At 36.6% G+C, this 130,554-nt stretch overlaps 2 protein-coding genes across 3 annotated transcripts; one reads left to right on the forward strand and one right to left on the reverse strand.

Moving 5' to 3' along the window:
• Window positions 1-10,267: 10,267 nt before the first annotated feature.
• On the reverse strand, window positions 10,268-75,205 carry CD99 (CD99 molecule (Xg blood group)). 2 transcript variants are annotated; one of them, XM_043995033.1, is made up of 9 exons: window positions 74,911-75,205; window positions 48,295-48,327; window positions 45,321-45,365; window positions 41,550-41,606; window positions 35,103-35,141; window positions 27,653-27,688; window positions 25,806-25,919; window positions 13,495-13,551; window positions 10,268-10,352 (listed from the first exon to the last, which is right to left on the reverse strand). In XM_043995033.1, exons 1-9 carry the CDS (start codon window positions 74,975-74,977, stop codon window positions 10,327-10,329), a joined length of 474 nt encoding a protein of 157 aa, XP_043850968.1. In that variant the 5' UTR covers window positions 74,978-75,205; the 3' UTR covers window positions 10,268-10,326. The 2 variants fall into 2 exon arrangements, with proteins under 2 accessions (XP_043850968.1, XP_043850969.1); XM_043995034.1 differs by lacking the exons at window positions 10,268-10,352; window positions 13,495-13,551 and adding an exon at window positions 18,476-21,406.
• Window positions 75,206-114,446: 39,241 nt separating this feature from the next.
• LOC122750460 (ferritin light chain-like) lies at window positions 114,447-114,983 on the forward strand. The gene has a single exon (XM_043997193.1). The coding sequence runs from the start codon at window positions 114,447-114,449 to the stop codon at window positions 114,981-114,983; it is 537 nt and encodes a 178-aa protein (XP_043853128.1).
• Window positions 114,984-130,554: the final 15,571 nt, after the last annotated feature.

A 130,554-nucleotide genomic window follows, 5' to 3' on the forward strand; every position in this document is an offset into this window, starting at 1 on the left:
GACTATTATAAATACCTAAATTAACTACAAAGGAGATATGAAGAATGATGCTATCTGCATGCAGAGAAAGAACTGATTAATCAAAGTATGTATAGAATTTTTTTACATATATATGTAAAATTATATATATATATATAAATATGTATGTGTGTACAAGTATATATGTGTGTATGTATGTGTATGTATGTGTTTGTGTGTGTGTATATCCCGGAGGAAGAAAAGAGAAAAATATATATATATATATATATAATTGCATTATATATTTAAAAGGAATAGTAAATTGTACATAATAGATTTGCAATTTCAGTGCAAAAAATGGTAATGAGAAAATGTTAATAATGTAGATTAAACTTAAAAGTGTAGCATGTACACTTTTTTCCCCTGGAAAATAGATTATTAAACATTTACCAACACACCATGGCAGTCCTTTAATATTTGTTATGTGCTTGACATATATTTTCTTATTTGATCCTTGCAACAATAAGTGAGGTAGGTGCTATGATTTCCCCCATTTTACACATGAGAAAATGGAACCTGACCGAATTTAAGAGATTTGCCCACAGTCAAACCCCTTAGTAAGAGTTTGAGCTCAAGTCTTCCCAACTCTAAAATCACTATTTTACACACTGTTAATTCCAGATTAAGGACTTTGAATAGGTCAGTGGTTTCCAAAGTAGGGGCTGACTCCAGAGGGTCCCCAGTGGAATTTGTGCTATGATTTTAAGGAATATGATCCACCAATAAGAGGATGGAGAGATGGGTTGAATCCTACACCCTCCTTACAATACTAACGAGGCTTGTCTCCATCACAATCACACCTAGTCTTCATTCTCTAATGCACCATCACTCCACCATTTCGACATGGTTTTTTTTTTAATTTATAGAACAAAACAAGCATTTTCATAACATGGTATAATTTTTCAAATGATTGCACATCAAACTGAAAAATCTATTATGTACAATTTGTTATTCCTTTTAAATACAGAATGAAGTTATGGGAATTTTTTTCTTCCCTCCCCCAACCCTAGAGATGACTATCATTAGACACAAATATGTATGTATATGTGTGTGTGTGTATACACACATATACATATAGATACACATAGTTGGACATCTGAAGGAAGATGCTACATGCATCCAGAGAAATAACTGATAAAGAAGTACATATAAAATTATTTTGCATATATATATATACACATATATACATATACCTACATACCTACACACACATACATACCTACACATCTTCCTTCATATGTCCAACTGCTTTGTAAGTTCCTATCTTCTCCACTTCAGACCTGGTTTTTGACTTTTAAGGACAGTTATAATCTAATTGCTACCTGGGCACCCACAAAAACAACTATGTAGGTAGATGCCATTGGAAAAATTTCTTCACATACAGCATAGATCCCCTGCCCCATCCTCAGAGTACATAGTAACAGTACATAGTACTGTCTTGGAGGATAGGCTCTTTGTTCCAAGCAAATTAGAGCTTTATCCTACCTTCCATTTTTATCTTGCACATTTCTGTGTCTATGTCTGTGTATGTGTCTGTGTATGTTTCTGTGCATGTATGTATCTGTCTATGTGTCTGTGGGTATGTGTATATCTATACATATAAATATGGATTTATCTATCTGTATATATACAGAGAAACATATGTTTATATGGATGTTCAAAATTATTTTACTGATGACGCACAGTGAAGTGGAGAAATTCCTGGACCACCAAGGTTGATATACTACGCACTGCAACAACAAAGCCAAAGACTTAATGGATGCCAGGAGTAAGGATTAGCAGATGAAGAGGCAGCTAGAGTTCTGTGTGACCAAATGTGTGGATGACTGCATATACCTCATCCCCACCATGACCAAGAAAATAAAGGATTTCTTGGCAACTATTGTAAAATAAAGTTATTTTCAGTAGTCATACAGAGTGGGAGAATGGGTTGTAAAAATGTATGGAAATTTTTACCTTTCAGTAAAAACTTAAGAATGAAGAAATAGAGTCTGGTAGCATGGTGGCCTAATAGTACCCAGACCTATCCCATCAATAAAGTTGAGCCCTATTCTACCTGTTGAAGTCCTTAATGGCTTTCATCTGGTTGAGAAGGATTCCATTCCTGGAAGCTGGAATGGTCATGCAGGTTTATGGGCATTAGTAGTTCTTAGCCCCAACCTGCCTCCTTCCTGGTATGAGTCCCTAGGGTAGCTATCCATTTTTGTCTGGTGCCAACTTCATGTCCACCATTTCTCCTAGACCATAAAGTAGCATCTATGAGTTCACTACTGATTGGAAAAGAGAAGCAGAGTTCTGCTTTTCTACCCAGTACGAGAACCTGGCATTCAGAGGGGAAACTGGGGAAGGAGGTTTATTTGGTTTAGAGCACTGAGCATCTCCGTGGTGATATTTCCTTTGAGAAGGAGCATGCTCCCACCAGCTTTCAGTTGGCTCACCAAGCAAGAACATAGGAGGGAAATCTCCCACCAGAAGTTCTGATGCCTTTAGATTGGATTCTCTGGGCCTGATGTTCAACTTACCTTTTCTTGTCCTTATGAAAGATACTGCAAGGGCAACACTTCAGCTAAAATGTTTTGTTTTTGTTTTTGAGACTAGCATAAAATAGTTTTGAGTTAAGGACAAAGAAAATCTCTTTTTGCTTGCAGAGCAACCTTAAGCCTCTTATTTAAGAGAATGGTAGATAGCTGATGTAGGAGGAAGTTAGTTTTCCCCTAAGCATAAAAAAAGATGTGATGTCTGACTCTGGCCCTTCTGATTTGCCCTCTTCAAGATAAACAACTTGTTGAGAGAACCTTCTGAGAACAGGAAGGGGTAGGAAAAGAACTTAAACTTTGTGGGGTGGTGGTGGGGGGAGGCAGATTGTCTGAGAGAACTTTTGCTTCCCCAGAATATGGGAGGCAGCTGGCACCAATGACCAGTTATCAGTGTTGGTTAAAACTTTGAGCAACATGTTAATACCAGGCATTGTTTTTTAAAAAAAAGATCTTGTTTTCTTTGTAATAACTTCCTACTGAATGTAATTAACAGCCTTCCTGTTTAGTGTTTCAAGGCCAAGGATTACACAAGGTTATGTTCCTACTCTTCTATTCTACCAGAATGTGGTTCATATCTTCTGTATTGTTAAACAAAGATGGAGTCAAATAGCATTCACCTCAAAAGTTAAGACCTTTTCTTCTTGACATGCTATTCCCTGTAAAGAATTAAAGAAATGTTATTAAGTGCAGTTTCATTCAATGCAATCTGCAGTGTTTGAAAAAATTGACAAGAATGAGGAACTGAAGAAAAATGGTAGGGTATCCTAAGAGATGAATCTTGTCATTATGGTGCTTCATTACCGAGAGTAAATCACTAAATTCTCTATAAAAAGTGTCTGATATGTAATTTAAAATAATTAACTACCTTGCCACCCTGATGGCCTCATTTTGAAAAAGAAAGATGCAAATTGGAAGAAATTAGTTTCAAACTTGACATCTATAAAAACCTCTGTCTTTTGTTTCATACTGGCATCTCCAGACAAGAAATTTTCTAAGAGAATCCATCATGAAAAGAAAGTGGATCCCTTGAGGAGAAATGTTTTGGGTTTTTTCCCCCCAAACTGTGAAGAACTTCAGTCCTCCACAAATTTCCCATGTCTTTCTCTGGAGAGCAATCATGGTCTAAATGGGAGGCCAGCCTTTATAGGTTCCATTACTATTTCCATTAGGCACATTGCTTTGTGTTTTGTTTTGGTTTTTAACTACAACTCTTGATTTTTCCATTTAATGGCCACAGTAACATATAAAGCTACTAACTTCAAAGGCATAGGGAAGCAAAAGTTACTATCTGCAAAAGACTTTGAACTCCTCAGATTATAGGGTTAATGAATATATGAAAAGAAAATAAATCCAGGTAATGACAGTAGTTCATTAAAGACTCAGCATAGGTGGCTTTGTGCCAAATAAGCTTATTAGGAAAAAATGGTTCTTTGCCAGCATCTTGGCACTTCATTGCCGGACGGTTGGCCAGATTTTGTAAACTGCTCTTTGCCAATAGGTTTATTGTTTAAAAATCTTCCCTGATATCTATTCCATTTTTCTTCCTTGAAATCTTTAAAAAAAATACTTATGGGGCAGCTAGGCACAGTAGATAGAACACCGGCCCTGGATTCAGGAGGACCTGAGTTCAAATCCAGCCTCAGACACTTAACACTTACTAGCTGTGTGACCCTGGGCAAGTCACTTAACCCCAATTGCCTGACCAAAAAAAAAAGAAAAAGAAAAAAAATACTTATAAGTGTTTCCCTTTCACCCCCAAATTTTCTGGACCCATCTATAACTTGCTTTAAGAAAATCAAAGATATGACTAAGCTAACTTTGAAAAGTGTTCAAACCAGATGTGATTGTTTGCATTACTAAAAAGGGGGATCCTTTGCTTTTCAAAAGATTCACAACAGGACCTCTAATTATATTAACTTTTATATTGTGCTTTGAGATTTGCAAAGTGCTTTATATATTATCTCATTTTATTCTCATAACAACACTGGAAGGTAGGGAAGATTATTATTCTCATTTTATAGATAAGGAAATTGAAGCAGAGAGAGGTTAAGTGATTTGCCCACAATCACCCAGCTAGTAAATAGAGGACACAAGATTTGAACTCGGGTCTCCTTTACTCAAAATCCCACATTCCTTCTATTATACCACCCGGCCTGAGATTGATCCCCATAGTAGAGCTTGCAAACTTTTTGAATTTGCAAAACTTTGATTCACACACTTAATTTCCAGGCACACATCAGTTGTGCCCCTTATACCAATAGATGTAACACCCAAATTATATAGATTATTTTGGTAGATAAGCATTTAGTTAGAATCGCTGAACCATTTCAACCATAACAAGAAAAGCCCCTGTGGTGAGTTAAGATGTTTTAACTTAAAGGATATGAATCAAGAATTTTTAAACTTTCTTTTTTTATTATCAACCAACATGACAATTTCAGTCTATAACTAACGAAAAGACATTATAAAACCTCGAACTTCTATTGTGGTTTTTTTTTTGGTAAATATATATTAAATTTAATAGAGTTGTTGTGACAAATTACCCTGTTTGTATGCTTTTCTAAATATTTCTTTTCTTATGTATATCTTTACATGTTCCACGTGAGAATTGGAATGACACCCCCTGCTGGGAAAGATATTGCAGGGAAGCTCTGCCATGAGGAGAAACCATGTGACTTTAACATATGGAAGTTACCGCATGTTAGTTGTGTCTGCCGTCTGTGGGTAGATGTCAATCAGTGCTACCAGGCAATTAACTTGGAGCTTTGTGTGTGGACGGCCCTGTTTCTGATTTCTCAGGAGGCTTTGGGGTAAGCTGCTGAAGTGTTGGTCCTTTGGGTTCCTGACCTCAGCTTGGGGGGGGTCAGATGCTGGGATCTATTACATACTTAAGAGATAGTTAGATTTTTACCTCTCTCTCCTCACCAACTTCTGATGCACTTTTAAACTCTTGCTAAAGCTTCTAATTTAAGGCAACCTTCATTAGATTTTAGACATCATAGCTAGAATTTTATCCCCTTACATCTATTAACACTTTCCAGGGTATCTCTATCACTATCCATTACCGCTACCACCACTACCTTCTCCCAGTTGAAACCCTACCTTGAAACAAACAAGAATAATCAAGCAAAACTTCAACACCTTGATCATATCTGAAAATGGAAGCCTCCTGCATCTCACTCCCTCACTGAGAGCTCATCCATTCAATGTGTATCATTTACTATTTGCATATAAATGACTCATTTCTATATTTGCTGCTCTCAGCTGTAATATTTTTTCCAATCCTGTTTTTCTAGGTTTCTTTAGAACACTACTGTTGGCACCTTAGAGCTTAATATGCTCTGAGGCTCAAAATATCATCTCCACTTTTTTTTCCATGACTGTCAATGGCCATAGATAATAGTATATTTTTTTGTGGCCTATTAGACTCCATGAGGTCAGAAGAGGTTTTATCTCCCTGACTAGCAGAATGTTCTGCACACAGTAGTTAATTTACATTTGTGTTAAATTATTTTAGCATTCTTCCATTGCTAGTTTTCAGCCTTGAAATATTTCATTTACATAATTTCTTCTCAATCCATATGTGTCTTTTCAATACTTTCTTCGCAATTAAAAAAAAATTACCCTTTTTTATTCCCTATCCTTATTACTATCCCATATTAGGTCTTCATCTCTGCCTTCAAGTATTCTCCATTGTCTTTCCATAAACAAAATGTGTAAAAATTCATTATAGTGTTGTGCAAATTACATGGGACAAGCAGTGATTTTGATAATGATTTATTTTGTGGTAGCTTTGGTTGTGTATGTGCTGCTACTGACACTAGGCTGACTCAGAAGCTTTTTACCATCTGAAACCCAATGGAATTCGGTTTCCTCACCTTGTTATTTTTTTCATTTGGGTCTTGGATTTGGGGCCATATGCTCACTTAGTTGCTCTCATATTGCATTAAGAATGGGTATTATTGGGGGGCAGCTAGGTGGCACAGTGGATAAAGCACTGGCCCTGGATTCAGGAAGACCTGAGTTCAAATCCGGCCTCAGACACTTGACACTTACTAGCTGTGTGACCCTGGGCAAGTCATTTAACCCTCATCGCCCTGCAAAAAAAAAAAAAAAAGAATTGGTATTATTCTAAGGAAACATACCAAAGTTAAGTGTTATTGAAGCAGTTGCTGGCATGAATAAGTTAAGGGATCAGACACACTGAAATGCTAAGGAAAGTACAGTCAAAAATGAACAAGACCAAGCACTGAAATTATTGTAGCAAAATAGACTAGTTAATCCTCAGAAAATAAGCAGAGACCTTGAGAGATATGACAGCTGGAGAGGGTATTACTAATACTTCAGCAATGAAGTTTATGCTTCTTGAAGTTGTTGCAAGAAGACCAGTTTAAAAAAGAAAGAAACAAGTAAAATGGATGCTTATTTCAGATCCAAGGCTATTCCACAAACACTCGTAGAAGAAAGTCAGGCAAGAGTGAAAGATTTGGATACCTTCATCAGAATGTAACATATCTAACCCTGCCTCCCCTCATATTTATAGATTAGTTCTTTCCAGTGAGGCAAGAAAACTTATCCCCACTAAGGGAACATTAAATTCCCTTATTAATATTAATTATTAATATTAAAATATTATTGTTTAATATTATTATTAATATTAAAATATTATATACTTAGAGGAAAAAATGATCCAGAATTATAGAAATCATCAAATGGAGGTGGCACTTCAAAAACTTAATTCTGAAGAAGACTCCTCCTGATGAAATGAACTTATGTGGCTTTCTGCAGGGGTTTCTGTCAAAAGAACAATTTAATGTGAAATCTTTTCCAAAGTTAAGTATAAACTATCAATGTATAAGTTCCATAAATTGAGACATTTACTCCTTCCCAAAGTTCTAATTTGTTAGCAGTGATTCTATAGTTCAGTTCTCTCTACTTTTGTTAAAATGAAAAGGGTATATCTAAGTATTGTACAAATGCTGTATAATTATTATGAAACAAGTCAATGATACCCACAAGTTTACCAAATATGATTTTATGAATATTTTTATTAAAAAACAAGACAATGCATATGGTCTAGTCAGAGATATTACAGATTCACAACTGGGAAAAGATACAATTTAAGTCAAAGCCTTGTAGAAATTTGGTTTGTTTGGTATCACTCATCCATAGATAAGTAACATTTTTGTTAGCTAAGTGCTGAGGCAAGCTGATTCATAAGATGCTACTTAATATTAGGACACTGAATTTCAATGAGGTTGATGGCGACAAGTAAAACTAAATAATAAATGGTCTCCTTTATTTTCCCTATTCCCTACATTAAAAAATTATGAAGTTGTATAGAATGTGGAAGGAATAATTCACATGAAAAAAACACATACAAGAATAATTCTCATCATATGTCTTGAAAATGAACTTCCTAGTGGAAGTGTGTAGATGATACCACCATGATCATGGTCAGATCCTTCCAAAAAAGCCAAATATAGCAATTGACATAGTACCAGCAAACACTTATAAATTTAGTTGGAATTAGGAATAAGAAGGCTCCAAAATCAAGATCAACATATGCACTTATCCACTGACCTCATTCTAACAAGAGATGATTTTAAATGAAAATAATCCCAAAGATTTAAAACCAAAAGGAAATTCATCCATCATTAGCTCAACATCCTCTCATAATAGGTTAAGTGATTTATCTGACATTATATAACTAGTAAGTAGCAAAGCAAAGAAACATGCTAAATTAAGCCTTCTGATTCTACATCCAATGCTCTTTCTAATAAACTATATCACTAGCAGCAGCTAGGTGGTACAGTAGATAGAGCACTGGGCTTGGAATCAGAGAGACTCATTCTCCCGACTTCAAATCCTGCCTCAGACACTGACTAGCTTTGTGACCCTGGGCAAGTCACTGAACCTGGTTTGCCTTAGTTTCCTCATCTGTAAGATGAACTGGAGAAGGAAATGTCAAACGACTCCAGTCTCTTTGTCAAGAAAACTCTTAAAAGTTGAAGATGACTGAAAAGATCGAACGACAGACAATATTACTACCTATAGGTCTGATTGTAATACATTTATATTCACATGAGGAAAATACATGTGAATTTTATTGGTGATAGCTGACATGAGATAGCATAAATAACATTAACCACCAGCGGTTAAGTGTAAGTGTAGCATACCCTTGAATAATACTTCATCTGGATGGCACTGTAAGAACTTTCCATCATGTTGACACTACCAGGAATATAGTGAAAATAGCAATAAAACACTGAAAAGGGTCAGCTAGGTGGCACAGTGGATAAAGCACCAGCCCTAGCTTCAGGAGGACCTGAGTTCAAATCTGGCCTCAGACACTTGACACTTACTAGCTTTGTGACCCTTGGAAAGTCACTTAACCCTCATTATCCTGAAAAAAAAATTAATACACGGAAAAATCCTAATTTTTTTCCAAATGTAGAAAAGTTTATTGACCTTGGCAATTAAAAAAATAGACCATTAGAATCATTTGAAACTTTTCATCAATCTGTCTATAAAAAACATTTAAGGCTTTTCTCTATATGAATAACCATAGACTATTGCATTTTAATGTTCACAGGTTTGTTTATCAAAGGGGTAAAAACTGGAAAGTTCAATTTATCCCATACTGTTAAAAGCTTTGAAGGGGGGGAATACTGTATGCCGTAAATCATATCTATAAAAAACTTCATCCAATGCCCAACCATTCACACTGAATGATAAACTCATTTTGTAAAACTGCATGAATTCATCAAATTTTTAACAATTGTATTTAGGACACACCTTAAGAGAATTATAAACTTAGGCAGGATTGTACTTTTATGATCTGGCCCAATTACACTTAAGAGAATAAAGGGGGGCAGCTAGGTGGCACAGTACATAGAGTACTGGCCCTGGATTCAGGAGGACCTGAGTTCAAATCCAGCCTCAGACCCTTGACACTTACTAGCTGTGTGACCCTGGGCAAGTCACTTAACCCCAATTGCCTCAGCAAAAAACAAAAACAAAACAAAAAAAGAGAGAATAAAGGAAAAGAAAGATGAAGATGAAAGGAAAAGAGAGGAGAAAAATAATCTTAATTGTAAATGCCTGGAACTCTGCTATATAATAAGGATACAAAAAAGGTAAAAATAGTCACTGCACTCAAGGAGGTATTTTAACAGGGGAGAAAAGACACAAATAACTCAGATCCAGGCTCAGACACTTAACACTTACTAGCTTTGTGACCTTGGGCAAGTCACTTAACCCCAATTGCCTCACCAAAAAAAAAAAAAAAAAGATTTAATTAATTCTGAAGGAATGTCTTAGAGATGTATCTCACAAATTTACCACTGAGTCCCTTATTTACTGATACCTTTAGTTGCTATCTAATTTTAAAACAATCATGAACATATGGTATGGATAAAAGGAACCATTTTCTGCTTTCCTTATTTCTATATGGGGGATAGGAACCATTAAAAACCAAATATATTCACATAAAATAAAGGCCACCATATTGGATAAAAGGTTCAATTTCACTTTGAAGAAATTTTCCTTATTCTTAAAATGGAGAAGTTTTAAATGATAGCTAATTAATAGCATGTTGTATAAGACAAACCAATTTCCAAGATGTTTTTAAATGCCATATTCAGTAACAACCCAGTGGAATTAATTTTCATGCAATTTTGCAACTCCTGTCTTGTAAGGTGTGTTTTTTCAGGCAGGCAAGCAGTCTAATCCAGTTGTGTTCATCTTTGTTTTCTCACTCAGAATAAGATTAATTCTGTAGAAGTGTTCGTTGCACTAGAAAAAGAAAAGACAAAGATTTTATTGCCATCTCCCAAGATACACAATACCCACAACATCTTCACTATATTAATTTTAAAATCTTTTCTTTAAAAAATGAAAGGTCTTTATAGATTAGCTAAATAAGCAAAAATAGAAAGTAAAAACCAAAAGGTCAAAAAGACAGTTCTGTTAATGTCAGTACAGGATGAGGTCACAAATCTAGTATGGAATGGAATGGAGGGGTGGCGAACCAGTAAAAAAGACAGATCTTAGGTACTGGAGATTAAAGTAAAAAAACTAAAGTCTCTATTTTTGTGTGCATTTATTGAATAAATAACTGAAAATAAGGATTTGCTTAGTTATATTTTTTCGGTTCTTAAAAACTTGCAATTTCAGGAGTAATTGAATTGCATTTCAATGCTTGAGCTATTGCTATTACACTATATTCAATTTCTTTTTTTTTTCTTTTTGCAGGGCAATGAGGGTTAAGAGACTTGCCCAGGGTCACACAGCTAGTGTCAAGTGTCTGAGGCTGGATTTTAACTCAGATCCTCCTGAATCCAAGGCCAGTGCTTTATCCACTGCATCACCTAGCTGCCCCCACACTATATTTAATTTCAATCAAGATTGAAAATAAAAATTAAAATGCTGCAGTGAAATGTTATTACAATAGAATAGAATATTAGAGCTGGTCAATACCCTGGATATCCAGACTGGTCTCTACACGCCACTATTTTAAAAATATGTAAATGGAAACTTGGAGAGTCTAAGTAACTTTTCCAAGGCTAAAGAGTTAGGATTTGAAACTAGGTATTTTCACCCCTAGTCCAGTCCTGAATCCATTCTTTTATACCATGTAGCCACCAATGTGAATCTGACAAAGGAGCTAAGGTATATTTTTATTTTCCTGTAGCTTAAAGTCAAAATGAAACATGGAGCCAAGAAAACTCTCTGTGTGCTGAAAACCACACATAGAAACTATTTTGTTGTTCAGTCATTTTTCAGTCAGGTTTTACTCTTCATGACCTCATTTGGGGTTTTCTTGGCAAAGATACTGGAGTGGATTGCCATTTCCTTCTCCAGTTCATTTTACAGATGAGGAAACTTAGGTAAACGGAGTTCAGTGACATGTCCAGGATCACAAAGCTGGTCAGTATCTGAAGACATATATGAACTTAGGAAGATGAGTCTTCCTGATTTCAGGCCTGGTACTCTGTCTATTGCAGATCACCAACAAAGAAGATAATTGGACCTACTTGAGTAAAAAAATCCAGGACTTTAAAAAATTATAAAACATTGTTGTATAAGGTAGTGTAAGTAAAATTTTAAATTATTCATAAAGCAGATACATATAAGGTAAATTAGAGGTAATCTCAAGGGAAATGCCCTAATATTGGGGGAGTCCAGGAAAGACACCTTTTTAAATTTGAGATGAGTCTTGAGGGAAGAACACATCCTGATTCCTAGATTCAATAAAGGTGATTGTAAATGAATATTTAACTTGAAATTTTTTGTATTAAGCCCTCTTTTTGGAAAATAGGTCAATTTCCATGTATGAGCTTGACAATATATATGCCAAGGACATGATCATCAATTAAAAAAAAAAATTAAATACCTTTGGCAGAAGAAAGTGGCAGTGAATGTTTGTGGTCTCTCCTTAATCACATTTTTGATGAAATGGAATTTTTAAGCACGTAAAGAAATCTTCTTGCACAATTATACTAAGAAGTGACAGTTTAGTGTTTCATTTTGTTAAAACTGGAACCACATCATTCTTCTAAAATAATCTATTTTTATCTCTTATTTAAACATGCAATCAAATGGTAGCTGGGGGCAGCTAAGTAGAGCAGTAAATAGAGCCCTGAGCCTGGAGTCAGGAAGATCTATGGTCAAGTCCTGCCTCAGACACATACTAGCTGTGTGACCTTGAACAAGTCACTTAACCTTTTTTTCCCCCAGTCTCAACTGTAAAATGTGGATAATAATAGTACCTACCTTTCAGGGCTATGGTGAGAATCAAATGAATTAAGATTTGTAAGGCACTGAGCATAACATCTGGTTTGTAGTAGGAGCTATATAAATGCTAGCTATCATTATCATTATTACTATTACAACTACTTTCTTCTTCTTCTTCTTCTTCTTCTTCTTCTTCTTCTTCTTCTTCTTCTTCTTCTTCTTTCTCCTCCTCCTCCTCCTCCTTCACCACCACCACTACCACTACCACTGCTACCACCATGACTGCTACCATCCATGACTACCTGTCATCAGCATATTTGGAACTCTGTTCTATATGTTACAAAAAAATCTGTCACCCAATGCCCCAGGGATCAGTCCTCCTATCTGAATCAATTTATGTCTCAGAGGCTTCTGCACTTCACTCAACCCAGAACCATAACTAGATGCTAAGTCTCTTTTAACGACTTGAGAATATCAGCTCCTTGCAATTAGATTGTTTCGTTCTTTGTACTTTTATCCCCCAACACCTAGCCCAGTGCCTCTCACACAGTAGGCTCTTAATAAATGTTTACTGATTGCTTGATTAATAGATGATCTTCATAAGAAAATGGCAAATCGAATTCATTTTAGAGGAGCAGCTCATGTGGTAATTGATCTTTTCCAGGATTATTTTTTTAATTAAATTGCATATAGGACCTGAATTCAATGTTCGTTGATGTAGATTACATTTCATGAGCTGGCAGTCTAAAGTAAAAGAAAAAGTAATCACTCAGGCATCAAAGGAGTTGCTTTCAATCTCAGCTCTGTTACCACTTGTTGGACCTTGAGCAAGTTACTTTACTCAGCCTTACTCTTCTTGAATCTGTAAAAAAGAGAGGATGCCACTATATGGCCTCTAAGATCCCTTTACTTCTCCAAAATTCCATGACTCCTACCTGCAAAGTAATGTGCTAGTTTCAAGGACTACAAAGATGATAAATAAGAAGTTCCACCTTAAAGGAATTTATAGTCTAGCAATGGCATGAGATGTATTAGAATTACCTTTAACACAAAAGCATAGGAATGGTCAAAAAGAGAGTAGAAAGATATACAACGAAACTGTTTTCATGTCAGGAGACTCAAGATAAAGAGAATTTTCCATATCTTTAAAAAAGGATATAGAACACCCAATAAATTCTCCAAATTTGTCATTTTCTCTTACCAGGTGGTTCTGTTTTGGCTCCCTGATGACTTTCCATATTAACATTCTCTGGATCTTCTGAAAGAATGAACACATAGGGCAACCAATTAAAACCAGTTAAAACTCTGTCTCGGGGCAGCTAGATTGCACAGAGGATAGAGCACCGGCCTTGGAGTCAGGAGGTCCTGAGTTCAAATTCGGCCTCAGACACTTAACACTTACTAGCTGTGTGACCCTAGGCAAGTCACTTAACCCCAATTGCCTCACCAACCCCCCCCCAAAAAAAAACCCCCAAAGAACTCTGTCTTTCTCAATCTGAATAATCTGTTTGGTTTAGGGTTAATAGGAAAGGTTTGTTTTTGTTATTTGTGAATTTATTTTATAAGTCATTTTGTATTAAATGAAGCTTAATTTTCCTTTCCCACAGATAAAACTGCTCTGAATGAATTTCAACAATTTGGTAGGGAGGACAGATTGGATTAATAAGGAGTTGAAATTATATATACATATATGTATATATATGTGTATGTATACACACACACAGACACACACATATATATATATATATATATATATATATTTGCAGGACAATGAGGGTTAAGTGATTTGCCCAGGGTCACATGGCTAGTAAGTGTCAAGTGTCATGGTTGGATTTGAACTCAGGTCCTCCTGAATCCAAGGTCAGTACTTTATCCACTGTACCACCTAGTTGCCCCCATATATATATATATATATATATATATATATATATATATATATATATATATATGTGCACACACACATATGTATATACACATATATATGTATATGTGTACACATATATACACACACATATATATCTTTTTTTTTTTTTTTGGTGAGGCAATTGGGGTTAAGTGACTTGCCTAGGGTCACACAGCTAGTAAGTATTAAGTGTCTGAGGGCGGATTTGAACTCAGGTCCTCCTGACTCCTGGGCTGGTGCTTTATCCACTGTGCCACCTAGCTGCCCCTACACATATATATCTTAAAGAAATTCAGTCATTGTTTTCAAGTGTACATAAGGGAGGCTAATAAAAGAGGCAAGACTATTGCCATTTGAAGGTCTCTGGACACATAATTTTAGATAGGAAAATGTGAAATACACAAAAAGCAAGCATCTACTATGCACAAAAGATAATGTTCTCTGTAGGTTAAACCAGTTATAAACCTGGAATTTGATCCACATGTTGTTTGGTTTTTTTTCATGGTTCAAACAGAAACTTCAGTTTAGTTCCTAACTGAATTACAGCAAATTCTTAAGTAGTATCATCTGAATTAAAGTTATATTGTCAGGGCAGCATGCCATGGTGGATAGAGCTGGACTTTGGAGCTAATGTCAAACTGGAAAAACTCAGACCAACTAGGTAAATAAAGTTTAGCATCTAATCAGGGTCAAGGAATTGCTCTTTGAGACAAAACAATGCCTTATTCAGACAGGGATGCCCTGGGAGGAAGGGAAGAAATCTGGAGTTGGGTGTATAGTCTGGATACACAGAACAGTCAAGCTGTAGGAGGGGAATGTTAAGGAGACACAAACAAGGTTGCAGAAATGTCCTTGGGTTAGCTTTGCCAGGTTTTCTGGGAACAGGGGTGGTCGGAAACTGTTGGAGGATATGTAGGCTCTCTAGGGGGAAGATAGAAATTGCTGGTCAGACCAGAGTTTGACACTAGGAAGAAGATATTTTCTGGTTGTGTGACCCTGGACAGGTCACTTAACCTCTCAAAATCCCCAGGCAACTCTCTAAGAGAATAAGTTTAAGAGAAAGTACCAACCTGCATTTGTGGAGAGAGTGTTCTCACTTGGGAGTTCCTTATATCAATGAAATTACAGGATCAATCCAGTGCCCTGTCCTTATTGTACTTAACATGTATAGAACTCCTTTTCCCAAAAAGCTTATATTACTTATATAAACGAACTGGTTTTGATGTATTTTCATTCATAAATGCACCTAAAATAGCTACCTAATCACGCATTCAGGTTGTGTTCCCCACCTATGTTCTAGAGGCTTTACCGGATGACAACTGGGAGAAAATTCAGGAAGGGAACATTCCTGCTATCCATGGGTATAGGACCTGGGAAATTAGTTCTGGCCTTCCTTTATACCTGCTTTATGCCTATTCCTGCCTTCAAACAGAGCTGTTATAGTGAGAAAACATAGGGATATATACATTCTCCCAAGGAGTTTTGTTAAACCAAAATCAGAAGGTGGTTAAGATGCATAGAGAAAGGGTCCACAAATCTACTTGTTTACAATTAAATGTATACTTTTCAAAAACTTTGAAGCCATAGGGAAACACACACGCACAGATACGTATATTGACATTCTTTCAGAGAAAACTTTCATTGATTAAAAACCACCAGAAGTAAACATTTAATGGTTAAAATCCTTTAGTGGTACCTCTGTCACAAGAGTAAACATTTGCAGTGCATTAATTCAACTCAACCAAAATACAGAGATAATTTATGTAAGGATCATAGACTTAGAGCTGGAAGACAGACTTTATGAGTCACATAATCCAACCCCTTCATTTCAAAGAGGGCTAAACCAAGGTCCAAAATCCTACAAATTATATGTGTATATGTGTACACACACACACACACACACACACACACACACACACACACACTTAGAAATTCCTAGAGAAATTCCATGGGATTATATATATATATCAGCCTTTACAGAGCCAGACTCCTAAACACTAAAAATAATAATATAACAATGGTTCCTTATGTAGTGCTTTAATGTTTACCATGTACTTTTCTTCTAACAACTTCATGATGTTCATTGTATTAAGTATTATCCCCCATTTTACAGATGAAGAAAGGGATTGAGAGGAGTTAAATGATTTGTCTTTGATTACTAACCTAGTAATCCTTGGAGCTGGGATTACTAACCTAGTAATCATTGGACCTGAATTTAGGTCTTCTGACTCTAAATCTGGTGCATTCTACATTACCTGTCATAAATATGTACTATGTATCACTAAAATGGGTTTTTTAAAAAATCTGTAGTACTCAATACATATAAATGTGTGAAAGTCTGCAAAAGAAGTGGAAAATGTGAAGGTGAAAGAAGAGAAAAACAGAAATTTTACTTCTGATATGATATGTCTGAAGATACAAAGTCCTACAAATTAAATGGAAAATTTGGAGAGAGTGGGCAAGGAAGTAAAATTAAAAGGAAAAAAAACTTTCAGAAAAACCGTTGAAGTTTTTCCATTCTGTCAACATTGATAGCCCCAAAATTCAGTAAAATGGTATTTTCAATAAACTGTTAATCCTTATCCCTCCCTTTAAGCCTTAAAGTTTAAGGGAAATACAGAGGATCTATCTATCTATCTATCTATCTATCTATCTATCTATCTATCTATCTATCTATCTATCTATCTATCTATCTAACTATCTATCTATCTATCTATCTATTATCTATCCATATATATATACATGCATATATATATATGTGTGTGTATACATATAAATATATATCTCACAGCCAAAGAATAGATCATAAAGGTTTAAATATCAGAGGAAGAGAACAGACTGAGCTACATCTGATAAATGGAAAAGGGCTTTTAATTATCTTAAGTTCCTCCCTGACATAAAAAATTAAATATCCTTAATGCTATAATTCTCCCAGTTGCTGAAAACCATGGAACCCCACAGTGATGATGATGCTCATGATAGCTAATTTAATATAGTACTTTAAGGTTTGTGGAGTACTTTACAAATATTTTCTCATTTAATCCTTAGGACAATCCTAGGAGGTAGGAACTAGTATTATCTCCATTTTACAAATGAGTAAACTGAGACTAAATGACTACCCCAGAGTGACACTGCTAGTAAGTATCTGAGGCTATATTTGACTCAGTTGTTCTTAATTCTAGGTCTAGCATTCTATCCACTGTGCCACCTACCTAATCTCAGAAGAATCAAAATTGAAGATGATTCAAATGGCAAAGGAGAAATGAATGCATATTATCCATAATGAATTCTATTCACAAGTTGGTAAAAAATAATATAATAAATATTATCAAACAAGGGGGGGGCGGACCTATACAGTAAACAAGAGATTTAAAAAAGCCCATTTTGAAGGTTTCAGTGATACCCAAAAACCTAAAGAGAGGTCTCCAGACTCATGGGCATATCTTTTAGAGAGGATTTATGGAAAGAAATGTGCAAACATGACACAAGATGAAACAGTGTGGAAAAAATGTATAAATAAACACACATATAATATATATTACATATAAACTATGTAATACAGCATAAGAAAACAATGTATAATATGATAAATAATATATGTGTATATAAACATGTATATATTTATATAATATATAGTGTATGTATATATAACATAGTATATATATATATACACACACAGGATATCCACTGCATAATACTATATATACACACACTATCTCTCTCTCTCTCTCTCTCTCTCTCTCTATATATATATATATATATATATATATATAAATACTATACAAATCTATGTATATATATTCACATATAAATAAAATCTGAAGGAAGTGTTCATATCAATAATATAAAATATCCACTGAAGTTTAGAAGCAAGTAATGATAAAAAATTAGAGTGATGGTATCAAAAGGTATCTACTACATTGTTGATTCCACTTAGCAGTTGGCAAACTACTTGGGAGTTTGTCAGTAGTCTAAGGGGTTCATGTTAAAGATTCTTTAGAGGTGCCTTAGGTAGTACATTGTAAAAGAATGAGTAGTAATTTTAAGTTACCCTGGGGTTTCATAACACATTTTTTGTAGGGGAGGGGAGGGATGAAAGGGATTTGTGGAAAAATACACATTGGGAACCACTATACTATATGTATACAGAATAACCTAATCTTCAACTTATAGTTGTCAATTCTATGAATCTAGTGTTTCTGGGAAATATGGCAACTCAAAAAGACAAGTTCGGGGGACCATTAACATTGCATAGTCCAATAGTACTCAAAATATGGAAGACGATGTAAAATCTTTATTTCACTACTAATTTGTTAAATGAAAATACAAGTCAAACTTAAAATTAGCTATAAGATATAAAAGAAAACTTAACAAATTCACCATCAGTAACAACATTATTTCAAAGAAAATTTCACTTGATTATAAGCTAGCAGAATTAAACATTTAGTGGTTAAAATATTTTAGTAATCCCTCTTTCACAAGATTAAGCATTCATGGAGCATCAATATGCATCTAAACTAAAATACAAAGATTATAGATCATAGGGATCATGTGATCATGGGATCATAGATTTAGAGCTGGAAGACAGATTTTAGGGGTCATCTAATTCAACCCCTTCATTTTAAAGAAGGTCAAACTAAGGACCTAAGGGTTGAACCATAAAGTGCAATTCTGTGTACTCACAGACATTAAATAACTTCAATGCTAACTGTAACAAATTTCCAATAGAAAAATTACAGAGCTCAAACAGGTTTGTAAAAAACTTGCAGGAAGTCATTTCTTTTGTTGGCCATGGTGGTGAGCAGTTTTTTTTTTTTTAAAGGCATAAAACTACAAGGCATATAAACAGGAAATTGGTTTCTAATCCTGTGCAAATGTTGGCAACATAGCTCATATCTGAAAGAATTAACCCTTATTCAAACACAAGCATGTGGCTTGCACCCAAGACTAGATTAACTGGCCTATCACAAAGCTATATCAAAGAGAATTCATCTACTTTTTTTTTTGGTGGGGCAATGTGACTTGCCCAGGGTCACACAGCTAGTGTCAAGTGTCTGAGGCCAGATTTGAACTCAGGTCCTCCTAATCCAGGGCCAGTGCTTTAGCCACTGTGCCACCTAGCTGCCCCCATAACTTTTTTTTTTTTGGTGAAATTAATCTACATTTAAGGGGAAGTTATTAACCTCAGTTTTCACCTACAAATCATCAGGTGAACAGAAACTGTATGCTTGTAATTTCTGCTATCCATCCTTACAAAAAATACCTACGGTATATAGAACTTAGTTAAAAACATTAAGATTCATGAATAACAACTTTAAGGACAAAATGTGCATATAGTATTTTAATACTGCTAATTTTGAAGTGACCAGGGCACAGAGAGAATAATGTTACTAAAAGAAATTTGAAATTAGAGATATGTTAGAAATGAATGAGAACTAATTCTGGAGCTATAGGAGGATTTTAAAAAATAGCACCTGGCATTTACATAGTGCCTTAAAGTTCACAAAACACTTTACAAAACCATTCCTTTTGACCTATTTCAGACATGACTCTAAGTTGCTAAGAACTGTGTAAAGCTCAGAAATGGCCAACAAAACTATGTGAAATCATCATACTATATCATCTGATTCCTGAACTGTACTGGCAGAACAAACAACACAAGGCACCATTTAGCCCTACCTTTTCCAGCTTTCCACTGCAATAAGCAAAAAAGTAAGAAAGACAGGAAGTCACAATCTTTTTAGGTGCTGATTTTTTTTGAGGTTTTTAAAATATAGGTTTGAATATAAAGTATAATAATCGGTTGAAAATTTTTTTTGCATAACTTGAATTTTGCACTTGCCTTTGATCTATATAGTAAGGACAAATGTTGACCAGCACATCACATTTTGAGAATCACTAACTTAGGATATTAAGAAAGAAAATCATATTCCTGCTAATGATTTGGTTTTTATCAGAAATGAGAAATCTACCAGGCATATCACTAAAATATTCCTGTAGTGCAAAGATGAAAAGGGATATAGACAGAAGTCTACTCAAGTAACTGTTTATCACAAACTAATACTGCAAAAGGGTGAAAAATCTGCATTAAAAGAACATCCTCCATGTTCTTCCTCGGCCTTCATCATCTACCAAATAACATTCACCTTCAAGGACACCTTCATCTCGCCAGGAAAGAAAATTACACTTGACTCTGAAGAGTATAAAAATGAGACAGATGACCTTCATGATCCGTCGCAAAGTCATTTTGAAAAGTAATTAATTTTACTGCATCATTTTGCTTGCTAATTTAGAAGAATTTAAGGAGTGGAAGAAAAACCAAGAACAATGGTTGTTTAAGAAAGCTGCTAAGAGAAATGTACTCAGTTGTCCCTAAAGAAAGACATCAATTAAATATCTGGAAAGAAAGGTCAAAGATATCAAGTATAATCTGACTTAAATCCTTTGTAAAACTTCGTCATTATGGTCATGAAATTTGTTACTAAACAAATTAAACTTTCTTCAGAGAACTGGTGAGTTCACAGACTCACAAAATTCACTTCAAAAACAAGAAGTCATTTTCAAGAAAACATTTTAAAAAATCACAGTGATAACAACTGAAGAAAACTGAAAAGAAAATCCTTCACCATTGGATGAAAGGCTTAGACCTTTTGATCTATATTTTTAACATCTAAGACACTAGAAGGAGAGGATAGTTCAGTCTCCTGGTGCTGTTGCCAAATCTATTGGCAGAAAAGTGTCTGTGGAGGAGAACAGCACCTCACCATGTTTTCTAGGAGCCAGGTTCTTGGCTATAAAGAGAGGACAGAGTATACTGAATTAAAAAATAATAATAATAATCAGGATAATTTATAAACTAAAAGATAATGGAAAGTAAACTTCTATCCTCATTTCACAAAAGTCAGAGGTAAGACAAAACTTAGGGTCTTCTTGATCTTTAGGATTTGCCATAACCTATCAGTTAGAAAGAAGAAAAAATATATAGATTTCTTTGGAGGATTCTGACTTTCTTCAGCATTATTTAAGTAATCTACTAGGGCATGAAGGCAATGTCCTTTCAATGCTTATTCTGCTTTTGTGGGATGAGAGGCTTTATTTTTGTGGCTAAATAGGGAAGAGGGAATCTTATTGGGAAAATAGTTATATCTAGTTGATCTTGTAGTCATCACTTGACAGATGTTCTTTCCTCATTCCTAGATCCTCGGCTCATCTGAAATGGAAGGTTAAAGAAAGAAAAAAAAATTCAAAACTTCTGATATGGTTGCCTAAGATTTTCACTCTTTCACAATTCAGCAGAAATAGAGCCCATAGCTTTAAAAGTTATAATTTGGGGCTTTAAAAAGAAGAAAAACATGTATATATACAGATTATAGCCTAGCTGGCATAAAGATAGGTAGAAAATGTGTAGCAAGAAGCTTTTTAGCAAAAACGAATACAAACATGCACCCCCTCCAAAAAAATAGGTAGTAGCTTTATAGCTAGCACTATACCTCTGAAATTAGAGTGAGGAACCTTCCATGGAAATCAAATGGACGACAATAAGGTCACCAGTGAATTGCAAAAATCATTCCAGTCAGTGGGAAAGCAACACAAATGCCAAGTGATGATAACTTGAACACTTTGCAACAGTCAAGACTTGTCAGTATAGAATCAGCCACAAAGTAGGGAAAAACTCATTCAGTCACTAAAAGCAAACATTGCTGATTTCAGCTACAAAGACATCATTACAGAGACAGCAAATAAAGACCAAATGTGCATATGGAAAAGATATTAATAGCTAAAACATTCAAAACATATATTCTCTAACCCTATTAAAATGTACAAGGCACTGGCTGATGTCCCACATTCATTTTAAAACATTAGCACAAAGTAGTAATATTTAAAAGAAACCAGAGGAACATTTTACTCATTTCTATGTGCAAACTTTCATCTTGTGTTAGAAATTACACCACCTCCCATTTGGGCTTTTTCTGAGTTATGCTTCTTTATTATAAATTGAATAAATAAATACAAAGTTTCATATTCTGTGAATTGTCTTGATGTAATCCATAACAAGTCACCTCCCTAGATTTAGGTGGCCATATTCATACAGAGATTAAGGCAGGCTATGTTCATCTGAAAACATAGGCCCATAAATCTAAAGCTGGAAGGCACCACAGAGACAATCTAATTCAAATGCCTTTATTTTTCAGAGGAAGGTACTGAGGCTCAAAGAAGTTGAGAGATTTGCCAAAGGCCACATAGATAGATAGTTCTATCTCCAAGAACTGGAACATAAACCCCTCTCCCCCACTGTAAAACAAAAACCCGAATGCTCAATTAGGTTTTAGGCATCTTAAAATTAATATCTCACAGTAACAGAGACATTGAAAAGACCAATACTAATTCATTCTAATTTAAATGAGACATCCTGTATATGCAAAGTGAATCTTAGCTATCATTGTTATTATAGTTACCAGTTATTTTTGCTTTGATGTTTAAGATATAATTAGGTTCTTAAGGAAAGATGAATAATAAATATATTTTGTACTACAGGTATTAAAACTGAACTAGATTTCACGAGGAAAGGAATCCAAACACTATTTTCAAGTAAATTATTTTCAATTTTCATCTAAAAGGGTAATTTTAAACTTTATATTATAATAGCTAGCATTTATAAAGCACTTTAAAGTTTGTAAAATACTATATATGTATGTGCATATATGTACATATATGTTACTTTATTTGATCTTCACAAGAATCCTGTAAGTCTGGTGATATTATCATCTTGATTATGCTTACGAGGAAATTGAGGTTGATAGCTTGACTTGCCCATGGCCACACAGTTGGTTAAGGATCTTAGACAGAATTTGAATTTAAGCCTCCCTGACTATGTGTCCTTGTATTATATCCACTACACTACCTAGCTGGCCCATCCTTCTTTATAGATAAATTTCTGGTAGTTTCTTTTTAAAGCTTTAGCTAATACAGCTAAAAAGTATCTCATTTTTCTATTTCTAGTCAAGTAAGTGGCTTTCCACCAGAATTTCCCCTTTATTCACATTTTCCCTGCCCCAGTACAGATGCTTGCATGAGTAATAGCTTTATTCCTTTCAATCTATCCCCCTAAGAAACTTTTTTTTCCCTAAAAGCTAGGGAAAAGATCAAAATGTTACTTCAATTCCAAACAATCATGTTTCTAATTAAGCAAAACCCACTTAGAATCTTAGACACTTTCACAAATTTCTTCGTCTTAAAGAATTTAATGAAATGCCCCAACATCCTTTCAAAAGTTAATTTACTACATATGATTTTTTTTTCCTTTTTCAGAAACAAGTTTTAGCTTCTCTACAAATTTTGCTTTTCCAAACTAAAGGTAGAAAGACTTTTATATGTAGCACTATACATCCTTTAGTATTGTCTTGAAGTCTTATAAGAAATAGGGATATGTGCATCTGTGTGTGTGTGTGTGTGTGTGTGTGTGTGTGTGTGTTTTGTATGCAGCAGGGAGAACTACTTTAAGAGTTTCTGAGTTGCCAATAAAACTTCATGCTTTTTCTATAATGAGCCACCAAATTATATTAACAGAGTCATCACTCTCTGCTCAGTAACACAATTCACCAAAAGGGGGGAAATGATTTCTAGAAAGTAGAAATATTTACTTCAAATGATTTCCTAATGAATCCAAGACATCAGATTTAATAAAGACAAGAAGCTTTGTAATTCTGTATTGATTTTCCTGACCCATTCCTATCATCTCCCCTCAGGCCTGTGACACTTCCTATGATACTTATCAGCCTTCCAAATAAGGAGAAAAAGGGGAAAATGTTCTTTCAGGGGTTATACTCAAAGAGTTCAGCAATCTGGACTGGTGAGATTTTGATGTTTAAGGGAGCATAACAGAAGAAATCTTTATCTATCAGATCAGGGAGACCAATTCATCTTAAAGTATGATCTACATGTTATATTTGTAACTGATTAATAATAACAATACAATTTGCCTATTTATTTTCATAACTCTGTATTTCTAGTCTTTCACCATCTGGGACCTCAATTACAACTATTCTAGGAAGCCCAGGTTGTAAAATCTTTCAGCTGATCAGTAAGCATATCTATCAACAATGCCTCAAGGTTATCTCACCTGGGGATAATAGGTTAGACAGGAAGAGAAGGGCAAGAGGGAAAGCAAGAAAAGGGATATTCAATTATTTTTATTGAATTACAAGATTAAGCCTATTTATGATTATGCTAGGTGGTACAGTGAATAGAGTGCCAAGCCTGGAGTTAGGAGGACTCATCTCCCTGAATTCAAATCCCACCTCAGACACATATGAGTTGTGTGACCCTAGACAAATCATTTTACCTTGTTTGTCTCAGTTTCCTCATCTGTAAAATGCACTGGAGAAAGCCATTCTAGTATCTTTACCAAGAAAACCTCGAATGGGGTCATAAAAAGTCAGACACAATTGAGCAACCACAAAAATGATTATGTTTACAAACTGAGTAGTAACAGACTAACAGTCATCATATTGGACATCTTGGTTCTTTTCATTCTGTCTCAGCTTGTTTGCAGTGGAAAACTCGCAAGACTAGTTTCAGTCTTAACTCAGCCATTAATAAATGGCAAGTCACTTGACCTCTGAGGTTTGATTTGTTCATCTGCAAATCATAGGGGCTGAGATGATCTCCCAAACTCAAACATGATGCTATGTCCACTGTTAGACAAAGTGGTTGGTACTTGTCCAAAGGAAGATTAAGTTTGTCACCTGAAGGACACTTGGTTTCTGAGCTAAAGAAAAAAAATTCTGGTCATATTGACTGACCTTGAAAAACACTTTAGATGAGTCATACATTAATTGGCTTTATAGGAAATAAAAAAAGATACTTTGATCCAAAAAAATGTAAAAAAAAAAAAAAGAGTCTGCTGAAGGACAGAAACTAATTGAATCTCTTTTCTGAAAGAAGGAAGAACACATGACCACAGAATATGTCAAGGGAAACAGCCCCCAGTACTGAAGCAATAGTCATTTGCTGGATTGGTCAGTCAGTATCTTCATTTGAACACCAATACTTTGAATGATTGGTAGGTAATGGTAGTGAACAAAAATGATCACTCCAGTAGACACTTCCTGAAATAAAGGTTCTTTCATTGCCTTTGGGAAAACAACACAGAAATTCTAGAAAAGATTTAGAGGAGCACAGCAAGCTGTGGTTTCATCTGTACTGCTTTCCCTTTGCAGTTTCTCCATAGTGCCAAGCATACAGTAGGTGCTTAATAAATGCTGGTTGTTATTAATAATAGCTGACATTTATATAGCACTTTAAGGTTTCCAGAGCATTTTTACATGTTATTTTATTCAGTCCCCACAGCAATCCTGTGAGGTGGGTAATAGTATTATCCCCGTTTTATGGGGATGAAGATGAAGAAACTGAGGCTGAAAGAGGCTAAGTGGGTTAAGTCACTTGTCCACAGGTCACAAATCTATGGGGAACTGAGGTAGGATTAAAGCTCTGGACTCCTGACTCCAAGTCCAATACTCTATATACTATTGCCACGTAGCCAAGGAAAACAGCCAAGGACAAGTTTCTTACTTGCAATCAAAACAGGAATATCTAATGGTAAACCTTACCATTTCCTTTAAAGCAGAGCTTCTTTTTCTGGTAAGCAATAAAACTGGATACGGCTCCTGCCAGTGCTACAACCACAGCACTTACAATTCCAGGTATTACTCCAGGGGAATCAGCTACAAAAAGAAAGGGAAAAAACATCAATTTAGGGAATTCTGAGTTCAAGGTTGACCAAAGAGGCAATTGGAGAAAAGCATGATGGATCCAAATAGGCTGTTATGTATTTCCAATGATGGCTTGTGCACAAGAAATGCCAAAAAGAGTATCATCAAGGAAATATATGATGAGAAAAGGTCAGCCATGTTATAACAAACCGCTCAAGTGCAGTCCTGGTACCCAGGAAATATAAAGAGACCTAGAGGAAGTCCTTCAGCATGTTAGACAGATTCACTGTGAAGTATCTATGGAAAAAATACTAATAAGAAATATTTATGATGAAGAGCTATAGATGGATTATGATCTGTACCAATAATGGGAAGACCTATATTGCCTAGATTCATTTAAGTCCTAGAACTCAGTTTGCATTGAGGTTCACTGACTCAATAGGAGAAAATTTGTCAAGAGACACTTACAAAGAAAAAGCCATAGTTTTAGAGCCAAAAAAGAAAAACCCTTTCCTTTTTTGTTTTAATTTAAAACATTAAAGTTTATATAATGTTGTTTCTGCTTCATTCTCAAAGAGGACCCTGGCATTGGGAGGTGATGTCATTACTTGCAATGTATTGGATTTAAGTGAGGCAGGGCTATCCAAAGTCACCAGCCTCAGTCTCTCCTCCAGAGCCATCTGGGTCCAGTGAAATGATACATATCAGGATGACTGGAGATGGTCCCAGATGCAGTGGGAGACATTGACCTTTTGAAGCTAAGGTCTGTCCCAGGGCTTGGTCTGCCTGAGGCAAAACCCATTCAGTGACTAAAGCTAGGTAAGAAATGAAGAAAAGAATGGCCTCCTTTACCTAGTCAAAAAAAAAAATGAATGAATGAATGAAATAATTAATCAATAAACAAACAAACAAACAAATAAATAAATAAGCAAGCCTAGAAGGGGAAGGCCTCATAAATTATAACTTTAAAAACATTCCATTGCAAATTCTGGATAGTTAAGGAGGGAGAAAAAACAGAAGAGAGGTCAAAGAAGGAAATTTATAACCAACAGAAAGGTCAGGAAAAGAAAAGAGAAAAACACAATAAATGTAGAGAAAAATAGAAAGACAAGAGACAGAAGGAGGCAGACAGGAGAAACGTCAGAAAGAGACGAAGGAAAACAGTGGGAAAAAAAAAATAAACAGCAGGCACAAAGGTGATGGGAGGCATTAGTACAAATGATACTACTTTTGTCATGGCATTCTATTCACCAAAGCTGCAAACATAACAAGGTTTTATTTCTTTTGACATCTTAATTAGTTTTTCAGACACTTCAAATTATTTTTTCTCCATTAAAAGCTTGTTCATTTTTATTTTATGATTTCAAAATTTTAAATAAAGCTTCACTTTTACACAGAATTCTTAAGATTCTACAATTGTCTAAATAAGTTATGTAAATTTTTAAAATTTAATTTAGAACCCAAAGAGGCAAATTTGGACTTTATTTCAGTATAAACTGATTAACAATTGGAGCTATCTAAATGTGCAGTGGGATGCCATGAAAGATGTGGGCCTCCCCTACTTGGAGATCTTAAGTTAAAGGCTGGTTGAATGCTTCAAGACACATCACGATGGAATGAATTGTTTTATAGAATTGAGAAAGTAACAAATACATTCAGTGATCCCATGAAGTTTATATCATTTTGTCTTCTTTGTCATAACTTATGATAAGAACCCAAAGATACTTGAAATTATGCATACATACCAGGCGCAGTCTCATCATTACTTCTATCATCAGAATCTGTAAAACATTAAAATCTACATTAAAATGCATATTATATATATATATATTTCTAGAAAAAAAGAGATAAGAAAAACCTTGTGCAAGATGACAATCACCTACTAGAAAGTTAAAAATTAGCATATACTTATGGCATACTATCTCCTCAAGATGAATGAGTAAATAGAACTATATAGCCAAAAGATGAAAAGAATAATAACTTACATTATACATTGCTTTACAAAGCACTTTCCTTAAAATAGCCCTGGGAATTAGGTGGTACAAATATTATACCAATTAAAAAATTTTACCAGTTAAAAAATAGGCTGAGTTTAAGTGACTTAAGCATAATCACACAGCTAGGTATCTCTAATAAAACTTTTTTAAAATTACCCATACAAAATATTAGAGCTAATAAAATCTTTAAAATATTTAATCACCATAATTTATGAATTTCCATTTTTTATCTTTTGGGTATTAATAAAGCAACTTACCTAAAAAATTTACACTATTATGTATTTTATACTATTTTCCTCTAAGAAAAAACTAATATGAAGTCATTTTTCACCTCCTTTTCTGCTGTTCAACAGTTTTCAAAAAGCTATGCCAGGGGGGCAGCTATGTGGTGCAGTGGATAAAGCACCGGCCCTAAATTCAGGAGTAACTGAGTTCAAATCCAGCCTCGGACACTTGACACTTACTAGCTGTGTGACCCTGGGCAAGTCACTTAACCCTCATTGCCCCGCAAAAAAAAAAAAAAGAAAGAAAGAAAAAAAAAAGCTATGCCATAACTAGATTGGAATAAAGATGCTGTACTGGGTAAACTGAGTTACTACTAACATAGAGGCAAGCTTCTTCTTTAAGTCACAGTTAAACCTTCTCTATCCCAACAACTCTATCAATGTGCTTGACTTCCCAATTCTGTTCTCCACCCATACTTAGGCCCTGCAAACATGGCAAAGAAAGTAGTGCCTATTAGTAATAAGTTGATAAATCAGAAGTAGTATGTTAAAGTGGAAAGAATACTTGGTAGAATCCAAGAGATAGCTTCTGATCTATGATCTCTCAATAACTAGCTATGTAACCTCAAGCAAGTCACAGCCTCTTTGGGCTTGTTTCCTCTTCAGTAAATGAAGGAACTAAATTATATAAATTCAACGGTCCCTTCCATTTCCAAAACATGGTTGAAGAAGTTAAAATAAGAGAAAGACTTTTATAAAATTCAAAATGTTTAGCCTGCTCCATGAGCATAATTTATCTGAAGAACTTTTTTGATTAACATCAAAACCCTGATTTTAGTGCTATTCCAAAAATTTCTTTAAAACTAATTATTAGGGGCAGCTAGGTGGCACAGTGGATAAGGCACCACCCTTGGATTCAGGAAGACCTGAGTTCAAACCCAGCCTCAGACACTTACTAGCTATGTGACCCTGGGCAAGTCACTTAACCCCCATTGTCCTGAAAAAAAAAAGGAAAAATAAAAATCTAATTACTAAAGGGGCAGCTAGGTGGTGCGGTGGATAGAGCACTGGCCCTGGAGTCCGGAGGACCTGAGTTCAAATTCAGCCTCAGACACTTAACACTTACTAGCTGTGTGATCCTGGGCAAGTCACAACCCCAATTGCCTCACACACACACAAAAAAATACTCATTGAAAATCTATATCAACTGTCATAGGAAGTTAAAATGAAAAATCCAACACAGGAGAGATTTGGAATGGCTGTATCTCCTTCAGGTCACATAGGACTAATAGTGGAACAGAACAAGAATTAAGATGTCTCATAACCATCATTAAATAAGTCAACATTAAATAAACTTAATAACCTATCTTAGTCTATTGCTAAAAGGTTAGTTTCCCTTTAACTATGTACTTCATCATCAAGTCCAACTCAGTTTTCTCATTTGTAAAATGAACTCAAGAAGAAAATGGCAAACCACTACTATATCTTTGCCAAGAGAACCCCCAGAAAGGTCACAAAGAGTCAGACATGACTGCAATGATTGAACAGCCACCATCATCAAAGAGAATATAAGAAGGTAAAAAACTAAATGTCAACCCAATGCAACTTTTAGATTATAGTCAAAGACTATTCCTGTTCTAAAGGACACTAGAGAAAAAGAATCAGTTTTAGGACCAACCTAAGGCAGGCTCAGGCTTGTCCCCAGCCTATCGTTTCTCGATGAGTTCTATAACTCAGCAACAGCCTAAGAACTCTCCCAGTTTCCATTCTGAAAACTGGCACTGTCTCACCTCAGGGTCTGGAGCTTTGAAAATCAAGGTTAGACTTTGTGTTCCCTGAGACTGAGTGATAACAAATACATGAAGTAGTGAAACAGAGCTAGTATAAATGGCCTTTTACCTTGATGTTGCTTCTTACTACATGCTTTTCCCAAGGTTAAAAGGTTGTTCAATTCATCTTTTTTTTTTTTTGTTTTTGTTTTTGTTTTTTTTTTGCAGGGCAATGAGGGTTAAGTGACTTGCCCAGGATCACACAGCTAGTTAAGTGTCAAGTGTCTGAGGCTGGATTTGAACTCAGGTCCTCCTGAATCCAAGGCCAGTGCTTTATCCACTGCGCCACCTAGCTGCCCCCAATTCATCTTTTTTAAAAATTTTTATTTTTTTATGGGGCAATGAGGGTTAAGTGACTTGCCCAGGGTCACGCAGCTAGGAAGTGTCAAGTGTCTGAGTTCGGATTTCAACTCAGGTCCTCCTGAATCTAGGGCTAGTGTTTTATCCACTGCACCACCTAGCTGCCCCCTTGTTCAATTCATCTTAATATTTTAGGGTAAGGTACTAATCTGTATATAATTACACAGTTCTAAAAAAAACCAATGTCATATAATCAACTATTTCAATAAGCCAGCTATAAGAGCTTTTTAAAAAATGTACTCAGTAAGCAAATCGACTGACCAAGAAACATTTATTAATTGTCTCCTATGGGAAAAACACTATATAAGCTTCAGGAAGTTAAGAAGTAAAGTCCTACCAAAGGGATTATAGTAAGATAGTAAAACTATAACAAGTGACAGAAACACAGACTCATACATATCAAGCTACAGAATGTAATCACATATAAATAAGAAAGTTAAGAAAAATCATGGAATCTGTGTGCCAAAAGGGACCTCAAAGCCATCTAGTACAACTACACCCTCACTATAACAGACATCACAAATGGTCATCCAGAGTTTTGCTTGAAGACCCCCAAAGAGGAAAAACCCACTACCTCCCAAGGCTCTAATTGTTAGGAAATTTTTCCATACATCTTTGTGACTTCTACCTATTGTCCCAAGTTTTGCCTTCTGATCGTAAACATAACATGTCCAATTCCTGTTTTACAATGATAGTTGTTCAGGCAACTTTCAAGGTACTTACTAGAATGACAGAAATGTGGCACTGTCTTCTACCTTATACTATAATCTCCTTAAGCACAGAAATTATCTGTGTTTTGGCCAGTGCTATGAAAGATGACATAGTTGACTGGAAGGAAGGCATTGCAAGCAGATGAAATGATGGATTTGAAATGGATTTGATGCAGAACAGAATGAAGGTTTAACCCAAACTAAAGAGATCTAAAATGTAATGACATTGACTCATTAGGTGATCACTTATGTAGACACACACTATATTTTGGAATTAAATTGCCTTAATACTCCATCTCTACCCCCAACAGTTACAACAAATTTAAAATGCTAAGAATTATTTTTAAATCTGAATTTTAAATAATGTGTCCATATCTGTCTAGGAAACCACTGTATAATGTGTCTCAGAGCTATTTGTTATATTCAAATATATTGTGATTTTTAGAGGAAATACAAAGATTTGAACCATTAAGAAATAAGCTGGCCTAAAAGAATCGTAAATTTTAGGGCTTAGCAAAAAACTGATTTGTTTTGTTAAGCACAGTATCTGGCACATAGCAAGTGTACAACAAAGATTTGTTAAATAAATAGAGTGTTAGTGGGCGACAGCTTTAAATGAGTACCTTGGTAGCCTAATTGCTAATGCAATGTTTTCTTAATTGGAAAGGAATTATGGATTTAGACACTGGTTTTAGAAAGACAACAAATGATACACAACATGATCTTTTCTACATCTTTACTGTTTCCAACTTGGAAAATGAAAGAATGCAAAAACAGAGCTATAATATAGAAGTATTTTAAAGCTTTCCTTGAGTTTATTTCCGACAGCCTTGTGATATATTGGATAAAGTGCTAGAATTAGAGTCAGTCCAGTACTTAATAGCTGTGTGACCACCAACAAATTGCTCAATCTCTAGTTTTTAGTTTCCTCAGTTGTAACAATGAGATGATTTCCATATATCTCCCTCACAGGATTGTTGTGGGACTCAAATTAAATCCTGTATGGGTAATGTTTGCAAACCTTAAAGCACTATATCAAAGTCTGCTATACATGTTATGATTTCATGAAAAGAAAAAGCTTTTTAGTAAGAAGTGATTAGGTTGAGAAGAGCTGATCACCAATCAGGAATAATGACAATTTCCAATGTCAACATCAAGGGATAGTATTGCATGAATTAACATTAAAGTTACTGATAGTTTGCTTGATGGCCATGGATAATAGGCCTCAATGTTTTCAAATGTCAGAAGTACCTCTGGGGACAGAAAATGGAAGATTTTTCTAAAAGTATAAGGAAAATACTAAAAGAGTGACTAAAAAAAAATAAGTGTTTAGTGGGGACATGATACTTAACGTGCCCTTCATTACATTTCTTGAAATCTAGTGCCTAATTGCATTTCTTCCAATCTCACCCTTTTTTTTTTTTATGCTTATAACATACAAGTTGCTATTATAAGTTTTTTTGGGTGGGGCAATGAGGGTTAAGTGACTTGCCCAGGGTCACACAGCTAGTAAGTGTCAAGTGTCTGAGGCTGGATTTGAACTTAGGTCCTCCTGAATCCAGGGCCAGTGTTTCATCTGCTGTGTCACCTAGCCGCCCCCGTAATTATAAATTTAAAAAGAATTACACTGGTTCTTTTTTTTAAAAACAGGTTATATTTGTGTAGGAAGAAATAACATTTAGCCATAGCATGTCCTATTCTTCCAATTATTTAAAAAATATTTTTATCAGTTCCAAATTTTCTCCCTTCCTCCAGCCTCTCCTCCACCCACTGAGAAAGCAAAGTATGTGTGTATATATGAATGAAGTCATGAAAACACTTCCACATTAGCCATGTTGTTGGGGGTTGGGGGGGAAGGGGAAGGGGCTAAGAAAAAGGAAGTGGGAAAAATGTATTTCAATCTGCCCTCAGAGATCATCAGTTCTCTCTCTAGATGTGGATAGCATTTTTCATCATGAGTCCTTGAGAATTGTCATGAATTAATTAATTGTCATTGTATTAATCAGAATAGCTAAGCCTTTCACAGTTGATTATCATTACAATATGTTTCTATGTACGATATTTTCCTAGTTCTGTTCACTTAATTTTGCATTAGTTTATAAATCATCTCAGTTTTTTTCTAAAACCATTCCTTTCACTTTATCTTACAGCAAAATAGTATTCCATCACAATCATACACTGAAATTTGTTCAGTCATTCCTCAATTGATGGTTATCTCCTCCAATCTCATGGATATGAGGTGGTACCTCAGAGTTGTTTTGATTTTCATATCTAATTATTTGTGACTTATAGCATGACTATTGATAGCTTTGATTTTCCCCTGAAAATTGATCAAATCCATTTATCAATGATTATTTTTATAAATTTTACTCAGTTTGCTATATATTTGAGAAATGAGACCATTATCAAAGAAAATTGCTATAAGATGTTTTCCTAGTTTCCTTTTTATCTTGTAATTTTGGCTGAACTGATTTTGTTTGTGCAAAAACTTTTAAATTTAAGGTAATCAAAATTATCCATTTTACCTCTCATGATTCCTCCCCCCCCCCCCCATCTCTTGTTTGGTCATAAATTCTTCCCTTTTTCAGAGGTCTGACAGGTAATTTTTTTCTACACTCCCCTAATTTGCTTAAAATATCACCCTTTATGTCTAAGTTCTATATACATTTTGAGTTTATCTTAGTATGTGGCATGAGATGTTAGCTTATGCCTAGTTTCTTCCAGACTGTTTTCTACTTTTCCCAACAGTTTTTGTTGAATAGTGAGTTCCTACACCAATAGCTGTGATCTTTGAGTTTATCAAACATAAGGTTACTATGGTCATTTCTTTTTGTACATTGTAAATCTAAACTATTCTACTGATCTAATCTAATCTATTGATCAACCACTCTATTTCTTATCCAATGCCAGATTGTTTTGATTATTATTGCTTTGCAGTATACTCTGAAATCTCTTACTGCAAGGCTACCTTCCTTCACCTATTTTTTCCTTGACCTTTAGTTATTTCAAATGAATTTTATTATTTTTTATTATTTTTTTCTAGTTCTAAAAGACATTCTTTGTAGTTTGATTAGTATGTCACTAAATAAATCAATTTAGGCAGTATTATTTTTATTATAATGACTCAACCTATTCATGAATAATTAGTATCTCTCCATTTGTTTTAGATCTGACTTTGTGTAAAAAAGTATTTTGTAATTGTGTTAATATATTTGCTCTGTGTGTCTTCGTAGATCTTAATAATTTTATACTGTTTGCAGTTATTTTAAATGGAATTTCTCTATCTCTTCCTGTTGGGTTTTCTTCATAATATATAGAGATATTGACAATTTATGTGGGTTTATTTTATATCTTGCTACTTTGCTAAATTTGTCAATTGTTTTGACTAATTTCTTAATTGATTCTCAAGTGTTCTCTTTATATGCCATAATATCATCTGCAAAAAGATATAATTTTGATGCCTATTTTTATTCCTTTTATTTCTTTTTCTTTCTTCCTATTATTTGAGCCTTAGAAGAACCTATCCATGTCTTTTGTTTGTTTGTTTATAAGTTTTTTTTGGGGGGTGGGGTAATGAGGGTTAAGTGACTCGCCCAGGATCACACAGCTAGTAAGTGTCAAGCGTCTGAGGTCGGATTTGAACTCAGGTCCTCCTGAATCCAGGGCTGGTGCCTTATCCACTGTACCACCTAGCTGCCCTAAAGAACCTATCCAGTTTAAATGTACAATCTTATTCATGGGGCTTACATCCTGTTAATAATCACTGACCAGTGATAGGTACAGGTATGAATGGTAAAGAAGGATGATAACAGAAAGCATCTATAGGATTAGGCTTTCATTCTCAAATCTATTTGCTAGCAAATGTCTGAGCTTCAGATGAGACCACATTATGAATTAGCATGATACTTTCCAAACATTAGACTATATAACCCTGCTGAAGGACAAGAACTATTTTCTCCTTTATTTGTAATGTCCCACAAAGCTTTTCCCAAAAAATAAGTGCTCAATAAATGCTGACTGACAAAAAAATTTTAAAGTAGCAAGGAAACACTGGAATAAATAATATTCATGATACCTTTTGAGGGACCTCCAAGATCATCATCTGAAATGTAGCCTATAAAGGGGAAAAATTAAAATTGCAAAATTAGATATTTTGTGCATCTGTGCATCATTCTATGTTCTGTAATTCCTATAGCCATAAAAGAAAAGTAAGTCTGCAGTTACCCACATTTTAATTTTTCATCACCCTCTGAGAAATATATCAGTAAAAAAGTCAAGATCAGCTTAAAAGCAACTCACCTAATAAATGCTAAGCCACATTAGCAGAGTGTCATGCCAAAGGATATACTAGTAGTTCACTGTGAGTGATAGACAAGTAGTTAGGCCCAAGCTAGCTGTAGTTAGGTCTGGAGGGAAGTCAGATCAAAGTTAGAACTAGGGCAATCAGTCTCAAAATGGTGACATTTTAGTTGCAAAGTCAGAATAAGCCATGAGTTAGAGCCAGATGAATAAATGAAGGGTTAACAAAATAGAGTATGGGGGGCAGCTAGATGGCGCAGTGGATAAAGCACCAGCCCTGGATTCAGGAGTACCTGAGTTCAAATCCGGCCTCAGACACTTGACACTTACTAGCTGTGTGACCCTGGGAAAGTCACTTTACCCCCATTACCCCACCAAAAAAAAAATTTACTTATATAAAAAAAAAAGAAAATAGAGTATGAAGGAATTAAGCATTAAAAAAAGAACTTAGAAAACAGAAGATTAAGAATAAAAAAGGCAGTAAGCATAGAGGTCTAGGGTGAGATTGTGCACCACCATTGCATTTGCGTACCTGCCCACCCTCCTAAAATAGGAAACAGAAGCCATAGGGAAGGTTGATTGGCATAACGTAATCCTTTTTGACCTCATTTCCCACGTATGTAATAATGAGGTTTAGCCTAGGAGATTTCCAGTTCTAAATCATAGGTTGCTATCATCTTGACACTAACTGCTATGAGTTTGGTAACCTAGATATGCCAGTGTTAGGGTAGATTGGAGTAAGTAAGCCAGTTCAGATTGTAGAGAAACCTTCACTTACCTTGTATGAGGGGTGATACTGAGATATATTGTTGGGGTCCATGTTAAGAGACACTCCAGCCACCCCCTGAACCTGAGCTAGAGGGGTAAAGACAGTCACACCACACCAGAGTTACAGTACTATATAGATAACCAAAGAGTTTTCCATACTTTCTTCTGGAGTTCTTGCTCTTGACTTCTCTTCAAAAGACCTTTCAAGTAAAGGTTTTGATTGATGTTGATTTGTTTATTTTGTTCTTTGAATTGCTTTGACTCCTTGTGTCATAGTAACCTTTGGACTTTTTACTTTGATTCATAATTAAAGGAATTTAGAATTTGTTTATATTTTCTGCTCTCCTTTCCTCATGTTTATTTTTATTTCCTTTAATTGGGCAATATGATGTCAAAGTTTTCTATTTCCAGTGCCTTTCTTCAGATATCTGACAGCTCTTACAATTATCTTCTGTCATGATGGTGTTTAATGCTTCCATTGGGGTATTCCCTGCTCTCACCAACTTTCCTTCAATGGGTCTCACCACACTAGCTGCTGTATATTCTCTTTCAGTTACTAAGGTTTTGATTCTTTTTTTTGCCACCTCTTTGCCATTCTCTTAAAACTCCTCTTCTTCCTGAGAGACCATAAGAAGTATTTTCTTTTCATTATATATCGTTAACTTGATTAGAGGATGCACATTTTCTTTATCTTCTTCCTCCCCTCTTGTCTTTTACTTGCCCCCACATTCTGCTGTATAGTTCCACAAAACCAAAACAAAACAAATAAATAACCCCCACTAACACTAATTCATCTGTAAGTGTGGTGTTCTGAGGTTTAGTTCATGGTTTTTTGGCAATTGTGCCTCCACCATCACATCTATTTACATTTTACTTTCTACCCTTGTTTCCTTCTGTTCTTTTAGAGAGAAATCTCTTAATTATCTCTTTAATATTATTTGCGTCCCATAGAAGTCATTCTCTTTCTAGTTTATCTTTTTTTTCTGGGGTGATTTTTTTAATGCATACCTTCCTTTGTTTTTGTGTTTATCTTTGCTGTATTTCTATTGTTTGGGGTATTTGCAAAGAAAATAATCTGCTCCTGTGTGTTTGGTAGGAATGCTACAGATGCCTTTTTCATTTTTCATTGACAACTAGACTCAGAATTGAATCCTTGGTGCACTTGTTCTTTGGAAAATATTTCATTCTCTTCTATGGTTGAGTGGGTTTAAGAATAATCCTGATTTATTCAAATTTCCTTTTCTTTATATTAATTCCTCCTTTTTGCTCACATAATTTTTGTTTGACATTGAAAATGTTAAATTTAGCCACTGTGTGTCTTGAAGTTATCAGCATAGTAGTGTCTTATTTTTTTTCCTTCCTTCCCTTCCTGCTCTTCCCACCCCCCCACCTCCTAAGCTGATCTGTGGATTCACTTGACTGGTACTTTGTTTTCTGTGTTCTGTTTTCCATGTTCAGAAGTTCTAAGCAGTTTTCTTGCATTATGATATTTAGGCTTCTTGACTTGTTATGTCTTTATGAGCCTTAAGTTGTTTCTATACATCCTGTCTTCAAGATTAGTATGTTTCACTTATATAGAGATTGGGTTTTTGGGGGGGCGCAGGGCAATGAGGGCTAAGTGACTTGTCCAGGGTCACACAGCTAGTAAGTGTCAAGTATCTGAGGTCAGATTTGAACTCAGATCCTCCTGAATCCAGGACCAGTGCTTTATCCACTGCACCACCTAGCTAACCCCTTAAAATTCCTTTTTTTTTTTTAGAGATTGTGTTTTGCGTGTGCGTGTGTGTGTGTGTGTGTTAATGTTATTGTTCTTTGTTTTTCTTCTTCCAGATTGTCCTTGTCTTCTGTGCATTGGCATTCCTGATTAGTTTTTCTGTCTTGTTTCTTTGAAGATTTGCCACCATGGATTGAAGTTTTTCTGTTCTACCAATTATTTCTGTGGTTTAGGATCATACATTCTCCTTTCAGAATTCTAAGTCTCCCTTAAACCATTGCTGTCTTGAGAATCAACTTTTTCTTGCAATATTTATTCAAATGTCTGGACTAATTTAGATGTGTTGGAGGACACCCTCCCTTCTGTCATTAACATCTACCCTGTTGATTTATCTGTTTATGCTCCAAGTTTTCAACTGTTTTCTTCCTCCTGAGACCTTTGGTCATTTCAATATTTTCCCCCTTTGTCTTTTATGGAAGATACCTGAAGGTTGGACTCACTTTACATCAGCTTCAGGCCTTGTCCTGAGAAACCTTTGGAAGGATAGAACTAGACTCCTTTGGACAATAGTCTTCTTTCATTCAAGCTTAATGGGGTCCCTAATAGATGCTGCTGTCCTAACCCAGTTGTTTTTGCCCTTTAGTTCTCTGGCTAAGCATTGCTGCAGCATAGAGCAAAATTCTTTTCCATATGACCACCTCCTTTGTGGGGGGAGAAACAGGGCTGTAGTGAAGGTTGGCAGAGTTGAACTCTGTTGCCCATTACCACAGAATCCTGGAATGAGGGCAGAGGCATTGGCGGTATGTTGACACTATATAGAAGCCCCAGGGGAATTGTTAGGTGGATCCCAGAGCATAAGCCCATTAGTTTCATTATGCAGCCAAGCCAGAGTTTAAGAAGTGCTGAGTGACCATTTTAGGTGAAAGCATTTCACTTTCTCTGCTGTTAATTCACCAGGATATTGACCATTTAGAGGCTTGGTATTTTAGCCTATGGAGACAGCTACAATAACTTGTCCTCTTGAAAATAATTCCTAGGGGGCAGCTAGGGGGCGCAGTGGATAAAGCTCCGACCCTGGATTCAGGATGGACCTGAGTTCAAATCTGGCCTCAGACACTTAACACTTACTAGCTGTGTGACCCTGGGCAAGTCACTTAACCCCTATTGCCTCACTAAAAAACAAACAACAAAAAAAAAAACCCCCCCAAAAAAAAAAGAAAAGAATTCCTATTTTGTAGAGTTCTCAGATGTTGTAAAGATCAGAGAAAATAAAACATCTACTTACATTTACCCCACTTTTCCCTTTGACCCTTAAACACTTCCATCACAATGACCAGGTTGCTAACAGTAAATGGTATCACAATAACTTAATTTGCTAATATTTCGGGGTTTCTGAAAGTCTTTCATAGCTACTGTGATAGAACCAGGACCCACAAAGTTCCTGCTTTATATCTTCATCGCTGACATACCCCTAGTTTGTCTTTGTTGTCCCCTCTCCTCTCCATGTCTTACTCTGAGAATTGTAATCAAATCAATACTACAGTTGCCCCTGGAAAGGCCAAATCAATCAATCATCTTTTTTGTCCTACTGATCATCTTTGTAACTTTCTAGACCATAAATCCCTTGACTGGCCATGATTCTCCTATATTTTTTCTTTTTTCAAGGGCACAGACTGTCTCATTCTTGTATTTTTCCCCAGCACTTAACACAGTGCTCTTAATTATTACTAATCTCTTAATTTATTTTCATTCATATCACCTTAATAAAATCTGGGTAGCTGCTATCTATAGAATCCTCCATCTACCAGTTTAATAACAATCAAAAAATAAAATAAAGTCAACCTGGTATGACCTGGCTTTTTCTTATTGTCTTTAAAAAAACAACAACCCTTTTTCTTAAATTTTATTGATGTCTTTTGTTTTTATATCTCTGGCTATAATTCTTCCCCTTTTCACCTGCAGTAATGCAACAGGACAGTTCCTGTCACAAAGAAAAAGCAGTTAAGTGGGGCCGCTAGGTGGCGCAGTGGATAGAGCACCAGCCCTGGATTCAGGAAGACCTGAGTTCAAATCCAGCCTCAGACACGTGACACTTACTAGCTGTGTGACCCTGGGCAAGTCACTTAATCCCAATTGCCTCACTAAAAAGAAAGAAAGAAAGAAAGAAAGAAAGAAAGAAAGAAAGAAAGAAAGAAAGAAAGAAAAAGCAGTTAAGAAAAAACAGCCAACCTCTTCATCTTCAACAGAAATAATTTCAACATATTTACACATCAGTTATAAAGACTTCTAAAAGGCAATAAAAGAGATATATAGGTTGGTAGTTCCTAATGTTCTTTTGTTCCTAATGTTGTTACTGTCTCAGTAATACATTCATGTATAATTTTTTTAACCATTTTATTTAACATTTCCACCTCCTTATGATATTCTGAAATTGAATGTCTCAGTGCCTTCAAAACAGTTTTGTCTCATCTCTTTTGTGTATACCTGGTTCAAATTTCCTGGCTTTTTCCTCTTAAATTTAATTTCTATTTCTCCACATATAATGCTTGTTCACTGAAGTAGTAAGAGTCCATATTTGGCTCTACCATAACTAATCATGAGATTTCTTTGTAATGAATTTGCCAATATTACTATTTTCTTTTCATTTCTCTTTGTTGTCTTTCTTTCCGTTTCCTATATCATTGGCAACAAATATTGGAATTTAGGTAGAAGTATCATAATGGTGACTTTTTTTTGTTCCTTATGAGCATACAGGGTAAAATGATCAAATGTCCTCCAAAATGTTGTTTGTTTTCCTTTGGTGGCATAATGAAACCAACTTTGCCAATATTTTTACTTGGATCTCAAAGGACAGCCTATCAGTCATTCTTCTATCTAGCTGACACTTCTTCACCTCTGCCAGTCTGGCTGAAGGTAAGAAAGTCAAAACTGATGTGGTCCAGTTCTTGCAGGAAACAAATCAATTTGGTGTTCATTGGACCAAGATTTAGACTATCAACAGTTATCATTACAAACTATGTCAAAACTCTGATTCTCACATACTCTGAGAGCTCCTGTGATTACATCATTGCAGTAGCAGTAGGTCACATAATCCTAAAGGGCATTTATTATACCTTGTTTTGTAGATTTTATGGTCAAGGAATTTTACCTAATTGCCAATCCATGGGCAATGAGCCTCTCAATACTTAACCAAACTGGTCCCCATATAGCAAATGGTCTGTTATGGGAACTGTACTCAAAATTTATCTTAGAAAAACCTGTGAGAGCTTTTGGGAATTCAGGGACACTTGTATTCTTTTTTTTTTTTTTTTTTTTTTGCAGGCAATGGGGGTTAAGTGACTTGCCCAGGGTCACATAGTAAGTGTCAAGTGTCTGAGGCCAGATTTGAACTCAGGTACTCCTGAATTCAGGGCCAGTGCTTTAACCACTGCGCTATCTAGCTGCCCCCCGACACTTGTATTCTTGTCACGGTATTAGAATGGAGTATTTCCAATATGAATGAGGAGTTAATAATTTTTTTTTTTTAGTGAAACAATGGGGGTTAAGTGACTTGCCCAGGGTCACACAGCTAGTAAGTGTTAAGTTTCTGAGGCTGGATTTGAACTCAGGTACTCCTGACTCCAGGGCCGGTGCTCTATCTACTGTGCCACCTAGCTGCTCCAATAATTTTTAACTTCAAATATAAAGACCAGACATTGAAAAAAAGTACTTTGGATATAAAAAGGGAATGAATTGTCTTACCTGAGTCACTATGATGGTCTGGTTTGGGTTTTGGTGGATTAGGCTTCACAGGTTCATCTGCAGGAAAAAAACCAAATGAGAGATCTAACTTTTCAAACTGTAGTGGAAGGGAGGGAGTAGTTAATGCTAATAAACTGTTTCTTCTTTAATCGACATAAATGCTAAACAGATTGTTTAAATCAATACAAGGGTATAACTTCATTCACTTACTAAATAAATACCAAGTACCTCTCTTTACCTACACCCCATGCCATTTCACTCAAAACCAGCTATATCACTTCAAAATATTCTCCACAACTGACCCTACCTCAACTTACCCAGGAACTTATTAAGTTAGCTATTTTAAATGCCTATAGGCTACCTATTTACCAGGCTTTAGGGTAATAAAATGTTCATGGAAATGAACTGATTATAATTACAGTCTAAAAGAATCCTCTTTCTCACTCCAATATGAAAAAAATCTATAATTAACAAAAGTAACAGTGAGGAGGAATACTGGACTTTTTTTCCTCATTGATAAAGTCTGAGTGTTGAATTAGATGACCTCTGAGACCCCTTCTACTGTTAGAAATATAATTCTATAATCTTTTGCAAAATTATGTAAAACCCTTACTTATATGTCATGAATTTTAATTCTTTTTAAAATTTTCTCTTAAAGAGAAAAAACATGTTTCAACTCTAAATTGGACATGCATTATAACAATGCTTAGAAGGATCAGTGACATAGAAAAATATTAATGCAGTAACACAACATATTTAAACTTGATAAAAGACCTAAAATGACTAAAGTAGTTGTTCTGTATAGTTTTTTAAAGAATATTTGAAAACCATCTTATAGCCAAAGACCAAATTCAAGCTAATGACCCTAACAATTAATAATTAACAAGTTCTCTTGACCTTTTCTTTTCTTTTCTTATGTTTTAAAAAATGCTTTTGTTTTTTTGTTTTTTGGGTTTGTTTTTTTTTTACAGGGCAATGGGGGTTAAGTGACTTGTCCAGGGTCACACAGCTAGTAAGTGTCAAGTGTCTGAGGCCGGATTTGAACTCAGGTACTCCTGAATCCAGGGCTGGTGCTTTATCCAATGCGCCACTTAGCTGCCCCCTTGACCTTTGCTTTAATTGTTGAAAGGTTCTATTGTTATGATAGGTGTCTATTAAATGTATGTATTTTCCCAACCATGTTTGAATTTCAAAAATTCTGTATTTTTTAGCAGGAGTCATGTTCAGCAAGCATGTTTTCATGTTTTTACCTCTTTAGTTAAAGTACAAGGTTGTTTAAAAACAACCAAACCAAAAAAAAACAAAAACAAAAACCCAACCTGCAAATGAGAAAAGGCAGGTAGGTGGCACAGTGGATAAATGTGTGCCTGGAGCCAAGAAGACTCATCTTCCTGAGTTAAAATCTGGGCTCAGAAACTTTCTAAGCTGTGTGACCCTTAGTAAGTCACTTAACCCTATTTGCCTGTTTTCTCATGTGTAAAGTAAGCTGGAGAAGGAAATAGCAAACCCACTCCATTATCTTTGCCAAGAAAACCCCAGATGGGGTGACAAAGAGTAAGACATGTCCATAAAATGACTGAACCACAACAACTAACATATATTTAGATACACACACACATATATACTATGTGTATTATGCGTGTACACATGTATATATACATGCATGTGTATGTATATGTATGTATACACACATCAACTTCTGTTAGGTACAGTGTTATATATACACACATACATGTATATGCACATATACATATATACATGTATATATACATGTGTGTACACATAACAACTTCTGTTAGGTACAATTTTATACATACAGATATATGTGCATATGTATGTATGTATATATACATATATATACACACAGTATACATACACACACATATATATTTTTAAACTGTACCTAACAGAAGTCTCATATTCTTTGTTTAATATGTCAATAGACATATTGAAAGGTCTGCTGATTGTTAAGTTCAAAATATAAATAAGGCATTTTTTAAAAAATCAATGTTAAAAAGAAGTATGTATAGACTAAGTATACACACACACATCTATTGGCATCTAATGGTAGCCATCCCTAGGGTAGGTGGGGGAGGGTAGAAAAAAAGGAGAAATTAAAAGAAATTCACATAAAAAATTTGTATATTTTAAAGGAATAGCAAGTGGTGCATAGTAGATTTGTGGTTTCATATACAGTCATCTTTTTATTGTGCTATATTATGGAAATGCTTGTTTTATTCTATAAATATGGATAAATATAATTTTTAAAAGGGTAAAAAAAACACGCAATGTTTTTGTCAACTGTTGCCACCTGGTGGAAATGAGATAGTGTTTTATCCCAAACCACATACTGGAATCAGAAACAATGGGTAATTATACTAGTATCCATCTATCAATAGCAAGAACAATTACTACAAATTTACTGGCTCAAACTTGCTAAAAAAAAATTAACAATCAATGATATATCACTAACTATGAGAACTTTATCCCAGGAATATAAATTCTGCTGTGATCTTATATTATGGAATGTGAAGTTTGCAAAAGCCATTTCAAAAAGGCTGAGAAAAACCATAGTTTATCATACAAAACAATAATGCTCTAAATCATCTTCTTGAATTAAAATCATATTAACATTCCTTTTAGGGGCAGCTAGGTGGTGCAGTGGATAAAGCACCTGCCCTGGATTCAGAAGGACCTGAATTCAAATACAGCCTCAAACACTTGACACTAGTTGTGTGACTCTGGACAAGTCACTTAAGCCTCATTGCCCCACAAAACAAACAAATAACCAAATGAATGAATGAATGGTTGAATGAATGAATGAATAAATAAATAGATTACTCTCTCTCTCTCTCTCTCTCTCTCTCTCTCTCTCTCTCTCTCTCTCTCTCTCTCTCTTTCTCTCTCTCTCTCCCCTCTCCTCCCCACTCCCCACCTCCCAGTAGGAACAGTAAGGAGTTTAGTGGACTCTCATTTGTTTTTTGGATGCAGAGTTCGGTAGAAAGCTACTATTGTGGTGGGCAGGAATGATCAGAGGTCTTTTTAAAAATCCCTTTTCTTCTCTCTTTTCATCCTTCTCTGCTAGGAATTAGAAAGCCCACTTGGGGGTCCATGAAAGGAAAACCAGTCATGCTCCTTTCAGAAATGATTGTGTCTCTTATATTTTAAGAATTGTTGTTAATTATTCTACTTTAATTAGCTAGTAGTAATGTTTTTATAGACATGTGTTTGTAGTGAATGAGGAATTTCCCCTTACAGTCATTGTCATTGATAGGTCTCCATTTATACTGGGTTTATAAACTCATTATTGAGGTAAGCACTTCCCCTAAAGTCCATGTTCCTTATCATTCTTATTAAATACATCTGTCTACCTCAAAATTATGACTTTATTTTCTGTGGTTCACCTTTTAGGTTCTCTGGTGACAAGCTCCTAAAAGATCCCCAGAAGCCTGTTTCCCAACAGATTAGGCATAGAGCACCCTTAATAACAGTTGGAAATGGCATTGCAAAAGTATTCTTCTAGCGGGCTCAATAAATGCCAAATAATACCTAATTCAACAATTCTGTGCAATTCTCCTAAACTTCATTAACTAAGAATATCAATTTCCTATGGCATATGAATCACTAAAGTCACAGAAAAAGTTGTCTATTGTTGACAAATTTTAACCCCAACTTTCTCAATTCACTTGATCTCAAGAAAATAGGTACAATCACCTATCTGCTTTAATGATACTCTGCTGCATGATTATTAAAGTTAACACTATTACTCACCAGGTTGTGGCTTTTTGTTAGGTGGAGGTTTCGTTGTAGTTTCATCTACAGGACACATAAATGCAAATCAATACAAATATTGCAAAAATAAATGGACATAAATCAAAAGTCAGATGTGAAACACTATTATGAGGAAACATTAATTTTGGCAAAATATATTGTTGAGGCCAGTCTGTTCAGTTGCTTCTGAATAAACTGTTAAATCTGTGGCTTGTGTATTGAAATTTTAATATAATCAAAATTTGACTGGGTTCTAAACATGTCCTACTAATTTCAATGATCCATAGGAGTTTAAGACAAAAAAAATGAGACTGAGCGGGGAGTCAGAAAGTTATACATTAAGGGTGAACTTGAAGAAAAGAAGAACAAAGTAGGCAAAGAAAATGGGCCAAGAGTGAGGGTTTTCTGAGAAAATATTACCAACATGACCAGATTCCCCCCCCCCTCCCGCTTTTCTTTTATGGAAGGTTTTTGCTTTTTTCATGATTCTAAAGGAAATTTTTCTTTTAATTGAGCCTAAATTTGCTTCTTTGCAGTTTCTACCCACTGACCCTGGAAAATATGTCCCTAAAGCTCTAAAATTACTCCTACAGACTCAAGTTACTGAATCACTATACAATCCCTGCCAATCCTCAAGGGAAAGGTCAGGGAAAGAAAGTATATACATGGTGAGCAGTATGTGGGTTTAAACCAACTCCCAGCTTCCCATTACTCTTTTTTTTTTTTTTTAGTGAGGCAATTGGGGTTAAGTGACTTGCCCAGGGTCACACAGCTAGTAAGTGTTAAGTGTCTGAGGCTGGATTTGAACTCAGGCACTCCTGATTCCAGGGCCAGTGCTCTATCTACTGCTCCATCTAGCAGTACCCCCTCTTTATTTTTAATAAACATTTTTATTTAAAGTTTTGAGTTCCAAATCCTATCCCTCCTCCCCTTCCTGAGGCAACAAGCAATCAGATAAAAATTATACAAGTGCAATTATGTAAAACATTTTCACATTAGTCATTTCGTATAAGAAAACTTGAATAAAAGAAAAAAATGAAAGAAAAGTGAAAAATAGCATACTTCAGTCTGTGTTCAATCAATATCAGTTTTTTCTTTGGAAGGGGATAATATGCATCATTAGTCTTTGAGATTGTCTCGGATCATTGTATTGCTGAGAATAGCTAAGTAATTTACAATTCTTCATCAAGTAATATTGCCATCACTGTGCACAAAATTCACCTGGTTCTGCTCAATTCACTATATATCAGTTCATATAAGTCTTTTCAGGCCTTTCCCCATTACTCTTTTTTTTTTGTTGTTGTTAATCCAAGAATCTTTTATTATGTACTTTAGTCATTTTATTTATTTATTTATTTATTTATTTAGGTGAAGCAATTAGGGTTAAGTGACTTGCCCAGGGTCACACAGCCAGTAAGTGTCAAGTGTCTGAGGCCAGATTTGAACTCAGATCCTCCTGACTCCAGGGCCAGTGCTCTATCCACTATACCAATTAGCTGTCCCTTTTTAGTCATTTATTCCATGAATTCATAGGGGATTGGTTCCAACAGCTCGGGTTCCTTGTCATTGGTTCTGACAAAGTGTGCTTTTCTGGGTAGAACAGGCTGACATTTCATTTGAACCCAGATGTCTTTTTCTTTGGCTTCCTTCTTCTTCTGGTCATTTTCTTTTACCCTCTTCAGGAAGCTATCTCTGCTCTTAAAATGCTCAATATGCACATTAATTCTCTTGGCTAGAATCTTGCCCTTAACCTGTTAGTTTACAACAATGCCTACAGCATACTGAGTAACATTATTGACCTGTCCAGTCTTGCCATGGTAACATTTGTGGGGCATTCCTTGCTGAACTGTGCCCATACCCTTGATATCAATATCATCTTTCTTGTATATTTACATATATGTAGCCAAAGGGACAACACCATGTTTTCTAAAGGGCCTAGAAAACATGTATTGTGTCCCTCTCCTTTTTCCTTTTGTGTTCATCATTTTGGCAACTCACTCAACTGCTCTTCCCCGAGCTTCCCTGGGAAAGAAATAATATGCCATGAAGCTAGGGAGGAGAAAAGCACAGAGCCGTGGGAGCCTTGTGCACCTGGCCCCCATTACTCTTTAAAGAGCTTTCTCATAGGACAATAAAATCAAGACAGGGTTTGGTAACAAAATAGCGGAGATTGTGCATTGGTCTATATGCTCTTTTAGAATGGAAAATAAGAATAGGCTTAGCTTCCCTGGGCATTTGGAAACACTTACTTCCTACAAGATGTAATACCTACTAAGCCCAAGTGGACAGGTCTTTTGCTTAAGCCCATTTTTTCTAAGTAACATAGACAAAGAAATAAGACTTTCTTATTTTCTTCCTCCAATCCTAACCCTCCATCATCACCACATAGATAAGACATATCACAGACATTTCAGACTTTGGGTGAAAGAGAAAAGGGATAGGGGCAGCTAGGTGGCATAGTGGATAGAGCACCGGCCCTGGATTCAGGAGGACCTGAGTTCAAATCCGACCTCAGACACTTAACACTTACTAGCTGTGTGACCCTGGGCAAGTCACTTAACCCCTATTGCCTCACGAAAAAGGAGAGAGAGAGAGAGAGAGAGAGAGAGAGAGAGAGAGAGAGAGAGAGAGAAGGGATAAAGGAAAGGTTGAGAGATATAGATAAGAAGAAAAAGTCAAATAGTTTTTTATGAATATAAGTACAGTAAAGAAATAAGAGTTATCATTGAATCATTGTTCTCTATTACTTCCCTGTACCTTAAATAGTACTTAAGACAAATAACTCCACGTGGATCCTGTGCATTATACACTGGTGAAGTATCAGTATGGCAGATTAGTAAGTGTGTAGCAATTTACTTTAATGCCATTAATAACTAAAAAGGAACATGACATATTTCATGAGTTTTTTTTCTATAAAGAAGAAACTTGGCTGATATTAAACAGGCTAAAAATGCTGAGGATATCTGTTACTCACCATCAAGGGCTTCAGACAAATCAAAATCTTGTCCTGGGGAGGAAAAAAACCCACACACATGTTAGACATATGAATTAAGATGAGAATTATAAACCAGTTAAGCCTTCACTAAGCATGTACTGTGTGCCAGGCACTGTGCTAGGTGCTGATGAAATAAATACAATGAATGAAAATACTGCCTTTCCTTGAGTAGATTATATGACCTGTAAATATACAGATATATGCAAACTATATACAAAGAAGCTGCAAGATGATGAGATGGGGCAGAGGAAGGGGAAGATGACAGGGTAAAGGTAAATCTCTAGGTGGTACTAGAAAAATGGTTTAGAGGAAACTAAAGATTCTAAGGGGGCAGCTAGGTGGCACAGTGGAGAGAGCTTTGGGCCTGGAGTCAGTAATACCCAAGTTTAAATCCAGCTTCAGACACTTACTAGTTGTGTGCCCCTGAGCAAGTCAATTAACCCTATTTGCCTCCTGTTTCCTCATCTCTAAAATGAGCCGGAGAAGGAAATGGCAAATCACTCCAGTATCTTTGCCAAAAAAACCTCCCAAATGGGGTCACAAAGAGTCAGACAGAACTGAAATGACTGAACAACAACAAGAAGAAGGGCTCAAGAACAAAAGAGAAGAGTACATTCTAAGCAAGGCAGTCATTTAGCAATTAAGAATGGATTTTAAACAAATTTTAAAGTAATTTAAAATTGCTTAATAAGACCAGGCATGATAAAGCTTAAAATATGGTTTAACATTTACAACAATACCCTTAGTGTATTTGCATTATAAATTCCCCAAAAACAAATCACAAAAATTTAATTTGTCTAAACCATTACTCAAGCCACTTTCTGGCCCTCAACAAAGAACAACAAAAAAGCATACTACGGTTATCCCTTCCATATCACAGGGGTTAGGGACACAGTGCCCCTGAGATCTGGAAAATCCGTGTAAAAATTTTTGGCCCTCCCTTTGTATTAGAGAAGAAGTCTGATTTTTTCTTTTTCTTTTATGGGGTGTTTACAGTAATTTATTGTAAAATTTGGGTTAAGTATTTGGTCTTAGGCTCTGTGTCTGCTGCCCTTCTGTGTCATCTGTAGCTTCTACAAAACTCCCCCCAAATTTCCATTTAATTTTTTATGTCAACTCAAGATATAGCCAAAACTGGGATGGGGAACATCATGATACAGAAGATGCATATGGATATTCCCATCTATAAAGCTCTTCTCATATTCACTCTCAGTATGGTGGATGGCTCTCAACATCTTGAAGGAAGTGAAATGATGGTGGCAGGAAAAAGCCAGTTCATCCTATTCTTTTAAATCTATAGGTTAACATAACCACCACTAAACTGTCAGCTGTTCTCAGCTTTGAAGCTCCAGCCTCCTCCATACATCCCTCTCAACTCTCTCATGGCTACATCACAGCTTCCAAATCCCAATCCAAGAAATGCTATGAATAAAAGCTATCTAGAAGACAGATTTTCAAGAGTGGCTATCAGTAGGCTCATGACTGTTTGAGGACACATCCATAAAGGAAAATACCACTTCAAAGGTGTTCTTTGGAGACCTGTGCTAAACACAGGAAAGCCCTATTAGAAATATAAAATGACTATTATTTACCGTATTCATTCATGTCCTTGAAGATGACTGAACATGCTCAAGGTCCCAAGCAGCTATAATGCCAAATTTAAAGGGCAAGCTACTCTAATTATAAATTAGTGACCAATTTGAGTTTGTCTCTGAGAAAGAATTGAGAAACTGCACTTCCCTCCCTTCTTTGCAGTTTTTATAGTGGGTGTATAACATTGTATACAATGTCAGACACAACTGATTTTATTGGTTGTTTTTACTGAAATGCTTTTTCTCCTTTTCTGATTTTTTTTATTATAAGAATGGTACACTGGATAGAGAAAGGAAAAGGATATATATATATATATATATATGGAGAGAGAGAGAGAGAGAGAGATAGTTTTAAATATGTATGATATAACAACAAAAAGTTTCATTTTTTCCAAAGAAATAAATAGCTAATATAAATCAACTAGAACTACAGGGAATCCTCATTTTTGTAGGTGAAGAATTGAAGAGCAGAGAGGTTAAGTGATTTTCCTAAGGACACAGAGTAGCATCTAAGACTGGAACCCTGCTGATGCCCAGGTTATCGCTCTTTCCATTACTCACCATTTGGTACAATATTTAACCAAAAATGATTACTTTAGTGCTCTAAGGATTGTGATTTTGTGGATAAGGGCACTACTTCTATGTTTGCTTAGGAAAACAAAAAACAATATTCCAGTACAAAATGGAGAATGACTAATTTATAGATGGTTGTAGTTGTCTAAGTAATAATACTTATATGGTCACAGACTCAAAGACTTAGAATTATAAAGGATCTCAGAGGCCATTTGTATAATCCCCTCATTTGAAAGATAAGAAAATGGAGGCTCAGAAAGATTAGGGGACTTGACCTAATTCACAAAGATAATAGAGAGGTGGGATTTGAACCCAAGTCCTTTGATTAAAGGGTTTTTTCCCATAGAACTACACTATAGCATTAAAAGGTTTACAAATAAGGTTGATAATATTTCACTATAAAGTTTACAAAATTATTTTCTCACAACAACCTGGTACAATAGCTAACTTAAGTATTACCATAACCATTTTATAAATGAGGAAACTGAGGCTCAGTATATTTAAATGACTTGCCATTTGCTTCACTTATGATTTGAATCCTGATCTCTCCAAACTCCATTTATCCACTGTACCAAGCTATCTCTGACACAGAGATGATTGTAAAAAAATTAAATGGGAGTAAGCAGTGTTGTTATTAATAAAGCAACATTAATATAGTGGTTCAATTCAACAAATATTAAGTGCCTACTCTACATAAAATACTATGCTAAGAAATGAGCAAAGTAAAAAGGTTAAAAAAAGAAAAACATAATATGATTTCTGACCTCATGGATCTTACAATCTTGTGTGAATAAGATATAGACATAAAAAAAAAAAACCACTTTGATACATGAAGGCTATTACCCACGGTAATACAGAAGGGTTTTTAAAAGGTATAAATCAGTGGTACATGAGGTCCAAGGAGGAGAAAGTCACTATGTTTATTAAGTACCAACTATTTTAAAAGGGCAAAAAAAAAATGGTGCAGTGGATAGAGCACTGGGCTTGGAATCAGGAAGGTTCATCTTCATGAGTTTGAATCTAACCTCAGATGCTTACTAGCTGTGTGACCCTGGGCAAGTTGCTTAACCTTGTTTGCCTCAGTTTGCTCATCTATAAAATGAGCTGGAGAAGGAAATGGCAAACCACTCCACTGTCTCTGCCAAGAGAACCCCAAATGGGATCACAGAATCTGAAATGACTGAACAACAACAAAAAGGTACTTTGATAACTTTGGGGGATACAAGAAGGATGAAAAACAACTCTGTACTTGGGAGTTCTCACTCTGAGAGGAGAGATGAAAAAGTACTTTAAATGAGATTACAGATTTAAGGCTAGAGCTGGCAGGCACCTCAGAGTTCATCTGCTTCAACTTCCATATTTTACAGATGAAGATACAGTAACACAGAGAAAGTAAATGGGTGATTTGCAGAGCCAGGATTTAAAATGAGATCCAAAGATCTTTCAAATGTTAAATGTGTGTGTTTATGTGAGTCTTTTTTTTTAATCTTTTAACTTTGCTTGCCCCAATATAGTCCAAATATAGTCAATTTTCTACTTTGTGAATCAGTATGATAAATGTGTTAGAAAAATATTCCTTCCTTTTATCTTAGATTTTACATTTTATATTTGATATCCTTTGTTTATGTAAGACCTTCATTTCCAAATATGTGCCTTCCTCTCCTCTACATGGGGTTGGGGGTGGGGGTGTAAAACCAAGTAATATGGTGGGGCAGCTAGGAGGCGCAGTGGATAGAACACTGGGCCTGGATTCAGGATGATCTGAGTTCAAATCCGGCCTCAGACATTTGACACTTACTAGCTGTGTGACCTTGGGAAAGTAACTAACCCTCATTGCCCTGCCAAAACCAAACCAAACCAAACAAAACAAAACACCAAGTAATATGGCAGCCATGTCTGCAGCATATGAAATATTCCACACCTATATAAAAAAGGAAGAGAAGTATGTTTTCTGAAATCTTCTCCAAGGCCAGGCATGATTGTTGTAATTATAATCTTCAGGTGTTTTTCACCCCATAGTCATCCTTCCTATTTATAGTCTTGTAGTTATTGTGTATTTAAAATATAGTGCCTTTCCTAGGTAAAGAGTTTGGTTGCTGAAAAAAAGGCAGAAAAAAGACTTGTGTATTGAGAACAGATAAAATCTACTTATAAAGAAATAGTGTCTCATATAAAATCTTGAGGCAGATCACTAACTGTCCTGAGGACCTGAGAACAACCCCTCAGATAAATGTACTGAGGGGACCTGTTTGAGAGCAGGGACTGAGGTAATAATAATTCAGGGCATTGTGATCCATCAACTGATTTGTAAGACAACTACTTGTTTTAAGATTGTCATTAGGATAAGCCTAGGAAGGCTTAAGGCCACAATAAGTTTGTTGTTGTTCAGTTTTGTCCAATTCTCCATGACCCCATTTGGGGTTTTCTTGGCAAAGATACTAGAGTGATTTGCCATTTCCTTCTTCAGCTCACTTTTACCAATAAGGAAACAGAAAAGTTAAGTGACTTGCAGGGTCACATAGCTAATAAGTGTCTAAGGCCAGATTTGAACTCACAAAGATGAATTTTCCTGACTCCAGGCCCAGCACTCTACTGAGCCACCTATCTACCCTGCAACCCTACTCTGATGCTTTCTCATGGTTTAGGTAACACAGTGGGATCCCAAAAGGCTTTTCTAGCACAGGACAGTCTATCAAGTGGGAAAATCTTCAAGTACAGGGACTATATGTCTATCATATAGGAATGTAAATCTTTGCAATTTAGATAAGATCATTGAAAAGCTTGACTATAGTGACTCATGAAGCATAGTGCACTAAAGCTTGGAGAGACTGTAATCTTCTTGCTGTCTTTATTCTGACCAGCACTCTTTTGAAAATAGAGAATATCTCATTTATATAGACCTTTACAATTGACAAGAAAATTCCCCCTCACAGTAACAATGTAAATAAAGTATTATAATAATTCCCTCAATTTCCAGATGGGAAAAAACTGAGAAACGAAATGACTTGCCTAAACCATTTACTGACTAGTAAATGATAGAGATGGCACTCAAAACCCAGGTAATTACTTTCAAGATCAAATCCAATTCCAGTGCACAATCCATTCCTGCAAACTGGGGGAAAGGCTATCCATCCATCCATCCCTCCCTCCATCCATCCATCTATACACACACACACACACACACACACATATATATATATGTATATATATATACACATACACATATATGTTTATATATAGTTGAATCCATATAAAATAGACTCCCTTAGAATTTTAAAAATCATTAATAATCCATATTTACATTTACTACATATACCTTTGGTCTTTCTAACTACCCTTTGATCCATGATTGCTTTTTTGAAGAAGAGATATCTTAGTGTGTCTTCCTCTTAGTTGCCAATATATTGTTGGGCCATTTCAACCTGCTGTCAGTTCATGCATTAAGAATGCAAAATTATTTCAGTATTAATCTAAAACCATTAGTGAAATCAATATTCTAGAGGTAAAAAATCAAATCCTAAAGCCAAATATCAATGGATTCTATATTGTTTCTTAAACTTCTACTGTAGCTAATCCTGAACTGACTAGAAAATTTTGAATTTCATCACTGTATTTCTGCCTTTCTCCCAGAGTTGGGACGTACTAATTCCTTACCTGCCCTTTCCCTTCAAAGCATTTTCATATTATTCCATCTACATATTTTTTGCTGGTTTGCTTCCTTTTCTCTCCTTTTGGTTATAATTTCCTTAATGACATGAACTATGTGGTTTTTTTTTTTAAATATATACTCCATCAAAATGATTGATCAACCTTTCAAGATGACAGCATCTTCCCTTGGTAAACTAAACAGTTCCAGCTATTAGTGAATCAATCTCAAAATGGAAGTATTATAGGAAAATATGTGATATAACAGATTAAAAAACATAAATATTTTATAGTATAGAAGTAAGAGCTGGACCTCTGAGTTCCTTAGCATTGGTATGCATCTCAAACTCAGCATGTCTACAACAGAACTCATTACTTTTCTCTACACCACCTACACCTCCTACCTTCTAAACTTCCCTATTATTGTCTGGAGCAACATCATCCTCCTAGTCATTCAGGCTTGCAATTTTGCTGTTATCCTTGATTCCTCACTCTCATTCAGCCCACATATCCAATAAATTGCCATATCTACCATCAAAACATCCCATCCATCTACATATATATCCTCTTCTCTCTAGTGACAGCCACAACCATGATTCAGAATTTCATTACATCTCACATGAACAATTGGAACAGCCTCAAAGCCATTCTCCACTCAGTTGCAAATGGGATTTTTCTAAAGCACAGGTCTGACAAGGTCACAAGCCCTGATCAGTGAGCTCCAAAAGATGTTTATTACCTCCAAGATTAACTATAAACTCTTTTGTCTGGCATTTAAAGTTCTTTATTACCTGGTCCCTCTCTACATTTCCGATTTTGCACATTTTATATTCCTCCAGGAAGCCTATTTTCCAGACTTCTTGCAGTTCCTCAAACACAATGTGCCATTTCCTGTTTCAATACCAGTTCTCTCTCCACTGTGCCATACGTCTTCTCCAAGACTTCATAAGGAACCAAATAAAATAGTTATAATTCAATAGCAGTTACCAGCAGTGGGAGGCTAAATATAATATCATCATTCTAGTCTCAACCACCTTTCCCATACCTTGCTGCTTATGACACTACAACTTTCCTAGAGTGACTTAAACATTGAACCAGAGCCATTTTTCTAACACTTCTGCTGCTTTTTTTTGACACCTCAGTTTGATTGCATGAATAGATAAAAAGGAATCTGACATTTTTTAAAAAAACAGGGGGGGGGTGGTTAAGGAAAGTACGTTCTTAAATATAAACCTTTCTTGAAAAATAAATAAGGATTAGAGATAGGAGGTGTGTTAAAGGTCATGTGGTTCAACTCCTTTCATTTTACAGCTGAGGAAACTAAGACTCAGAGTTTAAATGTCTTGTCCAAGGTCAGAAAGCCAGTCAATAGCAGAACTGAATTAGAATGCAGGTTCTCTCTTACATCCAAACTTCTTTCCACTGCAAATTTCCTCAATGAAAAGCATTAGCATTCACTTTCTAATTGTTACAGTGAGTAGTGGTATTCTGAGAGCCTATAAAATGTGAAAGCACTGGAATGCAGTGCATGAAGTATGCGTGTGTGTGTGTGTGTGTGTGTGTGTGTGTGTATAGAAGACTATAATAATGACTCACAAAGGGTGGAGCAGCCTTGAACTAACTTCTGTGACTCATCCCTGACAAGATACTCTCTGTGGCAGTTTCAGAAGTTCTGAAAACTACTGCTTGGCCATTTTAAGAAGTTCAATGAATACAATGTGAAATCCAAGCAATATATGTTTGGATTTAAAGATGTCTGTATTTAACTGCTCATATCTGAAGATAAATTAAAAAGGACTTCTTGCCAGTACAGATTTTCAAATACTTTTTTCTCCCTCCTCCCCAATTAGTGCCAATTTAAATAGGATAGCATGTCCACTACATAGAAAAGAAAGCCAACACTCGGTAACTACAGATACTAAAATCCTATAGCCATGTTAAAAATCAACACTACCAAGATTTTTTTTTCTTTTGTGTGTATGGGGAGCTATGGGGTGGGTGGGAAGGTTCTGAAGATTCCATTGTAAAATCCCTTCAAAATAAAGAAAACCTTTCCAAATTTCTATTCTCAACTCATATAATTTAAATGTGCCATTTATACTTATATATACTTTATGATACATAGTTTTTTAAAAATAATAATAAACATTTTTAGAGTTTTGAGTTCCGAATTCTATCCATCCTTCACCACCCCTGCCCCTGGAGGCAGTAAGCAATCAGATGATCAGATGTAGCTTATACATGTGCAACTATGTAAAACATTACCATATTTGTCATTTTGTATAAGAAAACTTGAATCAAAGGAAAAAATGAAAAAAAGAAAGTGAAAAATAGCATGCTTCAGTCTGTGTTCAATTAATATCAGTTCTTTTTTTTTTTGGAGGTGTATAGTATGCTTCATGATATATAGTTTGCTAATATTCTCAATTTCTTGTTACTTTGGGTTTTGTTTGTTTGTTTGCAGCGCAATGACTTGCCCAGGGTCACACAGCTAGTAAGTGTCAAGTGTCTGAGGCCAGATTTGAACTCAGGTATTCCTGAATCCAGGGCCTGTGCTTTATCCACTGCACCACCCAGCTGCCCTTTCTTGTTACTTTGAATTTCAGAAATCACCCTTACGTGTCCCAGCAGATTAAAATCCACTGAAGTTTCTAAAAACTATATTTTCTTACCTTTTAAAAATATCATAAACTAGCCTGTCTATACAGTTAATAAAAACTCCTTTGCTCATCAGTTTATTATAATTAAATAGGAGAAAATTACTGAAGGGTTAAACAGGAGATCTCTATTGAAGAGGAGATTTGTGTACTGGACTTTGGAGAAAAGAAGCTGGTCCTAGGTAATGCTTGTATTCTAAGAGCAAGATTACAAATTGAAGAGAAAGGCAAAAGAAGATATAGTGAGAAATGAGAACAGAGAAACTCTGACCCTGGAGTTAGATTCAGATTTAATTAACTGTTACCAGCCCAGGGCACAAATATTGGGAAGTAATATTTCCATGTATACCAACATTTGCAAAAACACAACATAGCACTGTCTTCAGTCATATCCCAAAAGACCACAATGTGTGGATGTTATTCCATGACAATCTGTGTTGCCTTCTGTGTCTTTGTATGTATGGGCCAGCAGGCCCATAAGGAAGGTGGTCCTGGAATCAGGACCCCCATTTAACAGATAATGATAACAGCCAGCGACAACTTAACTGTATGTAATTTGCTGAAGCTTGCAAAGCCTATGAAGCAACAAGCCTGTGAGGCCAGTCATGCCAGTTTTATTATCCCCATTTTAAACACGAATAAACAAAGATTGGAAGACGTAAGTAACTGACTTGCTAAACGGCATGTTTGCAACAGAAGAACGAGGAGTTAGATTCAGATCTTTTGAGCAGCTCAGTGTTCAATTTGCTATGTCATGCCACATCTCGATTTTTTAACTATATCACAAAATCAAAACATACTTCTAAGAATCTTTTTTAATAGAGTTTATACACCCTAGCAGCTGAATCAGGAAATAGTTGAATAACCTACAGTGTTCAGTCTAGAACAGGAAGTCTTACCCTGAGGTCCATAAGGACCTGATTTCAGTGAGTGGCTGAACATGAATGGGAGAAAAAATGTCATTTTAATTTTCATTAATTTCTGTGTTCTGGGCTGGTTTGTAATTCTTCTGGTAGTAGAGGTTTGATATTGGAACAAATTGAGACACTCATAATTCAATCAACAGTTCACTAAAAGACATTTACTTAGCCACATCAGGAGAAGGAATATTCAACAAGAATAGTCATTGAGAACCCCTAGAATGAATGAGAGTTGATTCAACTGAGCAAATTCTCGAATAGAGATCTATCAGCCAAGCATGTGAGGTTCTCAGGGCTGCTTTCTACTCAAGTAAGGAAGTAACATCAACACTGTGAATCTTTAGTTCCTTGAGTCATCAGGAGAAATGTTTCAAATACCTTTTTTTTTTTTTTGCTGGGCAATGAGTGACTTGCCCAGGGTGACACAACTAGTAAGTGTCAAGTGTCTAAGGCCACATTTGAATTCAGGTCCCCCTGAATCCAGGGCTGGTGCTTTATCTACTGCACCACCTAGCTACCCAAATCTCATTCTTTATATTTAGGCCTGATTCAGTTACTCTGGGAGTTCCTTGATGTGATTGATGAGTTTGTGGGCCTCATCTCACTCTTTCCTTTTGGTGACTCCAACCACCAGAAGCCCTCAGTTTTTGCCCTCAGGTTGGTTTCAATTCTGGTGATATCCTTCTGGTAAGCAGGCAGGGAGAGGGGGAATGCCTCTACTGGGATTTCTAGGATTCTGTCAGAGTAATGAGTGAATATGTAGATTGTAGGAAATGTGAGTTAGGAAAACTAGAATTAAAATGCAGCCTCACTTACTGTGTGACCTTAGACAAATCACTTAACTTTTGTCTATCTTAATTTCCTCATCTGTAAAATGGTGATAACAATAACAACTCCTGGGGTGGTTGTGAGAATAAGATAATATTTGTAAAGCACACCACAAACCTGATAGTGCCATATAAATGCTAGCTATTAGTATTATTAACCAGTAATAGTAACAACAACAACAACTATTATTATTATTATTGCCAAGAAGCATCATGACTTAGTGGATGGGGAGCTGGCCTCATATTCAGGTAAACCTGAATTCTAATCTTCTGACATCTCAGAGCTTCAGGCAACTATCAGTAACTAGCAGAACAGATGTCTGTCTGCATTGGCAGAGGGATTTCATCACTAGGATTTCACTATAGTAATAAAAATCCAATGGCTCATCAGAAGAAAATTCTAATGACTAGATAGTGGTGATGCTTGACTCTTGACTCAAAATTCAACACTCTTTCCAACATGTGTAAAGTGAATTGAACATCTTAGAGCATTATCTAAATAGTTAAGGCTTTGCTTGTTTATTTGTTTTAAAGACCAGATTTTAGATTTTATTGCTATAGAGAAATCCCAGTGAGGAAAATCCCTCTACCAATTCATATCTTTTTTGCAAGCTATTGGGAGTCTTAGATAGTATACTGGAGCCCTGAGATGTCAGAGGTGTGAACCCAGATCTTTCTGAATATGAGGTCAGCTCCCCATCCACCAGATCATGGTGCCTCATTTGTTGTTATTATTACTATTATTATCATATGTCACATCAAAGTCAAGCTTCAGTGTCAGGATGTAAGGGATTAATTGAACCTGAAAGGATAACTGAGGCCAACAGGATGCTAGCTAGCTTGAAGACACATGACCTGGACACTAACAAAGTAGGACCAAGAGCATTAAAGTACTCTAGCTCATTGAGGTCATAGTTCAATAGATTTAGTCTCAGGATGGAACCCTGGTAACAATGGCTAATTCTTTCATTTTATAGATAAAGAAACTGAGTCACAGAAAGTGTGATAGGTGGTTGAGGATTATTAATGGTGTCAAAAAGGGCACTAAATTTGTGGTCAGAAGACCTAAGTTAATTTTCAAATCCTGGCTCTGACACTTAGAGCTTCATGACTTTGGGCAAACCATGTAACCCCTTTGGGCATCAGTTTGCTCATCTACAAAATAAAAGGGTTTTGCTAAATGTCTCCAAAGATCCTTTCCAGTTCTAATTCTATAATAATTATATTATAAAACCCATTTGATCATTAAGGGTGGCATAACCCTGAGGAAGCCCCACTGCTTTCCAAAATAACCTTTTAAATACATAAGCTTCTATACTTACATTTTAACATAGAAATCCCAAATACTCCCTTTCTAAGGTGGTCGTATAACCAAAGTCAAAAATAAGATTTCTAAAAATTCGGAGTGAGTACTACAAATAACCTTCTGGACAATTGGAACAAAAGGCATCCTTAGGTAAGAAGAGGGAATAACAAATACTGTCCCATTGAGGAGTAAGAGAGAAGGGAAAGGAATCAGTTATGGGGCATTAACTCCCAGCTCTAATGAGTAGAAAATCGGGGCTACTGCTGGGAAGGCTCCCTTACTCCCTAGACAAACAAACAGACAAACAGACAAACAGACATACACAGACACAGACACACACACACACACACACACACACACACACCAGAGGAAAAAGCTACTGGGTAGCTTCATATTTTAAAGAATTATTCTTAATAATTAAGTGCTAAGGCCAATTATTCCTTCACACTTGACATCTAAGAATCCAGATTCATGGAAGGAGGGAAAAAGTGGAGATAAACATACAAATAACTGCTATATTTTATTTTGGTGAGGCCAGAAAGGGAGAATATAGACTAAAAAAGAACTTGCAAGCAATACCTACATCAAACTTTCAAAGTATTATGTTCAATTAGGAAAGCAGGATAAAAATTATCTGTCAGATTTATGGATAAAGGAAGAGTTAATGATAAAACAAGATTACAGGAGATAAAATGGGTAATTCTGACTACATGAAATTAAAAGGTTTTTGCATGAACAAAACCAATGCAGCGAAAATTAGCAAGAAGGCCAGGAATGGGTGGGTGAGGCGGGGATTTATAGCAAATTTCTATGATAGAGGTCTCATTTCTCAAATATGAGGGAACTGAGCAAAATTTATAAACATAAGAACTATTCTCCAGTTGATAAATGGTGAAAAGACATGAATAAACAGTTTTCAGACCATGGTAAAAAATTATCATAACATTAAAAATGGTCAAAATTACTAAAAATCACTGATAACTAAAGAAATGCAAATTAAAACAACTCTGAGGTACTACCTCACACCCATCAGATGAGTTAATGTGACAGAAAAAGAAAATGACAAATGCTGGAGGGAATATGGAAAAATAGGTACACTAATGTACTATTGGTATAGTTGTGAACTGGTCCACCCATTCTGGAGAACAATTTGGAACTGCCCTAAAGACTGTAAAACTGTACATATACTTTGGCCCAGCTACTAGGTGTGTGTCCAAAAGAGATCAAAGAGAAAGGAAAAGGACCCATTTATATAAAAATAGTTTTTGTTGTGGCAAAAAAAAAAATGGAAATTGAAGCGATGCCTATCAAGTGGGGAATGGCTGAACAAATTGTGGTATATGATTGTAATGGAATACTATTGTGCTATGGTGAAAGGGATAGTTTTAGAAAAACCTCAATATGAACTGATGCAAAGTTAAGTGAGCAGAACCAGGAGAACATTGTACACAGTAACAGCAATATTGTAATGATGATCAACTGTGAAACACTTAGCTACTTTGATCAATACATGATACAAATCAATTCTAAAAGACATAGGATGGAAAATGTCATCCACATCCAGAGAGAGATCCAATGAACCCTCAGTGCAAATTGAAGCAGATTTGGGGCAGCTAGGTGGTGCAGTGGATAGAGCACTGGCCCTGGAATCAGGAGGACCTGAGTTCAAATCCGGCCTCAGATGCTTGACACTTACTAGCTATGTGAGCCTGGGCAAGTCACTTAACCCCAATTGCCTCAGCAAAAAAAATAAAATAAATTGAAGCAGATTTTTTCACTTTCTTTATTCTTGCTTTTTTTGGTAACATATGGAATAAGGAAATATTTTTCATGACCTCACATGTATAATGGGTATGATACTGCTTGCCTCCTTAATGGGTAAGGGAGGGGCTATATGGGGTGAGAAAATTTTGAGCTCAATTTTTTAAAATGATTGTTAAAGGGGGGAAGCATCATATTCTAGCTGGAGAGGACTTTAGGGACTGTTTAATTGAATGTAATAATTTTATAGAGGAGGAAATTGATGCTAAGCAGTGACAAAAATGGACTTTTCCAAGGTCGCAGAGGAATATTCCTTCCTATTTCATTGAAACTGAGATTAAGCTGAAACAACATCAAGTAGAGTCCAAATCTCAAACTTGAATTGTTTGAGCCTTAAGAGACCTCATAGACCAACTTTCATAAACCCATAATATTATACTGGGGGAGGGAGGGACACAGAACAGAAGCCCTGGGTTAATTATCAGAAGAGAAACTAGAACCCGGGGTCTTGACTCCTAGGACATCCTTCTTTCAGCCTGTTGAAATTAGGCCTGCCTTTGGAGGAATTGTGATTGCAAAGCAGCAGTCCTTGTTCTCATTACTCAGGACAAAAATCTGGCCCAAGAGGCACCCACCTTCCAGTGTGTCTTTCAGTTTACCTCTTGACACCAATCATCCTTGCCCAATCTTATTCCCACTACTGGTCAGCAGGAAAATTTTTGAAACCAGGAGTGTTACGCTTTAAGGGACAGAAAATAAAAGGCGCCAATTACAGGGGGAAGAGAGACATTCCTGAGACAGCATGGCCCTCCAGATCCCATTCTAGCCTTATCCAAGAGAAGTCCAGGCTCTTATCACCCCAACCCAGACTACAGAGAATTCCCAGGCCCTGAAGTCATATTTCCTCATACACAAGACCCACCACACTAAACTGAGATATCTGGGAAAGCAAATTTCAGGGAAATCAAAGATCCCTGGGATATGAGAACACAAAAGCAGCTAGCCACCTGGGAATCCACACAGAGGCTATGGCCCTGGCTCCCTTTCTCAGGCTCTTAGCCTCACTGCACTTGAAGGAAGCACTGCCTTCCCATGAACAATGGCTAGTTTCTGCACAGTCTAGCAGCTACCCACATCCCCTCCACAAAAGCAGCAGCCCTGAGAGGCTCACAGAGGGGACCATAGACCAGCCTTCCTCTCCATCTGATAGGGGATAAAGCTCATGTCCAGTCAGCCAGGGTTCTCCCCACAAAAGGTAACTAGATATAAAGTCTACACTGATTTTTCAAGAAATACAGGGAAAAAGTAGTCCTGATTATAGTTCTGTAATAAATAAACTCAAAGCCCCTAAAAGGGGCCTTTATGAAGCTATACATGGCATATTGTAACGATTGGAATGACGCCACCTGCTGGATACTTACTGTAGAAGAGTTCTGCCCATGAAGCGAAGGTCTTTGAGGGCAAGACCAGGAGTCTTTTCTTTGGCGGGAGGAAGTGACGCGGACTAGTGGGAGGAGGAAGGAAGAGACTGGCGCTGACTCTGGGGCTCTTTCCTGAGGACGCTGGCAGAGAAGGGAGCTAGAAATGTGCTCTCCCTTTAATAGATAGGAATCTAGGCCTTTCTCTCTCTCTTTACCAAATTCTTATTCTCCTTAATAAATGCTTAAAAGTCTAACTCTTGCTAAAGCTTATAATTTATTGGCGACCACTCATTAGATATTTTAGACAGTTTAGCTAGAATTTTAGCCCTTAACAGATGGCTGACCACGAAGAGGAAAGCTAAACCTCAGTCTTCTTCTGATCTTCTGGTTGGGTAAGAAATTTCCCCTCCCTCTCCCTTTAACTGCTAAGTACTGGTGTACTGGCTATGTTTTCCTTTAAATTTTTTCGAATGGACCTTTTAAACTCCCTAATTACCCTATTTTTTATTTTAGTCTGTTTAACCAGACAAATGGGAGATAAGATCATGTTAATGCTTTGTTTTTGTGGATTTTCTATTTTTCTTTTTATCTTTGTTAAAAGAGCCAGCAACTAGGGGCGGCTAGGTGGCGCAGTGGATAGAGCACCGACCCTGGAGTCAGGAGTACCTGAGTTCAAATCTGGCCTCAGACACTTAACACTTACTAGCTGTGTGACCCTGGGAAAGTCACTTAACCCCAATTTTGCCTCACTAAAAAAAAATTTAAAAAAAAAAAAAAAGAGCCAGCAACTTACTCACACAAGGAAATATCTCTCCCTCTCCCAACCATGCTTTTTCAGAGAAACCTGAAGAGATTCCTGCAGCTTTTCCCAGTTCTAACACTAATTGTTGCTCTAATTTTGCATGCCTGGAGGCAATGACCCACCCTCTAGAAGCTTTTAATTCCCTAGTGCCTGGAGGCAAAGTAGGAGAAGAGGAATCCAGGCCTGAGTTCAAAATCAAGTCTGATTCAAATTGCTCTGGTCCCTCCCCTCCTCTCCAGACCCCACCCTCTACTCCTCCTATGGCCAAGCCCATAGCTTCCCCTGCCTGGGAAGTCCAGAGATCTGATGTGCATGCTCAACTTTTTCTACCTGCATTTGCAGCTTCAGGCTCAGCCCTTCCCCGGCCTGGCTGTGCTTTTGAGACAATCTTAGAAAACTCTTTAAATTCCAGATATGCTCGTTTTGTTCATAATTTTGCTAACCTGCTTTTGTCTTTAATTAGTAATCTTATAAAGCATTTGTATGGTGAAAAGCCCGACAGACAATATAGAGGGGTTAAAGAAGAAAAACTTAAGCCGAATAAGAATGACAATCATCAACATAGTTCAAGACTCCGCTTCTTTTGCCATGGAAGGGTATATATTTTACAGAAATGTAGAAGTAAACAGCAAGATATTGATATGAGTATTGGGGATTTTAGATATCAGAATCAAAAGTGTTCTGAATTCACTCAGAGTGATAGTATCAGTTCAGAGGTTACATAGGATTTCTGTGCTATTATATATACATTTTGAAATTAATGGTATAGGTTTATTTTCATAGAGATTTTAATGCTTTTGAGATTGTGTCTTATACTTAGTTTCTAAAACAAGGAGAATATTTGTAAAAGCTTTTTATAGTCATGCGATCAAGTTTATATTTTGTAATACTCTTATTAATATTAAGTTCATATTCATTTAGATTTCCCTAGTTTGAATTTCATTGTCTTTTATTATTCCACGTGTATTTTCTTCTATTCATTCATCTATCTAATTTTGAAACATGGTTTTGATTTCATAATACAATGTTAATTCTAGGAGTATTGTGCTCCCATATTCTGAGTTATTTGTTTTTGCTATTTTTTCTCAACTGATTATTTGATCAAACTCTTTAAAGCATTTCCCTGGCAAATTGTTTGCCATGGCAAGTGTAAATTGATTCTAGAAGTATTATTTTTGATAAGCATATTCCAAAAAAAAAAAAGAGAGGAACATTTGTAAAAGTTGTCTTTGAGATTGTGTTGTGCTTTAACTTGTATTTAAATATGTTCAGATTTTTCAAAAAAGTAATTGTATATTAAGTTAAAAAAGGGGTATTATTTGAAATTGTTGCATAATTATATATTGTGTTCTGAGTCAAGATGTATTCACATTTTTTGCAATCATTTATTATCCTCAATTTTTAAATCCATATGAGACTTGGATTATGGGAACTTATCATTTAAGACATTAATTGCCTTTATTCTGAGTTATCAGATGCCAGTTGGCCAAGATGCCATCCAATCACAAGAGGAATACATGCAAGAGCAGACACTGAACTGTCACATGAGGGGAGAAATGCATGAAGTCAAGGTATGGCCGAGGGAACAGCTTTTGACTAATGTTGAGGTTGGATTCTCTTGGTTTAATATTTTATTTTATTTTTCCCCACAATATTGTACAGATGGCTGGAAGTATTCATCCCACCCATCTCACTCCTACACCTGGCTTCTATGCTCCCTCCTATATGCCTGATGCCATGGACATCTCAATCCCATGCATCTGATTAAGTCTGACTCAGTTTCCTCCAATATGTTCGGTGGCATGGACATATATTCCATCCACCTATTTTAAACCTGGCATACTGCATGGGCAGTATATATTGCTCAAGTGTGGGAATGCTCATATCCCATCATTTCTCTGTTCTTTTATGGTAACCCCCATAATTATCTCAGGTGTCATGATAAATACAGTGTTGAATTTGGCCTTAACACCTGTTACCAATTATATTAGATTTTTTAATTTCTCATAATGGCATGAGGATAATTAGGCAGATGATGCAAAAAGTGATAAAACAAAGATAAAAATTATTTTTATTAAGTAATATTGCAGCAATTGTCTTCTCAATTACCCTCCATAAGGGGGGACTATAGTAATATTATAATTTTAAAGAATGTTTCAATTTTTGTTTTATTATATGTTTCACGTGTTAACAACTAAGATTCTGTATTCCCTTAGACATGTTTTTGAGAACTTTCATTGTTTGATTTGATTATTGACAAAGCTATTTTAAAGTTGTGTTAAGCTCAATTTTGTAGGAAGTTTTCCTGGCTGATTACCAGCATCCACACATCAACCCCTGAAAAGACTTCCATTCCATGACTACACCTAGAGGACATCTAAGAAAAGACTTTCAGAGACTTTAAATGAACAGTTTTGATTTGTTGTTTTTGTTGTTTTTTTTTCTCTTTCTGTTATAATATACACCATCTGTAACATGTATTCTCTGCAGAGGCCCTCCCTTTGCAAGACTAATGTCAAAGCGTTGGTTCATGAGGACAAAAAAAATCGCCCCTCTGGACAAAACTTTCCTCTCTTCCTTTTCTATATTGTTGTTCACATATTATTAGTTAGCAATAGTTATTATATTCTTTTTACTGTTCCGTCAAGGAAACATTTTGTTTCTTGAGGAACAACAGGGGGGACTGTAACGATTGGAATGACGCCACCTGCTGGATACTTACTGTAGAAGAGTTCTGCCCATGAAGCGAAGGTCTTTGAGGGCAAGACCAGGAGTCTTTTCTTTGGCGGGAGGAAGTGACGCGGACTAGTGGGAGGAGGAAGGAAGAGACTGGCGCTGACTCTGGGGCTCTTTCCTGAGGACGCTGGCGGAGAAGGGAGCTAGAAATGTGCTCTCCCTTTAATAGATAGGAATCTAGGCCTTTCTCTCTCTCTTTACCAAATTCTTATTCTCCTTAATAAATGCTTAAAAGTCTAACTCTTGCTAAAGCTTGTAATTGATTGGCGACCACTCATTAGATATTTTAGACAGTTTAGCTAGAATTTTAGCCCTTAACAATATTCTAGGCACCGCTTTCTTTGTAACAGCAGTAATCACAATAATGTAACTCCTGACAGAGAGCCCAGAGAAAATTATTATTAAGAAATAAAACCAAACACCACAAGGACAGCTGATTCAGCTGTCTTACCCTAAATGACTTAAGATCCATCCTCAAAATGATGAACAACAGACATTCCTTTGGAAGTCTAACCCTAAACAAGCTTTGATAACACTCTCTTCTGCACCAAGTACAGTTGGCTACATCACACCAAACCTAGATTTGTACATTTTCAGGAAGGGATATATTCTGTTTGTTCTTATATGGCTTTTCCTCATATTAGTTAGGTTCTCTGACTAACCTCAACACAAATGTTTCCATTTATTTGTCATAATTAACCAATATCCTCCACAGCATTTACTCAGGATATAGAATGTCCCCCATCCTTCCCATTTGAGATCTTAAAACTTCCTGTTATTCAAGATGCAGCTCAAGTCTTACCTATTCCTAGCTTTCCCCAATTATGCAGAACTGCATTAATCTGTCCCATGTACTTATGGCCAGTACCAGAAAGGTTAGTGCTTAACTGTTTTCTAGTTGTTTCCTGAGTGTTTACTCCTACTAGGCTTTCAGTACAAATTTATTGTCCCCACACATACAATATATTTTTATTTCAGTGATTCAACAAGTTTGAATAAACTAAATGTCTGTAATGGAATACCATTGTGCCATAAGAAAAGGATGGGTTCAGAGAAACCTAGAAAGACATGAACTTATACAATGAAATGAGGAGAACCAGTACAACAATTTTATATTAGCACTATAAAGACAACAACTTTAAAAAACATAAGATCTCTGATCAATTCTGTGTCCAATCGCAATACCAAGGTACTGATGAAGATCTAGGGTACCCCCCTCCTGGAATAGAGATGATGGATTCAAATTTAGAACAAAATATACATTTTTAGACAGGAAGAATGTGGGAATTTGTTTTACTTGACTATGCATCTTTGTTAGATGAGATTTTGACTTTTCATATCTTCTTTGTGGTCAAGTTTGGATCATTATTACTATACAATCCTTCACATTTGATTATTTTGTTCCTGTTCTTTGCATTTATTTATTTCCATTATTGTAGTCATTCTGTATATTTTTTTCATATTTCTTGCTTCACTTTGCATTAATTCATATGTCTTCTCATGCTTCTCTGTATTTTTTTTTTGTGGGGCAATGAAGGTTAAGTGACTTGCCCAGGGTCACACAGCTAGTAAGTGTCAAGTGTGTGAGGTCAAATTTGAACTCAGGTCCTCCTGAATCCAGGGTCAGTGTTTTATCCACTGCGCCACCTAGCTGCCCCCTCTGTATTCTTAATCAAGAAACAAAGGAGATATTTATACTGTCCATAACATGCCTCATATCATGTTACATTATACTTTTCTGAGCTATTCTTCATAATATAATTGTTGAGTACCAACACTGTATTAAATTCCTCTACCATATCCTATTCCAAACATGTAAACAGTATTCTACTTAGATTTATAAGACAGGGATTTTAAATACTATCTATTCCAACTCTCCTTTGAGAAATGAAGGGCCAGAAAGGTAAAAGTCACACAGTAAGTCAGAGTTAATGGGGGAGGTGTAACAGGAAATTAGCTCTCTTGACAATTAGTTTAGTGCCCTTTCTACTACAACATGATACCTCCTACTTCCTAAAGGCAGGTGGTGGCACAATGGATCAAGCACTGGGCCTGGAAACAGAAAGACCTGAGTTCAAATCTAGTCTCAGATACTCACTAGTGGTGTGGTCCTCAACACAACCCTTTACCTTTGTATGCCTCAGTTACCTCCACTATAAAATGGAGATAATAATAGTACCTTGAAGGGTTGTTGTGAGGAGGAAATGAGGTATTTGCAAAAGTGCCTGCCACATAGTAGGCAGTATATAAATTGGAAAAGAACTCTTGATTTGGAGCAGAAAAACCTGGATTCAAATCCTGACTTCATCACTTACTGTGTGACAATGAAAGAGTTATTTAAACTCTCTAGGTCTGTTTCCTTAACTGTAAATAAGAAGACAGGATTTGATGGATATGAGGCCTTTTCCAACCTTAAATCTATGATCCCATGAACATTACAAATAATGTCACTATTATTATTCATGTTTCTATAGTATTTATCTGACAATGATACTATATTAGTCTCATTTTACAGAGAAAAAACTGAGGCTGAGGGATTAAGTGAACCACATGGACTGCAATTGTCAGAACAAGGATTTAAACCTAGATTTCCTGTCTTCATGTCTAACACTCTTTCCATTACATAGCTGACTCTCAAAAGAAGGAATCTCTTCTACTGACACAGTATCTCTACTATCACTGGACACTCAAACAACCACCACCCTAGTTCAGATGTCCTTTTCTCTACTCACTGGGCCACCACCCTAATTCAATCCTTTATTTCTTGCCTGAAATATCACAATAGCCTCCAAACCGGTCTCCCAAGCTTGTCTCCCTCCATCTCCAATCTGGCTTCTACCTATACATTAGCCCTTTCCTTTTCACAGACTTCATTATCCATTCCAATTTGCCTGTTTGCTGTTCTTTACATTTGACACTCACATCTCCATTTATTTTACACAGGCTGTCTGCCATGCCTGGAATGAACACCTTTTCAATATCTCTAGCTTCCTCCAAAACTCAGCTTATGCCTCATTTACTATACAAGTCCTTCCTTTATCATCTCCAGCAGCTAGTTCCCCCATTACTTTGTTGTTTGGGGTTTTTTGGCAGATAATGAGGGTTAAGTGACTTGCCCAGAGTTACACAGATAGTGTCAAGTGTCTGAGGCCATATTTGAACTCAGGTCTTCCTGAATCCAGGGCCAGTGCTTTATCCATTGTGCCACCTAGCTGTCCCCTTCCCCATTACTTTGTATATACATATATACATGTGTATGCATGTGTATGTTATATACATATGTGTACAAGTTGTCCCCCTATTCTCTTAAAATTTAAGCTTCTTGAGAGAAGGGACTATTTTTTGTTTATCTTTGTATCTCCATTCTCTAGCACAATGCCACAGCAGTGCTTAATAAATAAATGATTTTTATTGACTGGACAAACAATATTTTGGTAAATATTGGTAAATATTAAATTACTGACATAATCGAAAGGCCATCTGACTTATACCATTTACCTTAAAAGACGGTGTTGATAAATTTGTTCTTTGCAAGTAATGATAATATGGTCATTTTAAACTCATATTTATATATCACTTTAAAATTTTAAAATGTCCTGCATTCATTATCTCATTTATTCTTCACAATAAATTTGGGAACAAATACTATAAGTATTATTGTTTCCATTTTTTACAAATGAGGAAATGAACTTAGAAGTTGAGACTTGCTCAAGGGGTCAGAGGCAGGATTAGAATATGGGTCTTCCTAATTCCCAGTCCACCATTCTATTTATTACAATATACATTTTGATAATTTTATGACAGTATAATCTTATTGCAATTGATACACTCTTTGTTCAGTCTTCCCTACATATTTTGATTAACAAGCAACACGTTTAAACAGATGACTGTTCAAATTGCAGTAATAAAAAATGGCATTACTACAGTACAAGGATAGTTTGGGTTGTATAGGTTAAGGAGAATTTCTCTCAGACATGACAATGTTCCATTTCAACTTTAGTGATTTATTCTCTGATATAAAGAGCCTGTTAGTCTATTTTTAGTAAGCATTCCCAAAATTATATGTGCCTTGCACTTCCAAGAGATAAGGATTAATTGGTTAATTCTTTAAGACATAGGTCTATTGAAAAGCTACTCCAACATGTAGAACCTATATGTGATTGCTTACCACCTCAGGGAGGGGGCAGGGGAGGGAGGGAGGGAATGAGAGAGGGATAGAATTTGGAACTCAAAACTTTAAATAAATAATCATTTGAAAAAAAGAAAAGCTATGCCAAAAGACCATTTCTTTTGAGATTCTGTGATTGATGGGAGATGAGATAGCAGAAATCTTAATCTAATTGAGAGAGGAAAAAGGAAGTTATGTTTCCTAACAGGGATACGCTTATATGATTTGTGCAACCAGGAGGATTGATGCACATGACTGATACTGAGTGTTTCAAAGGCATACCTATAGACTGAGAAGTCATTCCTAACTTAAACCTGGATAAAAATTTACTATTATAAAGTCAGTAAAATTGGTTTCCATAAATAATATTGCAGTGTGTGATCTAACATAGGGATTAGAATCTTAAAACATTCCCTTCTAATAGGTGATACACACATGTATATTTGAATCATCTTTGTTTCCTTTAAAGGTTCCCTCAAACCCAAAATAATCTTTTGGGATCTCCTTAATTATATAATAATTCCTATATTTAATCAAGAAAAATTGGTGAAGATTTATCTTATATATGAAACATGTCTAATAAAAAAATCTGGCAGCTAGTCTCCAGGAACTTCCCCCACTCACTCATTGAGAAGTGGTACCAAAAGCATAAGAGTTGCTATTCTATAAAGTTTTAGTTAAAAATTTAGAAAAGTATTAGGACAATAGATAAAAAGCTGGAAGGGAACTTGGAGGGAGACCATCTTGCCCAATCTTCTCATTTTACACATGAGGAAACTGAGACCTAGAGAGTAGAAGTAAATGGCAGAACAAGGATTTGAATTCAGGTCTTATAGGAAAGGTTGGACACTGTACCACACCACTTTATTAGGTAGCTCTTACTCTATGTACAACTTATGTACAACATTTAAAGTTGTTAATAATTAATGGAAAATCTCTGTAACAAGAAGCATCACTTTCCCAAAAGTTTATGGGATGTTACCTTGAAAAATGCATAATGTGGAAAAATAATTTTATAGAGTTATTGATTTTTAAGTTATAAAAGAATATTCATTCTGTATCAGTGATAAAATACTGTCAGAGTTTATATAAATTCTGCATTGCATAAAGCACTAATTGGTCACATTTAACTTAATTCATCTAAATGACAGCCCTCAACTAGAAATTTTGATCTTTATATGAAAGAAAAAGAAAAAAGCACTCTTCCCAAGAAGAAAACAAATACTAAAATACATTTCCAGGATGAAGGTGACCTTATAAAGAAATTAAAGAGGGAGAGGAAAGGAAACGCACCAAGTCAGTGAAAACATGAATTGTTACCACAATCATTAGTGTATATTAATAGTTTAGAGCAAATTATCTGTTGAGTACAATATTTTAAAATCTCTTCTTCCTTTTCAAAAATATAATGGCAATTACATCTTAGGATTTCTCCAGCTTTGCCTGACACAAGAGAGACATTGTTGGAAGAAGATATTAAAAACATGACAAGACTTGATTAAAGTAAGGAAAGCACACAAGAGGGGTCTCATGTTATTAATTAGTTTTTACTTAGTTAACATGTTCTTAAATTGTATAGACAATCTGGTCTAGTCCAAATGACACAGCATAGAAATTGGGTCACATCATTACCAGTGAATCAATAATTGACCCTGGATTGACCGCTTCAAATTCCTATTTTCAGAAGTTTTTCTGATTTTGCAACCAGGAGTATTCTGGTAAATGTTTAACTGGATATCTGTACAGAAGACACAACACACTTTTAAGTTTAATCTGCATTATTATTTTCAAAATCTTAAGTCTAGACAACAGTAAACAAAGCTAGCAATAACAAATAAATTAGAAACAGCAATAAATCAAGTCCTGATTTTGTAGGTTTGCTGATTTCTGAACACTGGTTTCCGCAGGCTGCAGCAAATGCCCTTTTCTTTCTGTAGGCCACCACCCACACACTTAGGAAGACTTACAGTCTACTGCCTACCTACCCCCTACAAAACAAAAACAAAAACAAAACAAACAAATGAACAAAACCATTCACTAATGCTGCCATGAGATCTATTTTGGCAAAACTTGGAAACCTTTTTTTTTTCCCCAAAAAACAGAATCCATGAAAATCTATGATATTCTGGGTTGTTTTTTTTTTTCATTGTTGTTATCCTGTACCATTTGATTCCACATTACTAGAATCCACAACTCAGAAAGGTACAATCAGTACCCTAATCAAATTACATTAGTAGCTAAATAGACTTCTATGAGATAGTCAGATTCTAGTCACCACGTCTAAGTGTTATGGGAAATGATGTTTCCTATTTAAAATATAAATTAGATAATATTTTACTCATTGTAACTTGAGGGTTTCCTGAACCTCAGTCCATCCCTATGTTTTAGAAGGAATAAGGATCCAAGAGATCAAAATGTTTTACACCTCACTCCTTTCTTTATATAAATGTTTCTATTTAAAATATCCAACCACTACTAGAGACACACCCATGAGCAGAAATATTACTTCCTTAAATATCTGTGCTCTGAAGTGATTTATTCTTGGGCACAAGGATAGGATTAAGCACTTCAAAAGTAACATATACCACCAGATATATGAAACACGAAGTGAGAGAATAGTGGATACCATACTGGTTTTACTTTGTTGCAATAATCAATTTCCTTTTAGGACCCAAAGCTGACTAGGAAGGACATTCAAACAAAAGGTGGGGCAGGAAGCTATGAAAAAAATCCTAAAGCTCTTGTGCATCTAGCACCTTCTCTCTTCTTTCCCATCTCCATAAATCTTAAAAAACACCCAACCTTCAACTTAAAATAAAAAGCACACAAAATGAGTACCTCATCTTCTGTGAATTCTTTTTAAAATACTCACTAAAAACATGGTTCCAAGCTTGGACTCCCAATGCTTAAATACCACATGGCTAACATTCCAACAAGAAACTGTGAAAACTTCTATGGAACTTTTCCAAGCTTTACCTTCATTCAGCAGGCAGACACATATTTGAAAGAAACTTAAAAGCCATCTGGATTTTTAAAAACACTACTTGGAAGTATAACACTACTTCCAGAGAAAAAAGAGATTTGCAAAAACCTCATTTATCAAATGTGTGTATCACTTTCTTTATGTATATACATATGTATAGACTCATGCACATACACATATATATGGATGTATGAATATGTATACTATATATGTCCTATATATATTCACATATATTACATAAATATGTATGCTACCTTCCCTTTTTTATTTATTATTTTTTTATTATTATCACTTATTTCTACTTCCAAAACACTAGCTACCAATTCTACCTACCTTATCCATATGCATATCCAAAGGCCATCTTTTAGTAACCACAAGTTGAATCACTAATATCAATGTTTAGCTATTCTGCAATGAATTTTCGTGTAAATGTCTGTTAAACCTTTTTCTACTGCATCCTGGGAGAAAAACATAGTTCTCCTCTTGAAAATAATGGTCTTGTTTACTAAAGAGGCCCACTATCCTTTTTTAGAGTCTCAAGATTTTCATAGTGAAAAAGTAACTAGTTCTGACCAAGGGCCAGGCTACAATTCAGTGGTCCGCTAGCTCATTTAATAACTTCATAGGCAACCAATAAAGACCTAACCAGTTCTTTGCTAAACTTGCCTCCCAGGGATTTTTCCCTAGAGGTAAGTTGTGAGTTACCCGCTGACAAAACTAACTACAAAGAGTATAGAATGCTTACAAGAGGATAGCAAGCCGCATATGGCAAACAGGTTTTCGCACAACCCCTCCCCCTCCCCCTCCCCCCCAAATGCTGATGTATCCTACTCTGTTTAGTAAGGGAGGAAAAACAAGCCTGCTTTCTCCACTTCTCTTTCAGAAGACTGCTCGCAAAACTTAAAGTAGAACCTCACTGATAGCAAGCCCCCTTCTCCCAAGTGGGAGCAGAGGCTCTCCTCCAGCTACTTCGGGCCCCTAGGGGCACTCCACTAGAGGGATCTCCGCACACCCGCCCAAGCCTTCCCAGGATCCCCCCAAGAACTCCCTCCCAGGAGGGCTGCTTTGAGAGAATTCTCCAAGAGAAAAGGGACTGACTGCCCACCGTCCCTGTCTTTAAATCCTCCCCCATCCTAAAGGGCCCTGCTATGACTCCCACACACCCCAACCCTGGCAAAAGATGGAGGTGAGCAAGGCCTCTCACCTCGAGCAGGAGCTAGAGAGCAGACGAGAAGAACAAGCAGAAGGGGCATTGCTAACCAGCGCCCCATGGTCTTCCTGCTCCCTGAAAGTTCACTCAAGTCCTCAGAAGTTTGACAGAGCTGTCTGTGGGCTCACGGGCTCCTTTAGTCTCCCCTGAGATCCGGAGACCGGGACGCGGGGAAGGGGAGGGTGGATGATCCTTCCCCTCTAGAGAGCAAGGGGACGAGGGTGGAGTAGGGAGGGGCACAGGGTGCAGAAGATGACAGCAGCGGGGAGAGTCAGCTAAGTTTCCAGTCTGCCAGCCAAGGGGCGAGGCGCTCCGCCTGCTATTAGTAAGGCTCCCGCTCAGGCTGGGAGAGGACCCACCCAGCCTGCTCCACCAGCCAATCGGGGCCCCGCGAGGGGCGCAGAAGAGGGGTGGCCGCGGCGAGCAGCTGGCGCGGAGCCCCGAGCCGCGCCCTGAAAGGCGCGGCCTCTGCAGCAGTGGGTAACCCCAAACACTCCAGCCTTCCCTCTCCTGGCTTTCCTTCCCTCCGAGTTTCAGTCCCGGGCGAGAAGCACGGAATCTGACCAGCTGCTGCTTTGACGGTTGCGCCCTGGAGTATCCTCTAAAGGGACTGGGAGGAGGGGAAGGCAAGCAGGCCAAGAGGGGATGCCTCAGAAATGTAAGCAGCTGTTGGGGGGTTGGTTGGTTTGGACAAAAATCTAATTCATTAGAAAATCCATTGTATGCCTAAATACACATAAAACTCTCGCTTGGAGGGATGAACTCGCATGCACTTTTACGTGGCCCAGAGCTTAACTTTCTCACACCCTAAAACAAGAAACGTGGTGTTCCTATCTGAGCCCTGAGTCAGTGGCCTCCTCTCGGGAATGGCACTGACTGTGGAATGTGAATGAGGTTTTGTCTGTTTTGGTCTCCACTCCCAACCTGGACTGATTTTCCTTACCAAGTTGATTGACTAGCCTCTTCCTTTCCTAAAGAAGCAGATTTTTTCCCCCTCTTTTGTCCTCCAATGCTAATTCATTGTCATCCAGGCCAGCATCATTCTTGTCCCTTTTCTTCTTTCGGTTCTCTTCTTAAGGCCTTGTAGTTTTTCAGATAAGATAGTTGTATCACCTACAGGTAAAGTGAGTTTATTTTCCTACCTTAGTTCCGCTTAAAGAAGCGGAAGTTTGAAGGAACTCTAGGGCCAATCTAGTCCAATACTCTCATTTTACAGATGAGGAAACTGAGTTCCAGAGAGATTGGGTTATTCACTCGAAAAGCTGGGTTTGGGGTAATGGCAAATTAAGATTACACATTGGGGAGGGGGGGATATGTCTAACCCTTAGACCAGAAAAGCCAAAATTTGTTGAGATCATTGCTAAGAGAATAAATCCAAATCCTATCACTTCCCAACCCCTAAAGTTTCTTTTATTAAAAACAACAACACATTGCACTTTCTTTAGAAAGAGTCTCTTTAGAAACAGAATTGGAAGGTATAACAAACCTTGTGTCCCAATCCTAGATTAAACATTAACTACCAAAAAGTAATTTTAAAAAATAGTATTCTGAAAAATAACTTTTTTAGCACTAAGTAGTGCTAAATAGTGTTGAACAAATATTTAATAACATTGAGATGAGTTGTGGTTTTAAATATGAAAAATATACCTATGTGAAAAAGAGGAAATATGGCCAAAGGGAGAAGGGAAGTCACCTGGAAATCTGAAAGACTTGGTTTCAGGTACTGTCTCTGACACATATTGGCTTCATGTGTCTGGGCAAGTCACTTAAAGTCTCAATACCTCTGGCAACTTTGTAAGACTATACACTGCAGGGAAGTTGCCAACTAGCATTAGAAGAAGGATTTGCCTCCTTGGAGAATTTCCTCTGTCATGGAGCTCAGGAATCTAATCCCTATACCTACCTAACTGAAGAAAACCTGTTTAATTCTCTTTCAAGGAAGAACTTCACTGTATTTAAATGTTTATCTCAGAACTCTGAAAACTGAAATGATTTAACTGTCAGAAACCTATTCCTTTCCCCTTTGCTAAAATTATAAATGGAAAGTGAGTTTCCACCTTTGGGCCTATGCTTTCCAGAAGCAGAGGAGTTATTTAACGAACAATGTTTATTATGTATCCCTTGAAATGAATTTGATATGCATTTCATCTTAGAAGAAACATTCTGAAGACCTCTGTATCCAAACAGTTGGATTGTAATACTAATTTTTTGGTTCAGATAATTCATTTTGTACACACTTTGTACACAGTTCAAACTAACTTCAAGAGGCCCTGATTTCAAAATGTACAATAAAATTAATTAAAAGAATCTGCAGCAAATGAGACATACATATTTGGACATGGGCAATATGTGATTTGTTTTGTTTGATTATCTAATTTACCCTTAAGAGACAGAATAAATGGCAAGGGATGGGTGTCAGAGGAGTGGAAAGACGAATTCTGTTCTGTTCCTCTGTACCCAGGAATGTGAATAGACCTGGTTCATTCACAGGGGTCTTACCTCCAATGAATTACGTCGCTCCATTGTTTTCACTGTTTGACTCATTTTAGTCCTTTCTTCCCCCATAACACTCTTTTGGACAATTTTACTTATGAGTTATCCAAGGCCCTCTCCAAAACGGGGGAGGAGGGGTTGTTAAAAAAAAATACTAAATGTCCAATATAAATCAAGAATGGGACAGGAATTTATTCCTGCCCATAAAGGGGATGCTAAACACAGGGAATTTGTAAGCATTTATAAATAGAACAGAATTTGTGAACAATTTATAATTTGTTACAATCTACTAAGAGGATATTTAAACATCATCAGAACATAAAGCAATTTGTGGGATTTCTGATTGGACAGTTTGCATTTTGCCTCGGAGTTCTACATTATCACTCTGCTATAAAGTCTAACCTCTGAACTTTCCACTTAGTTATTTCTATATTTAACTGTTGGAATTTTCTACAACTGAATACCTCTCTCATTCACACTAGGACCTTTCAAACTCTTGAGGTTGCCTCCAACTTTGAACACATTCACCTTGAGAACCATATTCTCTCACATACTCAGGAAAGAAAACATAAAGCAAAAAAGCCTGGCAGGAGCACAAACTCAGCTACTTAAGTCTATAATCCATATGGGGCAACAGTAGAGTAGTAGCAAAATGTCACCCATTCCCTCAAGACTTCATGGGAGTCTAGTCACAAAGCAGTACTTGATACATGTAGTAGTTGTGAGGAAATTAGTAGTGGTCTCCTCCCAGTAGAATATAACTACCACCATTCAAATTATACTCTCCCAGACCTGTTTGAGGACAAAAGTCTCAATTCTCCTTCCCTCAGGCAAACAGGTCACATGGTCTTGAGTTGGTCTCAACCAGGTCCTCTCCCAGGAGGACTGAAGGGATGTCCCTGTGTCCCCTCTTCATTACCTAATAACTCAAAAAATAATTATGGAAATTAGGGTTAAGAATACTGCATTCTGGGGCAGCTCGGTGGCGCAGTGGATAGAGCACCAGCCCTGGAGTCAGGAGTACCTGAGTTCAAATCTGGCCTCAGACACTTAACACTTACTAGCTGTGTGACCCTGGGCAAGTCACTTAACCCCAATTGCCTCTCAAAAAAAAAAAAAAAAAAGAATACTGCATTCCAGGGCAGCTAGGTGGCACAGTAGATAGAACACCGGCCCTGAATTCAGGAAGACCTGAGTTCAAATTCAGCCTCAGACACTTGACACTTACTAGCTGTGTGACCCTGAGGAAGTCACTTAACCCTCATTACCCCACACAAAATAAAATAAAACAAAATAAAATATTGCATTCTGGTTAGCTACCTTTCCACACATAGATTGTAACCCTTAAGTAATCGGCCAGTGATGAACAAGGGGAGGGTCCATTTCACATTAGGGACTAGGAATTAAAAAGGGGTCTGTGAAAATAAATGAGCCTTTGACACATTGCAACTGAGTTCCAGAGAATTATTGAGCAGGGGTCGTTTTGCTTTCAGTAGTCATAGCCAAGAAAGAGGTAATGGCTACTTTCTTTGGTTCGTCTATTGAGTCATCAGTTCTTTACTGGGAGTGCTTCATCATCTGACAGGGCAGGCCCCTCACAGATGAGTCACACATAGCATGAAGCAAACACCAAAAAGTTCTACATGGTTGACCAGAACCAGGAAGGCCAGCTCTTAGCATCTGCCATGGGCAGGGGGTAAGTTTGGAACAGGGGAGGGGAGTTGGTTCCTTCTTTATTCAGTTGTTACAAGTGAAACATTTAAGGGGAGATGAAGAGAGGTTAGTAATTGAGATGGAGAAAACATAAGGGAAGAGAAGAACATCAGTGACATATTTGGAGAAAATACACAGAAGAGATCAGAAGAAGGTTCAGAGGGCAGGTAGCAGGACGAATGAGATAACTTTGGAATTTACATGCTGAATTGAGCATGTACTTTTTAAAAAAGCTGTTCATAATGGGATTTTTGGTTTTGTGTGGTGAGAAATTATTATTTGTAATGAATATCTTGAGGGTTCAGTCCATTATGAGAAAGGATTATTTGTAATTAATATCTTAGAGATTTAATCCTGACTTCTCCCATTCCAAAATCCTTCTTGAAAAGATAAAGTCAACTCACCTAGGTCCTGGTTTGGGCTATAATCCTCTAGGAATCTTGATAAGATAAGATTGACCCACCTTAAGGGCCATTAACTTTGGTCTGAAGTGAAGGTTACCTTGGTGTCCTGCTAAGGAAACAGACCCTTGTTTAGATAGAAGGACCTCTCCTCCAGTGAATGGTTATTCAGTTTATTTGTTTGAAAGAGGATATGCATTAGCCCAAGGTTGAGTGTGGTCTAGTACTATCTAGCCTACCTTCAATTAAGTTGACCAATCAGATTTGATTGCTTCTGAATGGACCTCCTCCTACCCCCAAATAAACCATAAAAACCTGAAGAAGTAGCTATGCTAGGGCTCTTTCCTCTTTTTATAGTTGTAAAAGGCTAAAAAAACATCTTTGTCAATCTCTTACCAGCTGTGATTGATAAACATGATTGTAATTTACCCAGAATTTTGTCTCTTGTGATATTTTAGTCATCACAATACACAATTATCTTTTTACGTTCTTTGTTTATAGAAGTATACATGTTTGTGGTATTTCTCAAGTTTAGAATAACAAAAATTTAGAAATTAAAACAAGTGCCCATAAAGTACAGGAAATATCAAGATTGCTTTACCAAAACACACTTAAGACCTACAGAGATACAATTAAAGGAAGAAAACAAAATGCGAGGATTCCTTTTTTAAAAAAAAAGAAAGAAATATTAGAACAAAATTAAAAGATTTATAAGTTAGACCAAAATTTCAAAGAAAAAATACTGCAAGTAGCCACAAAGAGATTAAGTACCAAGGTAACATAGTCTGGATCACATAGGAACTAGCAGCAACTATAAAGCAGAGAAAACCATAGACTATAATATATCAAAACATATATGCTTACAACCAAGAACAAAGAATTCTGCAAAATCGAGTGTAAACCTGCAGAGAGGAAATGGATCTTTAATAGAATAAAGGACTTATAAGCATTTTTGATTAAAAAAAACAGACCAGGGAGAAAACTTCAAACGACAAACATAGAAATCAACAAAAACTAGAAAGGTAAATACATTTGAGCAATTATAAGAGGCTAAATGATAATGAAGTTCTTACATTATAATAGAAGAGACATCTGTACTTTCAGAATACTAAAGGCTTCTCATTTAACTGAGGGAGTTAAATAAGATGAACCAAGGAACTGGGGTTGGTTTGTCCTAGTCTGATGGTTTCAAAAAAGGAAAGGTGAGGAGGAAAGGAATAGCCTAAGGATCAAATGAGGAAGAAAGGAATAAATTCACTAATTCTCATAACTGGAGAGTGTAAAAAGGGTATATGGACACAGGAGAAAAGAGAGGAGAAGCAGGCATCCTATAAACCTTACTTATATCTGAGTCCAAAAAAGAGGGTTGTGCCTACACATATACATACACTCAAACAGTAGGAATATATTAAAATCAACTGTGATGTAGGTGGGAACAGAGAGGAAAGGGATGGGTTTGTGAGGCAAGGAAGAAATGCTCACAAGCAAAACAAACTTCAACTTCAAAGGGTCAATTGTAAGGAGGCAGACATTTAGGAAAAAGTAATCCACTTTAACTAGGGGAAGTGAAGAGGAGCAATTAAGGAGAAAGAGATAGTTTCAATGATAAATAACTAGTGTTGGTCCTGACTAATCTTTCCTTTCTAATTGAAGATTCATTCCCCTTCTAATCCTCTCCAAGTCACCCAAATTAGCTAGTAAGTGTCTTGAGGTTTGATTTGAATGCAGGAAGATGTCTTCCTGAACTTTGCCCAGCACTCTATCTATTCTGCCACCTAGCTTGTCCTATCCCAAATAATACCCCAATAAAAAAAAATTAATATCCCAATTTAATACCTTAAGCAGGACCAGCCCAGACCTTCTCTCCAAAAATGTGGCAGAGTCTTCCTGGTTCTATAATAAATTCCATGTCAGAAAGTATTCTGGAAGAAAGAGTAAAATAACCCCAAAATTCCACCATAAAGAGCTATTGTGGTGATATGGATACTAGAGATGAAAACCCAGAAAAAGAATGACTTCAAATCACCTACAAGTAAAGCCTTAAAGAAAAACACAGTTTTGGTACAAATTCACCTACAATTGCTGAAAGAGATAAATCAAGAGGTTTTTTTTTTTAAATAAATGAAATGAGGGAACTATAATGTGTAATTTAAGATTCTAAATGTGGGTTCTAATCTGTTCCCCCAGTTTTGGGGGAAACTGACTAAAATAACTGATAAAACAAGTTTAGGTTTTTAAGGGTTTATTGAAAGATAGAAAGAGAAAAAATGGAAAAGAAGTGAGAAGTATAGAAGGAATTAGAAAGGTAATTCACAGCTTGACACAAGAACTACAAAAACAACATACTTGAATATTGGAAGGGACCAAATAGAAGCTAATAATTCCATGAAACAACAAGAAATAGTAAGACAAAGTAAAAAAAGAAAAAAAGAAAAACAATGTAAGGTATCTTATAGCAAAAACAATTGACCTGGGTAACAAATGGAGTAGGAAAAAGAAATTAATAATTATTGGAATTCCTGAAAGACAAAAAAAAAAAAGTCTAGACAGCAAATGTCAAGAAATCATAAAAGAAAATGGCCAGATATCTTAGAACCAAAGAGCAAAGTAAGAATAGAAAGAATTCACCAGTCACTTCTTTTTTGTTTGTTTTTGTTTTTGTTTTTGCAGGGCAATGGGGGTTAAGTGACTTGCCCAGGGTCACACAGCTTGTGTCAAGTGTCTGAAGTCGGTTTTTAACTCAGGTCCTTCTGAATCTAGGACCGGTGCTTTATCCACTGCATCACCTAGCTGCCCATCTCACTAGTCACTTCTGAAAGAAACCTCGAAATGAAAACTCTCAGGTATATTATAACAAAAATCCAGACATTCTGGGTTAAAGAAAAAAATATTATAAGCAGTCAAAAAGGAAGAATTCAAGTACCTAGGAGCCTCAGTCAAGACCATACATGTTTTACCAGCCACCACTGTAAGAATGGAGAACTTGGAATATCACATTCCAGAAGGCAAAGGAAATAGACTTATTTTTTTCTCTCAGGCAATGGGGGTTAAGTGACTTGCCCAGGGTCACACAGCTAGTGTCAAATGTCTGAGGGCGGATTTGGACTCAGGTCTTCCTGAATCCAGGACTGGTGCTTTATCCACTGTGCCACCTAGCTGCCCCCCAGGAAATAGATTTCTAACCATAAATAACTTACCCAGCAAAAAATGAACAAATATACTCCTATGGTAAATATCTATGAACAATGATAAAAGGGAAAACTATTTAAATTCAAATGTGGGGAGATGATACATGTGTTCTCTTTGAATCTTATCATCATCAAAGGTCATAAAAGGAGTCTAATTAGAGAGATGGCCTGGGAATGGTGCTGTTAGGTCTTAATGATCTTAAAAGAAGAATGGCAAGAGAAGGCAGAGGAATAAACTAGAGGGGTGGAAAGGAAGAAAACTTTATCTGAAATAATTGGGGTGCAAAGATTTCTATAAAACAATGAAGAAGAGTTCTCATCTGAATTTTTTAAGGTAGAGAAGAATACACATAGACAAACATGAAGTTGGGTACAAAAATACATTTCACACAACAAGGAAATAAAGAGAAAGGAGAAAGAATAATTAGAGGGAGAGCATTTTAAGAGAGGGATTAGTCCTAAGCAAAATCAAATCTAAGTAAAGATATGCAAAATATTGAGAGTTATTGCTCTTTTTGAGAGAGTAAAGAATTGGAATCTGAGGGGGTATCCATCAATTAGGGAATTACAGAACAAGTCATGAATGTGGTGGTATACAGTTGTGCTATAAGAAATGATGAAGGAGATGGTTTCAGAGAAACCTAAAAAGATGTGCATGAACTGATACAGAGTGAAATGAACAGAACTAAGAGACCAAGTTATCAATGATAAAATAATGTAAAAATAAATAATTTTGAAAGGCTTATGAAATCTGCTTGGTATAATAACCAACTAAGTTTCTGGAGGACTAATGATGAAGCATGCTACACATCTCTTAATTTCTTTAGAAATTGGCTCCATAGCAAATCAAAATGACTCCTCTTTACCATGTGGTTGGCAGACAAAAACCAGTTGCAGGATGTCTGTTCATGCTTTCAAAGGCATTCCATTACATATCATCATAACTCTCTCAGAAATAGGCTTTCTGGCCTTTTCCATATAGGAAATTCCATTTGTTGAGTATGCTGATATTTGCTCATAATGGCTTGGCTCTTGGCCAGGCCTTCATTACACACATATTGGTTATGTCTGAAAACATGTATCATTTTACACCTTTAGTCTATTACCTCTTTGCTTAGAGATAGGGAGTGTTTTTCATAATTGCTTTTCTGGAATTTTGACAGCTCATAAATTGAGCAGAGTTCTTAAGTCTTTCAAAGTTGTTTTCCTTTATAATATTATAGTCATTTTTGTAAGTTTTTCTCCTAGTTTGGTTCATTTCACTCTGCATCAGTTCTTTTGAGTTTTATCAGATTTTTAAGAATCCATTTTCATCATTTCTTAGGGCAGAATAAAAGTTTATAATATTTGTATGCCATAGTTTACGCAGCCATTTAACAATTGATAGGTATATCCTGAGTTTCCTGTTCTTTGCTACAACAAAAAGTGCTGATTCAAATGTTTTAGTGAATATTGTTCTTTTCCTGCTTTATAAAAATCACTTTGTATTATCTGCTGAGTAGCAGTATTTCTGGACAAAAGTATACACATACCTATACATACACACATGTATGTGTGTATACATACATACATACATGTATGTATATGTATGTGCTAGTTATTTGGGGGTAGTTTTGAGTTGCATTCCGGAATGACTGGATCAATTTATGGGTCTACTGAGTATACATTAGTGGGTCTGTCCTACCATAGCTCTACTAATAATTGCCATTTTCCTTTTTAGTCATTTTTGCCAACCAGTTTAGTTTGAGGTAGAACCTTGCAGTTGTTTTAATTTTCTCTTGTTACTAATTCAGGACATTTTATATGGATTCTGATAGATTGTTGATCTTTCTTTCAAAACTTTCTGTTTATATCCATTGACAATTTAACTATTAATCTTAAATATTTGAATCAACTGGCTATGTATCTTTGAAATCAGACCTTTATCAGAACAACTTTCATGAAAGTTGTTTTTCCCCTCTAGCTAACTATTTACTTTCTAATTTTAACTATATTGATTTGGTTTCTGCACAATTATTTTATTTTTGTGGAACCCAAATTTTCTGTTTTATTTTCTATGATCTCCTTCACTTGTCTGGTCAAAAGCTCTTCTTTTATTCATAGTTATAAGAATAATTTTCTTCCCCATCCCTATACTTTGTGTATTTAACTTTGTATATGTAGCTCCTTTATCTAGTAGAGCTTATAATAATATACTTTGCCACATATTAGTCTAAACCCAATTTTGGTCAGGCTGCTTTCCAGTTTTTAGTGAATGCTAGCAGTTTTTAGTGAATTCTATTCTAGCTATTATAATCTTTAGGTTAATTGAAAACCATGCTATTATGTCCATTTGCTCAAGGGTCTTGTGACCCTAATCTATTCCATTAACCAATGTTTCTACATATTATCCAATAGAAATAGTGTTTTGTTTTTTTAAATTACTGATTCATAGTATAGTTTGTGATCTGGTACCACTAGGCATTCTTTCTTTTCTAAATCATCATTTTCCAGAGAGTTTGGACATTTTTTTACCCAAAACAAAGTTTATTATTATTTTTTCCTAATTTGTAAAGTAGTTAAATAATTCTAATTCTTTGGCACTAAATAATAAAATTAAGTTAGGTAGGATTGTTATTTTTATTACATTGGCATTGACCAATCAGCAACTAATAATTCTAATAATTTAATTCTATTTTTATATAAAGTGTTTTTTAATTGTGTCCATATAATTCCTGTGTATTGTGTTAAATGGATACAAGTGTATTTAATAGATTTTGTTGTTATTTTGAATTGTTTCTCTTTCTATTTCTTTCTCATGGGTTTTACTGGTAAAATACAGAAAGGTTAGTGATTTATATAGGATGATTTTATATTTTGTTGCTTTGTGGAAGGTATTGTTTGAACTAATATGTTTAATTGAATCTCTAGGGTTCTTTCAGTTGACCATCATATCATTGCTTTCTATTTCAAAAGGTCATAATTTTGTATCTTTTTTACCTGTTTGTTCTCCCCACCATTTTTGTATCTTAACAATATAATTAATAGTGATAATAATAATAATAGTGATAATGGACATCCTAGTTTTATCACTGATCTTCCTGGAAAGGTCTCTAGTTTTGGGTTTTTTTTTTTTTTTTTTTACTATAGAAATAGTTTCTCAGTCCTTTCAACCTTCACCAGCCACACTGCATTGAAGACAATGGTAGCTCTTGGTTTTAAGAAGATTCTCTAATGTATTAAGGAAAGGGCCATTTATTCCTCTGTTTAAATATTTAATTGAAATGGGTGTGCGTATTTTTTCATGATTTTAATTGTTTTTACTCTAAAGGTAAAAATGTATATATAAGATATCACCTATTCTAATTATAATTTTCTTCTTATTAAACCAATCCTCTTTCCTGATATAACTCCAATACTCTACTATTTGAAAAATGTTGTGATAGCCTCTAGTATTTTACTTAATATTTTTTTGTTGTTTGTTTTTTTTGTTAGAAAGGTGGCTATGTAGTTCCATTGTTTTGTTTTGTTTTGTTTGTGGGGCAATGAGGACTTGCCTAGGGTAACACAGCTAGTAAGTGTCAAGTGTCTGAGGCCAAATTTGAACCCAGGTCCTCCTGCATCCTGGACCAGTGCTTTATCCACTGTGCCACCTAGCTACCCCCTGTGTAGATATTCTTAAGAGACATTTGCCTATTGTTTCCTTGCTCTGTTTTGCCTCTCCATGGATTAGGTATCAAGACCTTTTTTGTATTAAACTAGGATTTTGCTAGAGTCATTTATTTTTTGATTTTTGAAGACAAGTTATTTAATATTGAAATTAATTTGTGAAGGGGCAGCTAGGTGGCTCAGCAGATAGACTACTGGCTCTGGATTCAGGAGGACCTGAGTTCAAATCCAGCCTCAAACACTTGACACTTACTAGCTGTGTGACCCTGGGCAAGTCACTTAACCCTCATTGTCTCACAAAAAAAAATAATTATTTAAAATATTTGATAGAATTAATTTGTAAGTCTACCTGGTACTGAAATTTTCCCCCTTTGGTAGTTTAGTTATAGTATTCTTTTTTCTGAAATTGAGATGAGTTTCTTTTATATTGGCAATTGGTTTTTCTTCTTTTTATCAGGTTAGCTAATAATTTACTTTATAAGGGTTTTTTTTTGTTTTCAAAAGAAGTAGTTTGTGGTTTTATTTATCACTTTGATTTAATTTTTTTTGTTTTGTTTATCTTTTCTTTGATTTTCAGAGTTTTAATTTTTGCATTTAGATATATTTACATGCTGATTTTCTAGCTTTTTTTTTTTAGTTGCATTCCCAATCCATTCATTCTTTTTCTCTTTTTTAAATGAAAGTGTTTGGAGATAGCCATTTTCCTCTGAACTAATTTCACTAAATCCCAAGAGTTTTGGTATGCTGCTGAAAGTTAATTTTCTTTAATTGTTTTATCTACTGTTTCTGTGACATTCTTTGAGCTACCAATTTTTTAGGATTAAATTATTCAATCTCTATTTGAATCTCTTTCTCACATACCCTTTATTATATATTGCTCTGGTCCATAAAATATATGTTTAATATTTCAGGCTCTCTGAATTTGTTTATTTAGTTTTTGTCTATTACTTCATTGTTAATTTTTGTAAAAGTACCATGCATAGATGCTATTTTGTAGTATATATGTATAAAGATACACACGTACATGTCTCTGTGTGTATGTATATATATGTACACATAAGCCACATATATGTAACTTAGAAAAGTAAATACATTTGAAGTACTGGAAAGTCTAAAAGATTATGAAATGCTTACATTCTGATAGGAGGAAAAGAGATGTGTTCCTTAAGGATCCACAGAATCAATGGTCACTGAGGGAGTTAAGTAAGAGGCAAATTTTCACAAAAACACACACACATACATACATACACACATATACATGCATACCTTTATTTCTATTCAGTAAATACCAGATTTTCTAAAATTCTATTCAACTTTTTTTTAACTTCCTTCTTATTTATCATTAGGTTTTTCTACTTCTAAAAGAGATTCATTGTGGTTCCTAAATATTATAGCTTTGTTGTCCATTTCTTGCTGTAATTTGATTAGCACATTTTAAAATAGTTTTTAAATGTCTTGCTATTTCGTGTCTGTGTGTGTGTGTGTATGTGTGTGTGTGTAACATTTAATTTTATTTTCTATGGTGCTTTTAAGCATAACATAGTTCTCTTATCTCTTTTGATCTTGTATGTTTTTACTATTGCCTTGCCTGAGATTTTGATTGCTACCTCTCTGCTTTTTTGAACTCACCTAAAGCAAAACACATTTTCTATCTTATTTTAACTGTGTGAATTTTTTTTAAGTTTCAGGTGTTTCTTTTAAATAACATATTTTTGGATTCTAATCTTGAGTCAATTCTCTGCTACTTTCCTATTTTATAGGTGAGTTCTCTTTGATGTTCATGGTTTTCATTATTAACTGTGTTTGTGTGTGTGTGTGTTTTGTTTTTTTTGTTTGTTTTTCGGGGCAATGGGGGTTAAGTGACTTGCCCAGGGTCACACAGCTAGTAAGTGTCAAGTGTCTGAGGCTGGATTTGAACTCAGGTCCTGCTGAATCCAGGGCCGGTGCTTTATCCACTGCGCCACCTAGTTGCCCCTATTAACTGCGTTTTAATCACAATCATATCCTCTTCTATTTTTTTCTCTTCCCACTCTTTAATGGAAGTTGTCTATTTCTTCTCTGCTGCCCTTCTAGCCTTCACCAAGCTCTGACTCCATTCTCTGGTTCTTAGAAATTTTTTTTTTGCCCATTTTTTAATCTCAACTCTAAATTTGCTGTCCGAAGTTGGGAGTTTTTTTTGACCTGTGCCTATTCCCTTACTATATTTACCCTTCCTCTTAAACATTTCCTCTCCCCCTCTCTTTCTCCACCCATTTCCTCATTGGGTTTAATGAATTTCAACATCAAATTCTCTGTATGTGTGTGTGTGTATTCAACCTTCATTTGTTCAGTTAAAATATGACTGAGGTTAATGAAATGCTCTTTATTCCAATCCGTTCTTCAATATTTGAATACCCCTCTTCTTACATATCCCAAAGATATAAAAGAGTAAGTTATTCCATTTCTTCCTCCTTTCTTGCCTCATATATTCCTTTCTCCAGTCCTTTTCCTTCCTTTCTTAAAACCAAGAAAATGAAACAAAGCCTCACCTATATAATGTTTTCCTGTTACTTAACTCCCCTGGTGACCCTTACATTCTTTGGGATTCTTAAGGAAAACATGTCTTTCCCCCATTAGAATGTAAGAGTTTTATCATCTTTCAGACTCTCCAATATCTTAAATGTGTTTACCTTTCTAAGTTACTCTTGACACCTGCATTTACATTTGCTTAGCTAGTTACATTTCAAAGTTCCTGTTAGGCTCTGGATGCATCCTTAAGAATTTCACTAATTATACTTGTCAATATGCAACATACTTTAAATATTGGAATTTATCATTAAAACAAAAACTGTGTGATCTTTCTGTGTTTTTCTTCTTTTTAAAAACTAAGTTTTATCAATTCTATCTCCACATTGAAGGATTGATCATAGGAACACAGAACTATAGCTGGAAGCTTGTACTTTTTTTTTATTTGATTAATTCATCTTTTATTATTCTTTTGGCAAGCCTCAGATAATATGAGCAAATCTATATTGCTCGGGGGCGGCTAGGTGGTGCAGTGGATTAAGCACCGGCCCTGGATTCAGGAGTACCTGAGTTCAAATCCGGCCTCAGACACTTGACACTTACTAGCTGTGTGACCCTGGGCAAGTCACTTAACCCCCATTGCCCCGCAAAAAAAAAAAAATCTATATTGCTCACAATAATTAAGCACCTTCTTCTGCTTTATACAAGTTGTAAACATAATAAAGTGGATAAAATACTTGGACAAAGACATATTCCAGAATTCTGACATATCCCTTTTTGCTCCAAGTTAAGGACAAAGGAAACCCGATGAAGCTCCAATTAGACCAGGTTTTATATCATACAAAAACCTAAATTAGCATATGCTGCACTTAACATCTGCCATTATTTAAACTTTGATTTTAGCTTAATACTTAAATGATGGTAAGTAATGTTTAATAAGAATACAAATTCTATTTAAAAAAAAACTGCCAATAGAAATCTTCTTGTTCACGTCTTTTTAAAAATATTCAGCTCATGATAAAAAACATGATAGCTACCAAATGAAAAACTGCTTTTAACACTATTTGGATAACCTGCTTTGCCTGTGATGTTTCATGATATCAAATTCATATGAATATTACTGCTTGAAAGTTAGAGATTACTTAGAAAATAGGTCAAAAGCATTGATACAGGGAGCGGCTAGATGGCGCAGTGGATAGAGCACCAGCCCTGGAGTCAGGAGTACCTGAGTTCAAATTCGGCCTCAGACACTTAACACTTACTAGCTGTGTGACCCTGGGCAAGTCACTTAACCCCAATTGCCTCACTAAAAAAAAAAAAAAAGCATTGATACTTTAGAATCCCATTGTTTTGCATATTTTTTTTACCCCCAAAGCATTTAATTTAAATCATATAAACTTTAGTTATCTACAAAAAGTTCTGTACACTGGGCAAATATACACAAAGATTATTAACATGATGGTGATATTATATTTGTATTCATTTTTCCAAAAAACAAATATCAAACAAAAGTTATTTGCACTTGCCTTTTTGTAGCGCAAATCCCATGCATTTACATAGAGGACTTAGGAGCACCATCTAAGTATGGACATTCTAATGCATGTTGCACTCTGGGAAAAGAGATATCCATCTTTTACACTTGAACATATTGTATATTTTTTTTGTGTGCGACAATTGGGGTTAAGTGACTTGCCCAAGGTCATACAGCTAGTAAGTGTTAAGTGTCTGAGGCCAGATTTAAACTGAAGTCCTGATTCCAGGGCCAGTGCTATATCCATTTCGCCACCTAGCTTCCCTGAACATATTGTATATTAATAGAGTTATGGGCTCCCAACTACTGACATTACATTTTACCCATAACTGAATTATAACCAATATTCAAACGTTCAATTAGTGGAAAGTTAACAGAATATAGTAAAATGTTAACAATTAACCAGGGCTTTAAAAAAAAAACCCTAGAAACAAAAGTGATTGAGAAAAGTAGGAAGCTTAAAGAAAAAGGCAAAATGAAAATCTGGATGTAAGCATGGTTGAATTCAGACACTTTAATCATGAGACCTAAGAACTGTCAATATTTGTCTAGAATATCAGTTGCATAGAATGATGAGATACAAGCAAGTATGGGGAAAAGAAACTATATTTTTTGCAGAAAAAGCAAACCAAACTGCAGAGTTGTGGAAGAAGGAAGTTAGGGAGTCAGCTGTGGTAGCAGCTGAACATTCAAGGGTAAAGCAATACAAATCATATGGAAAATCTGAAGTTTTTGATATAATCACAAAAGTATAGTATTAATTCCACAGTATAAACTTTTAAAAATAGCAATAAATATCCAGTGAATTAAGATATATAAATCTAAAAGCTTACTTGGGGAGAAAAAAAACTCAGTAATTACATACATTTTTTAAAAAATAAAGTGTCATACTTTAGGCATAAATTGTTAGGTGTCCTTGACTGCCTCATCCACTTATCTTTTTTGTTGTTGTTGTTCAGTATTTCATTATTTTCCAGTTAAAAATAAAGATAGTTTTCAGCGTTTGTTTTCATAAGATTCTTAGTTCCAAATTTTTCTCCCCCTCCCTTCCCTCCTTCCCAAGACAGAAAGCGATCTAATATAGGTTACATATGTGCAATCACATTAAATATATATATCTGCATTAGTCATATTGTGAATGAAGAGTCAGAGCACAAGAGGAAAACCTCAAAAAAGAAGGGAAAAAACAGCCCAAAAGTAGAAACAGTATGGTTCAATTTGCATTCATAAACCACAGTGTTTTTTTCTGGATGTTGAGAACATTTTCTATTATGAAGTTTTTTGAAATTGTTTTTGACCATTGCATTGCTAAAAAGAGTCAAGTCTATCACCATTGTTCATCACACAATGTTGCTGTTACTATATACAATGTTCTGGTTCTACTCCTCTCAGTCAGCATCAGTTCATGTAAGTCCTTCCAAGTTTCTCTGAACTTCTCCTGCTCATCATTACTTTTCACTTAAAACTTTGTGTTCTAAATTTTCTTCTTCCCTCCCTCCAGATCACTCCCTATGAAATCCAGCAATTCAATATAAGTCATACATGTTCAGTTAGGCAAAACATCTCTTTAGTCAGGTTATGAAAGAAAATAGACAAAACACCTTTAGAAAGAGGATCTAACAAATAAAATTATACTTCAATCTGTATTCAGATACCACCAGTAAGGATTGGAGGGGGAAGAGCCAAGATAGCAGAGGAAAGACATTAAACACACAGAGCTCCTGACACAATTACCCCTAAAACAGCAATAAAACAAGCCCTGGAGCAGCAAAACCCACCAAAATATGGCTGAGATTATTTTCCAGATTAAAGGGGTCCATACTGGGCTGCAAGCAGAATCCAATCCCAAGATCATGCTGACACAGACCCAAAACACGCTTCATAAGGGGAACTTAACCATAGCCTCTGAAACAGCTGCAGCACCAATGTCTTCTGGAACTAAGGTTACTGTTGGGTGAGAAGGCTGAATGGCTGGCCATGGAGGGTGGAAAATACAGGGGTGTCTGTGGGACTTGAGGAGCAATTCAGATATCCCACCTCAGCAGGGAACCAGGAAGAAATCTTGAACTGTGGGAAGCCCAGGTCTGGGAGGGACTCAGGCTTATCAAAGCTAAAAACTGCCACAGCACTCTGCTGGCTGGTTAACTAGCAAGTTGGCTTGAGGTTACCTTTGGACCAGAGAACAGGCCAGGTGAGAGAAAAACCTGTGCTCCCTCAAACTGAAATACTTGGGACCCTCTAAAGCTTGGAACAGTGTGTCTTGGAAGTAGGGCCCCACTGTAAAAGGGAGCTAAAAGTCAAGTAAAAAACAGCAAGATGAGCAAGCAGAGAAAGATGAGAACAATAGAAAGTTTCTTTAACAACAGGGAAGATTGAGATGCAACCTCAGATAAGGATAATAACCTCAGGGCCCCTAAAGCCAAAGCTTCCAAGAAAAATATGAATTGGTCTCAGGTCATGGAAGTGCTCAAAAGGGACTTTGAAGAAAAAGTAGGAGAGGTAAAAGCAAGATTTAGAGAAGTGGAGAAAAGAATGGAAAGAGAAATGAGAGTGATGCAGGATAGCCATGAGAAAAAAAGTAAATAGCTTGATAACCCAAATGTAAAAGGAGATTTAAAAAGCTGTCTGATGAAAATTATTGCCTAAGAACTAGTATTGAACAAATGGAAGCTAATAACTCTATAAGAAACCAAAACACAGTAAAGCAAATCCAAATGAATACAAAAATAGAGGCCAATATGAAATATCTCCTTGGATAAAAACAACTGACATGGAAAATGTATCTAGGAGAGATAATTTGAAAATCATTGGAATACCTGAAAACCATAACCAAAATAAGAGTTTAGACAATATCTTCCAAGAGATTGTGAGAGAAAATTGCCCTGATATTCTAGAAGCAGAAGGCAAAATAGAAATTGAAAGAATCCAACATCACCTCCTGAAAGAGATCCCAAAAGGAAAAACTCCAGCAGTATTATAGCCAAATTCTAGATCTGCCAGGTTGAGGAGAAAATATTGCAAGCAGCTAGAAAAAAAGGAATTCAAATACTCTGGAGTTCCAATAAGGATAAAACAATATCTAGCTGCATCTACATTAAAGGCCTGGAGGGCATGGAATATGATATTCCAGAGGGCAAAGGAACTGGGACTATAGCCAAGACTCACATCCCAGCAAAACTCATCATAATCTTTCAGAGGAAAAAATGGGACTTCATTGAAAAAGGACTTTCAGGCATTTGTGATGAAAAGACCTGAACTGAATAGAAAATTTGACTTTCAAATACAAGACCTTGGAGAAGCATAAAAAGGTAAACAGGAAAAAGAATTCATGAGGGATATTAAGAGATTAAACTGTTTACATTCTGACATGGGAAGATAATACTTCAAACTCATAAGAACTTTCTCAGTAAGGAATTCACATAAGACACAGGTCTGAACTGAATATGAAGGGATGATATCTGTAAAGCATTTATGTTTTGTTCTTTGTGGGGAAAATAGGGTAGGGTGTCTTATGTCTGGGGCCTGATTTGGGCTCAGGATTTCCTGGGTCCAGGGCTGGTGCTTTGTACACTGTGCCACCTAGCTAACCCATGATGACATCTCCAAAATAGGGTTGAGGGATAGGAGGAGTAGACTGTGGGAGGGGGAAGGGGAGAGATGGACTGGGGAGAGGTAGTTCACATGAAGGAAACAAGAAAAAATGCTTATGGAGGGGAGGGGAAGAGGGTAAGGAGTGGGGGAGTGAGTGAACCTTACTATCATCAGAAGTGGCTCAAAGATGGAATAACATATATACTCAAGTGGGTATAGTAATATATTTTTGCCCTGAGGGAAAGTGGTAGGGGAGGGAGATGGGGGCCAAGAGAAGAGGGGAAGGAGGGAAGGGCAGATTGGAGGAGAGAGCAGTAAAAAGCAAAACATTTTTGAGTAAAGTAAAGATGTTCTGCATAACTGCCTAAGTATGACATACTGAATTGCTTGATTTCATAGGGAGGGTTGAGGAGGGAGGGAGGAAGAAAAATTTAGAACACAAAATTATCTCAAAGACCTTAATCTCAGAGTGGGCTCAAGGAGGGAATAACACACACACCCAATTGGGAGGGGAAGTAGGAGGGGAAGAGGATAAGGAGGGAAGGGTGAAATAAGGGAGGACAGAGTGGGGGAGGGAACAGTCAGAAGTAAAACACTTTTGAGGAGGAATAGGTTAAAAGAAGATAGAAAATAGAGTAAATATCATAGAAAAGGAATAGGATGGAGGGAAAAATAGTTATGATGATTGATTATAATGGCAAAATGTATGGTACATACTTTGCTGGGCTATTGTGAAGAAAATTCTTTGTCAAGTTTAAGGTACTATATAAAAGTTTTGATGAACAGGATGCTTTCAGAAAAACCTGGAAAGCTCTACATGAACTGAAGCAGAGTGAAATGTACTGTATACAAAATAACAACAATTGAGTTCAAATCCGGCCTCAGACACTTAACACTTACTAGCTGTGTGACCATGGGCAAGTCACTTAACCCCAATTGCCTCACTAAAAACAAAACAAAACAAAACAAAACAAAATAACAACAATAGATGATCTGCTGAGAAGCATGTGGTTTATCTTCAGCAAGGCAATGATCCAGTATAACCCTGAAGGACTTATGAAAATTGCAACCCATCTACAGAGAAAGAACTGATGGTATCTGAAAACATATGGAAACATATTTTTTAAAAATTTGTTTTCTTTGACAATTCCTTAATCTGAAGGTTTTTTAAAACTGTTTTCTCTCACAACCTAGCTAATGTGGGAATGTTTTCCATGACTGCTCATGTATCACTTATATTGAGTTGCTTGAGTTCTTGGGGCGGGGGGGGGGGGGGGGGGGGGGGCGGGGGAGTGGGAAGGGAGGGAGGAAGAGAAGTTAGAACACAAAGTATTACAAAATTGATGTCAAAATCTGTTTTTACATTTATTTTGGAAAATAAAATTCTAAACACATACCATCAGTGCTATCTCTGTTGATGGTTTGCATTTTTCATATATCCTTCTGATAGCATCCTGCTCATCATTTCTTTCACAGTTATTATTGTTAACTGTATTACCCTCCATCTTATTCTCTCCCCTTGATATTTACTCTATTTTATATCTTCCTTCACCCTATCCTTCCTTGAAAGTGTTTTGCTTTTCACTGCTCCCTCCCCAAATTGGCCCTTCCTTCCATTGCCTCTTCCCCGCCCCCCCCCCATCCCCTTCCTCTTCCACTTTCCCACATGGAAAGATATATTACTATACTCTCTTGAGTGTGTATGTTATTTCCTCTTTGAGCCAATTCTGATGAGAGTAAGGCTCACTCATTCCCCCACTCCTTCTCCATCTTCCCCTCTACTCCATAAGCTGTTTCTTTTTTCTTTTATTTGAAGTACTTTTTCCCAATCCACCTCTCCCTATCCATTTTTTCCAATGCATTCTTCTTACTCTTTAATTTTATTTTGAAGATGTCATCATGGGTCAGCTAGTTGACACAGTGGACAAAGCACTCGCCCTGGACCCAGGAGATCCCAAGCACACATCTGGCCCCAGATATAAGCCATCCCACCCTTTCTGTCCCACAAAAAACAAGGATAAATAAAAAATAAATGCTTTACAGATATCATCCCTTCATATTCAATTCACACCTGTGCCCTCTGTCTAAGTATATTCCTTTCAGCTGCTCTAATACTGAGAAAGATCTTATGAGTTATAAGTATTATCTTCCCATGTAGGAATGTAAACAGTTTAATCTTTTAATATCCCTCATGATTTCTTTTTCCTGTTGACCTTTTTATGCTCCTCTAGGGTCTTGAATTTGAAAGTCAAATTTTCTATTTTCATCACGAATGCCTGAAAGTCCTCTTTTTCATTGAAGTCCCATTTTTCCCCTAAAAAATTATACGCAGTTTTGCTGGGTAGATAATTTTTGGCTGTCATCCCAGTTCCTTTGTCTTCCATGCCTTCCAGTCCTTTAATGTAGATGCTGCTAGATTTTTTTTTTTATCTTTACTGTAGCTCCACAGTATTTGAATTCCTTTTTTCTAGCTGCCTGTAACATTTTGTCCTTGACCTGGAATCTCTGGAATTTGGCTATAATATTCCTGGAAGTTTTCCTTTTGGGATCTCTTTCAGGAGGTGATCAGTGGATTCTTTCAATTTCTATTTTACTTTCTGCTTCCAGAATACCAGGACAATTTTCCCTGATAATTTCTTGGAAGATGATGTCTAGGCTCTTTTGTTGATCATGACTTTCAGGTAGTCCAATGATTTTCAAATTATCTCTCCTGGATTTATTTTCCAGGTCAGCTGTTTTTCCAAGGAGATATTTCATATCACCCTCTATTTTTTTCATTCAATTGGATTTGCTTTACTGTGTTTTGGTTTCTCATAAAGTTACTAGCTTCCATTTATTCAATCCTAATTCTTAGGCAATTATTTTCTTCAGAGAGCTTTTGTATCTCCTTTCCCATTTGGTTTTTCAAACTGTTGACTTTTTTCTCATGACTTTCCTGCATTACTCTCATTTTTCTTTCCATTCTTTCTTCCATCTCCCTAAATCTTCCTTCCATCTCTCCTACTTTCTCTTCAAAGCCCCTTTTGAGCACTTCCATGACCTGAGACCAATTTATATTTTTTGTGGAAGCTTTGGATGTTAGTGCTTTGACTTTGTTATTATCTTTTTCTGAGGGTGTATTCTAGTCTATCTTGCCCCCAAAGAAGTTGTCTATTGTCTACTCTTTTCTTTGCTTACTCGTCTCAGCTCAGAAGCAGATGTCTGATTGAAATTTGATTCCTTGTGGTTGGAAGCTTGGCGTGCCTGTGCCCCTCCCCAACTGGGCTGCTACCACTTGATTAGTCCCACTGGTTCAGAACCAGGCTTCTTTGCCCCAACTCCAGCAGAGACTGCTGCAGCCACTTCACCCTGGTCAACTGCCAAACCCCCTCATCTGTCTGTGAGCTGAGCCTCAGAAGAAGCTGCTGGCACTGAAGACTCAAAGGCCCTGGAAGCACTTTCTGTTCCTGGCTGGGTCTGGCCCCTGTGCTGATCTCCTCTCTCAGCTTGATCAGCTTATGATCCCAATTGCTGTCTTTAGCTGGAAAATTGTCTCACTCTGTTCTTATGTGAGTTAGGCTGCCCTGGGTTTGTTGTTATTGTTGTTGTTGTTTGTTTGTTTGTTTGTTTTTATGGCATTATTTTGGAGTGAGTGGATGGGTTTATCTGCCATCTTCCTCATCCACTTACCTTAACTAAGTTGATTTGCACCTGCATTAATATTATGAAATTTTTACTCGGGCATGCTCTTAGCAATACCTTAATCTTGTGTTGAAAATTGAGATCATTCTATCAATAATCCTCAGGTTATAAGTATTCAATCTCATATGAAAGGAGTATGATAACTCAGTATCACCATTACCACATAATTTCTGATTATTCCCATCTTTAACAGTTACACTGTAAGACACTACAAGCTTTTTATTAATGTTTAAAAATATGTCCCTTTAAAATGTATACCAATATAGGTTAGAGGAAATCTATTTTAGAATATAATAAATAGCAATATTTGGAGGCTTTGTCCTCAACCTGCTCTGCCTATGTTGCTCTCACACGATGTGTTTTTAAAAAGTTTTTAAAATGCCACTAAGTGGAGACTAGTTAGAGTTTATTACAATTTTGTGTTCAAAATCCATTAGTAGCTTTGCAAGAAAAAAAGAGGAAGAAGGAGGAGGGAGAGGAAGAGAAAAGAGAAGAGGAGGACAAAAAGGAGGTGAAGGAAAAAAGAATAGATTCGGTTCCCTTTGGAAAAATCCAGGCATTCATATGAATGCCCAGATTGTTGTGCTGCACAGAACAATATATAATTGGGGACTTGTACTTTTTAATATATCCCTTCCAGTCTCTACCACCTGGAGCTTATCCCATAAATCATTCCTTCTCTCCCTCATCTTCAACATTTCCTACCTATTCTACCCTTCCCTGGTGCTAACAAATATGATCAGCTCTTCCTCATATTAAAAACAACTTTGCCTGACCCTGCTATGCCTTCCAGTTTTAGTCCTGTGGTTCTTCTCTCTTTTGCAGTCAAACTCCTAGAAAGATTCAGCTGTATGAAAGGTCTCCTTTTCTTCACCTCCCATTGCATCAAACCCTTTCAACCTGGCTCTCAATCACACTACTCCACTTAGACAGCTTTCTGAAAGTTTATCAACTGCTGAATCATATGGCCTTTGACACTACCCACCCCTCCCATTACTCAGATGCTTCTCCTCTTTCTTAGGTGTCACTGATCTCTCCTGGCTTTCCTCCTGTCTCATTCCACTTTCTTAGTAATCATCCACTCCTGCAGGTTTAGTAATCATTTTAAATTTAAATTTTAAATTTCATGATGATTTCAAATATTGATATATATAGTCCCATTGTCTCTCTGGAATGACTAAATTCAGGCTTCTATGCAGACTTCCCCATTTTCCAGACATAAATGCTCTCTTCTCCCTCAAATTACATTGTATTAATGTGTTTTTATCTTTCTTTTATTCCATTATTTCCCCGTCAAACCCATCTCTTCTTTTTTTTGTTGTTTCCCTATATCTGGTTGAGAATACCACTAGTTACACAGGTTCACAACCTCAATGTCATATATTCTTTATTTTCCCTTAAACCACATATCCAATCAGTTACTAAATCTTATCCTATGTCCATAACATGCCTCAAATCTATCCCCTTCTATCCACTACCACCCTCACTACCTTTCACCTGAACTATTACAATATCCTCCTAATTGAGCTCTGTGAGGAGATCATGAGTAAAAAGGTGCTGAGAAGTAATATAAGCACTCAAAAGATCATGAGTTAAACAGTTTATTACTCACAGGTATGTAAATACATGTGGTACTCTTAACCCACAGTCCCATAAACACAAAATAATCACAGAAGTTCAAGTATATAGTAAGTCATGTACCCTAATGCAGAGCCTAGATCTCTTTGTCCTCTGATCTTTTGTCTGATTATTGTTGTTGAGCATATTCTCAGGGACTGAGTGAGAGGTGGACCTTTGGGGCAGTCAATTGATGGTGGGGTGGTCTGTCCTGAAACCCCTTTCACCATTATCAACCACAAGGACAATGGGATTAGCAAACCTTACACACCTGGATTAGATGCAGTTTGTTAAACTGATAGTTTGCTAACCTTTTATTCCTAGCCCTAAATGTAGCTGACCAATCCAGTTGTTGGGTACACAGGAACTTCTCAGGATATAAACAGGTCATTTAATGGTCAAATATGGGCAACTAGGGCTTAGCAATTGTCAATTCTCACTATCTCTTTTTCTCTTACCTCACATATCTTCCCACTCCAGTCTATCCTCCCCCTAGATACTAACAGTATTTTCCCAGAGTACAGGTCTAGACATGCTACTCATTTCAATTACGGGAGCTTCTTAGTACTGTGGAATCAAATGTGATTACATTTTAATCAAATTTTTTTAATTCTATTTTTATTAGTTTTATGATGTATACAATTATAAGTACAATGGTTCATATCTGATAGAGTGTGTTATCTAATGGATAGAAAGTTGCTCTTGGAACCAGGGAGACATGAGTTTAAATCTTGCCTCTGGTCTACTTGCAACATGATCATGGAAAAATACTTCCCTCTTAGTGCTCTGGAAAATTCTAAAAGAATATAAATTTCAAGAAAGAAAAAAGAATATAAACTTCAGAGAATGTGCTGACATGCACTGGAGGTGTTTCCTTATCTCAATGTTAACCTAAACCAGTAAAATCACAGGTCCAGTCCCTATCCCCTAGGATATTATTTATCTATAAATAATCATAGATATGGAGGAAGGTGTGCTCTAAAATGTTTTATAGGTAAAGGTACAAGATCCAAAGTGTTTGAAGACCCCCTTTTGACAAGAGAATGGCTGACAAATAATAACCTATGCACTGGCTCAGAACGACTAAGTCCTATCTGGACTAACTCCAGGATAATAGAGCTACTAAGTATCTGAGGTGAGATTTGAACTCAGATCTTCCTGTCTCCAAGTCCAGGGCTCTATCCACTGTGCTACTTTGCTGTATCTAAAATAAAACAAGTGGGACAGCTAGGTGGTGCAGTGGATAAAGTACTGGCCCTGGATTCAGGAGGACCTGAGTTCAAATCCAGCCTCAAACACTTGACACTCACTAGCTGTGTGACCCTGGGCAAGTCACTTAACCCTCACTGCCCTGCTCCCACCAAAAAGGTAGATAAAACAAAACAAGTGCCCTTAGGTCAGAAGTTTCTTGACTCCTTTTGAGATGCCTTCCTCAAAACTATCCCTGGATATGTCATCAGGGCCCAGCCAGTATTTTCCCATCTATTCCTTATTTTAGGGGTATAAAGTTTTCTCTTTGAACCAGTTTAGCATTAGGGTAGAGTTAGTCTATGACCCTGCACATTTGATATAAGTGGGGCCCACAGTTTACTTCAGAATTTGGAAAGTTCAGTCTGGGGACTGACTATACAACCACTACAAAGCTACTGAGGAGCAACTGAAGGGGTATCAATTTCCACCTGATCCTTTCTACACCTTGAGAAGTATTACAAACCTTGTAAGTTTCTTATGTAAGCCATTTCATCATCACCTCTGTAATTCCTCTTGCCATCATTCCCTCCTTTCTATTTCTACAATAACCATAGTTCAGGTCCTTGTCTCTTCTTGTCTAGACTACTGTAATATTTATCAAGCATTTTTCTTTTTCCAACCACCACCCTGCAAGCCCTGTCTTCTACCAACTAGGGGGAAAATCAAAGAAATACAAAATCCTTACATAATATGAGCAGAGTCAAGCAAAACAAAATTTTTCCATTGGTTATGGCCAGGAGTATTTCTCATCCTGTATATTAGTCAGAGGCAACTAGGTGACCCAATGTGTAGAGTGTTGAACTTACAGGCAGGAAAACCTGAGGTCAAATCTGGCTTCAAATACTAATCTGTGTGTCCCTGAACAAGTCATTTAACCTTTATGTGCCTCAGTTTCCTCAACTGTAAAACATAGATGATAATAATAGCATCTACCTCATAGGGTTGTTATGAGGATTGACTGTGATAACAATTGTAAAATGCTTGACACAGTTCCTAGCATTTAGTAGATACCGAATAATGATTAGTCTCTTTCTTTTCCCTTAGTTTACCTTCTAGCTCTGTTATGACGTGAACAGCATTCTTCATTATCAGTCCTCTAGAGTCATTATTGATCATTATAGTGATCAGAGTTCTGATCTTTACAAATTTTTCATTTTTACAATCCTGATATTACAGTGCAAATTGTTCTCCCCGTTCTCCTTCTTTACTCTGCATCAATTGATGCAAATATCCTCATTTCTCTGAAACCATTTTTCTTCATTTATGATATAACAATATTCCATTATATTGCTATACCATAATTTGTTTAATTATTTCTCAATTGATAGATAGCATCTTAGTTTCTAATTCTTTGTCACACAAAAAAAAACCAACAAAAAGGTTTTATAATTATGTTTGTAAATATGAGTCCTTTTCTTCTTTCTTTCATCTCATTGGGATATAGAGATGATAATGGTATTGCTACTTCTGGGTCAAAGCTCATTTACAGCTTGGTAACTGATGACATAATTTCAATTGCTTTCTAGAATGACCAAATAAATTCATAGGTCCACCATTTTTTGTCAATATCTCTCCTTTTCTTCAACACAAGTGGTATCCACTCTATTAAGGTATCCTTGAAAACCATCCCCACTCCCAGGAGAATGTGATCTCTCCCTCCTCAAACTTCTTATATCACTTTGCCTGAATCTATCATTTGCACTGAACATACTCTCTCTTCTCTCATAGTTTTTTGGGGTTTTTTTTTTGCATACACATCTTTTCATCCTACAAGATAATAAGCCCCTTGTGGGAGAAGCTGTATTATATCAAGGCCAATGCCTTGGATAATAGGTACATAATAAATGTTACCTGAATTGAACTGGAATGATGTGAATTAAATGAGAGTAAAAATTAGCATGTTCATGGACATGAAGAAATGTATCTGTCTGAAAAAGAGAGTATATTTGGGAAGTAATGTGAGATAATCAGGCAGTAGATGAGGCTAAGTGGTAGAAAGCCTTCACATGGCCAAGGAGTTGGTCTTTATCCTTTAGACACTGTGAGGAACTTCTGATGAATCTGAGGTAAATAATAGTAAAGACACACACGCAAACACAAACACATGCACACAATTAGTAACCAGGGTTTGCTAGAATTAACATACACACACATGTGTGTGTGTGTATATATATAACATGTATGTATTTATGTATGCTTGGAAGAGCCAATGTTAAATTTTCAATGTGAACATTTATACCTGAGAAATTGGCAAATACTACATATCAGAGTTTGGTTGTGTTTTTTGCTGTTGTTGTTGTTGTTGCCTTTGTTTGTTTGTTTGTTTTTTGAGGGGCAATGAGGGTTAAGTGACTTGCCCAGAGTCACACAGCTAGTAAATGTCAAGTGTCTGAGGTCGAATTTGAACTCATGTCCTCCTGAATCCAGGGCAGGTGCTTTATCCGCTGCACCATCTAGCTGCCCTCCCTGATTGTTTTGTTGTTTTGTTTTGTTTTATTGTTAAGGTTTAAGGAAGTGATGGAGAAAATGTTAATGATGCAGATTAACCATAAAAATGTTTCATGTGCAATTTTTCTGAGCAAGTTGTTAAACATTTACCAATACACAACTGGATGCATATGCATTTATGTATACATACATGCATGCTAATGTGTTTCTCCCAGGGCTTTTGTTGGTCCTATAAGTTGAAGCAAAGATGACTTCTTTTCTAATAAAACTAAGAAAAAGTCTGTCTCTTTTTAACCAAAAGAGCAAAGCAGAATTCAATCTTCTCATAAGGAAGAAATTGTTGTTGTTGTTTGTCCTTTGTTTTCAAAGAGGACCATGACATCAGGAGGTGATGTCATGACTTTCAATGAATTGGATTTAAATGAGGAAGGGCTGTGCAAGGTCACCAACCTCACTCTCTCTTCCAATGGGTCCAGTGGCAAGATGTACATCAGGATGACTAGAGATAGCCGTGGATGTTAGAGGCAATCGGGGTTAAGTAACTTGCCCAGGGTCACATAGCTGGTAAGTGTCAAGTGTCTGAAGCTGGATTTGACCTCACATCTTCCTGATTCCAGAGCCAGTGCTTTATCCACTGCACCACCTAGCTGCCCCTAAGGAAGAAATAGCATTTTAATCAAGGATTTCAACTGATGCTGGAAACCTCAAAGAAGAGAGGTGCTCCCCAAACTGCACCTGGGGGGGAGTGTTGCTTGATAGTGTTTGGTGGAGACTTCTGGTGAAATGGAGAATGATTAAGCAACATCTAGCCAATAAAAAGCCAACTAAGCAGCATCTAGTCAATAAGAGGTCAACTATGCAGCATTCAGACAAACCTTATTCAGTGGAGACTCTGTATTGTCCAGTAGGGCAGTATCCTGCTGAGCGGTATACCTCTGAACAACATCCCATAGTGTCCTCTCCAATGTAAACTACATGTCTTCCCTTAGAGTCCTATCCTGTGTGTCAAGGGTTGTGAGTAACTCGAGCCAAAATATCTATGACAAAATATCTATAGCATCATGCTTTGTGGTAGCAAAACAAAACAAAACTGGAAAAAGGTGGTGTGGCTGTTGACTAGGAAAGAGTTGAACAAATTATGGCTTATTAATGTAATGGAATGCTTTGGGACCACAAGAATGGTGAATTTGAAGAATTTAGAACAATAAGGAAAGCCTTGTAAGAAACAATACAAAGAAAAGAAAACAGAATCAGTTAGGTGATACAGTAGGTTAGAGTTTTGGGCCTGGAGTCAGGAAGCCCTGAATTTAAATCCAGCCTCAAATACTTCCTATCTGTGTGACTGGACAAATACCCAACCTCTGCCTGCCTCATTTTTCTCATCTGTAAAAGGGGTTGGGTGATGGGGGAATAATATTAGCACTGCCTTTCAAAGCTTTTGTGAAGATTAAATGAAATAAAAATTTTAAAGTATTTAGCAAAGTGACTGGTATATATTACATGATATATGAATATTAGCAATTATTATATCCATAATTACTATGACTAACATAAATGAAATAGCACTAGAATTCAGGTGAACTTAAATTAATGCAATGGACAGTCTTGGTGCTGAATAAAAGAGGATGCAACACATTTATTTTCTCCTTTAAAATGTAAGGATTTAGTATCATTCCTTTCTGAATAATTAAAAAAAATAAATGGCATCCCTTCTTTTTTGTGAAGGTCAGGGGCTATGGGGTGGGGAATATTGCATATTTTACAGACTTGGTTGACATGGTGGTTGTTTTTTTTACTGAACCACTTTTTTCTCCTCTGTATTTTATCTCATTTGTTATATGAGAAGGGGAGAAGCATATTCTGAAATACAGGTGTTTTTTTTAAAAAAGAGATAAATACTTTGGTTGTTTTGTTTGTTTTCTTTTAGAAAGTGGTGATTCAATTTGTTATGCTTAAATATATTCTCAAAACCAAAGCACAAAATCCTAAGAAGAAAAATTACTTTACTGAACTTCTTAACTAGAAAACTAGCTTTGCAACGGAGAAAAAACCAAGCATGTTTCCTATCATATATTTGTTGAATGGAAAAGATGACTAAGACACTACTGTAAAATAGAGGAACTTTTTTGCATTACAAATCGTGTGATACTGTTACTAAGCATAACAAAGAATAACAAAAATATCATTTTAGCTTAACTTGGATTATCTGAATGCAGTTGCTGGGAACCTAAACTTTTTGCTATGACTTTAAGAAGAGAATTAAGTGATGAACAGAAATTTCTCTGATTCACTGTGTTGAATTTCAGGACAGTATTTCTCTTCTGAGGGTTGTTATTGTCTAATGTGAAATCAATGAAATCAGAGTACAGCACAGCATGGTCTCTTAGTTGATATCTGGCATCACCTTCCCTCCTCTCCCCTACAGCCAGAGCCATTTTATGAAATTACAAGGTGACATATAGAGCAGCATGTAAACATTCTCATACCTTCTGAAACTCTCTTACTATGGGGTGGAAAGAATAGGAAGCAAGCAAGATAGAATTTCTCATTTCAAGAACATATGCAATTCCAACCTTTTTATCACTATTTTTCTCCCTGATCTTATGATCACAAAATATTTTTCTTTGATATAGATCATAAAACTGATCAATAAGTCTTCCTAATGAATAATGAGGACTATACTTTATGGTTAAAAGATTTCAGCCCTAAGAGAAATTAATATATGAGACACAATGTCATAAAGACTTTTTACTGATAACATTTCTGGTGTAACCAATCACAATCCCTTAGTTTTGATCTATAGAGAAGAACAATCAATCTACAAGCATGTATTAAGACCTACTGTGTTCTAGGCACTATAGCATAGGGTTCTGGTGATGCAAAGTTCTAGGGATGCAAAGACAAAAAATGAAAAAGCTCTTTCCATCAAGGAATTTACATTCTGTTGAGGGAAATAATATATAAACAAATAAATGTATACAAAATTATACAACTCCAATACAATGTAAATACAGGGGACACAGTAGTACTGGGAGTGGTCAGGAAAAGTATAATGTAGATAGTAGCATCTGAGCCAGACTTTAAAAAAAGCTAGAGATTCTAAGAGATGAGAAGGGACAGAATTTCTGGCATGGGGACAGGGTGTGCAAGGGGTAGGTTGGGGGAAGCCACCTGTACGCAGGCACAGAGATGTGAATGGAACAAGGAACATCAAGGCCAGCTAGGTTAGAGCATAGACTAAAGAAGAACAATGTGTGATATCTGGAAAGATAGGGTGGATCCAGCTTGTGATGATCTTTAAAGATCAAATGTAAAAGCTTATAGTTGATTGTAGAAGAAATAGAATGTCGCTGAAGCTTACTGAGCAAGGGGGATATGTTTAGATCTGTGCCTTAGGAATATCACTTTGGCAGCTATCTGAAGGATCACTGGGAAAGGTGAGAGACTTGAGGCAGGAAGGTTAATTAAGATGCTCATTGTAATAATCCAGATGAGATGTGATGAAGTTCTGAATCAGGATAATGGTCATGTTAGTGGAGAAATGGGAATTGGTGCAAGAAATGTTATGGAGATGCAAACAAGACCAGGTACTGACTGGGTATATTGTGTGAGTGAAGAGATCAGGATAATCATAGCTGAAATTTCTATAGCACTTTGAGGTTTACAAAGTAAATATAACTGGTAGTGCTCATGCAAGAAATAAGGTAGTCAGGAGAAGCAGTGGGTTTGGGGCAACAGTAATTATTTGTGGTTTTGGACATATTTGCTTTGATATGCTTAAGGGATATTCAGTTAGAAATAATCAGTTAGCAATTGGTAGTGTAGAGATAGAGCTCAAATAAGGATCTAATACTAGATATTGAGATCTGGAAGTCATCTATGTAGTTTTGGTAATTGAACTTAAAGGAACTGATGAAATCACTGAGAGAAAATGTAGAGAGAGGAGATCCACCCACAATTACATGGGGGGCAGAACATGAATAATAATCAAGCAAAGGGAATTAAAGAGTGGCTTGACAGGAGTAGAAGCAAGAAAGAGTTATGTCATCCTTGTACCTCCTCAGGGCTACTATATCTACTTGAACTTTTAAGTTGTGTTGCCAAGGGGACAGCTACTTCAGGTACAAGGGATTCTGTGGGTCTGTACCTCTAAAATTATAGCTCATAAGCCCACACTGATTCATTTATCTTTAACAGTCAAAGCAGAACTTGATAAAATAATAACAAAATTCATTTGGAAAAACAAAAGATCTAGGATATCAAGAGAAATTATGAAAAGAAGTCAGGGATGAAGGAGGAATGTGCACTTTAAGACCTGAAACTATATTACAAAGTAGAAGTAATCAGACCCATCTGGTATTGGTTAAAAAAAAAAAAAAAAGAAAGATCAGTGAAACAGACTAAACAAAAGAAAATAAAAAAAATAGATCTCATGACATAATGTTTACAAAGTGGAAAATATAAATTACCCAGGGAAAAAAACTCATTTGATAAAAACATTTGGAAAAAAACTGGAAAGGAGTCTGGCAGAAATTAGGCTTAGACCAACACCTTATAACATTCCACAGGACATTACAAAGAGATGAATAATCTTAATATTAATAATCATACTACTAAAAATAGAAGAGCAACAGATCATATACCTTTCACAATAATGGGTAGGAGATGTGTTCTTTAACAAGAAATAAAGGCAATTGCAAAAGATACAATAGATAACTTTACTTGAAATTGAAAAGCTGCACAGACAACATTGGTGCATCCAGGATAAGAAGGGAAATGGTCAAAGTCGGGAAAACTCTTTGTTTCAAATTTCTTTGATCCAGATTTGGTATCTAAAATATACAAAGTGTGTGTGTGTGTGTGTGTGTGTGTGTGTGTATGTGTGTATGACTAAAGACCATTCTCCAATAGATAAATGGTCAAAGATATAAACAAATAATTCTCTTTGGAAAAAACCTGTGAAATACTAACAAGTACATGAAAACATGTTCCAAATCACAAAAAAATAATAGAAATACAAAACAAAACAACCCAGAGGTTTGACCTCATACCCCCCAAATTGGCAAAAATGACAAAAAATTGCAACAGTCAATAATGGAAGGGTTCTGAAATGACAAACACATAGCATACATTGTTAGTGGAACTGTGCAATGGTAAAACCATTTTGGAAAGCAATATGGATAAAGTTACTAAAATATCTATACCCTTTAAACCAAAGACTCTACCATTGGGCTTATACCCCAAGGAAACTATAAATAAGAAGAAATTTCCATATACTCCAAAATACTTAGAGTAGCAATTTTTGTGATATTGTAGTAAAAATTATTTGTGGTAAAGATATATATCAGAAGTTTTAGCTGAATCATATGAGAGATTGAGCATGCTACTGAAGCGGCTTTTGAAGGACCTCCTTTTTGGGGGAGGAGAATGTGAGGAACTTCCGGGACACAGACTTAAAACTGAGGGCAGGAACAGAAGTTCTCTCTCTCTAGCAGTGAATTTAGCAATGATGGAGCAGGATTGAAAGGAGTGCACATGGTTTGGTGTTCGGTCTTTTCAGGGATTTGCGGTCTGGTGGGCAGTTTGGGATTTAGTGAGTTTTATACAGGAATAGAATAAGCTTAGATCTAAGATTATTCATTTGTATTTCTCTTTCCTTATTTCCCTAATTGGCTTCAGCTCTTGTTGTTTAATTAATTCCCAAGCAATAATAAAAAACTGACCCATCACAGATTAAAGCTCAGTGGCTCCTTTTTCTTAGGTAAAGTTAAAGGGGAAGATTAATGCTCCATATATCCAATTTGGCTCTCACAATATCCAACAATTGGAAACAAAATATTATTGTGATATAAAATTATACATATGCATATATGGGATATATTATATATAATATATTCTATGTTTTAATCATACATGTTCTAGGTTTTTAGTAATATATATATTCTAGATTTTAGTAATATATCAGTTTGCATTCTAGACATAAATATAGCATATACAAGAGAGGAATACTCATACATACATTTGGAATGCATACTGACAGTTGTGGTAAAAAGTTTCCTATCAGTCGGTTAGTGAATATGGAAAGACGCCAGTTTTCCAAGGACCACCCTTTCGGGGAGGAGACCGACAGCTGTGCATGGGTTATGCACGCCAGCCCGGCTGCTAAGCACTCCACTTCCGGGGTGCAAGCTTAAAAGGCAAGGAGAGAATGGAAGTGATGTCTTTTGCCTGCTCTCCTGGTCCGATGGCTGCGCTGCTCAGACAGATGCTGACTGGAGTTTGACTTGGCCTGGCTCGCCATTAGCAGCATGTGTGTGACTTGGCTCTCCCCCGCAAAGGTGGCCTTGGGCTTTTGGTGAGTTTTATACCGAACATAGACTAAGCTTAGACTTAAGACTATTTGTTTTGTATTTCTACTTTCCTATCCCTCTAATCAACATCACCTTGTAACTACCAAACAATAAAAGCTCTAACTAGAGACCAGAGGTTTCTTCCATTTACTAGTCTGAGAGATAAATTACGGGAAAGGTTAAAGAGGGGAGATTAACACTCTAGTATCCAATTTTAAAATCTCACACAGTCTTTCCTCTTTGATGAAGCCTCATGCTCTTCCTCCTACCAAATTTAGAGGTTGGGTAGGTTACTCAGGAGGTGTACCTGGGCTTACTTATTTTTTGTAAGTCCCTTCTATGACTCATTGTCTCTTCACTACCAAGAATGAATCCCCTGGTGAATTTGCTTCTGTCCTTCAGACCACCAGGGGCATAATAACTTCAACCAGACAAAAACAAACTTCCCTGTGATTCCATCAAGTTAATTGAGGAACTTTTCAAAATATCCTATAAAGGGTAATATAAATTACATATAAATTGCTAAACCCAGAAATGAGAGAATATCCAAGGGGAGAAGGTAGATAACAGCATTAAATCCTAAAGAGAAGACAAGAAGTATGAAGATAAGGTTGAAGCAGTGAGATATAATGGGGGGAAAAAGTGAAGTAGGAGTTAGAAGACATGTTCCAATTCCAATTCTGTTTCTAAACAGTTATGGGACTTAGTCAAGTTATTTAGTCTTTTTGTTTGTTTGTTTTTTGTTTTATTTTTGTTTGTTTTGTTTTGGTGAGGCAATTGGGGTTAAGTGACTTGCCTAGGGTCACACAGCTAGTAAGTGTTAAGTGTCTGAGGTCGGATTTGAACTCAGGTCCTCCTGAATCTAGGGCTGGTGCTGTATCCACTGTGCCACCTAGCTGCCCCTTGATGCTACATTTTAAAGAGGGATATTACCATTTGGAAGAGAGAAGTTAAGATCATTAAAAATCTAAAAAACTGCTAAAGAGGAAGGATCAAAAGAACTAATCAAATATAGCCCAGGAAAGAGAACCTTAGAGAGAACATGATATATGACTTCAGCTATTTAAAAAGTTGTCGTCTGAAAGAAGAAATAGACTTGTTTTATATGTGACTCCAGAAGGCAGAACTGAAACTAATGGATAGAAATTATGGGGAAGCCGATTTGGGCTCACCATAATGAAGAAAAGTCCAGATAGAGCACTTGGAGCATTTCCTCAGGACCCCAGAAGAAAAACACATTAGACTTTCAGCCAGACAGAGAATCAACTAAAGTGACAAGAAAAAAAAATTCCCCATGATCACATGGTGTGTGCTCTCCCATCAGTTGTAGTGCTATCTTAGAGAAAATCACAGAGAGAACATGGCTGAATGCTTTCCCTCTGAGATTACCATCCAATTACTTTCTGTATTTTAAATGTATGTGTGTATGTATATAGTTAGACAGACATGTATAGCATATTGTCTCTCTCAATAGAATGTGAACTCCTTGGAGAAAGGATTCTGCTTTTATTTTTCTTTTTATCCTCTGTTCTCAACACAGATTTTGACACATAGTAATAGATGATTGCTGATTGATTGACTTGTAACTTGGGAACACATGTAGGGAACACATATAGCCAGGGAATAAGACAAGAACCCACGTGGTTGGTGTGGTGATTTGATAGTAATATATCCAGAGGACATATATACCTGAAACTAATCATTCCTTTGACACTGAAGAGCTTCCAAAGTCTTCTGTTGACACATGCTGAGTTGCATGCCTCTGATCTTCTCAGGACATTATGTTGCCTCTGCTGAGCTTCACAGCTCCACCCTCAGCTGATAACTGTGTCATCTGTGCTGAGTGTCTCAATTGCTTTCATGGTTGCTGAGCAGCTCTTTATTTCCTTACATTGGGCTTCACAACTGAGTCTTGGGCTTCCTACTTCTACCTATTTAGGAGTGATGGCTAGAAAGTCTCTCTCTGACAAAAGCAGATGAAGCTCTTAAGTCACAACTCCTAGCCTAGGAGAGCTAATAAATGCCAATTAACACATTGCTTCCAATCTATTTGTATATTAAGACTGTCTAATCTGTTTTAGGGTTAGGACATTTCTTTTAACCTCTATTACATCACTTAATAGAATCCTTGGTCCCAAGGCCTCAACTTGATAGAAAAATGAAATCCATCTTTTCCCAAGGTCTCCTTGATTGACATGGAAATGAAATCACAGAAGGAAAAAAAGTTAACTGAAGAAGTAAGCCTTTATTGTCTACCTCTGTAGTTTACATTCTTGCCATTATAATCAATAAGACTTTTGAGTATTGTACTCCATTCTGGCAGTGTAAACCTTCATTGTTCCCCTACATAAGAACTACAATTATCCCCAAATAAGTCAAGTTGCTTTGTGAGATAATAAGCTCCCAATCAACAGAAGTATTTTAGCAGAGACTGCACAAATATCTCTCAGTGATATTGCAGAATATTCCTGCCTACTTTGAGGGCTTAAAGGGAGGGTGAATTAAGAAGGAAGGAAGGTGAGGAAGAGGCAAAGAGCTATATCCTGCAGTCCTAGGGCAGTGTCAGGCACATAATAGATGATTAATAAATGGTTGTTGAACTGAATTAAATTGTCAATGTCTTCCTGAAAATGTGACATCCAGACCTGGGTAGGATATTGGTAGATGTCCAATTTCATCCACTTCTTTGTTCAACTACCATTTAAGACAGTCTCATAATTGTGATAGTGTCAGATTATTCTTTAAGGGAAACAGAGTTTCTGTACTATTTTCTTAAAATGGAGGCAAAGTGAGATTTTCCTTCCCCTTGGATGTTCCCTCCTGTGTACACCCTCCTGAGCTGTTGGGAATGAAGAAGGGGGAAACAACCGAGGACATTTAATAATATTGTCTAATTATTAAAGATATCATACATATGGGAAAACTCAAAGTCTTATGCCTGTACCCAAGAAGTTGAAAGTCTGTGTCCTTCAGGGGAAGCTAGGTGGGGCAGTGGATAAAGCACTGGCCCTGGATTCAGGAGGATCTGAATTCAAATCCAGCCTCAGACACTAGCTGTGTGATCCTGGGCAATCCACTTAACCTTCATTGCACCCCCTTCCCCCCAAAAATGTCTGTGTCCTTGATATAAAATAGGTGTTCTTAACTTTTTTATATGGCCTGGACCCCTTTGACAGCCTAATAAAACTTATGAAACCCTTCTCAGAATAAAGTTTTTAAATGTACAAAATAAAAGATATGGGATTACAAAGGTAACCAAGTGTATTAAAATACAAGTATTAAAATGAAAAAAGGCAGATCCCAGGTGTAGAATCTCTGGAGAATTTAACTCTTCTCAGGAATACAATGATCCAAGATAATTCCAAAGGACTCATGATGGATAATGCTTTCCACATCCAGAAAAAAGAACTGTGGAATCTGGATGCTGATCGAACCATATTGATTCTACTTTTTTTTCTTTTTTGAGATTTTCCCCTTTTGTTCTGATTCTTCTTTCACAACATGACTAATGCACAAATATGTTTAATGTGATTGTACATATATAACCTATATAAGATTGCTTGCTGTCTTGGAAAGGGGGGAAGGAAGGGAGGAAGGGAGAAAAAATTGCAACTAGAAATCTTATAAAAACAAATGTTGCAAACTATCTCTACATGTAACTGGAAAATAATAAAATACTTGTATGATTTTTTTTAAAAAAGGAACAAGAATCTCTGCAGAGCAAAACTTCAGAATGACTAAATAGTGTAAGTATCTAGCTATACTATGGAGCTCAACTGTATCACTTTAAAAACTGTTCCTGAAGTAAGAGGGAGGCAGAACAAAGTATGAAGATGATATAGACTAGAGAATCAAAGAAATTTAGAGATGAAGAGAATCTCAGAAGTTATCTAGTCCAGACATGCCAAACTCTGGTATAATAAGGGCCACCAGATTTAAATGTAATTGGGAAATGTTTGACAAAACAAATAAAACCACAATGCAACATGATGTTAGTTTGTGTGCTGGCCAGGATATCTTTCTAGTAGAGTTTGCTCTCAAGCTTAAAAGGGAGGAGAAGAAAGGGAATGACAAGCAAACTTTTTTTGTTTTCTTAGAAATATGTTGATTAAAGAAGGGAAAGTGTAAGTAGGAGCTGGTTGGAGAAAACAGAATCCTAATATGTGAAGTACTGGCTGATCTGGTCTGTCTTGATCTTCACTGTCCAGCTAAGGGAACAGATCTGCAAAGTAGCAAATTACAGGCTTAGAGTTACTGTTTCACTGAGTGTAATGCTGATGTATCTTTACTAAAAGCTTGAAGGCACTTCAGTAACCCAGAGGTAACAGAGTAGCAATTTTGCCTGGCAGAGCAGCTGTCAAGATTAGAAGGGGAGCAGATAACAGAGAAGTGGTTTTGCCCAAATGGATACATAGTACAGATTGGTGACCAATAAGACCAGGGACATTGAAGCCTGCAAGCCAGAGTTGAAAGTTCCTCCATGTACATGGGTTTCCTTAGCTATGTGCCTCACTGATAGATTTCTGTGTGTGCCAACTTTCTTCCCCTCAGATACTGTATATACCCCTACGGTGCAATGTTATATTTTGATTAGTTTTGCTTTTGCCTTTTTGTTTAGTAAATGTTTTACATTTAAGAATTAATGGTGTCGGGGACAGCTAGGTGGCGCAATAGATAAATCACTGACTTTGGAATCAGGAGGACCTGAGTTCAAATCCAGCCTCAGACACTTGATACTTACTAGCTGTGTGACCCCAGGCAAGTCACTTAACCCTCATGGGCAGCAAAAGAAAAGAAAACAATCAAGGAAGGGTTCTCCTGATGGAGCCAAGGGTCACAGAGATCTATAGGAGAGAGTCAATCAATAAAAGAATTAATGGTCAGACCTCCTCTCCCGGCTCTGGTTCTTGCTTCAACAGTGTTTGGACGGAACAGATCCGGGGTTCCCCCAGCTCCCCTCGCGCTAGATCTTCGTCCTTCTGCAGCCCGTCAGTTCCTGGGACCACCCGACCTCCGCTTTTGAGACCATCAGCCTCCGGGACCATCGGCCCCTGGCCTCCAAGACCAAACAGCTCCGGGACCAGCCACCTCCTTCCGTCCAGCCGTCGGTGCCATGAGCTCGACCTCTCAGATCCGCCAAAACTTCTCCTCCGAGGCCGAGGCCGCCGTCAACCGCCTGGCCAACCTCTACCTGCAGGCCTCCTACTCCTACCTGTTCCTGGGTTTCTATTTCGACCGGGACGATGTCGCTTTGCCGAGAGTGTCGCATTTTTTCCGTGACCTGGCGAAGGACAAACGCGAGGGCGCCGAGCGCCTTATGCGGCTCCAGAACCAACGTGGGGGCCGGGTCCTCCTCCAGGCTGTGCAGAAACCTGGTCAAGATGAGTGGGGCTGCAGCTTGGATGCCATGGAGGCTGCCCTGAGCCTGGAGAAGGGCCTGAACCAGGCCCTCCTGAAGCTGCACGCCTTGGGCTCCAGCCAAGGGGATCCACACCTCTGCGATTTCCTGGAGAGCCACAACCTGGGCGAAGAGGTGAGACTGCTGAAGCTCCTGGGCGACCACCTGACCACCCTGTGCCACGTGCAAGCCGACCCACAGCCCGGACTGGGAGAATACCTGTTCGAGCGGCTGAGCCTGAAGCACGACTAGGATGAGCAGCCCCACGAGAAGGCCGACAGGGCCCACAATAAAGAATAAAGCCGGCTCACTGCTCAAAAAAAAAAAAAAAAAAGAATTAATGGTGTTGGGGCAGCTAGGTGGCACAGTGAATAAGGCATCAGCCCTGGATTCAGGAGGACCTACGTTCAAATTCAGCTTCCGACACTTGACACTTACTAGCTGTGTGACCCTAGACAAGTCACTTAACCCTCATTGGCCCCCCCTAAAAGAATTAATGGTGTCATTGTGACTATATAAATATGAAGTGGGCTCAAGAGTTACAATGGAATGAAGTAGAACTGTATTCCACCAAATGTTATTATCCCTAGGATTTTTAGAGTGCATTATTATGATTGTGGTGTGCCTGCATCTGGGAATTCACTCTCTATTCTGACAACTTTTCAGTCTGGGTACAGGTTGAATTTAAGTGAGCCAGTCTAGAGAAAGTGCAGGGGGCAGAGGTTCCACATTGACAGGAAAGGAGGGAGGAAAAGGCTATTCTCCAGGATAATGCAGTCATACCTACTATGTGCCTCTCTATTACCCTCTGTGTGATATTTATTTTTTAATTCTTTGGAGCCTGATGTATCCCATGTCTCACTGCAATTGGCAACCCCAATAGATTGGTGGCATTATAAAGATAGTCCTTTGCCTTTTGGGGAAGCTGAGGTTAGTTCGGAGTCTTTGCAATTTCATGAAATCAATCTAGCTTCTTTAACAGCCTTCTTCTGTTAAACTCTGAGCCCAACTAGCTCATATATACTTTCTTTTAATTTTGGCAAAAAGATCCAACTATTCTCTCTCTCTCTCTCTCTCTCTCTCTCTCTCTCTCTCTCTCTCTCTCTCTCTCTCTCTCTCTCTCTCTCCCTTTAAAGGCAATTAGGGTTAAGTGATTAACTCAGGGTCACACAGTATTAAGTGTCTGAGGTCAAATTTGAACTCTAGTCTTCCTGACTCCAAGGCTAGTGCTCTATACATTACACTACCTAGCTGCCTCCCTGCTAATTTTAAAAAAGATTATTTCTCTGAGACAGATGCAAAGTACAACAGACATGTATCTTCATTTTTTCAGCATAAAAAAATAAGACAATAAGGATTTTTTTTTCTGAGAAATTGAACCATGCATCTTTGTAATGTCAACATGATTTTAAAATTGCATTCTTGAAGCCAACAAGATGATTGGAAAAATAAATATCTGACCACAAAAGACAATCTTGTGGCATAGCCTAAGGAGGATTTTGATATTTTCCTTCATTAACTTAAAAAAACACACAAGGTGGACAGTGAATTCATAATAAAAACATTCAGTAACTCACACTGCCTTCTCATACTGTCATCCTTTGACAGGTTGCTTATGACCAGGGATCCTCATGTAGGGGATATAGACAGCACTGTTCTCCTGGTTAAATATATACATATACATATGTGTGAGCATATAAAAAAAAGATGGCTACAATTAGACTTAAATTTGTACGTGTGTGTACACACACATATATGTATGTATATATGCATGTATACACACGTACATATATGTGTATACATGCATGTATGTGTTAGGTTTTTTTTCTTTCTGTATTAGAGCTGCTTCTTCCTTCATGTGGTTAATTTGTGTACTTGTAATAGTCAGACTATCTTGGATGCTCGAAGTTCTTAAAACATACTGATCTTATGGTATAGAATAGTCTCTTGGTTCTGCCCATTTCACTTTTCATATTATGGTGTTTTTTTTTTGTTTTGTTTTGTTTTTTAGTGAGGCAATTGGGGTTAAGTGACTTGCCCAGGGCCACACAGCTAGTAAGTGTTAAGTGTCTGAGGCCAGATTTGAACTCAGGTACTCCTGACTCCAGGGCCGGTGCTCTATCCACTGCGCCACCTAGCTGCCCCCATATTATGGTTTTTAAAAAGTGTTTTGTTCATGTAGCAAAATCTGAGTCCTAAGATCTCATGTACTTTTGACTCCTATGTGTAGTTTTTGGAGCATATACATAAAAATACATATAAAATTGATCAGGTCTTTGGGGTAGCCAAATGATAGTCATGGGCACAGAGGGAAAAATTGAGTTGCCCATTATGTTCTTAATTGATTTAAAAGATGATAGGATGAGATAACATATGTAAAATGCCATAAAATCTTAAGTGCCTTGGAAATGTCCACCAATATTATTTTTATTTCCTCCTGCTTTCTTGGCAATCCCCAGGAAACTTCTGTTGGTATTCTACAATTTTCTTTTCTTTTCTTTTCTTTTTTTTTAGTGAGGCAATTGGGGTTAAGTGACTTGCCCAGGGTCATACAGCTAGTAAGTGTTAAGTGTCTGAAGCCAGATTTGAACTCAGGTACTCCTGACTCCAGGGCCAGTGCTCTATCCACTGAGCACCTAGCCGCCCCTATACTTCTCCTTTTCAAAAAGATGTTAAATTAATTTCTTATATGTACAATCCCATGATGTAGCCATTGACAAAATAAAAATCTCACAAATATTTTTACAAAGATGTGTAACATAATCAAAATTATTGTTTGTTTTCTTTTAATTGGTGTGTAATTTTGATAGCTTTATTTAAGACTTCCTTTTGCTAAGTAAAATATGATCATTTAAAACAAATGTATGGATGTCATTTATCAGGGTGCAATATTGCTCTAGATGTTCTGAAAACTACCATCTGCATAACTACACCATTTTATTCCTTTCCTGAAATGTATTGAGTCTGTTTCCTTTCCAATCTACCCTCCACAGTATAAATCAATATTCCTAAACAGAAATCTGACCTTGTCATTGCCCTGCTCAGAATTTTCAATGACTCTGAATTCCTCTTAGGATAAAACACACAATTCTCAGGTTGGCATTTAAAGCCCTCCACGAAGAAGCTCTTGTCTGCCTTTTTCAGTTAATATTACTTATTGACTTTCAGGTACTTTCCCCTGAAGGCATACTGGTCTGCTAGCTAATTCTTATAAATGAAAATCCATCTCCCATGTCTATGCCTTTGTACAGATGGTTTCCCCCATGTCTTAATTGGGGGGGGGGGTTACTTCCACCTCACTTTTGCCTCATAGAATCCTCAACTTCCTAGGCATAGCTCTTGTACTGCCTCCCATATAACACCTTTCTTGGTATCCCACCCCCTTCTGTCCCCCAGTTTTTAGTGTCCTCTCAACCTGAAAATTACTTAGTTTATATCTAAGTGTTCTCTGAACTACCACTAGTAGAATGTAAACTCCTTGAAAAGAGGGACAATTTTGTTTTTGTTTTTATATTCCTATTACCTACAATAGTGCTTTGACCATAGTAGGTGATTGATTAATCAATGTTTAATTCAATTGAATGGTTGTCATCCTGTAGACATGCAATATCCATAAGTATCAATATTAAAATGATCAACCCTCCTTAAAATTTTTACCAAACAGTATTATAATGTCTGAAATAATATCTTTAATTTGTGATACTCTTTGTAATTTTCAAAGCCTTTCAGTATCTAGAGCTGGAAGGGATCTTAGAGATTATTAAGTCTCTTGCCCCCACCCCCAGTTTTATAAATGAATAAATTGAGCTTCAGAAAGGTTAAATGACTTATCCACAATGACAGCTAGTAAGTGACAGAACTCAGACCAAGTAGATCCTGTGCTATCTTAGTGCTCTTCCCATGATGCACTGAGGCCCTCAACCTGCAAACAATAGTTAGGGTGTTCTTGGTAGGTACTTAGAGGTTATTTCATCCAACCTCTATATTTTATGTTTTGTTTTATTTTAAAGCTTTAAATATTTGTTTTGTTTTTATGTAGCAAACATTTCCAAATTAATCCCACTGCATGAGAGTTCTTTTGTAACAAAGGAAAACAATCAAAATTAACAATACAGGTATCTCACCTGAAGAAAAGTTCCACATATGTAGCACCTCCCCTAACCTCTCTAATTTCAAAATGTGTGTTTTTTTTTAATTAACAAATCTATTTTCTTTCCCTCCCAACCCTTACCCTATTGAGGGGAAAAAGAAAGGAAAACAAGTTCCTTATAACATGTATGCAATAACACTGTAAAGATAAACAACTATAAAAGCTGCTAGAACTATAAGCAATGCAATATCCATCCATTTTTCCAGAGGAACAAGGATGAAATATATTAGCCACTTCCTGACAGAGATGATGGACTTAGGGTTCAGAATGAGATGTATACATAAATATGTGTGCATGTGTATATATACATACATGTACATATACATGTAAAAATATATACATATATACATATGGCCATGATAGGTAGGTAGGTAGATAGATAGATATTTTTATACAGCCAATGATGGAATTTGTTTTGTTTGATGATCACTTTATTTTACAGATGAATAACTGAAGATCAGAGAGATGATGTAAGTGGCTCAAGGTCATATAGAAAGTAAAAGTAGATTTTAAAGTCTAATCCCTGTCCCAGAGCTCAATGATATGGGATTCTCTTCTTATTGGTGAAGATAGAGACCCTTTCCTACAGGTCAGGCAGAGTTGTAGAGAGATAGAAAACTTCACTTTTCAGTAGTCTCATGCTTTGAGACTGGTCAAATTTCATTATGTTGCAGAGAAATATGGTAGAGGGTTTGGGGTCCTTAGGAATTCCTCTTTAAAGAATTACACACTCTTGGGGGCAGCTAGGTGAAACAGTGGATAAAGCACCAGCCGTGGATTCAGTAGTACCTGAGTTCAAATCCAACCTCAGACACTTGACACTTATTAGCTTTGTGACCCTGGGCAAGTCACTTAACCCTCATTGCCCCACAAAACCAAAGAAAGAAAGAAAGAAAGAAAGAAAGAAAGAAAGAAAGAAAGAAAGAAAGAAAGAAAGAGAGAGAGAGAGAGAGAGAGAGAGAGAGAGAGAGAGAGAGAAAGAAAGAAAGAAAGAAAGAAAGAAAGAAAGAAAGAAAGAAAGAAAGAAAGAAAGAAAGAAAGAAGGAAAGAAAGAAGGAAAGAAGGAAAGAATTACACCCTCTTGCTCACAAAGCCAATAGAATAAGATGATAGTTTATTTAGGGGCTGGAGAAGGGAAGCCAAGAGAGAAATCCTTGTACTTCTTCTCATGGGGAGAAAGGCATGTCACAGAGTGTGGCTCTGAGATACCAATCTCCTCAAACAGGAGACGGACAGATATTATTATAGAGGTCAGATGGTGGTACAATGAGTTGATCATCTGACTGCGGAAAGTTCCCCAATTGAGGGAGGACCATCCCCCACTGGTGGTGGCTGGAGGAGTTGGATGAGGGGTGGCTGCAGATCTCTCAAGCCATCTCTCTCCTCCTCCTGACACAAAGGCAGCAGCTACAGCCAATCTTATCTCCCCAGAGGTGGGGGAGACTGGAATGAAGGGTGATGGTCCCAGAGCTAGCTCAGTCCTGATCAGGCTCCACTTATATATTTAGGTGTGTCGGTCCTTTGGTTTAGTTTCTCAAGAAGAAGGTTCTTTGATGTACCAGAACTTCTGGGGTGCTAGGCCCTATAACAATATTTTCAGGGCAGCTAGGTGGCGCAGTGGATAGAGCACTGGCCCTGGAGTCAGGAGTACCTGAGTTCAAAACTGGCCTCAGACACTTAACACTTATTAGCTGTGTGACCCTGGGCAAGTCACTTAACCCCAGTTGCCTCACTAAAAAAAAAAACCCAAACCCCCAAAAACCAAAAAACATTATTTTCTTCCAATATTAAGTCTGCTCCCAACTTCAAGAGAGTAGATGGAACAGGCCACTCCCACTTCGGGTTGCTGAAGTAAAAGACTATGGGAAGACATGAGAGGAGCTGGCAATCTCCATCATATGCTTATTCCCAGCTTGCTGCACTAGAGAATTTAAGGAGTTTCCCTCTCGGGTGAGATCTGGAACTCTCTTTTAGTTGAACTGATGTTATCTCGCTCCCAATGAGAAAGCTCCTTCACTCTTTATTGTATGGTATATAGTGTGGTATATAGTGTTTTATATATATATATATATATATATATATGTGTGTGTGTGTGTGTGTGTATGTATGTATATATGTGTATGTATATATATATATATATATATATATATAAAATACTATATACGTCCTCTGATTTATGTTTTCTATTATTTGGATAATAGGAGTTTCTTTGCTAGTTGCTAGGTCTGTTCATTGTGGAATTGGTGTTTGGTGGGGAAGGGAAGAAGCCTTGAATATAGAGTTAGGGTCTTCTCTTCCCCTCTGCCCCAAATGACAAAGTGATCAGAAATTATAAGGAACTTGATCATATTGCCTAGATGAACAATAGCTAAGGCAATAGATAGATACACTTTTATCTGGGTTCCTCTTCTCTCTGAGAACAGAATGGCAGCCTCAGGCCCCAACTACCTGCTTCTTTTTCTAACAAGAATGAAAGTCTCCTCTGGAGAAAGGGGATGGGGGAGCAGGAGGGCAAGAGAAGGTGGAAAAGAAGCTAGAGGAGTTTATTCCACCTCCTTTTGAGCACCATGACAAAGTCCTCTTTACACATGGGGCCTCCTCTCATCACTATAATAAAAAACCCTCAAAATAAAAATTAAAAAAAAAGTTCATCTGTGCCTTTAAAAAAAAAGTCTAACCTTTGCTAACTGCTTAGGGGCAGGGGAAGGGAATGCAGGGAAATGTTTGACCAGTCACCACTGCTGTCAGCTATCATTACTACACAATATAATTGTGTGGAGAAAGTCAACATTCACTGTGCTTTATTTCTCAACCAACCAAACTGGGCATATCTGAAAACTTTAGAGAGGTGGTATTTCTTAACTACAGCTGGTGCATCTACAAATATAATCAGGCAATACTAAGGAATATCTCTATAATACTTAGGGAAATCATTTTTTATGTTTGATAAAAAGAAAGTAAGCATGAAATAAAATTAGTGCCTGGGCTTTTCTATTAGTTAAAACATATATGTCTCTATTTCTAGATGGAGACTTGTACTGACTACAGGGAACATATATACAAAATGAGATTGAAGGTGACAGTTTAGCCCAAGGATGTAGCTATAATATATTCCTTTTTCCCAAAATCTGTAGGACTCACTCCTGCAGCATCACCTTTTGTTGTGTTTGTTCTTTCTATTTCACATCTTACAGTCAACCTTTTTCTGCTGTGGCTTTTATGTTAATGCAGCTCTCTAATTTGCTTTCATAAACTCAACTGAAGATGTCTTTCCAAATGTTTTTTAATTGCTTTCAATTGTGTACAGTTTTGGAATTTGAAATAGTACTATTCAGTTTCTTAAAAACAATGGGATCTGATGTGAGTGACTCAGTAAAACTTAAAGGAAGTACATTTTCACCTAAATGCTAGCCAGATGATGAAGCAACAGACTTCATTTTGTCTTTCTGTTGGAAGAAAAGTAAAAAACTGGACAGCTAAGCAGATCAGCATTTGGAAGCTCATATGTGCCCAGGATTATAGATAAACTTTCACAGATTTCAAAACTGTGTAAGGGTGTGCCATACAATCAAAGGGTGTGCTATACAAATAGAAGCTGACCTTAGATGCTCCTAGTTATTTAGTCAGAATCCATCCATCCATTCATTCATTATTTACAGAGGACTCAAATGATTTGAAAAGGAAAGGAGTAAAAGATGAGAAACCAAAGAGGAGGCATAAACATAAGATTCTTAGGATTTGAGAGCTAAATGGAACCACTGAGATAATTAGTTTAATCCCCTCATTTTACAGATGAAGAAACGGGGGCCCAGAGAAGTGGAGTTCTTTGCCAAATTCACAAAGGTAAGAGTGTAGAATAACCAGGATTCAAACTCTGTTTCTCTTACTCCAAATCCCTGAAAGGGATTAAATCATAGGAGAACATTTACAGTCTGCATGTTATAATCCAATTGCTTCTGGAGAAGTTAACAATTTATACTATAACAACAAAATTATAAAGAAAAATAGCTTCAGAATACCTAAAAACACTCATCATTGCATTAAGCAGTCATGATTGCAGAGGACAGATGATCATCACACTATCCAGTTCTTGACAGAGAGGTAATAGACTCACAGTAAAGAATGAAACATACAATTTTTCAGACACAGTCCATACAGGAATGTTTTTGTGTTTTGTTTTTTTTCTTGACCACGTATGTTTGTTACCAGACTATATTTTCTTTCTTTCTTCCTTTCCTTCCTTCCTTCTTTCTTTTTTTTCTTCCTTCTTTTCTCCTTTCCTTCTTTCCTTCTCATTCTCTTTTGTTTTTGGTGGAGGGAGAGAACAATAGGGATAAGGTAGCCAAAAAAAAAAAAAAGAATCTTTGAGGAATCTTTTCTTAAAAAGTGGAGAGGAAAGAGGAGAAGAAGGGGGGGGTGGACAAAAAGAATACCTTTGAATGTTTTGTTGGTCTTATATTTATTTAAAAAGAAATACAAGGGGGCAGCTAGGTGGCGCAGTGGATAGAGCACCGGCCCTGGAGTCAGGAGGACCTGAGTTCAAAGCTGGCCTCAGACACTTGACACTTACTAGCTGTGTGACCCTGGGCAAGTCACTTAACCCCAATTGCCTCACCAAAAAAAAAAAAAAAAAAGAAATACAAGCTGTACCTAAGAGTTCTTTCCCCTTTAGAATGTGAGCTCCTTGAGGGCAGGGTGGCCTGTTTTTGTTCAGTTGGTTTTTGCCTTCCTTAGTTTTCCTAGAACTTAGCACAGGGTCTGGAACATAGTTATTGTTGGTGGTGGTCTTTCATTCTCAAAGAGGACCATGAGATTGGGGGTGATATCATGACTTGGAGTAAATTGAATTTAAGTGAGTGTGATGTGTAACATTTAATGTGTTCGCCTTATTCCTATCGCCAGTGTAGGGAAAACTCACTGGGGTTTCTAACGTATTTGTTACTTATAAATTAGAAGCTTTAGCAACAGTTTGGGAACGTTAAGCATTTATTAAAGCATACCAGGTATTAGTAAAAAGAGAACACTTGGCTCAGAAAGTTAAGAAAAGGCCTATCTAGCCTAGAGTTCCAGCCTGTGCTGGTTCTTCCTCAAGTCCTCCTCCATGAGCCTGTTCAGTCAACAGCCAGATGAAGCTCCCTCTGAGTCCAGAGGAGAAGCAGTCCTTACACACTCCTTCAAGCTAATTGGCCAGGATCACCCAAATCCATTGGTTCACAAGACTTGAGGGTGATCCTGTGTTGAGGTCAGAGTCCATTGCTTCTGAGAACATACCTTCTTGAGGAACAGGCAGGTGTGGTTTTAATTGAATTAACTTTAAGTGAGTTAAACAGCAAAGTCAGTCAGTCTCAGTAAATCCAATCAATCCCCTCAAGCTGGGGCCTTTGGGCATTCCAAAATCCATTATTTTCTCACATGAGGCAGAGTTGTGCAAAGTCACCAACCTCACTCTTTCCTCCAGAGCCATCTGGTTCCAGTGGCAAGGCATATATCAAGATGACTGGAGGCCCCCGGGTATTTTTAAGGCAATGGGGGTTAAGTAACTTGCTCAGGGTCACACAGCTACTAAATGTCTGAAGTCAGATTTGACCTCAGGTCCTCCCAACTTCAATGCCAGTATTCTATCCACTGTTCCACCTAGCTACCACAGTGTTTGTTTAATGAGTGATTGCTATATGCAAATGAGCAAAAGAGACAAGCCCAGTTTTAGTTTGGGATGTTTAAAAGGTAGCTGGAGATGTGAAACTAGAGATCAGGATAGAGGTTAGAGGTTGATAAGTAGATTTTGGAGTCATCAGCTTAGAGATAAGAACTAAATTCATAAGCTGACAAGAATACTAAGCAACATAATAAAGATGATAAGAGAAGAGCACCTGGGACAGAATCTTGGGAAACACCATGATTTATGAGTGTGACTTGGATTATGATACAAAAAAGGATACTGAGAAGTAGTGACAAGAGAAATAGGAGATTCAGGAGACAGTGGTGTCACAAAAACCTAGAGAGAAGAGAGTATTAAGGAGAGGGGAATGATCACAGGGTCAGAGGCTTCAGAAAGGTCAAGAAGGATGAGGACTGAGAAAAGACCATTACATTTGGCAATCATTGGTAACATTGAAGAGAGTATTTTCAGTTGAATGAGGAAGTCAGAAGCCAGACTGCAGAGAGTTGGCAACATTTGGCTTGTCTCTCCAAATTCAAAAAGGCCACTGGAGTCCCAGGAAGGAGTAATCATTGTCCTTTCAAATGCTTCCTCTACCTAGTCCTAAGCATCAAAAATTCCTAACGAAGTCCATGTGGCACAGTCAACAATGGTCTCCCAAATACCAGCAGTTCATTCACCAGAGTTCTTAGACAATCCCTAAATTACAATCTCTGGGGATGGTCCTAGCTATGGCTCTTACTATCTCCCTTGAATAGAAAAATTATTGAAATTCAGCAAAGAACAATATTTAACAAATTGCTTACAACATTTATTAAGGGGCAGTTAGATGGCACAGTGCATACAGCACTGACCCTGAAGTTGGGAGGAGTGAAGTTCAAATCTCACCTCAGACACTTATTAGCTGTATGACCCTGGACAAGTCCCTTAACCCTAATTGCCTTAAACATCTGGGGCCATCTCCAGTCATCCTGATAATGTATCTTGCCACTGGACCTAGATAGCTCTGAAGGATAAAGTGAGGCTGTTGACTTTGCGCAGCCCTTCCTTGCTTAAATCTAATTCATTGCAAGTCATGGCATCTGTTGTGGTTCTCTTTGAGAATGAAGGACAAACAACATTTATCATCTTTAGGGCATGTTTTTTTGAAGATGAAGAGCATATTCACACCTCTATTATTAGCTGAATTCCCATAAATAGTTTACTTTCTAGTTTCTCTAGGGGCCATCTCAAATTATGCAGCCATAGCAAGAAACACCACCCTTGAATCACAGAGGTGCATTAGATCTTTCTGGGTTTACCTTTTTCTACTTCACCCTTTCTCTACCTCACCAAGACCATTGCAATTCAATGTTAACCAGGCCAGAGTTGACTCAGGACACTCTGATGATTCAGGTTCATTATGGGGAATAAATGAAAAACATAGACCATTTGAAAGTTCACAAAGGGGATGGAGGAAATAAGTTTACTTAGCAATAGTATGGAAAAGATATATGGAAAAGATATAGCATTGATTTAATTGGGCATAACTTCTCTGTCTCTGTTTCAACCATACTAGTCTTCCAGCCAGAAAAGTGAAAGAGCTCTGGATTCTTTTTCTACTGGTTTTTGTATTTAAGTCAAAGTTTTGAGCTTTTCCCTTCAATTAAAGTTCAAGGAACCTTTTCAATAAAGTTTCAATACTTTTTCTCTTTTAATTTTTTGTGGGGCAATGAGGGTTAAGTGACTTGCACAGGGTCACACAGCTAATAAATGTCAAGTGTCTGAGCCTGGATTTGAACTCAGATCCTCCTGAATCCATGGCCATTGCTTTATCCACTACAATACCTAACTGCCCCCAAGTTTCAATACTTTTCAAGGAAAACCTGACCTGGTCCTCATAGGGAACAGATGTAGGACATTGCTTTAATCACAGTCACTAACTTTAATGTGTGTGCTAAATTATATTTATTTGTCAGAAAGAGGGTTTACCCCAAAATGACTGTAATATTAAATTCAAAAGGCATCAATAAAATATTTTTTGAGACAGAAAGAAACAGAGAGAGAGATCATCAGTAACCTTAGAAAGATGTTTCAGTCGAATTGGAAGATTGGAAGCCCAATTCAAAGAAGTTGAAAAATGAGAGGAAAAAAAAAAGTGGAAGTAATGAATGTAGATGGCTTTTGTTCTGAGAGATTTGCTGTGAAATGGAGGAGAAATATATGATGATAGCTTGAGGGGATGGCAGGGTCAAATAAAAGTTTTTGTTAAGTATGAGGAAGACTTAAGTAGTTTATAACCAGTAGAGAGGGAGCTAGGAGATTGTTGGAAAATTGGATATTAGGCAGAGAAAGACAGAGTCTGGTTGATGATGTAACCTGCTAGAAGCAATGGAAAGGGATAGGAAGAAGTGCACAAGTAGAGGGAATAAGCTTGGAATGAAGAATAACCAACTCTTTTTCTAGAGAGAATGAGAGAAATGAGAGACTAAGGGGATGGTTTTGAGGGTCTTTGAAGAATAGAATAAAGAAATAGAAGGGGTTCACAATAGATGGTCTTTATTTTTTCAATAAAATTTGAGTCAAAGTCCTTCATTGAGTAAGAGGAGAAATGGAGTGGAATCTTGAGACAATAGAACCATTATGGTGGGATATTTGATAGTCAAGAAAGAATAAAAGGATTGCCACAGTGAAGGTTCAAGATCAGATTTGTGACAGGAAACAAATCTGTAATGGATCTAAGTATGTGGTCCCATTCTTGGTTCTGTAGCTTTTCTAACAATATGTGAGTAGGAAGAAAGAAGGCAGATGGCGAAAGTAACAGAGGGTTGGGGTTTGGCAAATCACGAGCAGTGATAGGATAAGGGGACAAAAGATTTGAAAATTAAGACAAACTACTGGTTAACTATAGGATCAAGAGTGGTAAGGAAGGAAAGTGGGGTCCACGAAAGGGTGATGGCCTGGAAGAGCTATGAGGGATGGAGTCATATAGTATATCCTATTAGTCATGTGAAATCTAAACTAGGGTTCAGTTGCCATTATAAGATGGTGCTGTCCTATGACCAAAAGCAACCAGAATTAAAAGAATTATATCTCTCCCTGACAGGGAAAGGTTTGCTAGCTTCTGTAATTAATCATATGATTGGCAAAGCTATAATAGACTTCTTCAGATGCTGCAGTGGCTAGAAAGCCTCTCCCTAACAGAGAACTTCTATTGTTGATCAGTCTTGTGTCCAACTCTTCATGATCCCATTTGGGGTTTTCTTGTTATTGATATTGAAGTTGTTTGCCTTTTCCTTCTCCAGCTCATTTTACTGATGAGGAATTGAGGCAAACTGGGTTAAGTGATTTGCCCAGAGTCAGTAAATGTCTGAGGCCAGATTTGAACTGAGGAGGATGACTCTTCATGATTCTTGGCCCAGTAGCTGTCTACATGCTACATGATGTCTGGATCTTTTATATTATTCAAGTGCCTTAGACCACAGGAACATTGTTTTAAGTTTATTTTTATTTCCACATGAAGTTCTACTTGAATTTGCTTAGTTTTTATAGTTTGTTGCTCACTAGTTTCTCATTTTTTTCTCTACAACTTTTTTTTTTTTTGCAGGGCAATGGGGGTTAAGTGACTTGCCCAGGGTCACACAGCTAGTAAGTGTCAAGTGTCTGAGGCCGGATTTGAAATCAGGTACTCCTGAATCCAGGGCCGGTGCTTTATCCACTGTGCCACCTAACTGCCCCTCTCTACAACTTTTCAAGTACATAACTCAGTTATAGTCATTCTCTATGGCTGCCTCCCAAGTCTGGAATGCTCTCCATCCTCTATTCTGACTATTCACCTTTATGGCTTCCTTTAAGTCCCAATTAAAAGTGAACCTTCTACAGGAAGTTTTGTCCTATTCCTCTTAATTCCAGTGCTTTTTCTCTGTTGATTATTTCCTGTTTATGTAGTATGTAGCTTGTATTATATATATTATATATATATATATATATACATATATGCTTGAATATTGTCTCCCCCATTAGATTGTAAGTTCCTTGAGGACAGGAAATATCTTTTGTATCCCTGGTGATTAGCATTGTGCCTGGCACATAGTAGGCACTTAATAAATGTTTATTGATTGATTGCTACTGACTTCAATAGGCAGGCAAACAGCAAACCAAAGTGAGTAAAATACTCAATGGCTAGACTCAGATTAAATATATTAATTCTGATTTTTTTTTTGTCAAGGGCTATTGAAGATCCTTGTTATCCAAGGATCCAAGGATTTGCTATTGGAAAATTACTTCTAATTTAAACTAAACCCCTGATTGTTGTTAGTTGGTGTACCCAAAAACCATTTTAGCAACTCTGTGTGCAAGCATAGGAGTGAGCTCACACACACACACACACACACACACACACACACACACACTTACCATTGGGACCTGTGTGGAGGATGAAGAGCCATCTCTACTCCCACCATCCTCTTTGAAATGAAAATGAAGTTAGAGCAAGGTAAAAGCTGGGTGAAAAAACCAAAGGCCTCCTATTCAACCTTGGTTTACATTCCTTCCTTGCTGATGAATACCCATTAACAACAAAACCTGATGGGCCTCTTTTGTTCATTTGAACCCAACATCAGCACCCTTTATCACTCTTTGAGATTAAGAAATTGGAACAAAACAAATGATGAAACAGATTAAACCAACCCTAAAAGCAAAACAACTAACCCAGGGAGAGTAGATGGGATGGGGGCAGTATTGAGGGGAAGAGGAAGGTGAGTGGTAATAGTGCCAAAGGAAAAAAGAAAACAGAACAAAGGAAAATGCATTAATGAAAAGTTTTTTTTTTTATAAAGGACAAGAGAGAATGGAAAGAAATTCAGAGGGAGATAGAGAAAAGCAGGGGAACTTTGGAGCTTAATTGTTGAATTTAGTCTATATTTTGAAACAATGAACTTTATTGAATAGAGATTAGCAGTTGCATATAGAATGCTCCTTTTCTATATGGAAATATTCATTTTGATGCTTATCAAGTTCAGAGTAACCAAAAAATTAACATTTAAATAAAAAAACCAAACAAACTACAAACCAATTTTTTTTCCCCTTCACATCCCTTTTTAAATTGCTTTTCCTCAACAACTCCCAACTCCCAATCTCCTTAGTCAGAAGAAACTAGAGTGTTCTGGACTGACTCTCAGTCTTAAGGGGACATACACTCTCTTTATCTTTTCAGATATGTCACTTAATCCTGTACATGAATGAATTCATTAAAATTAGGCTAGGAGATTGGAACTGGAACTATCATTTCATTGATATGGAGAACTCCTGGATAAGAAACTTCTATCATTGCAGGTTGAATGTTCTCTGTAACTTATCGTCTTAGAGTTACCTAGAACACTGAAAAGTTAAGTGACTTGCCCAGAATCACACAACCAGTATATGTCAGAGATGGGACTTGAACTCAGGTTTTTCTGTCTCCAAGCTTAGCTCTATATCCATTATGGCCCCTCAATTAAAATCATACAATTTTAAAATTCCATCCCAGGTATTGACTTTATCCAACTCAATTTCTTCCTTTCTTATTCTTTACTTTAATAGAAGTACAGCATTAAGAGTTGTCCTTTCCCTACTGAAATTTTTGTGTTCTAAATTGCCCAGGGAAAGAAAGCTGACTCTTTTAGAGTCCTCCTTTGACCAAGGTTTTCAATCTGTGCTTTGATCCATCTTCCTCTGTTCCTCAAAGCACGCATGCTATTTATTTGTTGGTAACTTCAACAATGATGTCATTTTTTCTTTCAAACCATGTCTTTAGAGCAGAAAATGGAGTGGACAATTTAGCATTTGCTCAATTAATGCAGATAGTTGATTTGAACCCAACATCAGCACAGAGGTATTGCCTCACCCTTCATCACTCTTTGAGAAAAGAAATTGGAACAAACCAAATGGTGAAACAGATTAAACCAAAACAAAACAAAACAACTAACCCAGGGAGGGTAGATGGGGATGGGGGCACTATTGAGGGGGACAGGTAGGTGAGTGATAATGGTGCCAAA

This window comes from Dromiciops gliroides, chromosome 3, assembly GCF_019393635.1.
Source record: "Dromiciops gliroides isolate mDroGli1 chromosome 3, mDroGli1.pri, whole genome shotgun sequence".
In the NCBI taxonomy this organism is placed as follows: Eukaryota; Metazoa; Chordata; class Mammalia; order Microbiotheria; family Microbiotheriidae; genus Dromiciops; species Dromiciops gliroides.

Coding starts and splice junctions, on each gene's coding strand:
- LOC122750460 (XM_043997193.1), top strand. CDS start 114,447: ATGAGCTCGACCTCTCAGATCCGCCAAAACTTCTCCTCCGAGGCCGAG.
- CD99 (XM_043995033.1), bottom strand. CDS start 74,977: ATGGGGCGCTGGTTAGCAATGCCCCTTCTGCTTGTTCTTCTCGTCTGC. Junction 35,142..41,549: donor AGACCATCATAGTGACTCAG/GTAAGACAATTC, acceptor TCCCCTTTATAG/GCTACATTTCAGATGATGAT. Junction 27,689..35,102: donor TCTTGGAGGTCCCTCAAAAG/GTATCATGAATA, acceptor AATGTTTTACAG/ATTCTGATGATAGAAGTAAT.